Source organism: Nematostella vectensis, chromosome 11 (assembly GCF_932526225.1).
Source record: "Nematostella vectensis chromosome 11, jaNemVect1.1, whole genome shotgun sequence".
Classification (NCBI taxonomy): domain Eukaryota; kingdom Metazoa; phylum Cnidaria; class Anthozoa; order Actiniaria; family Edwardsiidae; genus Nematostella; species Nematostella vectensis.
In genome coordinates, this window is record NC_064044.1 from 11,716,776 (window position 1) to 11,826,746 (window position 109,971).

The window sequence follows — 109,971 nt, forward strand, 5'->3', positions numbered from 1 at the left end:
TGTGGACAAGCCTAATTATATTCATCAGGCGGATTTATTGTTCTTAACTCACGATACTGTAAAACGAAAGACATACAAATATGCGCTGTTAGTGGTGGATGTTGCTTCAAGGTATGTTGATGCTGAAGCGCTAACGAGTAAAGATTCAAGTGGACTTGCTAAAGCGTTTGAAAGAATCTATTCAAGGAAACTCAAGTGGCCAAATACGGTGATTGTCGACCCTGGCACAGAATTTATGGGTGATGTTACAAAACTCATGAAAAAGCATAATGTTCGAATTCAACGAAGTGAGGCTAAAAACCATAAAGCTCAATCTGTGGTAGAACGGGCAAATCGAACTTTGTCTGAAAGATTGTATAGTCATCAATATGCTCAAGAGATGTTATTAGAAAATGAAAGGTCAAGAGAATAGGTGAAGAGGTTGCCTAAAGTTTTAGAAGCAATGAATAGTAAGCCGAGACGCATCACTGGAAAAGAACCCGATAAAGCTTTGAAACTGAAAGAAGTTGACGTTAAATCTGTCAAATATAAACGACCTGTTGGGTTGGATGAAAATAGGTTACCCCCTGAAGTTAAAGTAAGATATTTGCTTGCACCGGGAGAAGACGAAGGAGGTGATAACCGTCGTGCTACGGATCCGGTCTGGAGTTTGAATATCTATGATTTATCACGCAGTGTTGTTTCGGTTGGACAGCCTGTGTTGTACTATCTATCGGAGGGTGCACCAAGGAGGTCGTTTGTTAGAGAGGAGCAAGTCGTTCCTGAAGATACTGAGCTACCGCCTAATTCTGTGTTAGAATAATGCCCATGAGCAAAAGTATGTACACCACCTTCACAAATGATTCGCTTGTCATCCTCATGAGATAGGGCGACCTTGTTAACCGTTTCAGTGTAAACTTCGTGTTTATGGCTTCTAATAACATTAATCTTTCTCATCTGCGGATGTCGATTGAATAAGCAGTCTTTGTAATCATTGAAACTGATGCACTTCTTAACGACCGCTATCTTCACGCCCTTGCATTTCTTTTCTTCTTCTTTTTCATCATCCATTTTGAATGCGTAGAGCTTGGCTCGCAGACCTACAAATTCAGTTATCTGTTTGCCGCCAGCCTCGTCTTTGAACATACCGATGACTTTCTTGTTTACACCCCTCTCAATACAAGATGGGTGATCCTTTGGGAAGTTGCTTGTGTCAAACATAGATTTCACATCGGGGTTAATGTCCTTGTAAAAATCTTCTGTTTCAATTTCATAGGCAAGAGAGTCTGTATCAGTAAATAAGAGCTTTGCCTTTTCACCATATTTAGGCTTGATGTAATTGTAATGAAAATCATACATTAGCGTCTTACTTAGATCCAGAATGGACATACCCAAGTAAACAGGTTTATCAAAGACTAATCTTGTTTTCTTCATGTGAATAGCAGCTAGATTCTCGAAAAAGATGGTTCGCTGCTGATAGTTTGGCTTTGATATTAATTTCTTCGCATCTTTTTCATTCGTGACTAATCGAATGTCTACTCTGTTTCTGATGTTCTCCATGGTCTTGCCAAAGACGGAGTTATTCATCAACTTGAAAAAATCTTTCTCAAAGTCGTTGGTTGCTTTTGCCCTAAGGTTGGTATTCAAGTCTATGTAAGGCTTCAACCATGCAGACTCTTTGAATGTGATACCTCTATGAATCTTGTTGACTTTTAGTCCGAGGCATTCGTAGACTTTCAGGGTCTCGTGATGAACTACGTACTTTGTTTTGTTGTTGAGGTTTGGGATTAACTTTTCAACCTTCCCAACTTTTATAGACTATGGAGCTAACGGGTAGTCGTTGTGCAAGTCATGTAGATGACAAGGATATTCCAGGTCGACCTCTAGGATGCATGGATGATTTTTCCAACCTGTAGTCTCTTGGTCGGTCGTCCATCTAAACCCATGAGTTGGTAGAGGTTTACTCATTGCCCATCCGTATAAGTTGTTTGCGTCAAGATACGTGATATATTTTGTGGATAGGTTGGGGTCATATTTGCTCATGTATGGGTTGTTTGCTTTCCCATATCTTGTAGATATCATAGACACACCACCTCGTAAACCTTTCTCAATCATGAGCAGCATGTCATAGTCTGTTAGCAACTCTAGATGCACCTTGGTAATTTTCAAAGCAGCGTCCCATGCAAGACCAGGTGCTGTGTAATACCAGGTTGGGTCTAGACCATAGTTCTCAAGACAAACATTTCTGAAGTTTTCGAAGACGTCGGCTAACAGTAACACATCAGATTCAAGATAGAGATCATGGTAATCCCTCATGGTTTTCATCTCAAAGGCTTCCCATACCTTTTGGGCGTGTTGATAATCTTTCTCTGATATGTCAGTGTCGTTGAGTCTGGAGTAGAACGCTTCTTTTGGTGGAAGTTGGGTTGCGTTGAGTTTGTCAAAGTCACCGAACCAATCGTATGGAAAAACACCCTTCCTAAGCATTAAGTCCATCTTTTCTCCAAAATAAATTTTCGACAGCTTCAGGTTCCTATCTGTGGGGAAAAGGCACTTACTTTCAGCTAACAGACATTTTTTACATTGTCGACACCTACCAATACCCCTAAACTGAATAACCTTACCATCTTTTGTGTATCTCTTTATACAATCCGCTGGTTTACATGCCTCACACTTTCTACATTTAGTAAGATTATCTACTAAGCTATCAAGACCGGCTGCCATAAATTTAAAGCTGTCAATAAATCTGATGTCACGTTTCACATCGACCAGCTTACCTTCTTTGTTTGTAAATGTGTCCACAACAATCTGTTTTGTAAAACTAATATATTTTCCTCATTATTAGGTATACAGTTTATATTACCTTTTGTTGTACCAAGGTTCTTAATGAAAAGATGGTTGTCATATCCTGATAGATTGTGAAAGATAACTGGAAAGAACTTTGGAAGTCTAAATTGAAGGTTGCATTCGTTGTGGGTAGCTCCTCTATACTTTCCTGTAAGGTGACAGTGGTCTAAAACTTTGTCTTCTCCTAATCCACCCTCACAAATGTGACAGTGGGCGGTGTTGTTATAGGTGATTGTATCCTCCCTTGTCATTTTCACCTTTTTAGGAGACTTGAATTTGTTGTAAATCTCCTTAATGTCTTCCTCCAAGGAATCAACGAAAAGCTGTGCAATATCCTCATCAGGTTTTTGGATTGTGTGGCGTACAAGCTTGGGTGGAAATATTTGGTCGTCAAAGCACTTGATGAGATAGCAGTAGCCTGATGGTTTGTGCTTCTGGTATTGCTTAGTAAAACTTTTCTCTTCATCTGGACTGCAGGTTGATATATTCTCTGTGAAACCTTCAAAATCAGCGTAAATAGTAAAGGGGACTCTCATTTTTCTGTTGAAGTTTTTGAATTTAATGTGGGGTAGATTTCCATCCTTATCTATCTCAGGCATCTGTATTTTAACCGCTTCATGATTTGAGCAATGTTTCACGTGTTTTTCTAATGAGATCTTTGACTGGAATGAGCTAAGACACCTGTAGCAAAATATGCGTGCGTGTTGGTGATTATTGACCTGAGAGGATAACAGTTTTGACATATTTTTAATCCAGCAGTAGTGATCTGTTTCATCGTTTGATATGAGAAGTAAGTTGATCACATGAGCTTTATGTTTCTTACTTATTTTTAGAGGGTATACATCACCTTCATATCCGTAGACGTTAATCGCGTAGGGGTTTTGCTTTTCGAACTTATCAATCTGTCTTAGTGAAACGGGGAACTCTATTCCTGACCAGTCGAACTTCTCAGAGTTCTCTCTCATCTGTTTATTTAGTCTTTGAGCATCTTTCTCTTTAGGAAACACAGCGGAGGTTACTGCCCATTTGAAACACTTGTGATCGTTCTCGTTCTTAACATTGATGATTGCCTTCTTGGATGCTAATTTTGATTGTAGTGGAATATAGGAACTTCCAGAAAGTGGTTCAAAAGGGTCAATGTTGATATCAAAGTATTCGACTTGGTCGAATTGCCACCCAGAGCCTTGATTTTGGAATTGATCAATCAATTCAAGTAGATGATTTGTCATTGTATTGAGCAAGTCATCTAAATCGCTTGATTCCGTTATTATTTCAACGTTGGAATGGAAGTATCCTGAATTTTCATCAATCTGTCCAGTAGCTGGGTTCTTTTTGATGAATTTACAGGTAAAGATAAACTTAACCTCAACAGGTTTCTTTTGCTGGTTGATGAGATCTAAAACTTTTGGCTTGATTTTACTGAGGAATGTTTTGAAGCCAATCCCTTTCTGCCCATCTATACGATAGGTTTTCAGATAACCTTTCAAGGCTGTTTGTTTTTCTTTGAGGGCTAATCGTTCACCTCTCATAAATATACGGTTTACCTTTTCCTTTAGACTGTCGACTTGGGCTCAGGGACAAAAGATAAAATCCAATCTGCAAACTTGTTTAACTCTTTCTTTACTGAGTTAGCCGCTTTGTTTGCTAAATGTTTGAGTGGTTGGACATGGGAATTTCGAGGAGCATGGGAGGGTTCCAGAATTGGAACATTAATCTCAGGTATCGGCTCATCGAGAATACTCGATGATGTGTTAGAGACAATATTACGTGGCGGTGGTGGTGGTGGTGGTGGTGGTGTATTATCCAGCACTTCGATGAGCTCGGCTTTACGTAATTTGTAGTAGCCTTTGATCCCTCGCTCTTTGGCGAGGGCTTTCAACTGTTTCACTGTTTGTTTGTCCATTTTTATTATTATATCTATTTCTTTAAGCCGTTTTTCAATTTTTATATATTCGTTATCATAGAGAAATGCCTTATGATAATGACAAGGGGGGGAGGGGTGGGTCATGACAATTTTCTAATGATTGACAAGTGGGCGTGGTTTAATATGATTGACAGGTTTTCAAAGGAGGAGGTGTGGGGTGGTGAAATGTTTGCGCCAGGATCGGCGAACCCCCACTACTCCGGGCAAATCTAGAAAAAAATACCATATTATCATGAGTTGTCTTTCGTGAAATTAAAGTACGAAGATAATCCTGAGAGTGCATCAGATCGTTCAGGCTCGACGACTATTGCTTTAACGCGGGATAATTAGAAAACACGACTGGTTTCCATACTAGACATGTCATAAACGCAGGGGGTCATCATTTCGAGATAGGAGGAACGGACTTTTTGCGGGGCGAAATCGGGATTAGGTATTTTAATGGGGTATCCTAGGAAACATAGGCTTTTAAGGGCTTCCGAGGTGTTTTTGGGGTATTTTTTTTTTTAATTTCCCGACGAGCATCCCTAGTCACTTTTAATATCCTGAAGAACCCCCCCCCCCCCCCCCCCCCTACCCCAATCCCCCGGGGTCTCAAGACTTACGTGAAAACTTTGGATAGATTAAAGGCTATCAAAAGAAACCCTTTTAAATCTTATAATTTTGCATGCCTTTAGGCTCTATGTACAGCCCTCGCTAGGCCTCCTATAGTCCCTATAGTTAAAATTTCCGTAGGTTTTCGGTAGTCAGTTAGAATTACTGGTGATTGTCGGCGGCCGGAAAATCCAAGTTAGTATGTACTTTTGAAGATTATATATAAATTATATATAAATATATTACATATGTATAATAAACTAGAAAGAAAATGTCGACAACTGATTGACAAAAACAGAAGGGGATGATCCTCGGCAGAATCAATTTTAACCTTATTAGGGAAGGCACTGTGAGAAGTTGACGTATGGTTTATTGTAATACGTTTCGTGCGACCGTTAGCGTGAAAAATACACAAGCAAACCCGCTCAGGGAAAGCAGTTGGCCGAATTGTATACCCTTTTAGATGGCAGAATCGGAAAAATCACCCCCTAAAGGATGGCAGTTGGTCGAAATTTTATACCCTAAAAGAATGGGACGTGTATTTTTCTGGAGTCCCCCCCCCCGTGCGTTTTTGATGAGCGTCAAATTCTCGCTTTGCTACTGTAACTGCTTGAATGAGCACCTCATTCTAATAAGCGTCTGGTCTAAAGGTTGTTTCTCACTTGGACGTAAGCGCAAGCGCAGCGCACGTAATTTTCCGATTCTTACTGGAACGCCTGCACAAGAGCAAGATAACGCAACTATTTTATTTTGTTGCGCTTATGTTTGGACCGATTCTCACTTGTGTTGGGCTTCCTTTTGCGCTTACGCTTGCGTCCTAGTGAGGACCAGCCTTAAAGAACTCCGAATCGACTTGGATAATAAGAGGGACTGTACGTTAGAAGAAAAGTTAGGATAACTGACAGTACTACCAGCCATAACATTTTATTAATGAAAGATTGTTTTGTTATGGTTTTGAAAAAAAAAATGCATTTTTTAGAGATAAAACGGGTTTTGAAATACGCCTTTCCCCCTTCCCGAATAAGCACCTCGCCTGGGAAAGAGCTCTCGTCCAATACAAGCGACAAGCTGCAGTTTTTTCAATAAATAAATTCAAATACTTCCTTGTTGCTTGTATAGAAAGATTTCCATAGCTATTTCACAATCATTTCTCGAATGGAATTTGAGTCAATAGCTCATGAGGCCGAAGAAAGAGATGGATAGCTGTTTTAGTCAAATCACCTTTAGTGTGTAGGCTCTATTTCCAGCCAATGTCCGGCATTGCGGTCGTTCGACCCTCCGCCGCTCCCCCCCCCCCCAACCACGATGGGGGTACGTACTACGTGTAGTCCAGTGTAGCTATTAGGTACACCTGGGTACGGCCGTAAACGCTGTCAAGTCTATCCATTTGACATCATTCAGCGGCGTAGCCAGGATTTTTAACAGGAGGGGGCCCAAAAGGGACTTTCAAGGCATGTTCTCATGTCTTATCCATTTACTGTACCTTTGGCTGCTAGAAGGGGGGGCAGGCCCCCTAGGCCACCCCCCTGGCTATGCCCCTGTTATTGGCTTTCAAATCCGCCACTTTTCACTACGGATAGTCTGTAACTTTCAGCCTAGTAGTAGGTCAACCAATCAGAAATCAACATCGGTGATATGCAACTGGTGTTTTTTGACTATTTAACTATTAGACTACCAGTTCGAGTATTCTATGAGTCAATAGATACTCAACGAGGCGCGTAGCCCCGTATTTGACTCATAGAAAACGAGAACGAGTAGTCTAATTGTTTTAGTATAAATCCACTCACATACTACCTTCGAAAAACAATCTATTACCGAGAAATGAATTATCAGTAATAGATAACCGCTTATGGCGCGAAAACGCCAGCTTTTTCGCTATTCACTACCTATGGCTCAATAAATGGTGAGTACGGGAGCCAATCAAATTGCGAGATTCGTAATAGTATGTGCGTGGATTTATACTGATACCTATTATTATCTTGTCACATCCTGTCACGCAATACACATCGATGCTATCTGCTTGGGATCTGGGCACTATTGATCTATGTTATCTGCTTGGGATCTGGGCACTAATAATCTATGCTACCTGCCAGGGGTCTGGGCACTAATAATCTATGCTATCTGCTTGGGGTCTGGGCACTAATGACAGCCTGGGTCACCTTAGAGCCTGAGGGCCTTCCCAGGTCAGAGCAGATGAATTCACCAACTTTTATCAACTTGTGCAAATCAACACCCTGAAAAATAATAGTGGTCATTAGATACGAAATTTCAATGCTTATCTCCTTCCATTTCTTCTATTGGTCTGTCTGTCTGTCCATCCCTTTTTAGCCGGTCCATCTCTGTCTGTCTGTCTGTGTCTGCCTGACTGTGTCTGTTTGTCTGTCTGGCAAACTATGTAGTAAACAATGTACTACACTACAAATAATTTCCATATCCCTTTCTCCCCCTACCCCTCAAATTCTGGAATAGTGTGCCATGCACTCCCCCCCTGCCACACCCTTCCCCTTATCATAACTCCTCCTTGGTGAAATACTCACAGTGCGAAGGCCAAGCCCATTAAGCATATAGACTACATCCTCTGTGGAGACATTCCCTGAGGCACCCGCAGCATATGGACACCCTCCCAGTCCACTGACGCTAGCATCAATTGTACGAATGCCAACCTAAACAGAGACAATGTAAGGAGGGGGACCATAAAGAGGTCATTCGATGTATGCATCACCTTTTTAAAGACCACCTATGAAGTGATATTAACATTACATGTGAACGGGGTAACAATCACAGAACAATATTTTTTGCAATTTCACAGATCACAGAGTTAAAAGAAAATGAAAACAACTATCACAAGAAATTGGTATTTTCATTATTCATGGCCATAATGTTTCTGATTTCATGAATAACAGAGCAAATTTGGGTATAATCACTGGTCACAGAGAGCCCCTCCAACTTGCAAATGTCCTTTTTACAATTAAACAAGTAAGAATGTTGGAGCTACTGAAAACACTTGATAGGTGATGTTATGGAGTGCAATAGAGAAGGGGGGCATTATAGAACTTCTGAGGTCAAAGACATGTAATTGTTTTAAATACATTGATGAAATTTAACCATTTTTAATACACTGCTATGCCCTCAATTTTAGCCCATTTTTTAAAATTCTTTCAAATACTTAAGGGCTAAGCTTTAACATTATATGTATTATTTCACCTGTAGGGAGACTAGAATGTTGGCCAATGCTTGTCCATAGGTGTCATGACAATGAATGGCTAATGCACTAGTTGGTAGCCTGCTTACAACTTCTTCGAGCATCAGTCTTATAGACCCTGAAAAAAAGGTGAAGCATGACTTTACTGACGAAGTGGGCGGGAAGTAAGGGGAGGGGCCACCCCTCCCCTTGAGATGAGGGAGGGGGGCAAGGTCCTCACCGGGGGAACTCATAAACATATGGGGGTGATTTTCAGCAAAATCTATTAAAACCCTAAAGAGGGCACTTTGGGTGTGGTCAACAGAAATTCTTAACCCCTAAGAGATAGCAAATTGGGTGTGGTCAAAGGAATATTTAACCCTAAGAGATGGCAGAATTGAAAAAAACGTTAAACACCCCCTTTGGAATAGCAATTGGTCAAATTAAAAGATGCGACAATCACCCCAGTCTACTTTTCTGGCCCCTCCCCCCCGGGGGGCTCCTGGACCACCTTAGGTTCCAAAGGCTGTGCACCTACCTGGGGTTCCCACCCCAATGGTATCACCAAGCGAAATTTCATAACAGCCCATCTCGTGCATGATGTATGCCACCTGTAGTAAAAAAAAATGAATTAAGAGCAGCCCACATGACCAAAAGACGAAAAACTATACCTCCATAAAACACATTTTTTGTTGAGATATGAGGAAAACCTATCATACTTGTCTAATTCTATTATAACAAACCTGTGCACAGCATTGTTACCTTCCATTGTTATACCTTTGTTACCTAATACATGGCAGAGAAATTTATTGTTTCAGGCTATATTTTGCATTTGGTATAACTAAGAATAACTACAGACAAGCTGTAAACGAACTAGGTGGTCTACATAGGGTGTGGTGTAGACAAGCTATAAATCAGCACAAGGTTTAAAATGGTAGGTTGCAGGCATCTGTGAACGTAGCTCAGTTCTAGATGTTTAGCCTGCGATGGAACTATTTCCAGCTGCACGCAGGCTATAGATGCTTTGATGAGTGCAAGTCCTTTGTCACAGCCAAGGGCAAGCCACAAGGAGCTAACGCTCAAAACATCTTCACAATTACTGTCTGTCAATGTTTTGTTAAATTTTTTCTTGAATCAAAGAATCTAAATTCTCATTTAAGGTAAACAGTTTTACAGTAATCATGTCATTCAGCAAAAGGTATAAGTTATGGGAAAAATACCTCTGCAACAGCTTTTGGGTTGATTTCGCCTTCATAAGGGCATCCAACCACACATGAAACATAGCTGAAAACAAAAACATTTTACCATATCATGTTATCAAATGCTCGGTCGCTAACCCCCAAGAGAAAGGTTAGAAATAAGTGAGAATTGTTCTATTTCCAAGGTGTACTCAAGGGAGTCTACTAGGCTCCACCGTTTTGGGATAACTCACTTCAAAACTCCAGTCATTAAAAGGTAAGATTAAAACTAAACATAATACATTCCCAGTTAGAGGTTCCAGATAAATACAATATAATGCTTTGAATGTCTTGTATTGACAAGCATGGATAGAAAACAGCACTCAGGGGTATGTAAATCCGCCGATCCGTTACATTTTCGGGGCAAATCCGTGGATCCGCAGATATTTTTAGATCCGCATGGTTTGATTGATAAACAATAGCATAGATTGAAATTTATTTAAAATCTGAAATTCGACCGTCAAAGCAGTCAGAAATCCGAAATCCGCTCCCAAATTGTCAACATATCCGTGATCCGCCGTATTTCCAAAATCCGCCAATCCGCTGAAATAATCATCAAAATACGTAATCTGCATGCATATCAGGGCCAAATCTGCCGATCCACGAACCTCATTAGGCCGCGGCGGCCGGCAGAAGCGCTGGCTATATCCCACAGAGCGCCGGCTACTTTCGACTTAAGTTTTATTTTAACTAGAAAGATAAAATAACTTTCACCCCCTACTTATCAATCTCCACCTCCTACTCTGAAAGTAAATGGAAGCCCTGTCACTTCTTCAAGGTGACAGGCTGTAATTTACTCAAATCCCCAAATTGAATAGGAGCCAGCAAGATTCTTGCATACAATCCATATCGTGGTAAGTTTATTTAGTTTCTATTTTTACCCTATTAAGTTAAAAAAATATTTTAGGTTTGTTATGTTACACAGTCTGTTATATTTTTAAGTATTGTACATGTTCAGTGCAAGTGCTCTTTAGATAGAACTACAAGAAGAAAGGGCTTTGTAACTATGCAAACAGTATCCCTTATATGCGAGTCCCATTTAGCTTTCCACTCACCCTCTGACTTTGACATCATTATCTTTTGCAGCCTGACAAACTGCCTCAAACCTGGCAAGACTCTCCTTTATTGAACAGTTGATGTTCTTCCTAATAACAACAACAATAACAAAAAATGGTGACATACTTAAAGTGTTAGACTCGCATTCTGACAACGCCAACACCATACCTACTGAATGACTCAGACGCAGCACCAAATATGGCCACCTCCTTTGCCCCAGCAGCAAGCTAAAATAAAACGAAATTAATAAAAAAAAAAAAAATGAAATTACTGTAAATAAAAGGAGAAGACATGTAATGAAATAAAAAAAATTAAATTAAATTATTAAATGGAGCAAAATAAGTATATATAGAATATATAAAATATTAAATAATGTAAATAAAATTCAATAATACAATTCAATAATATATAGAAATAAAATTATAAAATTAAAATCTACATCTACATTTATTAAGTCGGTAAAAATCTTGCGATATCACACCAACCTTAAATAAAAGTATTTACATATAAATAAATAAATAAGGAGATAAGTAAATAAAAATATATACATATATACATGGATAGGTACTAAGTATATATAGAATATATAAAATATTAAATAATATAAAATATTAAATATTAAATAAACATGAAATAAAATAAAAAAATGGAAGAAAATGAAATATAAACATTGTAAACTCTATGCACTTTTAAATCATTTATGTTTTATTAACATATGCCCATTTTGTAACTGCGGAAATAAAACTTGATTTCTTAATATTTGTTCAAACTGTTATTTGCTTCAAGGTTGATGACAAAGTATGGCTTTGGTTTTCTTCCTATACCTTCATAAGGACTTGGGAGTTATTGAATTAACAAAGGGTACCATACAACTGTCCTCTTTTTATTTTGGTCGAGAGCACGGTGTTTATTAAATGCAGTGAAGTGTAATTTCATGGAATGTTGGTGCACAATACTTACAGCGGACTCAAAACCCTTCAGGTTAGGTGTTAAGACAGGATAAGATACACCAGGTTTTCTATCAATTCCTTTCATGATTTCCACATGGTCAGCCATCTAGTAAAATCAAACAGAAGTGTTAGTCCACTCCACCAAAATACAAAGTCAAAGCATAGAGAGTGGAACAGAGGGTATGTAAACTCCTAATTAACCCCATCCCCCACCCCAAATAACTTTGAAAGGCCATAATTTAAGTCTGACAAGCAAAATGCCTTAAAGACAAATGCAATGCAATAACTGTGCAATGACAGCACTGTAATATACCTTAAGGACAGGACAAAATGTCATCTAATGTTATGTGATGAGTTAAACTGACTCATTGTCTTGCTAACACTATGGCGCAAGGGCCTCAACCTTCTAATTATTGACACTTTTTTCTTTTTCATTGAGGCAAAAGGGCCCAGGGGATTCAACGTAGATAGGGGTCATTGTCTATCATTTAAATTAAAAAAATCTACTAACTGTTATCCCTTAGGGGTACTCAAAGATTCTACAGATTCTGCTATTCTTTAGAGGGTTTCGCAATATGCAATGACAACCAGACTCAAAAGTTGTCACAATATGGATGTGCTCTAGGGCAGTGCCTTTATCCTCCAATGAATTTTTTGAAAAATGAAAACATGTGTTTCCAATCTCTTAGGGTTAGACACCCGAAATTCTATCCTTTAGGGTTAAAATTGATTTTGTTGAAGATCTCCTTCAACCCTCCTTACCACCACTGCACTCCTCCCCGGGGGAAAAAGGGTGAAGGGAACAGATGTGGGAAATCTTAAACTAAATACAGGTGTATAGCAAACCTGCCTGTGGAACCCATTTAGGAGAAACAAAGCTTGTAGCCTCAATCACAGGTAGCCCAGTCTCTGACAGCTTATTAATGAGCTTTATCTTGGTTTCAGTAAGGATAATTGTCTGAAAATATATCAAAAATAATACACAGCGAAAGTTAGGTTATAATTCCAGAAGCAGGAGTAAACATAAAAAAATATACTATACAGGAACAGAGAGTCTGAAGGCTGCCTATGATGAGTATATACCCCAACCCTCCCCCCCCCCACAAAAAAAATTCCCAGGCCTTGAGATTTTTTGGGGGTTGACAGGTATGCATTTGCATTATTTGGGACATTGGGACTTTGACGGTGTGTGTTCATAACCCATGGATTTGCTCTACTATGGAGTAAACATCTGTGTGCATAGCTGTCAACTCACCCACAATAGGCAGTTGTCACAAGATTTTGGACCTCTTCACAAGCCTTTCCCTAACTTTTGTGAGAATGTTCATACATTCTCTGTATTCAAACCCAATTGGGTCTCTTGGGTTTTTTCACATATTCACTGTATTTCAACCAATTTCAAAAGATTTCTGTCCAAGTTGGGTTGACAGCTATGTGTGCACAAGTTCAAAAGCTTCTTTCTTTGATAGAACCCCAGTTTTTACACTGGGGTAAAGAAATGACTTTCACTGTGGTGGAGGAAACCTTTTCATTCTGCAGTCCATCACGTGGTCCAACTTCCACTATCTTCACTTGATTTGCACCTGGAGCCGCTGAAGCAAGCTGCCTTGACTGACTGTAAAAGTATAACTAAAACAGATATTACAATTTATCAATGCAAGAGAAGATGCTAAACACACCTCCCCCCCCCCCCTCAGGGGCAAATACAGGGGAGGTGGGTTGGGTGGATATCCACCCCCCCTTTTGAGCAAAAAAAATTGATAATGCACTTTGTTTGAAGAAACTACGGAGAAGAATAAAAATAAATTCATAAAGGCAATTAAGTTACAAGACTTGTAAAGTTATTTTTAAAAAAATCTAAATCCGCGCAATGGCCATTTTCATTAACTGGGATGTAATTTGATCATTGGGCACTTTTTAAGCTTATCACCTTGTTGCATTCTGGATAGATAGCTTACATGAAAGCTGAGTAATACTTCTTGACTCACCGAAAGTTCCCTTGTCCTCCAAACTCTTCTCAGCGAAGATGACCGGATCATTTCGAATCCAAACAAAATGGCGCTTAATTCCCCTAACAGTCGCCGACAATAAATCGACTAACCTATCAACGCCGAATAACTACCGGGACATTATTCGAGCATGCGAGCTTCTTCCGAGAAGTAAGCGGATATTTATTGAATGCGATTTGTTTTGTATTTTGTGAAAGTAGCATAATGAATGTGTTGTATTCCATCTGAAACTCTGCAGAAAGTCTGACAACTCTTGCAGAAAATATTGTTTTTTTCCATTACTTTTCATCATGAGCTGGCATAATCCAGTGATTCAGCCTCTTCTTACGGACTTCTACCAGATAACCATGGCGTATTCGTACTGGAAAAATGGCAAGAAAGACGAAATTGCAGTGTTCGATCTTTATTTTAGAAAGAATCCCTTCGGTGGAGAATTCACCATTTTTGCAGGACTATCAGCGTGCTTGGATTTCTTGAATAACTGGAAAATATCAGACGAAGGTAGGGCAGCATTTTTAATATTACTCTGAATATGATGTTTGTGCCAACATGTTTACTGAAACGAAACGAAGTTGTTTGCCGGTCCACACAAATGGGTTTTACTTTAAGTAGAAGCTTTATTTGATAATGTGATGTACTTAATAACAATTTGTGAGAAACTGCTTGCTCAAGTACGTATTCATCGCAGTTTTGTAAAGATCCATTAAGTTTTTTTACGTGTTTTCTAATTAAGTTAAGTATGCATAACTTATGAGTTACGCCCAAAAGATATAATATTCAGTTCTACAATATATCATACCTGTCAACTCTCCCGCATTAGGCGGGAGTCTCAAGATTTTGGACCCCTTCTCCCGCTCTCCTGCGTTGAGCACCAAATCTCCCGCTTTTTAGTGATTTTTATCGCATCCGAAAAATTATTCTATAGAAAATCGTCATTTTGACTATTCTCTATTAAAATATTTGAAACAATAATTCACTTGCGTAGCGCAATTTATATAACACCCTCGTACGATCCATAAGTGGATTTGTTCGTGAAAGCTTAGGTTAAACCCACCCCTTCCCCCCAAAATATGAATATACCCCACCCCTCCCCCCTAAAAATTCTCGAGCCTTGAGATTTTCGGAGGTTGACAGGTATGATATATCAATGCTTATGAATAATACAAACGGATGTGATGTAAATTTTTTTGGACTTTTTGAATTACCACCTCCTGCTTATTAATCTATGATCAAAGCCTGCATTAATAAGATGTTTGCTACAGCAACATTATACAGGGTTGTATCGGGGATGCCCCCTACCCCCCTGAGTGGATGAGTGGAGCAGTGTTCATATGACGTAACCTGCATTGTTGCATTATGGGTAGTTGTTAGCCTCATGGGCTTTGTGTTTAAAATATTCCATGTTGTACTTTGATCATTGAAGAGAATAAACAGATGAAAGCAGAAATACACTCATAACGATATGAGTTTAACATAAAATGTATATAAATCGTTTGCTTGATAACTGCATGTTATCTTCAGTCTCTTTGTTAAAACTAAGGTTCCCCCCCTGCTTGGAACATCCATCCCTCCAACCACCACCCCCCTCCCAACTTTTATGGCCCCTGCAAATTTTGCAATACCCTATGCAATGGAGGTGGATACAAAATGTAAAGAAGGATAGGGTCCAAACAATGAATTGCCTTTTTACTGGGTCTAATAAAATACAAAGACAAATATTATTCTCTATTGGACACTGACTACATTTGACCAAAATGCTGAAGTTTTTAATGCTGTTAACACTTTTATAGATATTGAAAGGATTTTAATTTAGCCTTTATATATCATACATGTATCTGATAGCCAAATCTTGTACTTTGTATAATATTTTTCACAGGCTTACCAACCTCACAGTCAGTCTCCAGTCAAGCCCAGTAACTAGCTTGAATTATTTTTTACATATAGTAACAAGGAACCCTCAACTGTTCAAATGTTAGAAATACCGGTTATTCTGATTAAATACACATCACAAAGCAATGAGAGTTTATTGTGACCTTTATTCTAGGATATAAGACAATTATAGGACAATTGCAGGAGGTGATCAATCGTGAAAATATTCTTGCTAGTTACTGGGATTGACTGGAGACTGACTGTGAGGTTGGTAAGCCTGTGCCGTGAGATGATTAAATCTAAATGTCTCTATCCTATTTGCTGCAATTTTGTTAACTTCATATTAACTAGTTTGATTTTTGCTTTTCTTTATAGATATAGAATATCTCAAGAAAAATCTTCCACCTACTACGGAGGAAGAGTTTTTCACGTTTCTCAAGACGATAGACCCAGGAAGTGTGGAACTGTGGGCAGTGCCTGAAGGATCCATTGTGTTTCCCAAAGTACCTCTAATAAGAGTGGAAGGTCCCTTGCCAGGTATAGCATCCCAATAGTTAATCTTTAATCTTTAATTATGTTAATTGCTTATAGTGCAAAAAATGGGGAGTAGTGTCTTGATCTTATTTACATGCATTGAGCCTGGCCTTAAATACAACTACAGAGTCAGCCTCAATGGCTTCTGCTTTAAGGTTATAGGGTGCCTTCAGCCCGCAGGACGCCAAAAAACCCAAAGTGTTGAGGAAAAATATTGAAATGCGTGTCAGATTTAATTGAATATGTTCCTGTTATATGTCATTAGAAAGCTTAATAAATGGGGAATACAATAATCCTTTTTGTTTCTAGGTTTGATTAAATGCTTTATTTTTTAACGGGTTTTAATCACACGTTTGTTTTCAGCCAATCACATCCCTTAAAAACCCTAATGTGTCTAAACTATCCTGCAGATCTTTACATTTTATGGCTTATGTCAATCACTACATACACACATACCAAACTGTGTTCAGCTTTTGAGATATTTTTCTTTGTTCCTATGCAAATTTGAGTCAAAGCTAGAGGATTGAATAATTTCCAGTAACACGACACCGGAGGACATTAAATACGCTTTACTCAAAATCTCTCAAAAGGCGAACACAGTATTACTCTTGAATAAATAACCTAGCGTTTTGCCAAATTGTGCGGTCATAGCTCTTATACTTAACGCACATTAGGGTTTTGAAGTTCAGAAATACGTGCAAATTTGAAGCCGAGAAAAGCTTGATTGAAAGTTCCTGGAGAGTGCAACACCTACTTGAGTTATCTGTCAACGAGGTGATCATACCACCAGCTCTAGATAAACAGACCGACCAATAAGAGGCGAAAACCAACTAATTGCTGGGAGTTTCAAATTTCACCATGAGAAAAACAAGATCTTTCATTTAGAAGTCTTCACCCTTGGAACGATCCCATGCAGACTTTCGTCTTTTTCGTTTATCCATCGGTTATATATTTCGGAACGTTTATAGGACTTTCTGCAAGACGAAGGAACTGAATTTGAGATTTTTGAAGTCAAGATTTATGGGTGAAAACAGTATGCTGATGTAGGGAACACAGGGTTCCATTAAGTGATAAAAGGATGAAAGGATTAGAACACCTTGATGCTTACACAAAGTCTTCAAGCAAAATTCGTTTTTTCTTATTATATCGAGAAGATAATAAAAATTCAAAATTTTTTCTTTGCTATAATAAAGTTAATGTAGTAGATGCAAAAATATTTTTTCGATAGAATTTTTACTTCAGGGCACCCCGTAACCTTAATGGAGTTCCACTTTGGGATGGTTCTAATGAAGAATGAATAGTGAATGAATAGCCCCCCAGCTGTGTGAAACACTCAGCATGGCCCCTTGTCTTTGTATTTTTCTTAGTTACCTCAGATTCCTTAGATTCTTAGATTCCACGCACCCTTTTCACTCCTTGACCACTATATATTGGGTCATTTTGTTTTGAAAAAGGTACTTTTTCCATATGTAGCCTTCTGAAAACCAGCCAGCTCAAGGAGCCACCTCATCTGGATATTTGACTTTCTCCATCCAGACGGAAAATACACCATTTTTGTTTTATTAGTGGGCGTCTTTGTCGACCAAACCACCTCAAAACTATAACCTGCTTTTTGAGAAGCTGCATATGGCTTTGCACCTCTCCTTCTTTTTGGCAAATCCTGGCTATATGCATGGACAAAAAAGGTTTTGAAACATTATTAAAAAATAATACCTGTTTAAGAAATAATGAAAGACTCCTTTTTTTTAGATGGTACCAAATGATATAACCACTCTAGAGTTTCTTTCTTTGACTCTTTTAATTGTACCTTGTTTTTATATAGCCAAATCTGTCTGGCCATATCTGACTTGATTAGCTTGTCAGCTATTTTAGGTAGCTGTTATACTATACTATAGTTTAGTATTTTAATGATGTTTTAATGATTTTACTTTTCTATTTTGAGAACATTGAAGTATTTTTTGTTGCTGTTCCTTTTCTCAAGCTTTGGACAGTGCCCAAATGACCTTTATGTTTTAAAGGTATCTATTAGTTATCCTTATCTAAAGTCAATATTCATTTCGCATGTATACATCTAATAATCTGGATTTATGTTTTTCAGTTGTTCAGCTTCTTGAGACAACTCTATTGAACCTAGTCAATTTTGCAAGGTAAGTGTGATAAACTGTACAGTAAGACCTCTTTTAGAATGGCTGCCTCAGGTTTTTGCAGGACCACTAGAAATTTGTCATGGGGTGAAGGATCACAGGGAAAAAAACAGACCCAAAATGTGTGGACACAATTGTGCATAGTTAAAGTAAAGAAAACAAACAACATATTCACCCACGAAAATATCCTTCACAAAAAAATCCAACACCACCAGAAAGCTTCACCCCCCCCCACCCCCTATAAAATTGTCCACCCCTGGGGTATGTCATGAAAAGGCACAATATTTTGGATTTTGTATATATGTTGACTATTACATAGAGACTAGCTTTTAAGGAAAAAAACATTTCTAGCTTAGGACACTATACTAAGTTGTTCATTTTTTTAATGGCTGTTATTACAACTTAATGTTTTATACATAATGTACATTCTTCTGTAGCTTAGTTGCAACAAATGCAGCTAGGTTTCGTCTTGCTGCTGGAATGGAAAAAGTTTTGCTGGAGTTTGGTCTGCGCAGAGCACAGGGACCAGACGGGGGGCTATCAGCGTCCAAGTACTGTTACTTAGGAGGTGCGTAGTACAGTTAACTCTTGCCTAACAGACACCCTGCTATAGACAACTGACAGACGACAGCGCTGAATAACATATGGTGTCTTCTGGCAAAAACAAACAATTGTAGTGTTGAAGACATGAAATTTTCTGCCTTATTAGATGTGAAATAAGCTTATTTAAAGCATCCTCTCATGTTTTTCCATCATGTCAGTGTTGAATCCTTTTAGTAAAGGTATGAAAGGCTGACTCCAGTGGTTGATTTGACTAAGTGTACAGCATTAAATCATATGTACAAACAAAAGATGATGGTATAAAAGGCTGGCTTCAGTGGTTGATTTGACTAAGCGTACAGCGTTGAAATCATTATGTACAAACAAAAGATGATGGTATAAAAGGCTGACTCCAGTGGTTGATTTGACTAAGCGTACAGCATTAAATCATATGTACAAACAAAAGATGATGGTATAAAAGGCTAACTTCAGTGGTTGATTTGACTAAGTGTACAGAATTAAAATCATATGTACAAACTAAAGATGATGGTATAAAAGGCTGACTTCAGTGGTTGATTTGACTAAGCGTACAGCATTAAATCATATGTACAAACAAAAGATGATGGTATAAAAGGCTGACTTCAGTGGTTGATTTGACTAAGCGTACAGCGTTGAAATCATTATGTACAAACAAAATATGACAGATTTGTTTGACAATCAGGAAGTCATAGAGAATTATAGTCTTAGCTTTGGTCTAGTTTTCTTTAGCAATCACCAAAATGTGACTGTTCGCCTGTATAGAACCACCACTACAAAACAAAATGTCTGACTAAAATGGTGGTACTGGAACTACTGTAGACTACTTAAGTCTTGTATTTTTTCAGCACTGACCTGACATAAATACAATTTATTATTTTTATCATCATTGTAACCTGCAGCAACTTCTAAATTGACAACAAAATGCCCTCTTGCTTATACTCCAAAGGTTATAGAAGGTATTTAAATGTTGGAGTGAATTTTTGATTTTCAGGTTTTGATGGAACAAGTAATGTTCTTGCTGGAAAGCTGTATGACATCCCAGTTAAAGGCACCATGGCACATGCCTTTGTCAGCTCATTCACTTCTATTGATGAGGGAAGGGTAGGAACACTCAAGCACTTCAAGAATGGAGAAGCCAAGGAGCTGTACCCCATAGCTAGGGCGTGGCTGAAAAAAGTTGCCCCCTTATTGAGTGTGCTGGAACAAGAAGTAAACTCAGGGGAATTGGTGGCTTTCTCTGCATATGCTGCTGCCTTTCCTGGTTCCTTCTTGGCACTTGTTGATACTTATCATGTTTTAAGGTGAGAGGGAGCTATTCTTAGTGATTTGCTTACAAATATCTTATTCAAACGGGGGGGGGGGGGGTGCTAGGGATGGCTGAGGGGCCAAACTAACTTTATTGTTGCTGCACATCTAGGGACTATAAATTCCAAACCAGTAAATAAGAGTCAGCATAGAATAATTTTTTTTTTAAAGTTTGTGATAATGGTAAATATTCAAAGCAATTTTTAAAATCTATTCTTAGTGATTTGGCTTCCATGCCTTATTCAAGACCAAGAAGTACTCTCTTTTAAATGTTACACTTGAGCTAGTACTGTAGGTTTTGGGGGAGGGGGATGGCTGAGTGGATAAACCAAAATTGAAGAAGTAAGAAATGAGGTCTTTAATGCCTAGTGCACACTACTGACATAACAACATGGGCACGGGCATGCGCACTTTTTAAAGCCCGACATAACGACATGGACATAATGACATAAAGGAAAAAAAACATGTTTTTTTCTCTTATGTCATTATGTTCATGTCGTTATGTTGGGCTTATGTCAAAATGTCGAACCATTAACACTTGAACATATAACATAAGGGTGCACGCGTCTTTGTCATTATGTGGTTATGTCACTAGTGTGCACTAGGCTTAAGCAATCAGACAAGTCACCAGCCACTTGATTCAATTCTTTAGGGTGACCACTCATTCATGCCACTGTGTTGTTCAAATATTAGGAGTGGCGTTCCCTGCTACTGTGCTGTTGCGTTGGCCCTGAATGACTTTGGTTACCGAGCGTCTGGTATGCGTCTAGACTCAGGTGACCTTGCGTATCTCTCTATAGAAGTCAGGAAGAAGTTGAAAATTGTAGCTGAAAAGTGAGTGTCTTTATCTATTTTCAAAGTTCCTATCTTTTTTTACAGAAAGGTGGATCCAGGGTTAAGCTAAGTTCAAGCGTCGTATTATCCATGAGCCGTATTCAATGCAAATGCATGAAGATGAAAATGAAACAATTGACTCGATTCATTTACATGTATTTGCATTGAATACGGCTCATGGATAATACAACGTTTGAACTTAGCCTTAGAGTTAGAAATGCTGGAGTAAAAAAATGCTTGAGTCGACTCCCAAGTATGGTATGTAAAGCCAGGAATTTTTTTTAAGAAAAGGTTCATTTTCATTTAAAGTTTTAATTTTTTTCTCGTTCTCTGGCGTAATGACCCCAGCAATTTTGTGATAGGCTTGAATTTGCCACCCAAAAAGTCGTTTGATCTCTTAGCACAAGTCCCCTATTTGCTACAGTATACGAGGAGCCACACGTGTCTGTTAAAGCCGCATTGTCACCAGTTTACTTCCGGAGGTCCGACGGAAACCTCAACCGTTAAAAGACAAAAGAATCTGTTAAAATCCGAGATATTAAACAGGCCATCCGCTCTAAATAAGCAATCACATCCTCAAAGAAACTTCCAATAAACACACTGCTTTTAATATTTTGAAATATTTTTCGCGTTTTCCGTTAAAAATCATCGGATATTGTTACGTAATCGACCAGAAGTAAACTGGTGACAATGCGGCTTTAATTCTTTCAGAAAGCATTTATAGCACTATAGTCCCAAATAGGGGTCTTGAGTTTGTGAGGGTTCAGTAGGGGCGTAACCAGTAGGACGGCCTAGGCCCCCCCCCCCTTTTAGCAGCCAAAAATACAGTAAATGTATGAGACAAAATACAGGATGAAATGCCTTGAAAGTTCCTTTTTGGCCCCCTCCTGTTAAAAATCCTGGCTATGCCGCTATTCAGTCCTCTATTTTTCTGAAAGTCTTTTGTACTTCTCAGTGTTTTACTTTCTATCATACTGTACTGCTTTTATGTGGTCTTCAGGCTGGACGCTCCATGGATAGCAAAGAGCCTCATTGTCGCAAGCAATGACATCAATGAAGATACGCTGTTATCACTAAAGCAGCAGGTATGGGTTTTGATATGGTCCAGTTTTTTTCTTTGTCTTTTGTAATACCATCACCATCATAACCGTCATCATTACCATCAGCATCATCATAATGAGAACCACTACCACCATTATTGCCAAAATCATCATTGTTTAGAGTGATGTTCTTGTCTATTATTGATCAATTTTAGTTTTAACTGATAATTTATCCAAATTTATTTTCGTCATTGTCATAGTTTTATTAAAAATATCATCAAAATTTCTATCATCAATTTTTCATTATTGTTATTCCTTTTATTTGTAGCAACGATCTTAGGAATCCGTTTCTTTCTATTTTAATTTATAGTTCCTTTCTTCCCATTTCTTTGTTCCTCTCTTTCTTATTCCTTCCCCTCATCCTTCTCCTATCCATCCGTCAGGATTTTTCTGCACAACTCAGTTTTCCAAAGTCTGTTTTCCACTCAGTTCCCCCACTCTGTCTTCAACGCTTCCATAAAAATTAGGCTCCACCATTACTCTCGTTACATGCCCCACCCTTTCCCCCCACGGGCAGCCCAACAGCTTTCCGATCTCTCGCCGCATCTGGTTGCTATAGAAACTGTATAGTAGAGGGTTGACACCTGCATTGATGGTCACCATAGCAACCGCAGCAGGATAAGCAATGTTTCCCTGTATCAGTTCAGGAGAAAAAGCGGAAATCATAAACACAGTGGACTGCGGAATCCAACAAAACGTGTAGATCACACTAACGGACAAGACCATTTTGGTGGCTCTCTTCCTCTGCAAACGGTCCCGTTCCTCGGTCCGGTGATTTCTTATACTTTGCTTACTAAACCAGAGCGCGTGGACGACTTTGGAATAAAGGATTATCATAGACGCGCTTGGTGCTAGCGAGACGAAAAGGAACGACAGCATAGCGTAGACACGGAACGAGTATTCATAATTCCAGGTCATGGCGCAATAGCCATACCTCTCGTCGTAGTGTTTTGTCCAGAACCCTGGAGAATTCCATGCAAGCGCTACTGTCCAGCAAACAGCCACCATAAGCTTCACTCTCTTCCGCAGAAACCTGGCGCCGTAGCTGTGCGGCTTAGCGACGGCGTAATAGCGTTCAACCGCGATTGCGAGAAGAAACGTCGCGGACGCATAACCGGCCGTCCACGCAAATGTCTCGCCTGTGATGAAGACGCATAAAAGATCGCCCGCCTGGCCGGCAGGGTGTGTGAATGCGTCGTTGAAGACGAAGGAAGGTGCGAAGAAGAGGAGGAGAATGGTGTCGGATAGTGCCAGATTTACGACCAGGTAATTCATGGTACTCCGCATTGACTTGTTGCTCAGGACGACCAGGCAGACCAGGGCATTGCCAAAGGTACCGCACACGATGCCCAGGGTGAAAGCGGTCTTTACGACGATTTCCTCCGTGGAGAGCATGGGTACCCTGTGGAAAGAGTAATATTGAGGCGATCATGGGTACCCTGTGGAAAGAGTAATATTGAGACGATCATGGGTACCCTGTGGAAAGAGTAATATTGAGGCGATCATGGGTACCCTGTGGAAAGAGCAATATTGAGACGATCATGGGTACCCTGTGGAAATATCAATATTGGGCGATCATGAGTATCTACTGTGGAGCCTGTGATGGAGAGCATGTTTCTCTGCAAAGGAAACAAAGCCCGGAACGATTGTTAAAGCCGCATTGTCACCAGTTTACTTCCGGGGGTCCGACGGAAACCTCAACCGTTAAAAGAAAAAAGAATATATTAAAATCCGAGATATTGAACAGGCCATCCGCTCTAAATTATTAATCACATCCTCAAAGAAACTTTCAATAAACACACTGCTTTCAATATTTTGAAATATTTTTCGCGTTTTCCGTTAATAATCATCGGATATTGTTAGGTAATCGACCGGAAGTAAACTGGTGACAATGCGGCTTTAAGAGCTTGCGCATTTTTTTTTTTTTTTTTTGTCTTCTGGGGACGGAATGCGATATTACAAAGCAACAAAACTGGCAAATTGGCAAAATGCAATTACTGTGAAATCTACAAGCGCCAGGAGCGAAGAAATGGTTATCCATTACCTGCTGCTTTCAGTCTGTAACGCTAATGATGTGTCTAGTTCATAAAACTGCCATTAGAAAAATGTCTTTTGACTTTTACGCGGACAACGTTTTTTAAACTCGGTGTTTACATTTCTCAGATGGTTTTACTATTGTCGTAACCTGCATATGGGCTTTAAATAAATGACAAAGCCAGTGCCATTGAATGCGATTCTAGGCTGGGAAAATCTAGCATCCTTGGGGTCTTCTCTCTAAACGTCATTGTTTTCCGTGATCGAGATTTTGTCATTCAGACCGTGATGCAACGCGGGTTACGACACGGTGGATTCAACTCTAAGAGATATGATGAGGTTTTAAACCTGTTAAACCTGTTTTGAAATCGGTCTATAAAAAAATCGGTGTATAAAAATAAGTAAGTTTTACAAAACTATGGCCCTTTTTCTCGTTGCAATCTTTAGATAATTTTCCTCTGATTTTCAGACCATAGTGAAGCTGGCAGGCAACTCAGCAGGCAACTCGGTGAAGTTAGCAGGCAACTCAAATGTGATGATTTGTGTAATATCTCGGCAGGTATTTGGCCGATTGTCACGAAATTTTGACACGATTGTACAAAAAGTACAACAAACATATTCATGCATGTATGATATCAAATATTATTCATCACGTGACTGTGTGACGTTGAACGTTCCAGCAGGCAAGTCGTTACATCACAATTGTCGCGATATCTACGTCCCCTTTTTACCGATAGTCATCAAACTTTAACATAAGTGTACAAATGTAATAACGAAGACAACGCCGTATTAGTTATTCTCATGACGTCATCAATCACGTGACCGTGGGAAAAAACATTTTCTCGAGTTCCTATTGAGAAAACATTACGAAACTTTCGAAATATGACAAATAGCACATGGGATTTTACAATCATGAACTTTTAAAATATGACGTCATCAATCACGTGACCGTGGGAAAAAAAGTCGATATCTAGAGTTCTGACTGAAATAACATTGCAAAACTTTCGAAATACGACAAATTATGTATGTCGTTATTAAAGCCTAACTTTTTTGGAATGTTTTCGTGATTTACTTTTATAAAAACTTTTAGCAGGCAACTTGACAGTACAGCAGGTAACTCGTGATGCACTGGGAATATCGTATTCGTCGTTATTAAAGCTTCACTTTTTTGGCATTTGTACGTGATTAACTCGAATAGAAACATATACTGGAAATATCGTATTCGTCGTTGTTAAATGTTCACTTTTGGCACTTGCACGTGATTTACACATCTTAACCTGCACTGTAATTCCTACCGTTTCTCTGCCGTATCTACGCGTATTATTTTCGCTCGATATGGGCCATCGCTTAAGCTCATCGATTATCAGTCACTAACCTAGAGCGCGAATCCTAACAAACTCTCTCTCTACACGACACAATATAAAAACCCATACTCAAGGAGCCAACTGTCCAATACTTATATAACCACTATCTATCTTCTATTTGCCATCATTGATTTGTCCCCTGCACGCTTTCAGATATTATTCCTCACCGGTCTTGTTATTGACTTGATTTTTCACAAGCTCACATTACACTCACAGGAAATTATCAACAGGTAATTATCACCCTCGTTCAAAGGTCAAATACACTGTTCTGCCCTAACTCCAAGCCCGTTTTCTACATTTCATTTATAGCCACAACTCTTAACTAACATCCCCAATGCAATACACCATATATAATAGCCATAATTGCACACTTTAACCCACACACTAACGTCTATCACCATACATTTTATAACCCCACACAGCCGCCTCGGTACGAATACCAGATTTAAATGTTCACTTTTTGGCATTTGTACGTAATTTACTCGAACAAAAACATATAACAGGCAACTCGACAGTACAGCAGGTAACTCGTTATACACTGGGAATATTGTATTCGTTGATGTTACAGCTTCACTTTTTGGCATTTATACGTGAAAAACATATAGCAGGCAACTCAATAGTACAGCAGCTAACTCGTTATGCGCTGGGAATATCGTATTCGTCGTCATTCAAGCTTCACTTTTTTGGAATTTGTACGTGATTTACTTTAATAAAAACATATAGCAGGCAACTCGACAGTACAGCAGGTAACTCGTTATGCGCTGGGAATATCGTATTCGTCGTTGTTAAATGTCCACTTTTTGGTATTTATACGTGATTTACTTTAATAAAAACATATAGCAGGCAACTCGACAAGCAGGTAACTCGTTATGCGCTGGGAATATCGTATTCGTCGTCATTCAAGCTTCACTTTTTTGGAATTTGTACGTGATTTACTTAAATAAAAACATATAGCAGGCAACTCGACAGTACAGCAGGTAACTCGTTATGCGCTGGGAATATCGTATTCGTCGTCATTCAAGCTACACTTTTTTGGAATATGTACGTGATTTACTTTAATAAAAACATATAGCAGGCAACTCGACAGTACAGCAGGTAACTCGTTATGCACTGGGAATATCGTATTCGTCGTTATTGAAGCTTCACTTTTTCGTATTTGTACATGATTTACTTTAATAAAAACATATAGCAGGCAACTCGACAGTACAGCAGGTAACTCGTTATGCACTGGGAATATCGTATTCGTCGTCATTCAAGCTTCACTTTTTTGGAATTTGTACGTGATTTACTTTAATAAAAACATATAGCAGGCAACTCGACAGTACAGCAGGTAACTCGTTATGCGCTTTGAATATCGTATCCGTCGTTATTGGAGCTTCATTTTTTCGTATTTGTACATGATTTACTTTAATAAAAACATATAGCAGGCAACTCGACAGTACAGCAGGTAACTCGTTATGCGCTGGGAATATCGTATTCGTCGTCATTCAAACTTCACTTTTTTGGAATTTGTACGTGATTTACTTTAATAAAAACATATAGCAGGCAACTTGACAGTACAGCAGGTAACTCGTTATGCACTGGTAATATTGTATTCTCCGTTGTTTAAGCTTCACTTTTTAGGCAGTTGTAAGTGATTTACTCTAATAAAAACATATAGCAGGCAACTCGACAGTACAGCAGGTAACTCGTTATGCGCTTTGAATATCGTATTCGTCGTTGTTAAATGTTCACTTTTTGGTATTTATACGTGATTTACTTTAATAAAAACATATAGCAGGCAACTCGACAGTACAGCAGGTAACTCGTTATGCGCTGGCAATATCGTATTCGTCGTTGTTAAATGTTCACTTTTTGGTATTTGTACATGATTTACTTTAACAAAAACATATAGCAGGCAACTCGACAGTACAGCAGGTAACTCGTTATGCACTGGGAATATCGTATTCGTCGTTGTTAAATGTTCACTTTTTAGTATTTATACGTGATTTACTTTAATAAAAACATATAGCAGGCAACTCTACAGTACAGCAGGTAGCTCGTTATGCGCTGGGAATATCGTATTCGTCGTCATTCAAGCTTCACTTTTTTGGAATTTGTACGTGATTTACTTTAATAAAAACATATAGCAGGCAACTCGACAGTACAGCAGGTAACTCGTTATGCGCTGGGAATATCGTATTCGTCGTTATTGAAGCTTCACTTTTTCGTATTTGTACGTGATTTACTTTAATAAAAACATATAGCAGGCAACTCGACAGTACAGCAGGTAACTCGTTATGCGCTGGGGATATCGTATTCGTCGTCATTCAAGCTTCATTTTTTCGTATTTGTACATGATTTACTTTAATAAAAACATATAGCAGGCAACTCGACAGTACAGCAGGTAACTCGTTATGCGCTGGGAATATCGTATTCGTCGTTGTTAAATGTTCACTTTTTAGTATTTATACGTGATTTACTTTAATAAAAACATATAGCAGGCAACTCGACAGTACAGCAGGTAACTCGTTATGCGCTGGGAATATCGTATTCGTCGTTATTGAAGCTTCACTTTTTCGTATTTGTACATGATTTACTTTAATAAAAACATATAGCAGGCAACTCTACAGTACAGCAGGTAACTCGTTATGCACTTGGAATATCGTATTCGTCGTCATTCAAGCTTCACTTTTTTGGAATTTGTACGTGATTTACTTTAATAAAAACATATAGCAGGCAACTCGACAGTACAGCAGGTAACTCGTTATGCACTGGGAATATTGTATTCGTCGTTGTTAAATGTTTACTTTTTAGTATTTATACGTGATTTACTTTAATAAAAACATATAGCAGGCAACTCTACAGTACAGCAGGTAACTCGTTATGCGCTGGGAATATCGTATTCGTCGTTATTCAAGCTTCACTTTTTTGGAATTTGTACGTGACTTACTTTAATAACAACATATAGCATTCAACTCGACAGTACAGCAGGTAACACGTTATGCACTTGGAATATTAGGCTTTGATAGTTTTTCTGGCACGAAAACCCCGAAAACACGAAGTTCTCATACCATGGCCGCCATCAGGGCCAGGGGGAGAGGGAGGGTGAGGAAAATGCGCGCACTTTCTCTCTCCCTCCCCCTGCCGAGCGCGTTATTCAAGGTGGCGGCCGTGGGGTTTTCGTGCCAGAAAAACTATCAAAGCCTACAAGTAGGCTAGTCTCTGACCAATCGGGTACGTCGCTTCATTGCTCTGTATTTTGTGATTATTATTATTATTTGGCACGGATGTTATTATGGCAATTTTGTCTGCTCTGAAATAGGAACTTTCTACTAAAAGTTTTAATTTATAATGATTGACATTTCTGACGCCTCGCCCAATGCGTAATCCGCCGCATGGTTTCGGTGCTTTGCTATTTGATGCAATCTACTTGCTATTGCATGCAATCTACCGACTACTTCGTTGGCTTCCACATCGTAAATCGCGAACTCTACCACACACTTTTAATTCATCTCTTCTTTGCGAGTACTCATGATGTCGAAGCTTAGAGGCCCACCTTCAAAGGTAAGGATTATTTTAAACTGTAAACTGTACTATGTCCGCTATATCTACTAATGTTAAAATTGTGCAAATACAATAGAAAGAAAGCTATAGCAAAAACGAGTTACCTGCTGTACTGTCGAGTTGCCTGCTATATGTTTTTATTAAAGTAAATCACGTACAAATTCCAAAAAAGTGAAGCTTGAATGACGACGAATACGATATTCCCAGTGCATAACGAGTTACCTGCTGTACTGTCGAGTTGCCTGCTATATGTATTTATTAAAGTAAATCATGTACAAATACTAAAAAGTGAACATTTAACAACGACGAATACGATATTCCCAGCGCATAACGAGTTACCTGCTGTACTGTAGAGTTGCCTGCTATATGTTTTTATTAAAGTAAATCACGTATAAATACTAAAAAGTGAACATTTAACAACGACGAATACGGTATTCCCAGTGCATAACGAGTTACCTGCTGTACTGTCGAGTTGCCTGCTATATGTTTTTATTAAAGTAAATCATGTACAAATACCAAAAAGTGAACATTTAACAACGACGAATACGATATTCCCAGCGCATAACGAGTTACCTGCTGTTCTGTCGAGTTGCCTGCTATATGTTTTTATTAAAGTAAATCACGTATAAATACCAAAAAGTGAACATTTAACAACGACGAATACGATATTCAAAGCGCATAACGAGTTACCTGCTGTACTGTCGAGTTGCCTGCTATATGTTTTTATTAGAGTAAATCACTTACAACTGCCTAAAAAGTGAAGCTTACACAACGGAGAATACAATATTACCAGTGCATAACGAGTTACCTGCTGTACTGTCAAGTTGCCTGCTATATGTTTTTATTAAAGTAAATCACGTACAAATTCCAAAAAAGTGCAGCTTGAATGACGACGAATACGATATTCCCAGTGCATAACGAGTTACCTGCTGTAATGTCGAGTTGCCTGCTATATGTTTTTATTAAAGTAAATCATGTACAAATACCAAAAAGTGAACATTTAACAACGACGAATACGATATTCCCAGCGCATAACGAGTTACCTGCTGTACTGTCGAGTTGCCTGCTATATGTTTTTATTAAAGTAAATCACGTATAAATACCAAAAAGTGAACATTAATAACAACGAATACGATATTCCAAGCGCATAACGAGTTACCTGCTGTACTGTCGAGTTTTCCTGCTATATGTTTTTATTAAAGTGAATCACGTATAAATAACAAAAAGTGAACATTTAACAACGACGAATACGATATTCAAAGCGCATAACGAGTTACCTGCTGTACTGTCGAGTTGCCTGCTATATGTTTTTATTAAAGTGAATCACGTACAAATTCCAAAAAAGTGAAGCTTGAATGACGACGAATACGATATTCCCAGTGCATAACGAGTTACCTGCTGTACTGTCGAGTTGTCTGCTATATGTTTTTATTAAAGTAAATCACGTACAAATTCCAAAAAAGTGAAGCTTGAATGACGACGAATACGATATTCCCAGCGCATAACGAGTTACCTGCTTGTCGAGTTGCCTGCTATATGTTTTTATTAAAGTAAATCACGTATAAATACCAAAAAGTGAACATTTAACAACGACGAATACAATATTCCCAGCGCATAACGAGTTACCTGCTGTACTGTAGAGTTGCCTGCTATATGTTTTTATTAAAGTAAATCACGTATAAATACTAAAAAAGTGAACATTTAACAACAACGAATACGGTATTCCCAGTGCATAACGAGTTACCTGCTGTACTGTCGAGTTGCCTGCTATATGTTTTTATTAAAGTAAATCATGTACAAATACCGAAAAGTGAACATTTAACAACGACGAATACGATATTCCCAGCGCATAACGAGTTACCTGCTGTACTGTAGAGTTGCCTGCTATATGTTTTTATTAAAGTAAATCACGTATAAATACTAAAAAAGTGAACATTTAACAACGACGAATACGATATTCCCAGTGCATAACGAGTTACCTGCTGTACTGTCGAGTTGCCTGCTATATGTTTTTATTAAAGTAAATCACGTACAAATTCCAAAAAAGTGAAGCTTGAATGACGACGAATTCGATATTCCCAGCGCATAACGAGTTACCTGCTTGTCGAGTTGCCTGCTATATGTTTTTATTAAAGTAAATCACGTATAAATACCAAAAAGTGAACATTTAACAACGACGAATACAATATTCCCAGCGCATAACGAGTTACCTGCTGTACTGTAGAGTTGCCTGCTATATGTTTTTATTAAAGTAAATCACGTATAAATACTAAAAAAGTGAACATTTAACAACGACGAATACGATATTCCCAGTGCATAACGAGTTACCTGCTGTACTGTCGAGTTGCCTGCTATATGTTTTTATTAAAGTAAATCATGTACAAATACCAAAAAGTGAACATTTAACAACGACGAATACGATATTCCCAGCGCATAACGAGTTACCTGCTGTACTGTCGAGTTGCCTGCTATATGTTTTTATTAAAGTAAATCACGTATAAATACCAAAAAGTGAACATTTACAACAACGAATACGATATTCCAAGCGCATAACGAGTTACCTGCTGTACTGTAGAGTTGCCTGCTATATGTTTTTATTAAAGTAAATCACGTATAAATACTAAAAAGTGAACATTTAACAACGACGAATACGGTATTCCCAGTGCATAACGAGTTACCTGCTGTACTGTCGAGTTGCCTGCTATATGTTTTTATTAAAGTAAATCATGTACAAATACCAAAAAGTGAACATTTAACAACGACGAATACGATATTCCCAGCGCATAACGAGTTACCTGCTGTACTGTCGAGTTGCCTGCTATATGTTTTTATTAAAGTAAATCATGTACAAATACCAAAAAGTGAACATTTAACAACGACGAATACGATATTCAAAGCGCATAACGAGTTACCTGCTGTACTGTCGAGTTGCCTGCTATATGTTTTTATTAAAGTAAATCACGTACAAATTCCAAAAAAGTGAAGCTTGAATGACGACGAATACGATATTCCCAGCGCATAACGAGTTACCTGCTTGTCGAGTTGCCTGCTATATGTTTTTATTAAAGTAAATCACGTATAAATACCAAAAAGTGAACATTTAACAACGACGAATACAATATTCCCAGCGCATAACGAGTTACCTGCTGTACTGTAGAGTTGCCTGCTATATGTTTTTATTAAAGTAAATCACGTATAAATACTAAAAAGTGAACATTTAACAACGACGAATACGATATTCCCAGTGCATAACGAGTTACCTGCTGTACTGTCGAGTTGCCTGCTATATGTTTTTATTAAAGTAAATCATGTACAAATACCAAAAAGTGAACATTTAACAACGACGAATACGATATTCCCAGCGCATAACGAGTTACCTGCTGTACTGTCGAGTTGCCTGCTATATGTTTTTATTAAAGTAAATCACGTATAAATACCAAAAAGTGAACATTTACAACAACGAATACGATATTCCAAGCGCATAACGAGTTACCTGCTGTACTGTCGAGTTGCCTGCTATATGTTTTTATTAAAGTGAATCACGTATAAATACCAAAAAGTGAACATTTAACAACGACGAATACGATATTCAAAGCGCATAACGAGTTACCTGTTGTACTGTCGAGTTGCGTGTTATATGTTTTTATTAAAGTGCATCACGTACAAATTCCAAAAAAGTGAAGCTTGAATGACGACGAATACGATATTCCCAGTGCATAACGAGTTACCTGCTGTACTGTCGAGTTGCCTGCTATATGTTTTTATTAAAGTAAATCATGTACAAATACGAAAAAGTGAAGCTTGAATGACGACGAATACGATATTCCCAGTGCATAACGAGTTACCTGCTGTACTGTCGAGTTGCCTGCTATATGTTTTTATTAAAGTAAATCATGTACAAATACGAAAAAGTGAAGCTTGAATGACGACGAATACGATATTCCCAGTGCATAACGAGTTACCTGCTGTACTGTAGAGTTGCCTGCTATATGTTTTCATTAAAGTAAATCACGTATAAATACTAAAAAGTGAACATTTAACAACGACGAATACGATATTCCCAGTGCATAACGAGTTACCTGCTGTACTGTCGAGTTGCCTGCTATATGTTTTTATTAAAGTAAATCATGTAAAAATACGAAAAAGTGAAGCTTGAATGACGACGAATACGATATTCCAAGCGCATAACGAGTTACCTGCTGTACTGCCGAGTTGCCTGCTCTATGTTTTTATTGAAATAAATCACGTATAATTACCAAAAAGTGAACATTTAACAACAACGAATACGATATTCAAAGCGCATAACGAGTTACCTGCTGTACTGTCGAGTTGCCTGCTATATGTTTTTATTAAAGTAAATCACGTACAAATTCCAAAAAAGTGAAGCTTGAATGACGACGAATACGATATTCAAAGCGCATAACGAGTTACCTGCTGTACTGTCGAGTTGCCTGCTATATGTTTTTATTAAAGTAAATCATGTACAAATACGAAAAAGTGAAGCTTCAATAACGACGAATACGATATTCCCAGTGCATAACGAGTTACTTGCTGTACTGTCGAGTTGCCTGCTATATGTTTTTATTAAAGTAAATCACGTACAAATTCCAAAAAAGTGAAGCTTGAATGACGACGAATACGATATTCCCAGCGCATAACGAGTTACCTGCTTGTCGAGTTGCCTGCTATATGTTTTTATTAAAGTAAATCACGTATAAATACCAAAAAGTGAACATTTAACAACGTCGAATACGATATTCCCAGCGCATAACGAGTTACCTGCTGTACTGTCGAGTTGCCTGCTATATGTTTTTATTAAAGTAAATCACGTATAAATACCAAAAAGTGAACATTTAACAACGACGAATACGATATTCAAAGCGCATAACGAGCTACCTGCTGTACTGTCGAGTTGCCTGCTATATGTTTTTATTAGAGTAAATCACTTACAACTGCCTAAAAAGTGAAGCTTAAACAACGGAGAATACAATATTACCAGTGCATAACGAGTTACCTGCTGTACTGTCAAGTTGCCTGCTATATGTTTTTATTAAAGTAAATCACGTACAAATTCCAAAAAAGTGAAGCTTGAATGACGACGAATACGATATTCCTAGCGCATAACGAGTTACCTGCTGTACTGTCGGGTTGCCTGCTATATGTTTTTATTAAAGTAAATCATGTACAAATACGAAAAAGTGAAGCTCCAATAACGACGGATACGATATTCAAAGCGCATAACGAGTTACCTGCTGTACTGTCGAGTTGCCTGCTATATGTTTTTATTAAAGTAAATCACGTACAAATTCCAAAAAAGTGAAGCTTGAATGACGACGAATACGATATTCCCAGTGCATAACGAGTTACCTGCTGTACTGTCGAGTTGCCTGCTATATGTTTTTATTAAAGTAAATTACGTACAAATTCCAAAAAAGTGAAGCTTGAATGACGACGAATACGATATTCCCAGCGCATAACGAGTTAGCTGCTGTACTATTGAGTTGCCTGCTATATGTTTTTATTAAAGTAAATCACGTATAAATGCCAAAAAGTGAAGCTGTAACAACAACGAATACAATATTCCCAGTGTATAACGAGTTACCTGCTGTACTGTCGAGTTGCCTGTTATATGTTTTTGTTCGAGTAAATTACGTACAAATGCCAAAAAGTGAACATTTAAATCTGGTATTCGTACCGAGGCGGCTGTGTGGGGTTATAAAATGTATGGTGATAGACGTTAGTGTGTGGGTTAAAGTGTGCAATTATGGCTATTATATATGGTGTATTGCATTGGGGATTTTAGTTAAGAGTTGTGCCTATAAATGAAATGTAGAAAACGGGCTTGGAGTTAGCGCAGAACAGTGTATTTGACCTTGGAACGAGGGTGATAATTACCTGTTGATAATTTCCTGTGAGTGTAATGTGAGCTTGTGAAAAATCAAGTCAATAACAAGACCGGTGAGGAATAATATCTGAAAGCGTGCAGATAGGGTACAAATCAATGATGGCAAATAGAAGATAGATAGTGGTTATATAAGTATTGGACAGTTGGCTCCTTGAGTATGGGTTTTTATATTGTGTCGTGTAGAGAGAGAGTTTGTTAGGATTCGCGCTCTAGGTTAGTGACTGATAATCGATGAGCTTAAGCGATGGCCCATATCGAGCGAAAATAATACGCGTAGATACGGCAGAGAAACGGTAGGAATTACAGTGCAGGTTAAGATGTGTAAATCACGTGCAAGTGCCAAAAGTGAACATTTAACAACGACGAATACGATATTTCCAGTATATGTTTCTATTCGAGTTAATCACTTACAAATGCCAAAAAAGTGAAGCTTTAATAACGACGAATACGATATTCCCAGTGCATCACGAGTTACCTGCTGTACTGTCAAGTTGCCTGCTATATGTTTTTATAAAAGTAAATCACGAAAACATTCCAAAAGTTAGGCTTTAATAAAGACATACATAATTTGTCGTACTTCGATTTCACTGTTATTTCAGTCAGAACTCTAGATATCGATTTTTTTCCCACGGTCACGTGATTGATGGCGTCATATTTTAAAAGTTCCTGATTGTAAAATCCCATGTGCTATTTGTCATATTTCGAAAGTTTCGTAATGTTTTCTCAATAGGAACTCGAGAAAATGTTTTTTCCCACGGTCACGTGATTGATGACGTCATGAGAATAACTAATAAGGCGTTGTCTTCGTTATTACATTTGTACACTTAGGTTAAAGTTTGATGACTATCGGTGAAAATGGGACGTAGATATTGCGACAATTGTGATGTAACGACTTGCCTGCTGGAACATTCAACGTCACACAGTCACGTGATTAATAATATTTGATATCATACATGCATGAATATGTTTGTTGTACTTTTTGTACAATCGTGTCAAAATTTCGTGACAATCGGCCATATACCTGCCGAGATATTACACAAATCATCACATTTGAGTTGCCTGCTAACTTCACCGAGTTGCCTGCTGAGTTGCCTGCCAGCTTCACTATGGTGATTTTCAGTGCAAGAAAAATTACTTCACGGTGAAAAGCCGATATCATTTGAGAAATCCCTGACTTATCTAAAACTAACTTTTTGCCTTCTTAATGATATTAAATTTCTTTCCGGTTCTTACTGTCTGTCCCAATGTCTTACGTGTTCCGTAAAATTATCCCTTGTATTACTCCACGCCGGGTATAATTACTTATGCCATACGAATTTGTATCAATAATCTTTACTTAGGCTATTGTTTTGAGTGAAAACTCCATTGGTAATTACTTGTGTTCTAAATATTTAAAATAAAATCCATCGTTCAGATACAAGTGTTAATGAAAGGTAGCGGAAGATAGTTAAAAATAATAATTAAAAAGAAAAAAGAAAAGAAAGAACTTGGCGCTTGTTAAACTTGCATCCTGAAAACTAATTTCACAACAAAATGAAATGTCCTGTTTGCTACCAATGATTAGAGTGATCTCGACTCAGCGTTACCAGCATTTTAATGAAAAGGTTTTTTTTAGGAAAAGACCTTTAAGTTTGACGCTTTTATTATAAGGATATAAACAACCAGCCAAGTTCAATCTTACTCTTTGTAATTCCATTCATTCGAAATTGAATTGCAACAACGCTGTGTTGCTTTGAAGAAAAGTAATCGTTCCTTGTGTCACAAATACAGCAAACATGAATAACTAGCTTCCTTTATGTGTTTTTGGTCTCATGTAGGATCTCATTACTTTAATTTTGTTTACAACAAAAAGTCACCTTGATGTAGATAATTTCTTTTTTCAAACATCGTCTTGAAATAGAAATAGATTAGACACCCCAAAAGAACTAGAAATTAACACAGGAGTCTATTTTTAGCTTAGACCGATTCGAGCCTTCGGCTCAACAAACTGAGAAGAAATTTCGATAATTTTAAGGGACTGTGCTTTTATATGACGAAACCAAAAAACTCGGACCCCCCAACTATACCACCTGTCTTATTTAAAAATGCTAACTTTTCTTTCATCCACAATACGCAAAGGCGTGGACCTACGATATTCACCAGAACACAGCTTGCGATTGGCAAATGGCAGTTTTAAGGCCAACCACTGCTTATAGGTATAAGCAAGTAAGAATAAAGATGATAATTAATATAATCACAAAAATTACCCACATTTTCCTACACTCAGTAGGAAAAATACCATGGAAAGGGTTCCATGGTATTTTTTGATAGGAGAACTGCCATTTGACAATCGCCATTTGCCGTTTGCACTGACAACGCTATTTGAAATAGGTGTATATCTCTTCGGCATCGTCTTCTACACGGTGTCTTTTCTCTACTGATGCCTCACTCTATGTAGTGCGGGCTTGGCCAAACGTTTGTCCCACAAATTCTATGACCCCTTTAACTTACCTCGTTAAACAGACACGACCATCTAGGTACCAGTTCGTTCTTTTGCATGTGGGAGTAGCAAATGAAGCCCTTGTTTTGTCGAGTCTATCTCGACTCAAGCGCGCGCTGTCTCCCTATCTCCGCCCTATCTATGGTTTTGATATTCCCGGCTAAAAAGGCATCTAGATCTACCTTATTGAAGTTTCTTGTTCCTCTTTTTATGTGTCTCTCGAACAATCTACCATGAGACTAGGCAAAACTCTCGTTACGACATGTTCCTCTTAAGTACATCACGCGCTGTGTACACTAGGACAACGGAGTCGTTTCACTTTACTCCACGCTCTAAATAGAAGTCTTTCCTTTACCCTCGCCGCCCTGACTAACACACATTTATCACGCGTAATTAGCACGTTCACGCTTGCGGAATTGTTTGACTGCGTGCTGCTTTTAGCGTGTTTTCTACAAATGATCCCTTTAGGGTTACAAACAATTACACACCTCGCTGTTTCAATTGAAAAGGGCAATAAAGTGTTGAGAGCAATATGCTTTTTGCGTGCGCACGTCTGATTTTATGTTTCCAGACTCAATAGACAAAAAAAAACACACGAAATTCCCAACCCCCGATTTTCACCTTTAAAAATGCGTAATTATAAAAAGTTTGATGGAAATAAAAAACATATTTTTTACCCCTCGGAAATCAGGTCTTTAAAAAGACTGAGGGGTGTTTTTATTATCCTTGCCAAGGGTAATAAAGTTTTGATTCACCTTGCGCGCGCCTTTGCTGATACTATACACTATGTGATAAAAAGTCCTGATAATGAGAAGAAAGATTTCGAGATTCGATGGGTGCTCGTATAGGCCTTGTGTAAACGTTTTATAATTACGTCATTACGTTTTTCTTAATCAAAAATCCTTCCGTGACCTTGCTAAAAGCCGAAGGTAATATCTCCTTATCATTATTACCTGAATTGCTCATGATGTTTGCCGTCGTTAAGGAAGTCTTGTTTATTAAGTAGTTATGGTCGCGACTACAGCCTCCAACTTCCACATCCGACTTTTAGCATCTCTGTATTTACGCCTTTGATCCTTTCCATCACTTTTATAGTTATTGATATCATTTAATTCTCCTTGTTTGATGGAAACGTAAGAAAACATGTTTCTGAACAACGGACGGCGACCGGAAATTTAGCGTTTTTGGTCTGCAGAGTTTTTGCTCCAACCCAATGTAAGGAAACATTTTTTCTGTTATACCACGCAGTCTTACATATCGAACCTGCTAGCGATGCGATAGCGTGAAACACAAAACTCTACTTTTGGTCGCTGTCCTTAGCCCAGAAACGTGTTTAAGTTCCCTAATGTGTCATAAACGCGTCAACCGAAACTAACATTTGTTTACTTTAACAAATCTGCGTTATCTGCGTAATCGGAAAAAGAACGCAAATCCAAACAAGCGTGCTTCAAATCGTGTGAGATTTATTTGTTTCGTCTCAGGGCCACTCGATAGACGCGTTTGGGATTGGGACCCACTTGGTCACGTGTCAGAAGCAGCCAGCGTTGGGATGCGTCTTCAAGGTGAGTAGTCTCGTGCTCTTCATTATAGGCACGCGGCAGTGGATGTTGTTTCCCCCTAGATGCGTGATATGTACCTAGCAGTTAATGTTGTTTTTCTCTTAGATGGGTGATATCCACTTGGCAGTTCGTGTTTTTTTTTCTCTGGAGGCACGCGGCAGTGGTTGTATTTTCCCCCTAGATGCGTGATATGCACGTGACAGGTGGTGTTGTTTTCCCCTAGATGCGTGATTTCCCCGTGGCAGTTAGTCTTTTTTTCTCTGGAGGCACGCGGCAGTCAGTGTTGTTTTCCCTTAGATGCGTGATATGCACGTGGCAGTTGGTGTTTTTATCTCTAGAGGCACGTGCATGCGGAGTCGGCATTATGAAAACGGGGGTAGAGAACGATCTCGAGTGAGGAACTTTACCTTCGATTTGTTAGCGAGGGCTATACCCGATTACATAGTTGAAAAATAAAGTGCCGACACATTTTTAAACGAGTCTAAAATGACCCGAACAACTCAAATCGCAGAAAGAGTTGACGTGCTTGTATAGCGCCGCAGACGTTTCGCCAGAGTCTGTGTTTTCCCGCAGAGTCTCTGTTTTCCTGCTTCGATTCGCGGCCGTTATTTATTATTTTTTTTATCCAGCCGGGCGCGAGCTTGGATTAAGATGGATTCGCCCCTGTTGAGCACGAAAACGATGCTCTGGGCATGTCAGATATTGTTTGCAGCCGTCTTTGCTACCTACTTTTAATTTGTTTTATAATAAAGCTTTAAGGAAACATTCGGTAAAAACCAAATGGTAATTTGGTAAAAAAAAAAAGAAAAATAACAAGGATTATATAAAGACGGCCGAAAACAAGCGCCAAGCTATTGGCTAAAATAATGTGATTTTCTACGTTCACAGCTTGTCGAGCTTAATAAACGCGCCTGCATGAAGCTGAGTCAAGACATCGAGAAGATCACGATTCCGAGCAAGAAGGTCGTCTACAGGCTCTACGGCGCTGATGGTATGCCCGCACTTACCCACGCACAAGAATATACAGTTGATCTTTTAAAAGTTGCCCACCAAACATTCATTTTAAAGCCGCATTGTCACCAGTTTACTTCCGGTCGATTACCTAACAAAATCCAATGATTTTTAACGGAAAACGCAAAAAATATTTAAAAATATTGAAAGCAGTGTGTCTATTGGAAGTTTCTTTGACGATGTGATTGATAATTTAGAGCGGATGGCCTGTTAAATATTTCGGATTCTAATAGATTCTTTTGTCTTTTAACGGTTGAGGTTTCCGTCGGACCTCCGGGAGTAAACTGGTGACAATGCGACTTTAAATCAATATAAAAAAAGGCCAGTCACGCCGCCATTTTACGCTCCCGCTCAATGACGAGTCACAAAAAGCATCCATTCCCATCGGCTAATTGAAACAAATAATTGAGCAATTTTCAATCAAATGTCATTGATAAAGTATCACTCTTCCATTTTGGGTGGTTATTTTGGATTTTACTTGCAAATAAACCGTTGTATTTTCAATTATAAACACAAACGAAGGAGAAGGTGACCGACATTCTTTAAAGCAACTTAACCACCCCGTGGGTCATTTTTGGGGTATGATAGAAAACTTGCCGTAGAATACGAATATCGAGGTCTTATTGTTCGGCCTAAAAGTTGCAATTTTACTTCCGGTTGAATATACGGCGGAAGTGAATTAACCCTTAAGGTTTTAACACTTATTTTGTGGCTTTTGCCCTTGAATAAAACGATCTTCTCATTTCGCAAAAAGTCTAAGCAGTCAATTGGAACATGACAACTCGATAGACCTTTTCAAGATCAACTGTATTTCGATTACTAAACCAACCACAGAGAACGTAATATAGGCATGTAGCAAAGGAAGTTGGCCTTCATCGTGTCATTCATAGCAGCCATAGTTATGTTGTACCAACATCATAAATACCACCTCCACCATAACCACAAAATAAGTAAAGTCAACGTTATGATCCTTATCATTAGAGAAAACGGCTGAAATATCATTGCATTTCTTCATGTTGATTTTCAATTGTTCCCCTGTCGTTCCGTTTGTGCTACCGCCGTATTTGCTTAAACTCACTATCATCAACACCATCACCATCATTCAACTCACGTAATGAAACCGACTGTCATCATCGTCATCATTACCGCCAGCGTCATCACCATCGACTGTCATAATCATCAACATCATCTTTATCATCATCATCGTCTTTCTTCTTCTTCTTATTCTTTATCATTATTGTCTTCATCATCATCATCACTAATACCACCAGCATCACCCATTTCATCATCATCAGCATCATCATCATTATCTTCTTCTTCTTCTTCATCATCTTCTTGATCATCATCATCATCGCTACTACCAGCACCATCGACTTTCTATCATCGTCATCCTCATCATCTTCTTCTTATTCTTTATCATCATCATTATCGTCTTCATCATCATCATCATCACTACTTTCGTCAGCAGCACCATCACCACTGACTGTCACCATTATCATTATCATCATCCTCATCATCCTCATCGGATCCATGTTATTTCTGTGGTAGGGTCACCCCTGCTCGACCTGCTGCAGCGCACTGACGAGGCTGTCCCTGCTTTGGGCGGGAGAGTTCTGTGCAGGCACGCCTTTGACGAGGGCAAACGAGCATACGTCTTACCATCCAAGGTCGAGACACTACTTAGACCGTACTGGAAAGACAGCAAGGTATTCTGTGAAATACTGTAGACAGACGCGTAGCTTGTGGTAGCAATGGCAAGTAGGTCTAACCAAGGTCACAAGACCACTTTTAGATAATATTGGAAAGACAGATTAGGTAGAAAAGTTATAATAGGCGAGTAGCTTGGAAAGTGGAGCGAGTATATGTGTTACCATAGACATCTAAAAGGTAAGGTATTTATTCTTGGATTGGCGGCTTTTGCCTTTACCAGTAAAGCACCATCCTAGCACTCGATAACTGCATATTTCCAAATTAGGCCTGACTCTTTAAAATACCAACAAACGGCCCACTCATACAGTACGCCTCGCTTATTTCCCCTATTGACTGAAGGCGTAGATTCCCTAGCACAGTGTCCCCGTGTGCGAGCCTGATCGTAATCGGAAACGTTAAGTTTCAGTCCATGCCTTCTATTGCTTTGATGCCTTGTAATTCTTAAACCTTTGTTCTTTACAGATCTGTCAGTCATTACCGACATTAAAAGAAATACAAACAAACTTGCGTGAGGACCTGCAGCGTCTTAGACCTGATCACATTCGACCGCTGAATCCGACTCCGTATAAGGTGACTAACTCACAACACAGATCCATGCTTTGATTTAAGGCTGATTAAGACACCTCGAATTTTTTTTTTTTGCTTGAGGAACCACTGTAATTGGCTTAGTGCTGTTGTGGTGACCCTGCCTTGCAGGCAAAACTGATAAAATAAAATAAATAAATACCTTTACAACTCTAGTAATAGAGTGTTAATCAGCCTACGACTCTGCTAGGATGTTCTACTACGAAAGTCGTAGTGTGTAAATTCAGGGCTAGGACATTTCGTAGACAGGTCGCATACTAGCATGATTTTTTTGACTCTGTTAAACTTATAAATTCCCACCCAGTTTAACTCCCGTACAAGGATTTGCTAAAGGGGTGGGGGACGATTCTTTAATACGAAATTGCCCCCTTTTGTTGGCTAAAAGGGCTCCTGAAATCCTTGTTTGTCCATCTTTCCATATACGTGTGAAACAATGCTCCTTATACCCGACATCATGTAATGCAACGCCTCTTGCTTCTTACCAGGCGCTGATCCAGACTTATTAGTACGTTAAAGAAGGCCATTTCATGCTCCCGCTCAATGCCGAGTCACACAAAACATTTGTTGAATCTCTAGGAAGAATATCCGACAAGCCCTAAACTATAGAAAACTCTTGCAATTGAAATTATGAAAAACGAGCAGTACCAATACCATAGATCCTACAAAACACTGTCCAAGTACTTAACCTATAGCTTCCTCCCAGACGCAGTTTTTCTCCCAACCTCGTCCCCAGGACGTCGGCTAGACGCCATATTGAAAATTACCTAGAAGACCCTTGGGACGAGGATGTTTTTCTCCCCATATTAATCAGCTTTTCATCAAAACCAGCTCCATCAATTAGTGTTAATTGGCATGTTTGGCTTGTCTTTCAGGTTGCACTTAGCGGAGAGCTCTACACATTCATGCACCATTTATGGCTTGAAAACATGCCCATAGGGGAACTAGCCTAAAGCCCCTGGGCACGCAAACCTTAACCACAACTATACAATTAAAATGGCATCTCCTGCATTCATCTCTTTCAGGAGACCATGAAAGTATACCAAATATATATATATATATATTTGTATGAAAAAAAAAAACACGCGAACTACCGTTTCATCTCTCATTTATCGAGGAGATAAATCTCCTGATGAGTGGGCAACCACGAAACAGGCTTGTAGAGATGAAACGGTAGTTCGCGTGTTTTTTTCCTACAAACCAAGATATATCCCGCTCTACACCTATGTATTGAGCACTATTATATGAACGCCTGCACTCACGCATTATATATATATATATATATATCATGGTTTCTTTTATAATTTACATCATACGAAACACCGTCTACTCGTTTGGGTCGAACAATCTCCATTAGACTCGTCTGTAAATTCGGACGAAAAACCTGACAAAAAATTGTTGTATATTGACCTAAATATGAAATAAGTCATTATCATAAATAATAGCATGTATAATACAAAATGAAATAAACGAAATAGTGTTTTCAATATTAGCAAGACCTTGTGTACGTATTGATGACGGACCTGTATGCGATGGTGTTGAGCACTTAGGGCGCGTTTTATTTCCATCATTCTGGAATGGGAATGGTTGGTAGAGAATGTTCAGAATGGCATTTGAGTTATTCCGCTACAGGTAGCAGAGGGGTCATTAAGCCATTTTCTCTTATTAGCCCAAATATTCTTCTTGTCGTCATTATCTTTATGCTAAAGCAGTATTCATCACACCTCCTCAACGAATCGTGTGGTGTTATTCCCAGTGGTAATCCGTCTTACGGCCCTATGCACGGCTGCGGTCGGAAATAGGGTTTGTCATGGCTGTAACTGCACTCCTATTTTGATGTCAGTGTAAGAAACCTGTTCGTTATAGATTTAGATGATGGAAACAATAAACATCAAAAGGATTTCAAATGTATTCATAAAAGGGTCCGATCATAGAAACTTATCTGTCATCTATATCGTACAAAACCTATTCCACCAATGAAGGATCAGCCGCAGCATATCGTCGAATAGCCATTACTTGGTGCTATTTAAAACTCCTTAGAGTTGCCTAAACAAATGTACGCATGACAGATGAGCTATTTTCTCAATAATTATGAAGAAGCCGCCAGCAGAATCCCTGGGGGGACTCCGATAAAAACAGATGGGGTTGATCGATTTAACGATTTAAATCCTTAGAACCCTAAAATCGATTATTCACCCTAGGAGATAGCAGAATCGGAAAAAAAATCCTTAAACACCTTCTAAGGAATAATTTTGTCACATTTTATAACCTAAGAGATAACAGAATCAGAAAAAAAATTGTTTTATAAGGCAAAAGATATCAACCCCGCCTACTTCCCTTGAGGGTCCCCCTGGCCTTATTGGTACCTCTTTGTGGATTTGAAACCCGCTTTGCACGCTGCCTACTTACTTTTTACCCGGTATTATGCCAGTTGAAACGGAAAACAACGGAAATCACCTTCTCAGAATCTAAAATAATTTTAATTATTTGTAATTATTTTTTAACTTAAAAGTTATCTCTGAAAATTATTTATGAGACTTGGTTTATCTCTGAAATTATTTAACTCTGAAATAATTTATCTCTGAAGTCATTTATCTCCGAAATTATTATCTCTTCGGTTATATTATCTCTGATATTATTATCTCTGATCAAGAGAGCATAAGATAAGGGTGGGACATTTTGGTATTACCCGCACGCCATGTCGATTCCGAATCTGGCTATTTTTAGTAACCACCACCCCACAACTGCGCGTGAGGATTTGCTCCTTTTATTTCGTCCTTCTCCCCCGCGGGTTGCGTGTTGTTGTTTTGCCAACTCGATAGGAATGAAAAGAGATCAAGTAAAATAACTCGGAAGAAAAAAACAATTCTAACTTAAGTAAGCAAGATTGGCAAATATACTCACAGAAAGCTAAACCCCTGTTTTGTTTGTCTGAGCGGCGAAGTCAAGTGAAGAAGAAAGAAAAAACCGCTGGGTGTGACACCGCGTTTGATTCAAATCCCGACGACTCCAGCATGTATAATAACAACATTATAATATAACATATAATAATAACAACATCAAAGAAGTACAGTAATATCTCCCTCTTTATTTTCTCACTATTACAAAAGCTCAGATACTTCAGCTTGCTGGCCTTGATCATCACAAAAATGCATTCCCTCGCTACAAGGATAGTTTTATGAAATGTATTTTTCTTGGATTCCTTCTCAATTCACCGGAATATTCACTATCTAATGTCTAACTTTCAGATTTCGTTTGACCATTAGGAAGATAATGAATTTTGAGAAACCACGAAGAAGCAGCAAGTTAGAGCGAAAACGGTGTTTGAAGCACGAGGTTTTTCGCTCTTGATTTTGAATGAAGTCTCGTTTTCGAAATCTTGCAATCCTCGAAGTACTACATCCCCTTAATAACCGCAACTGCCCGCGCGCCATGTCGATTCCGAGTCTGGCTATTTTTAGTAACCACCACTCCACAACTGCGCGTGAGGATTTGCTCCTTTTATTTTGTCCTTCTCCCCCGCGGGTTGCGTGTTGTTGTTTTGCCAACTCGATAGGAATTAAAGGAGATCAAGTTAAAGTACTACACCCCTTAATAAACCGCAACTGCCCGTATCCTTGATGTTAGAATGAAATTTTCCATGGTATTTGTGCAAATAGGTGTTTTTTGGTTTCAATTCACAAAACAGCGGCAAACAACAAAATGAAAATGGCAAAGTGCGGGGGTAGGGTGAGTAAAAATGCTCACGCCAGTGGTGGGGTGGTGGTTACTAAAAATAGCAAGATTCGGAATCGACATGGCGCGCGGGTAATACCAAAGTGTCCCTCTCTTATCTTATGCTCTCTTGCTCTGATATATCTTTGGTCCTTTAGTTGTTAGGCTTTCGTACGATGTAATGGTTATCCTGTGGTATCATTTCCGCTCAGAGGCAGGCTCAGAGGTCATTCGTAAGTTTGATGTGATTGGTTATTTCAATGCACGTGATTGACCTTTTGCCTCGGTTTGGTGAAGGTTTGCCGCGCTTTTGTTGTCTGCTAAAAAAATTCCAAACATGGTTGATGTTGGAGAACAAACCCGCGAGGAATCGCCGACAAAGAAGCTCAAAATAGACGAACAGTCTACTATTTACAGCAAGGGAGAAGATTGTAAGCCAGAATGGAAAGATGCAGAAGCAAATTTCGACGAGAAAAACGATCATTTGCAAATTATGGGGAAACCGGTAATGGAGCGATGGGAGACGCCATACATGCACAAACTCGCTTCTATAGCGGCATCTAACGGCGGCAGAGTTCTTGAAATTGGCTTTGGATTAGCGATCTCGGCTACCAAGATACAGAGTTTTCCTATTGACGAGCATGTTATCATTGAGTGTAACGATGGAGTTTTCAAGCGACTTGAAAAGTTTGCTGAGAACGCAGCTCACAAAGTCACCCCGAAAAAAGGTCAGTTAATAAGTATACTTGAGAAAGTTAAGTTCGTATGTTATAGCCGAAGGCCGATGTCAGTATTAATGAACGATACGTATTGAAATTTTATTGAAACCAATACGCCGTAGGCGGTAATGAATGCCAAAATTGTATTCTACAATAGAATTCTTCGCCTCACTGCTCAGAGCTAAGCTTAAAGGAAAAATAAAACTACGCCTGAAACAAATACTAATTGACTTGGGCCGCCGCCGCCTCTTTCCCAGCCGCTGTCAAAATACATCAGCTGTTAATTGTCCTGCTTTAATGACTCGCCTGGTACCTCAATCAAATGAACAAATTAAATTATGACCAATATTTATGGAGAGCAAAACTACAATGGTCCTATATACAGAGTTAAAATAGTATGACATGACGGAAAAACATGGAAATGCGCAATTCGGAATTCGAGAAAAAGAAGACACGATGTCTTACAATAGCCATTGGTTCCTTGTATTCCGGAATGATTTTCAAAACACAAATAACGTGAGGCCGAAATGCACATACCCAGATTTTGGCTTTCTAGAATATTTTTCCTTGATCATCCTTGCGCTATGTATGGGCTCAGGGACGGAAAGCTCAAATTTTAATGACACTTTACAAAAAGTCGCATCAGTTAAAAAAAAGCCGCATTTGATATTTTGTTGTATATTACTCACTAAGTACAAAAAGAGAAGTTTTCCGCCTTATTAGATGTGAAATGAGCTTATTTGGAGCGTCATGTCATGTCTTTCCGTCATGTCTAATAGTATTAAATAGTAGTAATAGTAGTATTAAATAAAGAACACGATGAGGATGACTTCATTCAAAATGATTTGAAATCAAACTAGACCCTCGCACAGGGTTGTCTGGGATACAGGGGTTTCATTAGGCCCCGGCGGCCGGCGGAAGCGCCACAGAGCGCCGGCTACTTTTTTATAAAAAGTTGACTTAAGTTTTATTTGAACTAAAAAGATAACATAACTTTCACCCCCTACTTATCAATCTTCTACTCTGAAAGTTAATGAGAGCCCTGGGATACCTAAGAAATTGCATGTGAGTTTGACATTCATGACAAAAAATATATATATTATACCAGCTCCCCAGAATGGGGAACTCTCCATAAAAATAAATTTAAGTGATTGTTATTTCTTCCAGGGTATACAATTCTACCCCCCTCCCCCCCCATGACTTTTACAACCCGTATGATTTCAGTTGAACTTACACAAAAAATTCGGAGCCCCCTGAGAGGGCCCATTTATTATCAGGTTAAAAATTATCAGAGCCTTCTAATATTTTCTCACTCTTTCTCTTCCCCTAAGTGTCAAATAAACACTCCCTAATTTAAAAGAGACAAAGGTGGAATAATTAAAAAAAATCTGATAAGTCTTATTTCACAAAAAGTGGACTGTCTTAATTAACTGTTAAAAATATTTCATTATTTCATAAAGCTTTTTAAAGGTGCACTGTAACTTTTTGCAATAATTCACTGAACTCTTAAAGCCGCATTGTCACCAGTTTACTTCCGCTCAATTACATAACAATCTGCAATGATTATTAACGGAAAATGCGAAAAATATTTCAAAAAGCAGTGTGTCTATTGAAAGTTTCTTTGAGGATGGGATCGATAATTTAGAGCGGATGGCCTGTTAAATATCTCGGATTCTAATAGATTCTTTTGTCTTTTAATGGTTGAGGTTTCCGTCGGACCCCCGGAAGTAAACTGGTGACAATGTGGCTTTGGTGGTGTGAGACCCTGAGGGGTGACTTTTTTTGAAAAGCACTAGAATAATTTTTAACCAACATACATACAACCTATATGATCAGATAAATTTATTGACATACTTGACAAAACATTGCGTTGCTATGGCAACCAGGGGTTTCCGTCGGACCTCTGGAAGTAAACTGGTGACAATGTGGCTTTAATTTTGTCCTTTATTCTATCTTTCATCTGTCCTTGTAAATTGCCACCGGTGGCGGTGGCGGTGGCCAGTTAAAAATTCACAGTAGAAGCCAATAACCTTTGTCTTCACAGTGATTAGCTCATTATAAGGGGGGGGGGGGGGGGGGTCAGTCCAGAATAGGAGAACTAGTGACCATATGGTTTTCAAATATCTGTGCGCAGATGCACAGATGCAAGTGTTTTTCTATTTGGTACCTTACTGAGCAAAGCCTTTTTCTAGGTCTCTGGGAAGATGTTGTCCCCACTCTTGAAGATAACTCCTTTGATGGCATCTTGTATGACACCTACCCCCTGTCTGAAGAGACTTGGCACACACATCAGTTTGATTTCATCAAGAAGTATGCCCACAAGCTCCTCAAACCAGGGGGGGTTCTCACATACTGTAATCTCACCTCTTGGGGAGAACTGATGAAAAATAAGTATGATGACATCGAAACGATGTTTCAGGAAACACAGATCAGCCATCTTGTTGAAAGTGGGTTTGCTGTGAATGATATATCCACTGAAGTCATGGATATAGACTGTGAAGAAGGCTGTAAATACTACAGCCATAACAAGATGATTGCGCCTACTATTAAAAAAGCTAAGTAAGGTTTACCGTAGCTAGCAACATTGGTGGGTTCTTTAGAAGAGCTGTTTACCTATTTAATAGGTGGAATTTATATTTCTTTTTAAAAGAAATTAAGATTTTTCTAAATGGTTGAGAGCTTATTTTTTAACATGCTTTGTTTGTCTTAAAAGCTTTGACATTTATTATTTGTTGTTATTTTTTTCAAACCTTTCAAAAACACCTGTGTTTTATACAATGTCTCATGCTGTGTTTTTGTCACAGTTGAAATAAAAAAACATTTATGAGTTGTCCTTGGAGTGTCAGGGGCAGCAGGGGTGAAGAGGCGGGGGGTGGGGTGGGAGGAAGTGTGGTGGTTGTTTCGAGTGGGGCTGGAGAGTGCCACTAAAAATTAATAAAAACAGTTTTTAAAATTTATAATATCGTTTTTTATTGAGCAATATATTTGAACATGTAATACTTTATTCATATTGAGGTAAAGCATGACGTGTCAAAAAAAGTCACATCCGTAAAAAAATGTATGTTGGGGGTGGGGGGTTGCTTCCCCCTTCCCTTTTTATGGTGGGGGCAAGCGCCCCTCCCCGTCCGCCGCCCCTGAATATGATTTTACAAAATTAATAAAACAGTTAAAAGCAATCAAAATCATCCCACATGGATCTAGTCTTCTGTTGTTTAGGTAACATGAGATCAGATACTCTGGTCTCTTGGTGCAAGGTCTATTGCTGGGCTGAAAAGGAATCTGGTGGAAACTAAAAGACAAGTATCTTGGTTCTTGATTTCTCTCATGCACAGGGAAATTTAGGAGACAAAATATTCTTTTGCCTTTTTCTAAATTTCCCACAATGCATGAGGGACATTTAGAAACTCCCTCATCATTATAGCCAAATTTGTTGTTGCACGACCTCCCAGAATCCAAAATTTCTTTCTTCGCCTGGGAATAGCTTATGATTATGAGATTGCCATACATAACTTGATGCATGGCCCAAGTGGTCCTTGGAGACTTATGAACAACTGAGATTATGGGATTGCCATACATAACTTGATTATTGCCCCAGTGATTCTTAGAGACTTATGAACAACTGAGATTATGGGATTGCCATACACAACTTGATTATTGCCCCAGTGATTCTTAGAGACTTATGAACAACTGAGATTATGAGATTGCCATACACAACTTGATGCATGGCCCAAGTGATTCTTAGCGACTTGTGAACAACGAGATTATGAGACTACTTATAAGGTGAAATAGCTTTGTAAACTTTTTTTATCAACTGTTTTAACTACGCCTTAACTTACGTCTTGAAACAGTAATTGAAAGTTAAAAATTAGAAAGATCTGTAGTATTTCAGGGTTAAGAGTCACTGGTTTGTTAAATTATTCTTGTTTTTCTATTGTATTTTCACCTATATTCTCGACAATAATTGGATAATCTCTATTTTTTTCTTGATAACAAATGTAGTGCTGTAATCGATGCAATTGGTGGAAGTGCGGTACCGGGGGGTATATAATAGACCAGATTTTGTTCATGTGATAAGTACCATATCCGACAGCAACCCATACAGACGCCCGCCATCTGAATCTAGTTAATACCAGGGGTCATTAAGCTTTGTGTCATCGTGTCCGTACGTCGAATTTAATTCAGCAGCGCGGCGAAGTGTGAGTCGATGCTGAGTCGCATGGTATCAGCTAATGAAAAAGCCTGGTAATTAGTCCTCGATGGACTAGTTTTTTTTTTAGCAGAATGGCACTGCTGAACGCCACTGGCGAACTCTTTTTGAGATGGGAAGGTGCCTACTGACTCAGGGTAATGTTAGTAGAGAGTTGTGGCCTTATGCAGTAAGTGCGGCTGCGTACATACGCAATCGATGCTTTAATAAGCGTCTACAGCAAACGCCGTACCAAGCCATGACAGGGCGCAAGTCTAATCTCTCTAAGCCTAATCTCTCTATGAGAGTTTTTGGGTCTGCGTGTTTTGCGTACAAACAGATGAAAAAGAAACTTGATGACAGATGTACTAAGGGAGTATTCCTGGGATATGATAAGGGGAGCCCGTCTTATCTTGTATATATTCCAGAGGCCAACAAAGTCAGGAAGTATAGGGTGGTGAAGTTTCCCACAAAGAGTGTCGTAGAGCAACAGACACAAATAGATGGCGATATGAAGGTGATACCTTCAAAGCTAGATATGTAGCAAAGGGCTACAATCAGGTGAGAGGAATTGATTTCCAAGAAACCTTTGCATTACATCTTAACCTTACATCTGTGCGAGTGCTATGCCAGCTAGCGGCACAACACAATCTGATCTTACATCAAATGGATCAATTGCTATCAAATTAAAGCCAATTGTCACGAGTGGTATTCTGTTAATTTCTTCCTGGAAATTGGCGCGATCTCAATGTAATTAATGTGGATGAAAGATCTTTCTAACACCCTTCATCTGTATGAGTTTAGTTTGATTCGGATCAATTGCTATTGAATTAAAGCCAATTGTCATGAGTGGTATTCTGTTAATTTCTTCCTGGAAATTGGTGTGATCTGAATGTAATTAATGTCGATAAAAGATCTTACTAAGACCCTTCATCTTTATGAGTTTGGTTTGATTCGGATCAATTGCTATCAAATTAAAGCCAATTGTCACGAGTGGTATTCTGTTAATTTCTTCCTGGAAATTAGTGCGATCTTAGTGTAATTAACAGGGATGAAAGATCTTACTAAGACTCTTCATCTGTATGAGTTTGGTGAATTCTATTTTTTTTTTTATAGTCAATTTTGCTGTGTTTTCATTCAAATTTGTAGTAGCGTCTTGCCCTTCTGGGCCACAAAATTAGCTCCTGAACATCTGAATCCAGTCAGTGAGGGAGGTTCGGGCTCGTAGTGCCCTATGGGCGATATAACGCCTGTTGAATTTTGGTCCCGCCAATCGAGTCTTTTGGCCCTTTGCCATGATCGCGATATCGAGGCTCTACTTCTTGTGAGACTATATTGTACAGTATCACATACTTGAAATATAATATGATGTCTAATATTCTGTTTTTTTTTTTTGTGTGTGTGTGTGTGATATTTGGGACCAATTCAACTTTAGGGCCACGGCGGTAAAACAACGGGTAAATGAAAATACCCGATAAAAAAACCAACCCGTTCCCGGTAGATACAAAACATCGGGTAAAAACCCGATAATAAATATCGGGTAAATTACCCGATAACTAATGCATCAGGTAAATACCCGATAAAGTCTTAATTTCCATTTGTGCTGTTTTAGAATTAATGTCTGTGTGCTTACCACTTGTAGCCGTCGGAACGGTCTGGACACTCTGTTAGTCTCATTGGGATAGGCGGGTCGTGATGAGCGCACGACGTTTCTCTAGCAAGGAGTCTCTCCGTTTGTAGCCACGATGTTGCATCTAAAGGTGAATTAAAGACGTTTCTTCTTAACGTTTCACTAGTAGGATCCATCAGGAATGGCATTAATGTAGCTCAGAATGTAAGTTTGAAAACAGCGACTGTAGCTAACTATGATCCACCAGGTATAAATAAAAGGTATCTGGTAAAGGTTATTAATACCCGATGAATCTGGAGTAGATTAAAAGCATAATACCCGGTAACATTTCATCGGGTAAAAGTTATTTAAAATATAAATACCCGGTAAAGCGTTATCAGGTTATCGGGTAAAGGAAAATATAAATACCCGATAAAGCGTTATCGGGTAAAACAAAATATAAATACCCGATAAAGCGTTATCGGGTTATCGGGTAAAAGAAAATATAAATACCCGATAAAGCGTTATCGGGTAACGAAAATACCCGGTATAGCGTTATCGGGTAAAAGAAAATATAAATACCCGGTAAAGCGTTATTGCTGAGTATTGTGAATTGCTCCCCGATCAGCGTTCTGTAAGTATTGGATGATATTGGTCAATGGTGACTGAGTCCTGTAGTGCAATTTAGAGAAAACTTGCATGACTGCAAGGGAATAAAACAGGGTTGATATTAATATGACTGACTATGTTGTTTCCACGTTCTACCTGTAGGTAAGTCTTGCCATCAAATACGCAGCAGGAAATAAAAAAATGAACCTTGCACAGCGGCTGGATGACTTGGCCTTCCAAAAGGCCCAGGAGGAGGCTGACGAGGTCTGTGATGATGATGAGCAGTTGAACTGGCCGCCAAGAAGAGCCCAAAACACTGTGTCTTCTGCAAGAAGAGGCAGCTCTCGACAACGTGAAGTCGACAACGATGAAGATCAGATGGAGGTAGCACACGAGGATTCAGATGACGAACGAGATATGACAGGGAGAAGACGGGGTTCAGAGCAAGATGAAGTCATCAAGCCTAATCCCCTGTTGAGGCGTTCCCTTCCTAAACCGGACCACCCCACCCCCCTCCTATAGCTCGTGTGCAAGCCAGGGCCGACCCAACCCCTTCAAGGTCCTCAGCCCCAGCAAGCGTAGCATGGGCGCATGCGGGAAAAGCTTCTTCCAGAGCGTGGAAGACGAAAAGAAGACAGCCTTAGCTACTAAGGCAGCCAAAATATGTAAGACTATATACATAGTTTGTGATAACGTCATTCGCATGCTTTTAAAGTAGATTGTGTGGGTTTTATAAAGTACGGTAAGGGGAGGGGAGGGGCTGCTGATTAAGATTTATTCCAAATTTCTTTTTTGCTTGGCCGTGAGATGTCTCCAGTATATATATATACGATATTTTAAAACAAGAAGAGGATTAGAAGTTCAAAAAAGCCTGGCTATTTCAACAAGGTCGTATAAATGCCTTCTTTCTCTTATTTTAAGAACTCTGTTCTTTCTCTTTTGTGCCTCTTATCCTCCCTATTGTCTCTGATATCTTAGCGCCAAAATCCAACTCCAAGGCGAGGAAATCGAAGCAAATGACTCTCCAATCGAAAGTCGACAACCAAATTAAAGCAGACAGGCCTGATGAGAAAGCTGACCGACAAACCAAGAAGTGAGTTCTATTGTGACTGCCTTAGTCGCGTATTCACACGTGGCACGTGTCAGTGACGGCATTCACGTCTTTACGTGGTGTCAAAAGCGTGCCAATATGACACGTTCTCTTCTATTTTTTTCTAAGCGCATAGACACTGATTGTATTACATTTGTTCAGGGAAAATGGCTTCAGTCTGCGGCTGGAGGAAAATCGTGATCAGATCGAGGAAGAGAATCCGGATATCCCGGACGAAGACGTCGTCAAGATTGCCATGAAAACGTGGAAAGGTCTCGACAGCGTGGAAAAGAAGGTGTGGAATGAGAAGGCGAAAGGGAATGCAGGAGAGACGGAAGAAAAGAAACGCAAGCGAGAGAATGACGAAAATGACGCAGAATATTCACAAAGCTCCGAGCATGATAGCATGTCGAAAAAAATCAAATCAGGAGGAACTGTTCGGTCATCTCGAGATCTGTCTAGTTTCGCCTACTCAAAAAATTGATATCTTGTCTGAAAAGTGGCGTTACAATTGTAAACGTTATAACCCCTTGGTATGGCTAAGGGTGAGGTATTAGAAAAACAACTCCCGAAAAGATGAAGTTATATGTATATTTTAATAACTGTTTTATTTTACATAGCTTACTATCTATACAATCTTACCATCTATAAATAATACTAAAATAACGCGTGATCAATACCGCTGGAAAAAAAGGTCTTATCGGAGTGAGGGGGATAGTGGTTACTTAAAGTCTGTGTGTGTGTGTGTGTGGGGGGGGGGGGGGGGGGGGGGGGTGCCGAGGATGCACTGGGGCACACTCAGCTATCCCTTCCCTTGATGGCTGGTGGCTGAAGCTTGAAGAGCGTTCGCCGGCTTTTAAGCAGTACAGACTGATAATGACAAAGACAAAAAACAAAGTTAAAAAACTATTATGTTTGGTACACAAAGATAACGGCTAGCTATGATGACTGCGTCAAACATTACAAAGGACAACCTGGTGGCAGAAACCAGAGCTTCAAGGTGAAAGACGAAGCGCCTTGCATCTACCCCTAAATAGGACCATTAAATGGCTATCGCGCCTTGCATCTACCCCTAACTAGGACCATTGAATGGCTATCGCGCCTTACATCTACCCCTAAATAGGACCATTGAATGGTTATCGCGCCTTGCATCTACCCCTAACTAGGACCATTGAATGGCTATCGCGCCTTGCATCTACCCCTAACTAGGACCATTGAATGGCTATCGCGCCTTGCATCTACCCCTAAATAGGACCATTAAATGGCTATCGCGCCTTGCATCTACCCCTAACTTTGACCATTGGATGGCTGTCGCGCCTTACATCTACCCCTAAATAGGACCATTGAATGGCTATCGCGCCTTGCATCTACCCCTAAATAGGACCATTAAATGGTTATCGCGCCTTGCATCTACCCCTAAATAGGACCATTGAATGGTTATCGCGCCTTGCATCTACCCCTAACTAGGACCATTGAATGGTTATCGCGCCTTGCATCTACCCCTAACTAGGACCATTGAATGGTTATCGCGCCTTGCATCTACCCCTAACTAGGACCATTGAATGGTTATCGCGCCTTGCATCTACCCCTAACTAGGACCATTGAATGGTTATCGCGCCTTGCATCTACCCCTAAATGGGACCATTGAATGGCTATCGTGCCTTGCATCTACCCCTAAAAAGGACAATTGAATGGCTATCGCGCTTTGCATCTACCCCTAACTAGGACCATTGAATGGCTATCGCGCCTTGAATCTACCCCTAAATAGGACCATTGAATGGCTATCGCGCCTTGCATCTACCCCTAAATAGGACCATTGAATGGCTATCGCGCCTTGCATCTACCCCTAAATAGGACAATTGAATGGCTATCGCGCCTTGCATCTACCCCTAACTAGGACCATTGAATGGCTATCGCGCCTTTCATCTACCCTAAATAGGACCATTGAATATGGTTATCGCGCCTTGCATCTACCCCTAAATAGGACCATTGAATGGCTATCGCGCCTTGCATCTACCCCTAAATAGGACCATTGAATGGCTATCGCGCCTTGCATCTACCCCTAAATAGGACCATTGATTGGCTATCGCGCCTTTCATCTACCCCTAACTAGGACCATTGAATGGTTATAGCCCTTTGCATCTACCCCTAACTAGGACCATTGAATGGCTATCGCGCCTTGCATCTACCCCTAAATAGGACCATTGAATGGCTATCGCGCCTTGCATCTACCCCTAACTAGGACCATTGAATGGTTATAGCGCTTTGCATCTACCCCTAACTAGGACCATTGAATGGTTATCGCGCCTTGCATCTACCCCTAAATAGGACCATTGAATGGCTATCGCGCCTTGCATCTACCCCTAACTAGGACCATTGAATGGGTATCGCGCCTTGCATCTACCCCTAAATAGGACCATTGAATGGCTATCGCGCCTTGCATCTACCCCTAAATAGGACCATTGAATGGCTATCGCGCCTTGCATCTACCCCTAAATAGGACCATTGAATGGCTATCGCGCCTTGCATCTACCCCTAAATAGGACCATTGAATGGCTATCGCGCCTTGCATCTACCCCTACTAGGACCATTGAATGGCTATCGCGCCTTGCCTTTACCCCTAAATAGGACCATTGAATGGCTATCGCGCCTTGCATCTACCCCTAACTAGGACCATTGAATGGCTATCGCCGCCTTGCATCTACCCCTAAATAGGACCATTGAAAGGCTATTGCGCCTTGCATCTACCCCTAACTAGGACCATTGAATGGCTATCGCGCCTTGCATCTACCCCTAAATAGGACCATTGAATGGTTATCGCGCCTTGCATCTACCCCTAACTATGACCATTGAATAGTTATAGCGCTTTGCATCTACCTCTAAATAGGACCATTGAATGGTTATCGCGCCTTGCATCTACCCCTAAATAGGACCATTGAATGGTTATCGCGCCTTGCATCTACCCCTAACTAGGACCATTGAATGGCTATCGCGCCTTGCATCTACCCCTAAATAGGACCATTGAATGGCTATCGCGCCTTGCATCTACCCCTAAATAGGACCATTGAATGGCTATCGCGCCTTGCATCTACCCCTAAATAGGACCATTGAATGGCTATCGCGCCTTGCTTCTACCCCTAACTAGAACCATTGAATGTTTTGTTCTTACATGAACGCCGGGGTTAAACATGTTCCTAAATGGTGTTGCGAGTGTTACATGAATAAATCGATTGCTTGATAAAAGACGATATTATACATTTTTTACATGTTTGTATCATTTTTATCTGTACTCAGATAAAAAAGTACTCCTGTACTCCTACTTCAGATATCATTTGAGCTAATTGTATTTTTATAGAATATTAGAATCTCAATTCAATTGAATATATTTACTTAGAACATAGTAAATTTTAATTGTTTTTGTCTCTTGTGTGTGCAACGCTAATCAGACGCTCGTTTACAATTGCATTTCAATTGCTACCATACAAGTAAGGAAAAGATAAAGCATATTACAACTAAAACCATATATTTTTATATTATTAAGTTTCTCATAAAAGTTATACAAATACAATCTTAAATACAAATACAACTAAATGTCCAAAACACAACATTGATTGTTTAATAAAAAGAATAAACATTTATTCATAATTTAAAAAATATCTAAATAAAACAAAATAGAATATAATAAACTCATAAAGTACTTAGTCATTTTTATTGATATATTTATATTGATAAACATTATTTGCCAAAATAAACAAAAAATCTACAATTTTTTTAATCTTAAAAATGTTTCACAAACATTCCCTCACAATGATTTTTCTTATACTTTGCCTAAACACTCTTCGCCCGCAACTCTTGAGAGTGAATACAACCTGTCAAGACTGAATAGTGGTGTCTCAGATAATTTCATGCCTTGAGTAAAAATGTCCTCAGAGGGGTCAACTTGACCTTCGTCTGGATAAGGGTTGTTCTGTTGTATTTGAAGGAAAGACAACAAGGTTTAAACGACCCGTGAATTACAACAACAATTATTGTGCTTCTTTTCCCCTTGAGCTGGAGGTAGACTTGGTATTTAAATTAAACCCTGGTCCCGAAACAAAGCCTGAGGTTCACTCTCCTAGACAACCTTGCCACTCTCCCCTGACATCTCACTCAATACAAAATCACATCCTAAACCTATTTCTGCAATACCTGTGTTAATATCCAACAAATACACAAATCCATGTCATTTGTATCAATATCAAAAGGGATCCCATGCTTGTTAACTCTTGTTCCGGAAACGCGAGGCTCTGTTTACTAAATGCAAGGTCGGTAAAGAGCAAATCTTTTATAATCAAAGACTTTATTGTAGATAACAACATTGATATCTTAGCAATAACTGAGAGTTGGCTAAAGGATGACATTAATGACCAACTTACTGTGAATGACATCTGTCCCTCGGGTTTCTTTCTACATCACTTGCCCCGTGTTGGGAGAAGAGGTGGTGGAGTGGCGCTCTTGCATAATAAACGCTTTAAACTTAAAAAACTCTCACCTGATATTACATTTACGTCATTTGAATTTACTGATTGCCACATAAAGTATATGTCATCGAGTCTAAGAATGATTGTTGTCTACCGACCCCCGCCTTCAAAGAAGAATAAACTAAATGTTTCTAAGTTCTTGGAGGAGTTCAGTTCTTTTCTTGAGATGGTTATAACTTCCACCACCCCTCTGATAAAAACAGGAGATTTTAATTTTCATTTGGATGATGAGGGGGACCGACCTGCTCAAAGGTTCCAAGATTTGCATGATGCTTTTAATCTCCTTCAGCACGTCAAGACTCTACCCATAAATATAGCCACACTTTGGACCTAGTCATAACAAGAGCTGGAGAGATACCTCTAAACAATGCTTGGGTCACTAACCCAGAGATATCAGACCATTTTGCTGTGCACTGGGAATCTAGGTGTCTAAAAAACCTAATGCTGAAAAAATAAAATTACAAAGGCGAAAACAAAGTCTATCGATCGCGACGGGTTTTGTCAAGATATTAAAAGCTCTCACTTAATGACACAAATCATTCGAAAATGTTTCCAAGCTAGAAAAATGCTATGATGACACCCTGGCATCTCTCTTAAATAATCATGACCCGCTAGTTACAAGTACTATAACAGTAAGACCTGCTGCTCCCTGGTATTCTGATGAGATTAAGGAAGCAAAGAAACAGCGAAGAAAACTTGAGCGGCTATGGCGAAAAACCCAAATCACTAATCCATCGTGAGATGTATGTTGAACAATATGTTAGAGTAAACCAGTGTATTTATGATTCCAAAATGAACTTTTATGCTGAAACTATAAAACAAAACGCCAACGATCAGCGTGTTTTGTTCACTTTTATATCTATATATGTTAATTCTAAATCTAGTAAAAAAATTACCGTCTCATGACTGTCCTAAAAGAAAGTTAAAACTATTTGTAACACTTTCCCTTCAACACAAACAGATCTGTTTCCAGAAGAGAAATGCTTCTCTAATCGGCTTGATAATCTCTCTCTTACATCAAATAAAGAACTCAGCTCTCTTCTCAAGCCCATATGTGGAAGAAATCATGTGTGCTGGATCCAATTCCAGGGAATTTAATGAAACATTGTATCATGTATCATGAAACATTAATTCTGATACTGACAAAATGTGTTAACTTCTTCTTTTGAAACAGGTATTATCCCTGACAGCCACAAATAAGCTGTGCTAAATCCCGACCTTAAAAAAGACTCACTCGATCATGAGGTTCATAAACATTATAGACCTGTCTCTAATTTGAGATTTATCTCTAAGGCACTGGAAAAAGTTGCAGCTGTTCGCTTGCGCGAGCACTGTGATAACAATAATCTCCTTGAACGTTTCCAGTCAGCATACCGAGAGGGCCACTACAAAAACGGCACTTACGCGCATACATAATGACATCCTTTGTAAAATAGACAGCGGTAAATGTGTCATACTAGTTCTATTAGACCTCTCTGCCGCATTTGGTACGGTAGATCATGAAATCCTCCTCAAACGACTGGAACATCGATATGGTATAACAAGTAAAGCTCTGGTTAGTTCAATTCTTATTTGACAAACCCCACCCAATTTGTAAAAATAGGTGACGGATTTTCTTTAAGTCAGAAGATGCTTTGTGGCGTTCCTCAAGAGTCGGTGCTAGGTCCTATATTATATTCGCTATATACTGCACCGCTTGCTAACGTTATCAAACAACACAGTGTAAACTTCCATTTTTTATGCGGACGATACGCAGTTGTACTTATCATTCGACCCAAAACACGATAGTGAACTGAAGCAAGCAAAGTGCTGTATAGAATCTTGCCTTTGTGAAATAACCAGCTGGATGACGACTAATAAACTGCAGCTAAATAGTGACAAAACAGAACTGTTAGTTCTTAACGCTCGTCACCGTCTGTGTCCTCCTTTGCATTCGATCGCTGTAATGAGATCATTTCCTCTTCAAAGAATGCAAAAAACATAGGTGCATGGTTCGATAACACTTCAATAGGCCAATCCTCCTTTTTCCATCTACGAAATATTTCGAAAATTAGAAAGTTTATTTCCTGCGAAATACACGCTTTTATTTCTTCTAAACTAGACAATTGTAACTCTCTTCTCACTGGCCTTGATCGAAAGCAAATCTCTAAACTTCTACAATATGTTCAGAATTCTGCGGCGCGACTTCTTACAGGAACCCGCAAATACGATCACGTCACTCCTGTTCTGCGTACCTTACACCGGCTACCCATCAGAAAAAGAATAGATTTTAAACTCCTTCTTTAACTAATCCCTTAATGAAACCGCTCTAGACTATATGAAAGACCTTTTAACTCCTTATAAACCAAAGCGCAGACTTCGTTCTTAAAATAAGTCTCTTTCAAACTTAAGACCTACGGCTCAATAGCCTTTTCCGTGAGTGCACCAGCTATATGGAACTCCCTCCCACTAGAACTCCGGAATTGTAAAGAATTGAGTATGCCTAAATCCAAGATCAAGACCTTTCTGTTTTAAACGCGTCTTCGACAATTGATTTTTAATGATTGATTCTCATGATCTTAGTTATGTATCATAACTAATTATTTTACTTTTTATTGTGTCTTTTTATTATCTATTTGATATATATTGTAATGAATTATTACTTATTATTTTCATAATATTACCATAATATTAAAATTGTAAAGCGCTTTGGATCTATAGGAGAAAGGCGCTATATAAATCTATATTATTATTATTATTTTAAAAGTATATATGTCAAACACAGGTACCCCCCCCCCTTTCGAAATCATTATTCCTTGAACCTCCTCCCCCGGCCATTTCTGCCCTCCCACCCACTTGTGGGACCATTCCGCCCCCCCCCCCCCCCCCCCCCCAGTAAGGCGTATAGTACAGTAATATATGAATGCTTTTATTCCAATAAAAATATAAAAATACCAATCAACGTTACGTACATGCTCTGAGACCTTGCGTATTTTACTCACAAAACAGCCTGAGTCCACAAAAGCAGACGTGACTACACACAAAACTAAAGATTCATAAGAGTTGCAGCAGTCCCATTCAATAAGGAAACTTAAAACAAAATAAAAACAGTCCAAGGCCAGTCCATGTTTACGTGATGTCAATCTTTTGGTCCTTTCGCTGTGTTGTTCAGCTCACTTTGCAACTGAGTGGTCAAAGACAGGGATGTTATTGACTTTGCAGCCCTTCTGGTGGTAGGGACAATGACCAATTTTCGCGGCCGTTTTCTCGTTGATTTTCATCAGAGCCTGACCAAGATAAGAAGAAATCAATGTTAATGGAAAATTGACAAGTCTGCGCCCCCCCCCCCCCTCCTCCTCCCCCCTTATCATAAGAAATATTCTATCAAGGACGACGGCAACCAAGACACAAATGCTCGCAAACCATGCTCGAGGATCCATCGTAATTTGCGGGCGCCCCCAAGGGTCCACTAGCACAAAAGTGACTTTTGGGAGCGCCCGCAAAGTACGCTGGATCCTCGAGCATGCTCATAGCTAACAACCAATCAGGAAGCGAGATTATGCGCAAGTGTTGTAGACTATCCCTTTTTCCACAGGATACTTCTATAAGTGTGCAGATCAAGATTACTTGAAATTCATTACCGGAGCCAAATCGAATGGAAAGATGTGGGGATTTGGGGGGGGGGGGGGGGGGGGAGCATTGGGGGGAAAGCATTTGACGCTAGATGGATTTGTGAGTTCGAGCTCCCTTGGATTCTTTTAAATTCTGGTCTGAAGAGGTGTTCGCTTAAGCCGCCCCTTGACCCCGCCTGGACCCACTACTACGAGGACAAAGTTGTACAAACTCCCTAACCTGGAAGAACCTGGAGTGAGCGGCTTTCGCGGGGCACTTCTCCTTCATCTCCAACATCAAAGCACGCAATTCGTATGTGTTAGCAGCGCGCTCCTTAAAAGGGCAAATGAAGTTCCCTTTGCTGTCGCGGAACATGGGGCATTTGCCAGCCAAGCCTTTCAGACGCTCGTCCTTGTAAGGGCAGCCGCCATTTTTGAAAGCGGCGCAGTTTTTTATGATATAATCGATGGATACGTCTCCCTGAAAAAAAAAATTCTCATATACTTCTCTTCGCATGTTAAAATGGGCTGTGATAGCTACACCCCGGCTCTGCCATGCTGATCAGTCCTAAAGTGAATGAAAGCCATAACGAGTCGCACGCTCTTAGCAACGGAATTTTTGACCCCGGCCCCTGTGGAGATCGATGCTTTTTGAGCATCGATCTCCACGGGGAGCGTCGTAGGCTCGGCATTCCAGGTAACACTTCGATCCGCTTATCCCAATTACCTGTCAGAAAAATGACAATAATAAAGGTGCCTCAAATTACCTAGTATTCCAGCCATATGCGGCGGGTTTTCATTTTCGGTTATGTTAACTTTAGATTTTAGATATTTGATAACATCTTTTTTCGGGAGTCATAGATGTGGGTAAGCAGCGCGCATCGTAATTAAAGAAATAAGATTCAATCGCTAATATGGCCGATATGAGTCCCCAAGACGCGCCAAATATTTATGACATCGCGTACATGATTATTCGGGAAAACGTTTTATTTTATGGCCAAAAAATATAGAATACTTGCGTAGTTTAGAAAGGGGTGGCGTGAAAGATCGCGACCAAGGCCATAATTGAGATGAGGGAGTAGAGGAGAGGGGTCATGGTCGGAGTGCCTTGGGCTCTCAGGTATCAATGTACAGGACTGGGTCCTGATATAACGTGGCATATCCCTAAAGCTCTCAGGCACCTAAAGTACCAGGACTTTACTAATTGGATCCATTAAACAGGATAGCATAGCATTGATATATCCCTAAAGCTCTCAGGTACGCAAGTACCAGGACTCTATAAATTGGGTCAACCAAATAGGATATATGATAAGGAAAAACGTGGCATATCCCTAAAGCTCTCAGGCAACTAAATTACCAGGCCTTTACTATTTGGATCCACCAAATAGGATAGCATAGCATTGATATACCCCTAAAGCTCTCAGGTAAGCAAGAACCAAGACTTTAGGATATAGAGTAAGTAAAAACGTAGCACATCCCTGAAGCTCTCAGGTACTAAGTACCAGGACTCTATTAATTGGATCCACCAAACAGGGTAGCATAGCATTGATATATCCCTAAAGCTCTCAGGTACGCAAGTACCAGGACTCTATAAATTGGGTCCACCAAACAGCCAAATAGGATATATGATAAGGAAAAACGTGGCATATCCCTACAGCTCTCAGGCAACTAAAGTACCAGGACTTTACTAATTGGATCCACCAAATAGGATAGCATAGCATTGATATACCCCTAAAGCTCTCAGGTAAGCAAAAACCAAGACTTTAGGATATAGAGTAAGTAAAAACGTAGCACATCCCTGAAGCTCTCAGGTACTAAGTACCAGGACTCTATTAATTGGATCCACCAAACAGGATAGCATAGCATTGATATATCCCTAAAGCTCTCAGGTACGCAAGTACCAGGACTCTATAAATTGGGTCCACCAAACAGCCAAATAGGATATATGATAAGGAAAAACGTGGCATATCCCTAAAGCTCTCAGGTACTAAGTACCAGGACTCTATTAATTGGATCCACCAAATAGGATACAATAGCACATATAATAAACTTTTTTTCCTCCGACTCTCCCCCTCACCTCTGCCCCCTCTCTTCCTACTCAACTCCCTGCTTCTAAGAATCCAAAAGGCGACCGCGTTCTCGTCGATAGCGCGCAAATCTCATGCAGCACGGCGACCTTATCCTTACACTATTCGTGCTCGTTACTTTGAAATGTAAGAAAATGTAAGGGCAGACCCTGAAGAAGTCTTATTAAAGACGAAAATTTGGCAGAGTCGATTTCCAGTTTTTGGTGTATTACTGTAAAAATGAGATATCCTTAACTGTTGGAGCAGAAAACTTGATGCATACGAGCATCCCACATAACGTAAAAACAGAAAAACGGAAATCTCTATTGAGCGAGTTCCCGCAAGGATCGCCGCTTGATAGAAATACCACAAAAGGTTTCAAGACGCTCCTCAGTTAGAGGCCCAAAGGTAAAAAGCATTTTCCGACCGTTATTATTCGACCTCTCACCGCTTGATAGAATTACCACAAGCTTTCAAGACGCTCCTTAGTTAGAGGCCCAAAGGTAAATGGCATTTTCCGACCGTGATTATTCGACCTCTCATCGCTGTCTAGACTATCACAGCTTGGTCTTGGCTGATGTAAACATGGCTACAAGGATTAGCTTTTTTTCAAGGAGGGATATGGTTTTTGAAGCTTGGAGCTCGTGCCTCGCGCAAACGGCGCGATTTTCGTAAATTTTGCAGATTTTATTTATACAACTATGCTTTATCAGATTCCGCTAGATTCGCTCTTCTTGGAAATAAAGTTATTTTTTTTTTCATCCAATTAAATGGAAACAAATGTTGAAAATATAAATCTCGAAATTTGCGCGATGAAATTTTTTTCTAAATTCACTGTAACACCTAACAATACTCCAGCTTGAAGCACACGAATTGTTGGCTGTCAAACTTCGCGATTGATGGACCTTTATTTTACGCCAAAATCGTCCTCGCAATCTTTGAAAAAATAAATGCACACTTGCCTACAAAGATCCATCCCCGAATTTACGCCCCAAGCTAAGTCCACACCGTAAGGCAACTTGAGTAAGAGGGGCAAGAGGTTGCACAATAATTAATTACCCAGGGTATGCAAAATCAGACAGAAGAAGGGAAATTTCTTCTTTTTAACGAAATTCATAGAAATTCGTATTCGCATTTTTTGACCAGGCATTGTACAACTGTCATTTATTTATTACAAGTATTTCAATCTGCTTTTTAGGATTTTATTGGTTCATAATGCGTCAATCCGCAATTTAGTGTCAATACACCGCCAATCCGTAATAATACCTTCAGCTCGCTATATTCGGGCTTCCATATAGTATGAATAGAGGTATTTCGGACTGGTCGCTAGCCGTGCCATTAGAAAACCAAAATGGATAACGTTGTCGAATATTTCTAGGAGCAACTGCAGATACCCGTCCACAAAGAGTTAACAATGAGACTTCACACCTCGATTTCTATAGAACGAGGCAGTAAATATAAGGAAAATGCAAATAAGTGGACGGGTATTCTGCAGTTTAGCCTATTTCTAAAATCTATCAAGCAAGTTCAAACGTCGTATTATCTATGAGCCGTATAGTCAATGCAAATGCATGCAAATGGAGATGAAACAATCGACTTGATCATTTACATGCACTTGCATTAAGTACGGCTCATGGATAATACGATGTTTGAACTAAGCCTCAGTCAATAATGAAAAAGTGCTTATCACAAAACCAGAAAACAGGAGACTTTGGCAGTAGTTAAATTGGCCGAAGAGCCAATTCCAAACTGGGGGATGGTATTGGGTTTTTACTACAAGAAACGGCGAAAATGTTTTCGAAGATGTTTTCTCAGAATTAAACTATCGGTTCCACTGCATCTCTCATCGAAACCAAAACAACACGAGCAACAAACTGTAGGATTTGAAAGCTAAAGTTTTTTATTTTCATTTATCTATGTGCGCACACTGCGAACCAAACGGCATGATAGTCCATAGAATTGGAGAGGGTTCCAACTATCTTGTGTGTTGGCCACCGTTCGACTATCGTGTATTTGAACAAAACGGCTGAAATGTATCAGACAGAATAAATTTCAGAGTGCATACATGTCTGGCCAATTTTTTATTTCTGGCCAATTTGCGCGTCGCAAACAAGTCACATTTCAGCCAAATTAGAGGGAATATCCTGTACAAGTAAAAGTGAACGAAGACATAGATATCTTGGATATCCAACATTAAACATAATCGTTCCCTGATATTGTGCAACTTACTTTGTCGGCCATTTTCTTTGTATGTGATGCTGTCGATGCTTCTTCGAAACCTCTGACGCCCAATCTGCACAGGGAAAGAATGCATGTAGATTTATACCTGCTGCTGCTGGCAATCATTTTGACTCCGCCTACCTCAGCCTGCTTTTCTCTTTAGGGTGTCTCACAAACCAATTATTTGATATCTGATTGGACGGCGACAATGCGGAATCTGAAAAAGTGGACCTCATTTTTCCGGAGGGGTGGAGGGGGGGGGGGGAGTTCTCTGATAATGATCTGACCACACCCGAAAGAACAAAGACCTTTTTATGTCTTTGCAGTATCTCCGCGGGACGTTTATTGTCATTTGGCTACATGCCAGAGTAATCTAGCTTATGCTTTAGTAGTAGTAGACCTTCGGCCGTGGGCGGCAGCGACTGCCCTGTAATAATATCAGGTGATTGTTGGACTATGAACCCTATAAAATTACAAGTAGTAAGCTCCATCTGCTTTGAACACTAAAACAAGACAAAGGCCAAGGGGAATCCTAAAATAATCAAAAATCAATCTCTATTGAGCCACCAGGGCGGACTCCAAAGGGTCGCCGCAAGATTCAAATACCACAGTTAACGTTTTCAAGATGTTTTTAAGGCCCTGCCTACTTGATTACGGAATCGGATGAATTCGCAACTTTTTCGTTCCGTAATCGAAACGTTTTCCGCCGTAGAGAGTTGCGAATTCGCCTTAATCGTCGTATTATTCATGTGAACGATAGCCGTATCCTGCAACGATAAAGTGGTGGATTCATTCGATTCCTTATTTGTGGGCTCAAGGGTGTCTAAGAGACTCACTATTTGATATTATTTTACGGGGGGAGGGAGTTAAAGATTTTCCCATAGACAAATTTCAAGTTAGACCTTAATCTCAAGGCGATTTAACTAATCTATTATCATGACATGTTTTAACGGGTCATGAGGGGTAAAACGGGAATCGTGATTCGCATTGGATTTAGATCTGGGACTGAAAAAAAAGAGACTGGAAATTGAGACTTTCTTTAGGCGCTATTTCTGCTCGACTATCACTGAATAAACACGAAGGTGCAGTTTCAACTCTAGAATTCTACAAGCAATAGAACAATGTCGTCCTCACGTGCCAAGGGAACACGAGTTACGGACATACCATGGTGTCACTTGACGTTGGCCATTGAATCCTATTTACTTTGCAAGGGCGCTAGGGGCATAGGGGCGTTTTTCTGCCCAAACGTGCTAAGAAACACACCAAGCCCCTTTTTCTAAATGAGCTTTCTAAATGAATTTCGGCTTGCATGGCCAAGGGAGCACGGATTTGTGATAACTCCTCACCGGCATTTTCGCGGTTGTTCGTTTCCTAGTTCACCACTTTATTCACGTACTTCTATGAGGATCCCATGAATAACAGGTATCGCAGCATCTGACTTTCATGTTTCCACCGGCACCGCTGGACATATTTGCCTCAATTGAAGTTGTTGTATGTCGGCTCCCTATGAGGGCTATCACTTTCACAATTGTGAGAATGTGATCATATCCAGCTTTCAGATACTTGCTTTGGGGCACGCACTTTTTTCATGAACCTTGCATAAGCGTTTCCCCATCTGTTTGTACCAAAATGGTCGTCAAATAAATGGTCGAGATTACAAAACTGCAATAGCGCTTATATAGATAAGACATTCTATAAGGCATCTTTAGGACTTTTTGAAGCTGGAAAATGTAATCAAGGATTACTTTTAACGAGCGGTTAGCTTACTTGCGGTGTGCTTGCGACGGGAGCGTGACTTTTACACGAATTTATTAGTTTTTGAATGGCCTTCTTGCCTTTATATCGTACCGCAAATAAAGACGGCCCAAGCTAGTTGAACGTGTACATTACGTGTTTGTGCGCAAAATATTTAAGGTAATATATGCAACACAAAACTTTCTTTATCACAAAAAGCGAATATCCAATTTTTTTAGAGAATAGGATTGTACCAAGGGAGCACAGCAGAATGTGCTACTTAACGCGCGATTGATATTATTACGAAAATTAACCACTTTAATGTAACACCTCATGTGTGTCTGTTTTGTAGGAGTCACCAGTTGCGTTGTTGGGGGTGAGTTCAAGGTGCGCTGGTCACATAATTTACTAAATGGTACAGCAGATTCCTAAGCCTGCTTGCAGGCGGTACTCGGTGTTATTATCGCGGAAAACCCTCTCCGTTCGGTGATCGGGCGCAATCGACAGTGCTGAATAACGTATGCGCATGCGCGTGTTCTGGCGAAAACAAACAAAATCTCAGTGTTGAATCGTTCGAGTAAAGGTACGAAAGGCTGACTTCAGTCGCTGTTTTGACTTACTGTACAGCATTAAAACCATACTGTACAAAAGATGACAGATTTGTTTCATAATTAGGTGGAGTCATAAAGTCATAATTAGGTAGGAGTCATAAAGAAAATTTTACCCTTAGGTTTGATCTAGTTTTCTTAGCATTCGCCAAAATGTGACAGTTCGCCGGTAAAATGCCGCCATTTCAAAACAAAAAGGCTGGTTTAACCGCGCGGTACTGGAACTAGTCTTGTGTTTTTCAGCACTGTCGGCGCCATCTTGTATTTTAAGACGAGTGGGCGAGCGCAAAAACGGACGCAGGGCAGGGGGGAGAGGGGCGAGACCTCACGTCAACTCGGATTCGATCGAGAATTGATGCTTAGCTGCTGTGGTATTCTCCAGTAAAGCCGCGTTCAAATTTCAGATATCACTGCGAACGATTGCTAAAGTGACAGCCGGCTTCACAGAGAAATCCTATGGCGATTTTGATTGGCCATTTGACGTTTGTTGTCTTTGACAGTTGACACGAGATCGACTGATTGAGATTTAACAGAAAGTCTTACAAACTGTTACAGGAAGTGTGATTTGTATTTTGGGGGGGTCGGGTCATGGTAGACACCCTAAGGGATAGCAGATTTCCAGAAGACCCTAAGGGATAGGGTCACTTGGGGCGAATTTTATATCCTAAGGAATAGGATGAGCATATGTACACTTTATTATGGAGATTTCCCCTCCCCGGATTAAAAGCCAAGATAGGAGGGATCAACCTCTATCCACAGGCGTACCATCCTAGAGGGAGGGTTGATGCTTGTACTATCTGTGGTACTGGGAGAGGGATGATGTTTGTACTATCTGTGGTACTGGGGGAGGGATGATGTTTGTACCATTTGTGGTACTGGGGGTGGGATGATGTTTGTACTATCTGTGGTACTGGGGGAGGGATGATGTTTGTACCATTTGTGGTACTGGGGGTGGGATGATGTTTGTAATATCTGTGGTATTGGGGGTGGGTTGATGTTTGTACTATCTGTGGTACTGGGGGTGGGATGATGTTTGTACTATCTGTGGTACTGGGGGTGAGATGATGTTTGTACCATTTGTGGTACTGGGGGTGGGGGTGATGTTTGTACTATCTGTGGTACTGGGGGTGGGATGATGTTTGTACCATTTGTGGTACTGGGGGTGGGGATGATGTTTGTACTATCTGTGGTACTGGGGGAGGGATGATGTTTGTAATATCTGTGGTACTGGGGGAGGGATGATGTTTGTACCATTTGTGGTACTGGGGGTGGGATGATGTTTGTACTATCTGTGGTACTGGGGGTGGGGATGATGTTTGTACTATCTGTGGTACTGGGAGTGGGATGATGTTTGTACTATCTGTGGTACTGGGGGAGGGATGATGTTTGTACCATTTGTGGTACTGGGGGAGGGGTGGGATGATGTTTGTACTATCTGTGGTACTGGGGGAGGGATGATGTTTGTACTATCTGTGGTACTGGGGGTGGGATGATGTTTGTACTATCTGTTGTACTGGGGGAGGGATGATGTTTGTAATATCTGTGGTACTGGGGGAGGGATGATGTTTGTACTATCTGTGGTACTGGGGGAGGGATGATGTTTGTACTATCTGTGGTACTGGGGGAGGGGTGGGATGATGTTTGTACTATCTGTGGTACTGGGGGTGGGATGATGTTTGTACTATCTGTGGTACTGGGGGTGGGGATGATGTTTGTACTATCTGTGGTACTGGGAGTGGGATGATGTTTGTACTATCTGTGGTACTGGGGGAGGGATGATGTTTGTAATATCTGTGGTACTGGGGGAGGGATGATGCTTGTACCATTTGTGGTACTGGTAGAGGGATGATGTTTGTACTATCTGTGGTACTGGGGGAGGGATGATGTTTGTACCATTTGTGGTACTGGGGGAGGGATGATGTTTGTACTATCTGTGGTACTGGTAGAGGGATGATGTTTGTACTATCTGTGGTACTGGGGGAGGGATGATGTTTGTACCATTTGTGGTACTGGGGGAGGGGTGGGATGATGTTTGTACTATCTGTGGTACTGGGGGTGGGATGATGTTTGTACTATCTGTGGTACTGGGGGAGGGATGATGTTTGTACCATTTGTGGTACTGGGGGTGAGATGATGTTTGTACTATCTGTGGTACTGGGGGTGGGATGATGTTTGTACTATCTGTGGTACTGGGGGAGGGATGATGTTTGTACTATCTGTGGTACTGGGGGTGGGATGATGTTTGTACTATCTGTGGTACTGGGGGAGGGATGATGTTTGTACCATTTGTGGTACTGGTAGAGGGATGATGTTTGTACTATCTGTAGTACTGGGGGAGGGGATGATGTTTGTACTATCTGTGGTACTGGGGGAGGGATGATGTTTGTAATATCTGTGGTACTGGGGGAGGGATGATGCTTGTACCATTTGTGGTACTGGTAGAGGGATGATGTTTGTACTATCTGTGGTACTGGGGGAGGGATGATGTTTGTACCATTTGTGGTACTGGGGGAGGGGTGGGATGATGTTTGTACTATCTTTGGTACGTTGGATGGGATGATGTTTGTACTATCTGTGGTACTGGGGGAGGGATGATGTTTGTACCATTTGTGGTACTGGGGGAGGGGTGGGATGATGTTTGTACTATCTGTGGTACTGGTAATGGGATGATGTTTTTATTATCTGTGGTACTGGGAGAAGAATGTTTGTATTGTCTGTGGTACTGGGGGTGGGATGATGTTTGTACTATCTGTGATACTGGGGGTGAGATGATGTTTGTACTATCTGTGGTATTGGGGGTGGGATGATGTTTGTACTATCTGTGGTACTGGGGGTGGGGGTGGGATGATGTTTGTACTATCTGTGGTACTGGGGGTGGGATGATGTTTGTACTATCTGTGGTACTGGGGGTGGGATGATGTATGTACTATCTGTGGTACTGGGAGAGGGATGATGTTTGTACTATTTGTGGTACTGGGGGTGGGATGATGTTTGTACTATCTGTGGTACTGGTAATGGGATGATGTTTTTATTATCTGTGGTACTGGGGGAGGGATGATGTTTGAATCATCTGTGGTACTGGGGGAGGGATGATGTTTGTACTATCTGTGGTACTGGGGGTGGGGGTGGGATGATGTTTGTACTATCTGTGGTACTGGGGGTTGGATGATGTTTGTACTATCTGTGGTACTGGGGATGGGGATGATGTTTGTACTATCTGTGGTACTGGGAGAGGGATGATGTTTGTACTATCTGTGGTACTGGGGGTGGGATGATGTTTGTACTATCTGTGGTACTGGGGGTGGGATGATGTTTGTACTATCTGTGGTACTGGGGATGGGGATGATGTTTGTACTATCTGTGGTACTGGGAGAGGGATGATGTTTGTACTATCTGTGGTACTGGGGGTGGGATGATGTTTGTACTATCTGTGGTACTGGGGGTGGGATGATGTTTGTACTATCTGTGGTACTGGGGATGGGGATGATGTTTGTACTATCTGTGGTACTGGGAGAGGGATGATGTTTGTACTATCTGTGGTACTGGGGGTGGGATGATGTTTGCACTATCTGTGGTACTGGGGGTGGGATGATGTTTGTACTAACTGTGATACTGGGGGGTGGGATGATGTTTGTACTAACTGTAGTATTGGGGGTGGGATGATGTTCATGAGGAGCTCTGATAGGGAAAAAAGTGACGTAAGGGTGAGTTCAAACCATCCTTACACTCGAGATGGTGTTTTAATCCGCAACACCTTTAAGCGGCCTGGCTTTATGCGCTTGACATCTCACAGGGTGTAATGTTACCGCTAATGGGTCCTTGTTTATATTTCTATCAATATCTAGTCAAACAGTTTTCAGTAGCGAAGCATAAATAACTACATTCAAGGAAAGTAAATGTTAAACTGATAATAACAGCAACAATAGGAAGAAATCATTTTAATACTCTATAACTTTAAAACAGTATTTACAAAACGTTATTTATGAACAAAACACTAAATGAATGCAATTAATATCAACCGAGTAAAGCAAACGTTTCTGTTAATAGGCGTGTTGTATCTAGTAATCAAAACTTATTTATTGCCGTTTCGTTAGCCGACTCTATAATCCGGAAAACGGATATTTCAGGCTTTCTAATTTAGGGCGCATCTCACTCGACTGCTTTGTCGCTAGCTGTATCGCCGGAATCACGGATAGATTACGTAATAAAGTTTGCAAATTATGTGTGATTCGTAATAAACAACTTAAAATTACATTATGCCATGGTCACCATCCTTTATTGTCGTTCTTCATTGGTTTTCCATTAGCCAATTAATTGTTACAGTACTTGGGAGCATATTTCTTTTTTGTATCGCTCAAAAATCGTAGCATCGTTGTTTGCCACCATCTTGGATGTATTTGGAAAAGGATCATGGGTAGTTTTGAGCCCAAACTGCCAGCTGCCGTTTTTTCAAACATAGCGTTTTCAAAGAAGAAAAAAAGGAAAATTATTAGGGTTTTTTCGTTAATGGACACATATGAGTTGTTGTAATCTTTACTCTGTACAAAGTAGCAGGTGCGTACCCAGGATTGGCTGAGCGGGGTGCGCGGTCATAGGAATCATATGGAAAAAGCATAGCATTTGAAGATTTCTTCATAAGAAATGACACCCACCCGCAAAGGGGGCACCCCCCTTTGTATGTGCCTGGCTCCAGCCGCCTATTTCCCAAGCACAGCCTGCTACTCTAAAAGTTATTGAAACCCCTGTATGGTTTATGTTAGAAACTGTGTATCCTTGATATCCCAAGATTTAGCATTGATAAAACATTGGTGATTGGCATGATAAGCTGGAATTCCGGTAGTTTGTCATTGCTTTTAATGAAGGCAGTTTTAGTACTATAACACCAAGAGGCCTACCGTCTCGATTCATACCTTCATTTTAGAGTAAATCCAACTTTGGTCAAAATTTTTATAAAATATAACATTTTGAAGCGAGTTTTCGTACCCCAAGTTGTGCAAAAAATACAGCGATGTTTTGTATGGAAATTTTTACTTCCCACTGTTTTTTTATCTCAAGGTCATAAACCCATTCTTCCCCAGTTATTCGTAATCTATGATTGGGCTTTTTAAAGAATGACTAGAATATAAACATAAGAAATCCTAGGTACGGTAAGTGGTTTAATTTTCAAAGCTGCCTACATAATGTTTTATTTTTTATTAAAAGCACAAAAGCCTGCAACTGAGAAATGAAGCATTGTTTGTTGCAAATCCACAAAGATACATTCCCACTGAAATTTGTCAGGAAAAATATTTGATTTTAGTGCACTGTACGAATTATGATTAAAACAAGTTATTTTATTTACTTTTTACAGACACAGCAGTAATATGATGCACTGGATGCTACGGGCTGGTCAAGGAGCAAAGAAGAAGAAGATACAGTAGTTTGCCATATGATTTACTACCTTTTTTTGTAATTGCTAAAAGGTTATTTGGGGATGTTTTGTATGCGCTAATGTTTACTGTTTACTGTTTACTGTATTGTTCCCATTAACCACTTACTGTGGCCTATGCTGTGACAAACATACACCAGTCACTAGATCATGTTATGCTTTGAAAACTTATTTCAAACATACAATATCATATCCTTTTGTGATTATATGTTATCTTGCACCCTTCAAGGCGATGCCCAACTTGCCACAGAAGAACCTCGGTGAGGATGGGATCCTTCTTTGGGGAATTCCAAAGGATACGCCTTGCTACTATGGTAGAGGCGATTCACCACTGGGCGAAAAAATAAAGCAGAAGACATCTGCAGAGATGCTTGGAATAAGCGAGCGAGTTGTAGGGAAGATATCGTCACGTCTGAGGGATATCTGCGCCGAGGACTTAAGACGACGCCCTGTTATTCCTTTTGGTGGGCCAGGCATCATTTGCGAGATTGATGAGAGCTTATTCAACCACAAAGCAAAGGTAAAGCTCAAGGAAGCTCAATTCCACCAATATGTATGTTCAAGCAACAAAAAGGTGTGGGCCTCCCCACTTTACTGAACGGATTTATATATCAACGTTTTTTTTTTAACCAACGGGTTTCAGGCGGTACATAAGCAACCGACAACAAGTTTGTTGAACAGTTTAAGGTTTTATTTGATTAAATATTTAGATATTGATAAATGAAGTCACTTAGCTCCCAATTACTATAACACAGAACTGGAACTGTCTACCTATGATTACAGTACAACCGCGGGAGACGACCGGCAGATGCCTATTGGGTGTTCGGAGTACTCTCCACAGAACATTTCCCTTCAAGAGGCTACTTCCGGGTGGTACAGAGAAGGGATGCAGCGACACTCTTGCCAATCATCGAACAGGCGCTGCTGCCTGGCTCGACTGTACACACGGATGACTGGGCAGCATACCGTCAACTACAGGCCCGATTGCCAAATGTGGTAGCGGACCACGGGGTTGTTGTACACCGGTATAATTTTGTCGACCCAATTACCGGTGTACTAACCCAACACGTGGAGTCTGCATGGAACCGCCTAAAAAGTGTTATCAAAGAGCGGCGGGGTGTGAGGCGGGGAGACTTGCAGAGTTTCCTGAACGAGCAGTGCTGGAGAGTCTGGCGCACCTCCAACAGGAGAACATTCTATCTTTTTCTAAGCGTTTTCCTCTCTAATAACTAATAAACATTTCAAGAACGAATCATCTACAATAAAATATTGAAGCTTAAAGTATTTTGTTTTATATATAAGCTTACAATTTGCCATTGTTTGCTCCTGTCGAGGAGCGCCTTTGCCCTATACAGCATAGCCAATGGAATGAAAACCAGGAAAACCACGCCGTTAGATGAAAACTTGGCTACAATGAGCCCCTGGCAAGGGTGACACCTCGGGCTTGGTCCCGATAATACCACATCTTGTGGGGGGACCAAGATGCCCTCATTTAACCTCTCGAACTAAAATAATACAGCCACAAAGCTGACATAAACACACCTTTCAGTCTCCAAGCCTCGATTGAAAGTTACACGACTTTGTTACAAATAGAATCTTGGTACAACCTTGTCTGGTCAGCATAACAAGGTATCTAGGGCTGGAGGGTGGTTTGGTGGGTGGGTTTGGGGGGCGTGAAAACTCTTATCAGGGTACCAAAGAGGGGGTCTCAGTGAATTGTGAATAAACCAACTTGTGTAACTAAGCGAATGGATAAGGTTTCGAAACCATAGCGATAAACGGTTCAGCGAAATCATTTAGTAGCTTTTGAGTAAAAACTCTAAAGATCGTTGTTTTCAACTCTGATTTCTGAGCTTTGCAAGAAAGTTTGAGATACCAATTTTTATTGTATTTTTCAAGTTCACTCGAATTGGTTGTTTCATCGCGGGCGTTAATTTCCAGTTACGATGTACTTTACGGGGAGCGTGAAGAATGTAATCTTATTTTTCGTTTTATTACTAACTAAATAACGGATCTAGATCATTGCTAACAAGGTAAAAGGCTAATTAATTAGGGTTAAGCTATTTTAACTTTCAAGCCAATGCAATACGCAATACAAAAGTCATCTTTATTTAAAAAGGGTTGCATTTCAGCTCCAACAACCGACGCACATCTAAGCCAAGATGTACATGCTTTATTAAATTTCTGAGTCGCATGATACCAAAAATCGGACTCACTAGACTATACTAGCGGCATCCAAAGACTACAAAGGCCTGCCATTGTGGCCTTCAATCGATTTCCTTTCTTTTTATAAACGCGCACAAATATAGACTCACGCACACATTCCACGCACGCACAACAAAAGAAAACCCAGTAAAGCCCATAAGTTAAATATTAGGGAATATTAATATAGTGAAATATTAAACCACATCATGGGGTATCGTATATCTGTGTTTATTATCTGGTATTTTCGGATCCGTATTTTCTACCCGATGCTTTATCCGGTATTTTTTACCCGATGTTTTATCGGGTATTTTTACCCGATGTTTTATCGGGTATTTTTACCCGATGTTTTATCGTGTATTTTTACCCGATGTTTTTACCCGATGTTTTATCGGGTAATTTACCCGATATTTATTATCGGGTTTTTACCCGATGTTTTGTATCTACCCGATTACCGGGTACGGGTTGGTTTTCTTTTACCCGTTGTTTTACCGCCGTGACCCTAAAGCTCAATTGGTCCCTACTTTGTGTGGTTATTGTAAAACGTAGAGTCACGAATTAAAGCTTGTTCAAGTGTAATAAACAAATGTAATACCACTATAGCAAGCCTGCCAGCTCTTCAGTGAATTTATTCGGAAATTACTATTTTTCAGAGTTTCGGGATTTCTGTGGAAGAGGAAAATGAGAGCCGGTAGTAAAGGCCTGCCTTTTTTATGTTCTCTGTTCGCTGACGAACGGGCTCATCAAATAGTGACAAAATCTAAAATAGGTTTAGGCTTGTCCCTCGAATGGGACGCCGCATCCATTTCAGAAACAAAGTATAATAATAATAACAACAACAACAACAACAACAACAACGACAACAACAACAACAACAACAATAATAATAATAACAACAATAATAATAATAATAATAATAATAATAATAATAATAATAATAATAATAATAATAATAATAATAACAATAACAATAACAATAACAATAACAATAACAATAACAATAACAATAACAATAACAATAACAATAACAATAACAATAACAATAATAATAATAATAATAATAATAATAATAATAATAATAATAATAATAATAATAATAATAATAATAATATGTGCATTTATATAGCGCTTATACCAACCATGTTCTAAGCGCTTTACATTTAAAATCCTAATGTATTAAGAGTGTCCCATCTTGGAACTGAGGAACACAAGCTTCTAGTAAGCTCACATACGTTCAACAAGTCAAATTCAGGGCCGAGAAACAGAAAGATAGTATCCATGTCTCGACCGGGAATCGAACCCGTTTCAGCAAAGGTGAGAGGCCCCATACGCTGACGCGACACGCCTCTAAGTATGCTAGAGAGTTTTTTGCTCGACGACAGAGATGTTTGAGGGATTTTACCAACCGGCTTTGTTAAAAGCTTTATTTATTACTAAAGTATTTGTTAGCGCCATGAGCATCATAAGTCTGGCGGTAAAAGACCGAATATTTAGTCATTTGTCCGCTCTTAGGATATACGAAAAGATCAAGGAGGCAGAAAGCCTCCGCCTCTAGTTAGAGAGACAGCTTCAGACTTTAGAGACTCAGCTTCAGACTTAAGCTGAAGTGTATAAATATATTTATTTTCCAATAATAACTTGGAACTTCGAATACCCGTTATTTCACTCACACTTTACAATGGGAAGTGTGCTTAGATTTGTTGTTTTTGTTTGTATTTCGTTATGTGTGAGTTTCTCTAAATTCAAGGGAAACTATTATATGACATATATTACGTCTTAAGAAAGGAAATTTTTAAGCAAATATTGGATAGTGAAAGCAAGATAAACTTTACTTAAAAATTGGCAATGAAATTGCACGAAAAAAAACTGACTCTTTAAGTTTAGGCAAAGTAAAATGCAGATAAATCGATCGAACGTGATACTTTCTATTGGGATATATCATCAATTAGGACGGTTAAGTTATGATTGGCCGAGAAATACATCATGTAATTTTTTACATAGACATTGCAAAAAGTAAAGAAAGATAATACATACGGTATCCTCCTAAATCCTCCCTGAGGAAGCGGTTAACCTCTCTCAAACTTTCACACTTGACCTAGAAGCTTCGCTTCTCGGATAATTGTTTATTTTTCGTACAATTTCTTATCCTTGGACATTATCCGCCGATATCACAACCGCCAGAAGGTGTTTATTTACCAAATATCGTCCAGGTACTCTCGCCCGTCTATTGCATGCTTACAAGGGTAATCGATAGGAAAAAATTATACGGGATATAGAAAATTATAAAAATATATAGTATTTAATCGTCATTTGGGGAACCTTATCGGGAACAGGTGCAATAGGGAAATCAGAGTACGGTTCCGTGACCCCTTCTGGTGTATTTGAGAGGCGTTTCTCAACCAACGAGGTAATAGCACAAACAAATAATTATATAAAAAGAAAATACGGAAATAACTTCACTAAGTAACACGCTGTAACATATTATTCTTAACTAAGAATGTGTATGATCTTCTTTAGCTCCTATACCAAGTGGCGCAAGCCAACTTTTGCCACAACAGGATTCAACAACAGGCCTTACTACCTTACTACCTAACTAACTTGAATAATGGTATTATGCGACTACTGATTCTATTTAACTTAATATATAGCTTGTCTGTAGCCATTATCTCCTGTAGCTATCTAATACCATAGTATTTTAAACACAGATATAATAGCGTTACCTAAAAACATTTAAAAAAGGTTTAGCCTTCGACAGCCTCTTTTGGGTACCGTTAAAGTCAAAGGATCGCAAGCTAGACATCATAAGTGTTGGAAGGCTTGCATTTAAGTGTGCAATGAATTGTGATGCATTATTTGATCAGTAAAGCTCATAAAAAGTTAAAATTGCGATCAATAGGAGTCAAAAAAGCTTAGAAAATTTAATGCATCTCTAACTAGGTTTTAATCGCAAATCTCACAATTGTCGCTGCAGAGATTTGTTTTATTTAAAAATCGCCTCTATTTTAATAGCAAGGGCATACAACGAGCCCCTCTGCCAGAGAAATATTAAAATGGCATTTCTGGGAAAAAATATATGTTCCTTTTTCCCAGGAGGGACCCTTTTTCCCCAGCCAGCATTGGTTAGACATTTAAGCACATGAATTATTGCCCGTATAACCCATCGGGGCGATTTTCCTAAGCATCCGCTCAAGCGCCCCAAAAAATATTCGTAGCACAACAAGTTTAAATCACATTTTTAAAATTCTACATTTATACGAATATTTTTTATTTCTTTTTTTTTTTTTTTATTCTATCTGCGGTCACCCTCGGGACCGCTTAATAGAGGTTGACCGCTTAATAGAGGTTTCGCTATTTTCGCCCCTAAATTAGCGTAAATCGGGCTGTAATTATACGTAAGAACTTTTTATTATAATAAACAACAGTAACAATCATGTTAGCCCTAAGACGGGGCCTGATGCATTCCAATTTGATCCAGAAATGTTTGAAACCGCCTAGTCAGTTTGTTTTTGCCTATACGGCTCTTGTGGCTTTGCCCAATTCTATGGCATGAGCTACTTTCGTTATGTAAAGTAAATGAGTGCGTTAAGGTGATGTTACACGCGTCGTTTCCGTCGATATCCGTCATTAAGCGTTTGCGCGATTTTGGAAGTCGAATCAAAAACTCGCAGTGCGTTGCCGTACCTAAAAACTCACAAATCTGACCCAGTTGCATTCATTCGGGGATACCATGAATACATGACTGAGTGGGAACCAGCACTAGAAGATGTTTACAAACTTATGCGGGAACCAACTAACATAAAGAATCCGAATGCTGTTGCAATCGTAAGAGAAAAAGCCGACAAAACGGTGATGAATGGAGACGGTCACCCGAATACTCTAGTTGACGATTACGAAGTTATCAGGCATATTCCCAAACTGATGTCAACGTGGGTTACCAAATATCTCAAGAGACCTACGAACTGTGAGAAAGTCGTAGTCAAAGGGAAGTGGGTGAACAGAGGTGGTGGCTATGGACTCGAGATTCCTTGTGAATACATATTTGAAGGTGACAGTTTTTCTTCTAGCTGGCTAAAGCGGAAATTGTTAATCGAGGAATTTGATGCGACTGATCCGCACAAGACCACACAAGTCTCACAAGACGATTAGCCATAGTAATTAGATTAGACAGTTAAAAATATGACGTGCACTATCTGTTGTCATGCTGACAAATATTGATGATGACCGTTTAATAGAGGTGAAAAACAATGAAATCAACCAATTGGGACCCTCCTTTGATGACCGCGTCCGCTTTATATAGGTGACCGCTCAATAGAGGTCAAATTTACAGTAAACATAAGGGGGAAAATTCGGGACTTTGGTAAATGACCGTTGAATAGAGGGTGACCGTTCAATAGAGGGCCGCTTAATAGAGGTTCGACTGTATCAGTATATATAGCTCTTAATTTTAGTATTTACAGATATATATATTTTCTTCCTCTCATTTCGATGTTTTGGTTGTGGCCCCATATTAGTCCGGACTTCGTTTCCTGAGCTAGACGGTCTCCGACACTTTAATAAAGTTTATCATCATCATCATCATCCTCGCTCCTATTCCTTTCTAAGACCCCACACTCAAACAGTCTCTTGCATTAACGTCGGGACGAAAGCCGCGGGTAACCAGTCCATCTCTCGTCACTCCCCGACCATGCAAGGGCAAGCAGACTTGAGTAACACCCCTAAAGCTTCCGTCTTTTTCTCCCGTCGTGACCTTTTGCGTACTTTCCACCGCTCTCACTACGTTACACCATCGCGCTCGCGTCACTTGGAAATGTCAACACCTTGTCGCGCGTCAGACCAACTTCATCTTTTGTAGAACCGTCCGTCCCCCTGGCGCTCCTCGTTACGATCCTCGCAAGGCCACCAGAGTACGTCTCGCGTCTGGGCCAGCCATGACCAGTGTGTTGAGAACCGTTGTAACAAAAACTTACTTACACACAAACTAAAAACTTAATGAAAACCTACGCCATAGAATCGACTTGCATCCCACTTCTGATGCACCAAAATGTAACCGTCGGAACTTGACATTTACCGTGCGGTTACGAAGAATGTAGAAACAAATGCAATACTGAAAGCAAAACTATCAGGTTCTGACACCAGCCAAAAAGTAGGGAAAAATAAATGGAATGAAACGAAAACGATGGAGCGAAAGGCAACGTGAAAACGAATACATGATGCAAGGCATTGACTTATAAGGGTTTATCAACAAATTAAATAATAAATTTTAAGTGATAACAAACATAGTCAAATTCCGAGAAAAGGTAACCTAAACCAAAAGCTAGTTTTGTAAACAAAGTACTTACAACCGGTAAATCAAACTGAACACGACTGACATGACAGGCCCGTACGGACAGCGCTCTAAGCTTGTAGCTTATCTCTGCTGACTGTCTTCTGCAACTGCATTTCTCGCTCCCGCATCACGCCTCGCAAGCAATGCGCCTACTTTGCTCAACGGTACTAAAAAACTACTAACAGATACTGTAAAAACAGCCGCTTTTATACTCGCTTGGGGACGCGCATTTTTCTAGGGACGCTAATATTTACTACCGTTCAAATTACTCAGCGTCCATTGTCCGGTCAAATTTAGAAACTAATCTTCCTGGGAAATGGTTAAAGGACGCTTACTTGATTCAATTAGCACTATCAAGCTATTGATACTAATCTAAAGGAATTTGAAACATGTTGAAAGTAAATTCCTAAACGTGTACGGATCGAATTAGAATCACGTTTGAGAAACAATCAGTAAAATCCGTAAAATAATTATAATCGCAATCCAAAAATCGCTTACTTAAAATCTTTGCAAAATCTAAAATAACCCAAAATACCACCCGGTCACACATACTAAAAAAAAGTCGTCACTAATTAAGACCCCGTGGGTAGATAGACTTACTCCGATAAGCCCACTGACCTTTCCTTAAGTTTAGCCTCAGAGTTACACTATCTATGAGCTGTACTGTAACTACTAAGACCGAAATGTCGCAATAAAAAGGTTGATAGATAATAATGTCATCCTTAAGGTTACGGAACAGTTTCGTGTGGACAGAAATACCGAAAATACGATTTTTACATTAACTGAATCCCTACATTAAATACTACCATATTCTGGAATCATATTAACGGTAGCGATTTTATTTTAGAAAATATAAGCGAAAAACGTTTTTAGGAGAATTGATGACATGACACATTTCGCGTTTTAATCTTTTAATCCTGTTATCATTAGCGAACGCTCATCCGGGAACTTACTCGAATTTGCCCGTTACCGAGCAACGAGCCAAGAGTGTTGTGATTTGTTTCATCGGCGCTCGCTCACACTTCGGTTACTCTGTTCTGCAATTTTCGATCATTTTTAGTATATATAGAAGAATCCTTGGGAAGGTAGAAAAGCCAAGACTGGACCAAAGAAACGGATAAAAGAGAAGTCCCCAAGCCCCTAAAACAAACTTGTTGCCCGTGTTATAATCAGAAGAACGCGAACGACGGAGTTTCTGCGATAACGAGAAAGATACTCCGTGCAATGCTGGCTATGATAGCGATAGCAAAGATTATCCAGAGAAGTCTTAGTCTGAGAAGTCTGAGTCTTCCCGCGTGTTTGGCTTTTTTCTTTGCCTATGTCTACGATTTCCTAGTTTGTTGCTCTTGTCAAAAGCGCGTGTAACACTTGATAAGCGTTTGTTTTCTTCGGAAACGCAACACAGCAGCGTCGAACCCTATTGGCTAACGTGCGTGTCGCGATTAGGTGTGAAGTGTTATAATCCGGAAAAGGGATTAAGCATCAAGGAATCTTTAGAAGCGCATTACGGCAAAACAAAAAATCGACCAAAACACGCTAAACTTTTGAATTTATGAACCATATAGATTGCTCGGAATTGCATAAAATTTGGCAGGTAGACAGAGCAATACCTCGCTAACAAAAGTGTGTGTACAGCCATTAAAATTCTAAATCCATCGAAAGTTATCGGAATTTGATCGCCGGATATTGCTGAAATTTGCATACTGTAACTTTGAAATATAATTACTTTTGAATGAAACTAGATATATAAAATCGAAGACACACTATTGTTAACAAGCATGTGCTGATTGAAATAAGACATTTGGCGTCAGTTTTGACACACGGGGCATGGTACCTAAATTCTTCCAAAGACACCTATATCGTTTTAGGTTCTACTGATATTTTAAAAAAAAAGTTTCCTTTAAAGCAATAAATAACAAACATAGGTAGATTCTTCATTCTATAATGATTAATTTGATAACTCGTTTGTATAGTTTTAATAAATTGTGCGCGCCTTAATCATTTTTTTCCGGGACCATGGCGCGAAACTGTTCCGTAACCTTAATTAACTCTCTCACTAACCGATAATCTAGGGTGCTATTCAACCTGACACTGAATTTTATCTTCTACAACTGTCGGGACAGGTCTTCAATGGACTATATTCTCGACAGTTTCCAATTTATTCAGATAAGCCATAGTAAATTGTCAGCCTAGTGAGTTCACAGTATCCTATATTTGTTTAGAAAGGGCAAGCGATTCTGAATTGAACTCTTGTGTCGGAATTGAATGCTTTTTCCTTACTTGTATACACAATCAAATCACGTTTTTAGTGTAAACAAGCAAGAAAAACTTTCTTTTTCAACAACAAAGCTCAATTCACATTCGCCTTCCCTTTCTTAACAAACATATAATATTTTGAGCTCACAAGGTTGACAATTTACCGTGATATTTATGCATATTCGACAAATATAGAATACTTTGAACTCACTAGGTCGACAAGTTCTAAGGTTTATTTGAAAACTTGGGCATTTAGTCCATTGAGGGACCTTTCCCTACTGTCGGGGATTATAGCCACTGTGGTAAAAAAAATATTGGACCCTAGTCGCCGTTTTTTTCGTATTCACAGCATAATAAACTCCTCTTTGATTTATTTGGACGTTCGAAAGCAAAATGGCGGCCGCGAATCGAGGCATCGCCTAAAAGCACCGACAAAACACCTGTGAGAGGGTTACTTCCAGCAAAGAAAATTCATTAGCAAAGCAGTTGAAGTGACCAGTTAAATGTGATATTTTTCTGGTGACATGCTAAAAATAGGGCTAAACGAAAAGAAAATTTGCCCTTCAGGGAAAACCCCCACGGAAACCCGTCGTATGGCAATAAAACTTTGCGTGTTAGTATTCAAGTCCCAAACTACTGATGTATTGAGAAACCCGAGAAACCCGGAAATTAAGAGTTTGGTGATACGGGCACTTTAAAGATATAGTTTAAAGATACCACGCAAAATCTGACTGGACAATGATCGTGATAGCCAAATTTGGATTTAAACAGCTCAATAAAAGTAACTTTTCAATCGGCAATAAAAATAAATGGAGTATTTGGTCAATATTAGACGAAACGTCTTGCAAGTCGGTCTCTGAAAGAAGCGGTGAACTAACGAAGAGCGAACTAACTAAAAGCTAACTCACTCATGCTAAAATCTTGCGAAAATGAACCTCTAGTTCTCTAAAATTCCTTTTCCGCCCCTTCCTCGCTGATTTCCACAGTTTTTGCCAGTCTCTTTTCCCACTTTCTTCGCTAGTATGTTCAGGGGGGGGGGGGGGGGGGGTAAGTGGGTCCCTGCACCACTTTTCACGATTTCCCTAAATTGGAAATCACGTTTCACGATAAACTGATAAACTGACGACAAGGATCAATCTTTACTCGGATATCAAGATTCACGCTGATAGAATTTCGACATTCAAGAATCACGGCGAAGGTAGCAATCACGGATCACGGTTTTCAATTTGTCCTTTTCACGATTCAAGATAAATAAAAAAGGCCGTTCACAAATCACGAAAATAACTCTTACCGCCCCTGTATGTTATAAATATGGATGACAAGCACAAGCGAAGCGATTATCTCGAACGGGTAACCTTTACCTCTTTAACCTTTTGCGACAAACAAAACCAAAATTAAACCTCCAAAAGACCGCCCCTCGTCAAGAACGACGATGACATGAAGAGGAGAGAGGAGGGGGGAAAAAGTTGTGAAGAACTGTGTTTCTACCCGAGTAGAAATTTCAACCAAAGAAAGAAATAAAAGAGCGATTCAGTTTCTCTTCGCAGTTTAAAAAAAACTATTAATAAAAATAAGTTATATCACTTACAAAGCTAATAAGGGATTTGAATCGCAAGACCGGTTTTGACAGACAAGCAAGACAGTTAACCTTCGACCTTCGGCGCTAAGCAAAAAAAGAGCCGACAACATTAAAAATTTAATCTTTCACTTAATTGGTATATATTAGGGTTTTGCAAAACTCTCTGAGCTACTTGAAGGTAAAACACCTCAGATAGAAGACAAGTGTGAAAATGGTAAGTTCTGAAGATTATTTATCTCCCTGTGAGAAACCTTAAAGCCAATCGATCCTAACATGCAGCGCGACGCGTGGTTTCGTAGGCTATGAAACCACATGCATTTGAATTATATCCACTTGAATTGCAGTGGAATTTAACTCATCCTACAATAAAGTCAGTTGGAATAGATGTCTAGGGTATCAAACAATGCTGGGCAACATATTTTTCAAAATGGTGGGAGTTTTAAGAATTAAAAATAAAACAACATTGTCACTCTTCGGATTCATGGTCTTGTCTCATGTCAGGAAGTGCTCAATCATATTCACAGTGAAAATGGATCTTTGTGTTCATCTCCTTCAGGAACACAAAACATTCTGAGGAACCGATCAAGAGTTGCCAGACGCTATGGATTTCATAGCCCGTTTTGTCATCTGGGCAAGCCTAGGTGCTTTTATTGCAGGTTGGTCTGTTCGCCTAACATATGGGTGTCTCGGACATTCGTCTATAAAATCCAAGCCAACGTTCTAGTTGTTTTGAGCCCTAAAACTTTCTTCTTAACATCCTTTTACTGACACCTTTTCATTAGCTCCCGTAAAATAGGCTTGCGAAAATGTATATAAAATAATCACGATTATTTTATACCAACAGACGGTAAAGCCTACAATGCTACGAAATTACGCGTCAATCTTGACCAGACTGAGTCTGCTAGCAAAGGTATCAAATTTTCTTTATATGCTCATCCAGAAATTTTCAGAATCTTCTCCATTATCCTAAAAAGACTGAAATGAGAGCCCTTTTAGTTGTTTTAGCTGAAAACCGTGATACGATCAATACGGGGCAGAAACGCGCAGTCCCAGCTGTCCTTGCGAGCTTAGCCGCCAACAAGGACGTACAGGCCGCCGTGGTTGAGAAAGGTATTGAAGTGGCGGGAAAAATAATCGACAAACAATTGCAGACATGGGATGAGCAAGGAAAGAAAGCGGAGGATTTCCTGAAGAAGAAGGTACCATGCAAACAGGATTGCTTTAAAAAGCAATTTGCCGTGTTTTTTGTTTTAAACAAAGCAAAAATAAAAATTTGTGTATTGGGACCTTTATCAAGGACGACGACGAGATCGAGAAAGATGTGTTCGCGCTTGGCGATCAATTATTATTTAAGTTCAATGGAATAAGCAGAAAATTATAGTCGGAGACAGATAGAAATATACTAAGTACATAATTTCTAAAGTAGCGAACGTGGTTAGAGAAAGTTTGAGTTTTCACGTCGGGGTTTTATTGCTGAAATGTATCAGTCAGAACGCATTTTCACGTGCTGCTATTGAATTCTGAATCAAATCCCATTGTTTTCTGCTGTCGTCGTTCACGTTCCCTGCGTCGTTGCTTATGGTCCATAATGACGTTTACGATACTTCACGTCACTCTATTTTAACGAAAATTTCAAAACATCAAGATTCGCGAAATTTAAGTGACGCGAAATTAAGGTATACCAATTGTTTGCTTAATGGTAGATCAAGCTCGACATCATGCCTGACAAGGGGTGGGAGAGCACGGACATGTTTGTCCCTGCGGGCTACCACATCAATACAGAAGTCGAAGATGACGGCGCCGACAAGGAACTGGAAACGGAGAAGGTTTCTCCAACGCCTTACACCTACCCATCAGGCCTTGGGAGCGTCGTCATGAACGGATGCTGGGGGACTGGGTACACCGAGAACGACCCTTGTTTTAATGCGATGGAGAAAACAACACAGTGCCGGGTAATACGGGAGGGGAAGGGAAGGGAAGGGAAGGGAAGGGAAGGGAAGGGAAGGGAAGGGAAGGGAAGGGAAGGGAAGGGAAGGGAAGGGAAGGGAAGGGAAGGGAAGGGAAGGGAAGGGAAGGGAAGGGAAGGGAAGGGAAGGGAAGGGAAGGGAAGGGAAGGGAAGGGAAGGGTGGAAATAAGAGATATGGAGGAGATGGGAAAGGAGGATTGTAGGGGGGTTAGAAAGGGGTAACGGAAAGGAGATGCAGGTAGAGCAGGGAATGGTTAAAAAATAGTATAGGCAAAAGAAGAGGAGGGAAGAGGAGTGGAGATGGGAGGGGGAGATAAGAGCTAAAGGGTAAGAAGGGCTGGAATGGAATGGATAGATGATAGATAAGGTATAAGGAGTGAAGTTGAGTTAAGAAGAATGGACAGGTGAGGCGAGGAGGGAAATAGGATCTGAGAACATGGGAAGGGGGGGGAGTGGATTAGGGATATGAGGGAAGGAAGGGGTGATGGAGGAAGAAGATGAGAGGATTTGAGCTTTGAATCAGGAGATTTCGATCGATTTGTTTTTCCTTTTTTCTCAGAACATGATCGACGGTGCAGCGTTTATCGGAGTCGGCTTTGATCTGAGAGGAGAGTACAGTCCTGAGTCGAGAAAAATGAGCATAATCCAGAGAAACTGCGGCGGCCATTCCATGTGAGATCCTACCAATTAGTTGCCCTCACCTTGCCGTGAATTGGAATTGCTCTTAATACTATAAGATTGATGTGCAGCAAAGATTTTACATGAATTCACAGGCCCGTACCCAGGATTTTTCTTGGGAGGGTGCGGAATCCGAAAAAGTGGAACTAATTTTACTGTGGGGTGGGGATGGGGTGTGAGTTCTCTGATAAAAATCTGACAACCCCCGAAAGAACAAAAAGATATTTTTTTATGCCTTTGCAGTATCTCCACGGGACGTTTATTGTCGGATTTGGCTACATACCAGAGTGATCTAGCTTATGCTTTATAGTTTTGTCTACAAAAAGCACGTCAATTGAGAAGGCGTCTGCAACCCCTGCACTCCCCTGGGTACGGGCCTGATTCATGAATTACACGAATTCGTCCTCTTTATTTTGCTCCATCATACTGCCTTCTGTTATTTCCCTAAAGCTAAGAAAACACGATAAATTTAAGCAAGCTGACCTGTTGCTTAACCTCTACTACTAAGGTCCCCGTCCCCATATATACGTTTTTATTTGAAAATGCAACCTTTTTGTTTCGTTGTTTTGTGTGTATGTGTTAAATCCGCGTCCACACAAATCATTTTTATTTTGAAGCGGACCGTCAACACGAAAACGAAAAAAAAACAACATACAAATAAATGAATAACATGCTCGGTAAATGCTTCTTGTTTACAATGCGCACTCTGAGGGAATCACGTCATTGCTTACGAAAAATACCGTACGGTTCCAAAAGGGTTTTCACATTCGAATTCGGATTCAAGTCCATTGAGGACCTTTCCCGACTGTCGGACATATAGCCACTGCGTTAAAAAAAATGTGTTTTCAAAAATGGTTAGCCAAAAATTGTATGGCCGTAGCAGCAGTCAATGCCCCCCCCCCCCTTAATATTAAGAAAAGTTATAAGGAAATGACAAGAAGGGGCGTCCTCCCCAAAACCAATATTCTGAGACATGCTTGAGTTTGGATATAACAATGGTACCCATTGTTATGACGGAGTCTAAGCTATTGCGCCACTCCTTATCACGTTCCCAGAGGCACCTTTTTAGATCTCAATTCATCTTCCAATTACTATCTCTAAATTCAATTTTGTTCAGGTATGAAGATTTCCAAGTTCCCGACACAATGAATGTGCACGGAATATACGACACGTCAGCGAGCATGTTGACGTTCGAGTCTCGCACGGAATATCAGCATTACTTGGAAAAAGAGGCGGGTGTTTCAGGGTCGTATTTCGGGTTCTACGGTGGAGTTAAAAAGGCATGGGGCAGCTCAGAAAGCACTTCATCCAACAGCCTTCTTTCGATATTCGACGTCGATGTCGACAGGTATGCATATCAGTCATTCTTGTTTTAAAAACTGACGTTTTTATAACTCACTTGGTCATTCCCTATTAGGCATTACATACCATATTTGGGAGTCCGCTTCAATCATCTTTTCGCTTTTTTATAGCTCTAGGGCTTTGTAAGTCGAGAATTTTAAAAGTAAACTTAAAAGGAATTCGTGTTTACTACGATTTTTCTGGCAGCCATCTTGGAAATGGAGCCTAGTCCTAACGTTTTACAATATCACAGGTCTCCCGCGCGCTCGCCCCAGGCTCTTTTAGACCATTTAGGAAAACGACAGCCATTGATTGATATGCGATATAAATCAAGGGTGGGGCAGGTGGTGGAGCACTGGTGGCGCCAATATTTTCAAAACTTAAGGAAATAAACAGAAGGGGCGTGGCTGTGGCCCCCACCACAATATTTTCTATGTGTTTCTGTATTGTGCCCCCCCCCCAGTCTTAAGTGGCTTTCTAACGGCTATGTAAATATATACATTTAGAGAGAAAATCACCGCTGCTTTTTTTAGAATGATAAATTACACGGGCGTAGATGAATTTAGAAAGCAAATAAACCTCTTTACTCCTTAAACACTAAAATGGTCAAGTCACTAGGGTGGGGGAGATGGAACCAGTTCATGGGGTCTTACATGAAGAACTAACATCAAAGATCAGTACTTCATACAGGGCCGTAAGGGTTATGGAGAGGAGGCGCACATTGCTGTCGATATATCGGCCATGTCTAGTCCCGAAACCGGTTTTACTGGTTTTTACCCCTTGAGGACCCTGACTATACACACACCACAGCTATAATCGTTTATAAAGTATTAATGTAGACGGATTCACACATGAACACGGTCCATTGTTTGGGCCCTACTTCGGTTTGTAAAGACAAATATCGGACCCGACACCAAAAAATCTATTCTCAGCAGCAGAGTTTTAGAAGTCGGGCCGACATCATTGAACATTCTCTAAATCAATCATTAATAAATCAAGTTTTAATAAGGGAGCGGTCATTAATTACTGGGGGGTGGGGGAAAAATTTTGCAAAACCCTGGGCTCAAAAATTTTGTCTCCCCCCCTCAAATCCAAGCCCAAAAATCGTGACCCCCCCTAGACCGGGCACCCAAAAATCTGCACGCCCCACCCCCCCCCCCCCACCACCACCACCACCACTAAAATATAGATCAACTAGCATGGCAATTTTGTCCTATTTAATTGTATGAATCTTCACTTTTCCCTAGTTTAAGAGTGGCACAGAGATAAACAACAAATACCGGTGTTTCTAGGTAACGACTACGTCGTCGACGACATTAACAAAGACATTCTAGGTTTCGCAACATTTTAATGTATTCGTTTTGTTTAACTGATTAAAACGGGCAGCTTTGTCCGTCAACCATGTGAGAGGGATTCTCAAAATTTATATAAAGACAAGATTTGCACCTGAACAATATGGAACTACAATAGTAGGAAACATTGTGAACTGGATAAAATTTACATTTGAACAATCACTCTCTCGCTCAGTATTATATTGAAACCAGACTTAAATTCGGCGCCACCCCTTAAATGACAAAAAATGTGACCCCCTAAATCGGCGCCCAAAAAACACAGCCCCCCCCCTACATATTTGCCCCCCCCCCCCCCAGTAATAAATGACCGCTCCTTAAGCACGTTTTAAGCTTGTTGTGTTTGTACTTCTCGGCTTAGGTACGAGATTTTCAAAGATGAGGTGAAGCCGCAGGACTTGAGCAGAGCATTTCTAAGGGAATTCATGAGCCTGCCTCCTTCATACTTTGACACTAAGGCCCCGATTGCCTACCGTAAGTATATTGTTATTAAAATTTTATTGCTGTTATTATCTTATTCATTGCTGCTATTATTGGGCTCGTAATCCAGCCAAAAATAGGGTGAATGTATGAAACATTAGTCACTTTTGGGCTCCCTCCTGTTAAAAATCCTGGCTACGCCGCTGTAATCGTAATTGAATGATGATGATGATCAGGGGCGTAGCCAGGGAGTGGCCTAGGGGGCCCGGGTCCCCCCTTCAAGCAGCCAAAAATACAGTAAAAGTATGAGACATTATCTAAAATACAGGAGAAAATGCCTTGAAAGGGCCTTTTGGGCCCCCTGATGATATATGATGAATCGGTTTATTAGCCACATTTGCACTCTAAAACTGGGATTGCAGTGGCGGCCAATTCACAAAACAAATTTACAGGTTACAGTAGTGCAAAGCGTTTAGTGTGTGGTACAAAGTCTCTGGGCCCTCGTGTTTCCTGGACGAATGCCATAGCAATGGCTAACAATCTTTGTTGTTTCTAAAATAATACTATCAATTATCATAATAAATCTAGCAGGCAAAGGGGTAATCAATGTTGCCGTTGTTTTTTTCTTTTTTTTTTAGAGGATTTCGTTCTTCGTTGGGGAACGCACTACATCAAGTCGGCAAGATTTGGAGGCCAGTTAGAGCTGCGGAAGACGGTGCAACGCACCTCTTCACAAACCAAAGAACAGGTAAAATATATTATTATTATATTTTTATTATATTTATTATTATATATTTGTATACATATCTAAAAAAGGTCAATAAGAAAAATTATGATGATAATTTAATGAAAACGATGAATACATTCATTTTAAAACGATGGAAATTACAGCATTACTTATGTGATCACGCCGAAGGAACACTGTTTAACCCCCGCACATTAATAACAAATTGTTACTTTCTGACTGCCTAAATGTATATACAAACCTGACCAATAGAACAACATCATTGGCTCTTGGCTTCTTGTTCTTGGTACGACGTGTATCGGTCTGGGCGCCAGGTCATAGTAGGCTTTTTATGCCGCATAGCTCCGCTTTGTTTCGAATACCTCCCCAGGGTACGCGCTTTTCTATTGTAAACCAATCGAACTTGTTGGTGATTTCTGTGGCTCCTTTAATTTTACCAGCTGGTCGAATAGTGTGGACCGGAAAGAACATTAAACTGTGATGGCGTATGTGACTGGCGGAAGGATTATTTAGTTAGCCTTCTTAGTTATCAGGAAGACTTAAGTCAATCTTGAAGGAATTTGCTCCCTTGTTCAATAATTGATAAGGTGTTCATCGCAAGATGGTATTATTTCATCTTGTTCTCTATCTGCAGCTAATGAAGTAATCTGGATTGAGTCACTTTTGATTATGTTGTCGCCAATGGTGATGGTTTACGGTTGAAGGTGTCTTTGAGCGATAGTGGTTGAGCGGGAAGGTAAAAAGGAAGATGGTGAACCAGGAAGGTGAATAACAAAGATGGAGGACCAGAAAAGTGAATATGGAAAATGGTGGACCAGAAAGGTTAATATGGAAGATGAAGGGCCATGAAGGTGAATATGGAAGATGGTGGACCAGGAAGGTGAATAAGGAAGATGGTGGACCAGGAAGGTGAATAAGGGAGAAGGAATAGTGAATATGGAAGATGAATGGCCATGAAGGTGTATAAGGAAGATGGTAGACCAGAAAGGGGAATAAGAAAGATGGAAAGGTGAATAAGGAAGATAGAGGACCATGAAGGCGAATAAGGGAGATGGTGGATCAGGAAGGTGAATATGGAAGATGAAGGACCAGAAAGGGGAATAGGGAAGATAGAAAGGTGAATAAGAAAGATATATAAAGGACCAGGAAGGTGAATAAGGGAGATGGAAAGGTGAATAAGGAAGATAGAAAGGTGAATAAGGAGGATAGAGGACCAGGAAGGTGAATAAGGGAGATGGAAAGGGGAATAAGGAAGATGGAGGACCAGAAAAGTGAATATGGAAGATGGAGTACCAGAAAGGTGAATATGGGAAGATGGATGGCCATGAAGGTGAATATGGAAGATGGAGGACCAGAAAGGGCAAGATGGAAGATGGAAAGTTGAATAAGGAAGATGGTGGACCAGGAAGGTGAATAAGGGAGATGGATACGTGAATAAGGCAGATGGTGGATCCGGAAAATGAATAATGAAGATGGTGGATCAGGAAGGTGAATATGGAAGACGGAGGACCAGAAAGGGGAATAAGGAAGATGGATAGGTGAATAAGGAAGATGAAGGACCAGGAAGGTGAATATGGAAGATGGTGGACCAGGAAGGTGAATATGGAAGATGGAGGACCAGAAAGGGGAATAAGGAAGGTCGGGTGAATAAGGAAGATGGAGGACCAGGAAGGTGAATAAGGAAGATGGTAGACCAGAAAGGGGAATAAGGAAGATGGATAGGTGAATAAGGAAGATAGAGGACCAAGAAGGTGAATAAGGAAGATGGTGGACCAGGAAGGTGAATAAGGAAGATGGTGGACCAGGAAGGTGAACCCTTCTAGGAGAGCTATCTAGAGAGCCTTTGGTCTTTCTTTCGTTCGTCCATTTATGCCTCAGAAACAAACAAACAAACAGGCGTAAACAATCAGAAAAAAAGCTTTACTAGCGGGTATGTCTAAATTAAAATGTGTTCTATATTAGGTGTCTGAGATGTTAGAAGCAGAATACAGAAGTCTTTTTTGGAGTGCTGGAGCAAAGTACAGTACAAATGAAGGCACAACCAACAGACAAGAGAACAAGTTCACATCTTCCTCTATCGTGGTGCAGGGAGGGAGTCAAGAAATCGCGTCTATTCTGTCTGACGAGTACGCGCCAACATTTAAGAATGAGTTCAAGGTAAACCATAAAAAATATATAGCTTTCGCAACATACTACATAACATGGAAACAGTTTGCAGGTACTACACCGGAACAGGCCCGTACCCACAGGCCCGTACCCACCCACCCAAAAAAAGGGGTTTTTGTATGCCTTTGCAGTATCTCCACGGGACGTTTATTGTCGGATTTGGCTAAATACCAGAGTGATCTAGCTTATACTTTATAGTTTTGTCTACAAATAGCACGTCTATTGAGAACCGAAAGTAGATCTTCGGCCGTTGTGTGTGTGTGGGGGGGGGAATGCGTTCGCACCCCGTGCAACCCCCCCCCCCCCCCTGGGTACGGGCCTGCCGGAAGCATAACGAGAGCAGTCCCCCTCCCCTCTTTCCAACATTTGTAAATCTTCGCACTTACCGTATTTTCGCAATGGAAATTTACCGTGAAAAGCCATAAGGGTCTGTTGCTCATTTCGGATGTTCCAAATCTTGAAAGGCGTGGCTTCAAAGCATCAACGATTACCCCAAGGCCTTCAAGTTCCACCTAAGCCCTATTACAGACCTGGTGGACTTCCGAGGGAACGATCTTTTCCCAGACGAGGAAGTAACTTGGGGCTGTGAGGCGAAAGCTTCAGAGCTTCAGACCGACCCCAAAAATAACAGAAAGTATTTCACATACGATGGCGAGGGTGGAGTGGAGAAGAGGCAGTACTGTGACATGACGAGCCGAGCGGAAGTGGATGCACAGCTCAGACAGAGACGGGAGAGCTTGAAGAGAGCCATTGAAGTCTACATGGAGGAGGTAATGCGATGAGGAATTGATGAAAATGATGATAATAATGATGATGATGATGATGATGATGATGATGATGATGATGATGGTGTTGTTAGTGGACGATGATGATGATGATGATGATGATGATGATGATGATGATAATGATAATGATAATAATAATTTTATGGTGGTGGTGATAATAAAGATAATAATGGTAATGATGATAATTACACGATTTTATGCTGCGTCATCGCATGAACTTCATCATGTAATAAAAGTGACCAATTCCACCAATCAGAGCGCCTGTACTATCTCAATTCTTTTATGAAATGTTACGATGATGATTACAATGATCATCATGATGTTGTACTCGTCTATCCAGGGTCCCATCTCGATTAGCGAGGTAAGCATCCAGGCTGGAAAGCGTGGTTGCCAAACATCGCGCCAGGAGAGTACCCAAACCCCTCCCACATGGATTGCGTTCACTACCTCATCTAGCAGGGTTGTTGTCTCTTTCGACATGAGAGAGGATTTGGTGGCTAAGCCCGAGACTAAGGCAGTAAATATATCTAAAGACATGATCCGCTTGCTGAAGTTTAGGTAGGTGACATACTCAGAACAAATCGATATATCTGAAGTTTTACAGGCAGTGGAAACATAAGAAAGAACCGCAGAAAAACGAGATTCTGGATGGCGTATGAAACTATCCCTATTCCTAAGGAACGTTGTAGCTGTAGAGTTCTGCGTTTTTCCAAAAACTCAAAATCTTTTTTCTCCTTTTTGCAATTCGTGTCTGTCAATAAAAATTGAAATGGCTTGATTGACTACGCACATTCGCGAATACTACGAATTCAAGATAATTCTCGCCTTACCTTAACACCAAAAGCTCATGCTTTTGGTCCCCTTGTATCTATCTTTCAAAGACTGGAACATATTATCTTATTCCCTTAAAGCGACAACAAATGGTACACAAGCGAGGATGATGGGGTCTTTCATGCTTATGATGGATATGATAATGGTGATAGCGCGACCCTATCAAACAAGAAAGTGTCCATATTTGGACTGATACTGACATATGATGAAAGTAAAGGCACCTTGACTCTCGCAAATAGAGATTTTGAAGAAGCCCAGGGATACTTCGCGGTACCAGAAAAGCTGAAGGGCACAGTCGTTGCTAAGGTATGTCACGGTAACGGTGAGTTACTCTCACACGTCACTTTACCAAACCCCTACTTTTGACATGACAAGCATGTTATCCGCCCCTAACTCGACCTCACCGCTAACTTTGACCGTTCGTAACTTCTAAGTCAATCAATAGTCTTTATTTTCAAAGGGCAAGCATTTTAAACTTTTAAAAGGTTTTTAGCAAAATAAAACCCTCTAAATAATACATAAGAACACTGCTTGTCTACTTGTGACGAGCCATCGATGCACAAGTGAGTCGTCAAAGGCATCAAACACATAGGTGACACAAAGATGATAGACACAAATGTATATATTACCTACCTCACCTAAACTTATCCTACCACTGACACTACCTTACATCTACCGCCTAAATTACCTTAGCTCTTACGATGACATTACCTTACCTCTACCACTGACATTACTTTACCTCTACCACTGACATAACCTTACCTATACCATTGACATTACCTTACCTCTACCATTGACATAACCTTACCTCTACCACTGACATTACCTTATTTCTACCACTGACATTACCTTACCTCTACCACTAACATTACCTTACCTCTACCACTGACATAACCTTACCTTTACCACTGACATTACCTTACCTCTACCACTGACATTACCTTACCTTTACCACTGACATTACCTTACCTCTACCACTGACATAACCTTACCTTTACCACTGACATTACCTTATTTCTACCACTGACATTACCTTACCTCTACCACTGACATTACCTTACCTCTACCACTGACATTACCTTACCTCTACCACTGACATAACCTTACCTTTACCACTGACATTACCTTACCTTTACCACTGACATAACCTTACCTCTACCACTGACATTACCTTACCTTTACCACTGACATTACCTTACCTTTACCACTGACATTACCTTACCTCTACCACTGACAATACCTTACCTCTACCACTGACATTACCTTACCTCTACCACTGACATTACCTTACCTCTACCACTGACATTACCTTACCTCTACCACTGACATAACCTTACCTCTACCACTGACATTACCTTACCTCTACCATTGACATCACCTTACCTCTACCACTGACATTACCTTACCTCTACCACTGACATTACCTTACCTCTACCACTGACATTACCTTACCTTTACCATTGACATCACCTTACCTCTACCACTGACATTACCTTACCTCTACCACTGACATTACCTTACCTTTACCACTGACATTACCTTACCTCTACCACTGACAATACCTTACCTCTACCACTGACATTACCTTACCTCTACCACTGACATTACCTTACCTCTACCACTGACATTACCTTACCTCTACCACTGACATAACCTTACTTCTACCACTGACATTACCTTACCTCTACCATTGACATCACCTTACCTCTACCACTGACATTACCTTACCTCTACCACTGACATTACCTTACCTTTACCACTGACATTACCTTACCTCTACCACTGACATTACCTTACCTCTACCATTGACATTACCTTACCTCTACCACTGACATTACCTTACCTCTACCACTGACATTACCTTACCTCTACCACTGACATTACCTTACCTCTACCACTGACATTACCTTACCTCTACCACTGACATTACCTTACCTCTACCACTGACATAACCTTACCTCTACCACTGACATTACCTTACCTCTACCATTGACATCACCTTACCTCTACCACTGACATTACCTTACCTCTACCACTGACATTACCTTACCTCTACCACTGACATTACCTTACCTTTACCATTGACATCACCTTACCTCTACCACTGACATTACCTTACCTCTACCACTGACATTACCTTACCTTTACCACTGACATTACCTTACCTCTACCACTGACAATACCTTACCTCTACCACTGACATTACCTTACCTCTACCACTGACATTACCTTACCTCTACCACTGACATTACCTTACCTCTACCACTGACATAACCTTACTTCTACCACTGACATTACCTTACCTCTACCATTGACATCACCTTACCTCTACCACTGACATTACCTTACCTCTACCACTGACATTACCTTACCTTTAAAACTGACATTACCTTACCTCTACCACTGACATTACCTTACCTCTACCATTGACATTACCTTACCTCTACCACTGACATAACCTTACCTCTACCACTGACATTGCCTTACCTTTACCACTGACATTACCTTACCTCTACTACTGACATTACCTTACCTTTACCACTGACATTACCTTACCTCTACCACTGACATTACCTTACCTCTACCACTGACATTACCTTACCTCTACCATTGACATTACCTTACCTCTACCACTGACATTACCTTACCTCTACCACTGACATTGCCTTACCTTTACCACTGACATTACCTTACCTCTACTACTGACATTACCTTACCTTTACCACTGACATTACCTTACCTCTACCACTGACATTACCTTACCTCTACCACTGACATTACCTTACCTCTACCACTGACATTACCTTACCTTTACCACTGACATTACCTTACCTCTACCACTGACATCACCTTACCTTTACCACTGACATTACCTTACCTCTACCACTGACATTACCTTACCTCTACCATTGACATTACCTTACCTCTACCACTGACATTACCTTACCTCTACCACTGACATTACCTTACCTCTACCACTGACATTACCTTACCTCTACCATTGACATTACCTTACCTCTACCACTGACATAACCTTACCTCTACCACTGACATTGCCTTACCTTTACCACTGACATTACCTTAGCTCTACCACTGACATTACCTTACCTCTACCATTGACATCACCTTACCTCTACCACTGACATTACCTTACCTCTACCACTGACATTTCCTTACCTATACCACTGACATTACCTTATTTCTACCACTGACATAACCTTACCTCTACCACTGACATTACTTTACCTCTACCACTGACATAACCTTACCTCTACCACTGACATTGCCTTATTTCTACCACTGACATAACCTTACCTCTACCACTGACATTACCTTACCTCTACCACTGACATTACCTTAGCTTTACCACTGACATTACCTTACCTCTACCACTGACATTACCTTACCTTTACCACTGACATTACCTTACCTTTACCACTGAAATTACCTTACCTCTACCACTGACATTACCTTACCTCTACCACTGACATTTCCTTACCTATACCCCTGACATTACCTTATTTCTACCACTGACATTACCTTATTTCTACCACTGACATTACCTTACCTCTACCACTGACATTACCTTACCTCTACCACTGACATTACCTTACCTCTACCACTGACATTACCTTATTTCTACCACTGACATTACCTTACATCTACCACTGACATAACCTTACCTCTACCACTGACATTACCTTACCTCTACCACTGACATTACTTTACCTCTACCACTGACATAACCTTGCCTATACCATTGACATTACCTTATTTCTACCACTGACATAACCTTACCTATACCATTGACATTACCTTATTTCTACCACTGACATAACCTTACCTCTACCACTGACATTATTCTACCACTGACATAACCTTACCTTCACCATTTACATTACCTTACCTCTACCACTGACATAACCTTACCTTTACCACTGACATTACCTTGCCTCTACCATTGAAATTAATTCGCAAATCGTGTTTTCCCCTCATCTTACCTTACCTCTTCCCCACCTCAACAATTCCCATTTCCCTCTCTCTGACCTAGCCTTACCTCCGCAGATCGACTGGACTCCCGAGGATCGGTTCAAAAAGAGTATTGAAAACTCAATTGGGAACTTGCCTTGTAACGTTGACTGGTCCAATGCGATGCGTTTTGATCCAAGGAATGAATTTGGTGGAAAATGTCTCCACTTCACCGCATCCACTGCCGGGTCTATTTTCGTCGTCTTTTCAGCGATACCAAAAAATCCAAAAACGTGGTACTACGTTGAGATATCGCCATACGGAGTAGGCATCTACAAGGTATTGATTTGCGGCGCAATAAGACAACCATTTTCGCCAAAATATAAACACAAACGTGCATGGAGTCTAATTTCATTAAGGTTTTTTTGTCAAATACATCGTACAATAACGCAGTAGCCTTTTTTTTATTTTATTTTTAAATCGCCTGGTAAAATATTCAGAGTTTTAATAATAACAATAACACCATTTACTATCAAATTTTATTGTACTGGACAAAGTTGAAACGTTCGCTGTTGCAGGCTCAAAAGCTACGAGTAGTCTCATTGAATAATAATGCAGTTGGTCTCGGAGATAAAAAGCTGTACCAGTCATACTTCGTTTGCCTGAAAGAATCCGAAGAGAGCACCTTGGTTGAGTACGGGAAGACTAAGAGCAGCTCTAGGACTGGAGATGTGTTCCTTACAATGATAGATACCAAAGAAGATGACAACGAACCACTAAAAGTCCGATTCTACGCATTTGGTAATGATGACAACGACTTACAGGTAAGAACCATGGGAGGGTACTGGGTGTATGAATAAGATTTTGGGTATGTTGCTTAAGATATATGATATAGGATATGGTGCATGGCATAGGTCATAAGTTATTACGCATAGAGTGATATATGGTATAGGGATAGCTTATAACAGTATAAGTTATAGTATAGGTATATGGCATAGGGCATTTGGTATATGGAAAAGGTATATAAGAACACGTCGTATGGTAAAGGAGATATGGATAGGTAAAGGTAAACTTTAAACGAACGTTCGTTTAAAATTTCAAATCGTGAATCTTGAATCTTGAAAAAGGTGCTTTTATACGGCCAAAGAACACACAAAAAGTAAACATAAACACAAAGACTACACACGTCTTTTCAGCAAGTTTTTTTTACAAATTTTGTTTTTCGCCCTATGTTTACCGTAAAATCAATAGGAAACCTTTAACAAAACGATATTCTCTTTTTTCGCATATAATTCTCTGCTATAAATTATTCTTCGCTTCTTTGTTGGTAGCATTGAAATAGAAAACACTTCGCCAATATTTTGTGGTATTGCCGTTTTGTGGTATCGTCCGTTTTAAGGAAAATACGTTGTTTTAGATTTTCCCGCCAAAACTTGGAATTATTCACTCTCCTTTCGCGCGGCTAGGAAAATTTTCAAAGATCTGTGGAAAATCCAAATTTCAATCAAATTCAATTCCCTTTACAGAATTTAAAAGATTATCTATGCTTTCTTTTGACTAGATTTATTTAAGTGAAAGGTTTTAAGAACTTTATAGAAAAGCTAATAGCTTCAGCGAGACTGACCGAGGCCGAGTCCGCCATTTTCCGAACATGCGCTGTTGAACATGCGAACATTGCTGGATGTTAATGCGCTAAATAAATTTTCTATGTCTCAGATCACGAATGCAAACATTCAAGACCGAACTCTCACACAAACGAACTGCATGGGAAGCACAAAACACGATTCAAGCATACCCTATTGCATCCAAGATTGTCATCCTTTCTGTGATCCTCTCGCTGGTAAGTTCACAAAACTTTTTTTTAGGTTTTTTTACTTGCTCATTTCTTCTGATTGTTTATGTTGTAAGGAGAAAAGAGGAGGCCAGCCCGCGGCTAATGAGTGTAATCGCTACCGTGTAAAGCTGGAGTCAGGCGATTACAGTAGAGAATGTCCGGCTGGCTCTCATCCGGATAAAAACCGTGTTTGTAGAGGTAAATTCACAGTAATAAGGTCAATAAGTGACCTTATCTCCGATGATTTTTTTGAAAACGCGAAAGATATTTCAGAATTGTAAGAGATCTGTCAATTGTAATTTTTTTCGAAGATGTAACTGATAATTTACAACGGATGCCCTGTTTAATTGTGCGGACTCTAATAGATATTTTGTCTCCCGCCGAAAGAAAACTGATGCGAATTCCGCTTTAAAAGGCATTTCCCTTCCTGATACTAATATCTTATACCTGTTTTGTGCTTTTCTTTATGGATGGTGTTTTTATCTCTTTCATAACTCTACCCAACCTAAATCCACATTCCTTCCTTTGTTTTCTTCATGGTCTTCCTTACTCTGTCTTGTCTTTCAGCAAGTTACGAACTGCAGTATAAACGTGGCCGTCATTCGGAAACAGAAATCGCTGGTATGATGCTTACAAAGAGAGCGACACTGTTCACAATCTATAGGCAAAAGAGTGTACCGGAGAAGGGTTTGATGTTGTGAGATGATGCGGCAAAGAAAGGCTCCAATTCAAGCATTTTTTTCTTAGCGAGAGATCGAGCTTGCATAGGCGCCAAGCGTCTTCCACAGAAACCCAAAAATATTTCTCACAGCTAAAAGCACAATTGACGTCCAGAGCTTCGTAGGTCTAACACACAATCACAAATCGGTAAAAAGTAAGTTTCCTAAAATATAATATGCAGAAAACAGGGGACAGAACATTGAGATGGTGCGCAAAAAAAAGAATTCGTTCGAGCACGCGGTTTCAAAGCTAAAAAAAGGAAAAAAAAACAGAAAGACATAAAAAAAACCCTGAGTTTCGGAAGATGAGATGAACCCGAACATGCAATGCAATGCAACACCTGAGAGAGCGCCGAAAAGCACAGAGGTCTAGAAAGCAGACAAGAGATACATACTTACATAAGCTTACTAAATCCACAACAACTCAACAACGCAGAGCTAGGGGGTGACTCCGATAAAAACAGACGGCAAAATCAATTTTAACCCTGAGGGATATCACTTTGGGTAGGGTCAACAGAAATTATTACCACTAAAGACAATTTGAGTGTGTTCAACAGAAATTCTTACCCCCAAGAGATAGGAAATTGGATGTGATCAAAGGAGGTTTTTTTTCAATATTTATCCATCCATATTTAAAACCTGTTTTATTACCACCAATCTGAGGCCTAGCCCACCCTTTGTCCGGGCGTCCGTCTTGAGCCCTATCCGTCTCTTTGTCTGTACGTCTAAGCGGCCCCATTATTTATGCTTATTTGAACGACTTTATTTCACAAAGAATTATACAATTTTCAGATGTGAATCTGCTGAGTGACTTCACAATGTGCTTATGGGTGAGAATACGACAGGCACCAGGTCCCACCTCGTACGAGCTAGTATTGTATGGGGAAAATAATATCGTTATGAGAGCCAGAATTGTCAACAATAAAGTGCGATGGGAAGCCTTTGCTTTTTCAGGATGGTAAGCTCAACATAAGAACAGCATGATATTTAGTGCCACACGTGGGGTCCCATAGGTTGGAGCTCCATAGGTTGGAGCTCCATAGGTTAGGATTCCATAGGTTTGGGTTCCATAGATAGGGTAACATACATAGGGATCCATACGTGGGGATCCATACGTGGGGTTCCATAGGTTGGGGTTCCATAGATGGGGTTCCATAGATTGGGTTCCATAGGTTAAGGCTCCATAGGTTGGGGTTCAATAGTTTGGGGTTCTATACGTGGGGTTACAAAGGTTGAGTTTCCATACGTGGGGTTCCATAAGTTAGGGATCCATACGTGGGGTTCCATAAGTTGGGGATCCATACGTGGGGTTCCATAGGTTGGGGTTCCATAGATGGGGTTCCATACGTGAGGTTCCATAGGTTGGGGCCCTATGGGTTAAGGTCCCATAGGTTGGGGTTCCATACGTGGGGTTCCATAGGTTGGGGTTCCAAACGTGGGGTTCCATAAGTTCGGGATTCATACGTGGGGTTCCATAGGTTCGGGTTCCATAGGTTGGGGTTCCATAGATAGGGTTCCATATGTGAGGTTCCATAGGTTGGGGTTCCATACGTTGGGGTTCCATACATGGGGTTCCATAGATGGGGTCCCATAGGTTGGGGTTCCATACGTGGGGTTCCATAGGTTGGGGTTCCAAACGTAGGGTTCCATAAGTTGGGGATTCATACGTGGGGTTCCATAGGTTCGGGTTCCATAGGTTGGGGTTCCATAGATAGGGTTCTATATTTGAGGTTCCATACGTTGGGGTTCCCTACGTTGGGGTTCCATAGATGGGGTTCCATAGGTTGGGGTTCCATAGGTTGGGGTTCCATACGTGGGGTTCCATAGATGGGGTTCCATAGATTGGGTTCCATAGGTAAAGGCTCCATAGGTTGGGGTTCAATAGTTTGGGGTCCTACACGTGGGGTTACAAAGGTTGGGGATCCTCCATACACGGGGTTCCATAGGAGAGGTTCCAAACGTTGGTTTCCATAGTTTGGGGTTCCGTAGGTTAGGGTTCCATAGATTGGGGATCCATACGTTGGGTTCCATAGGTTGGGGATCCATACGTGGGGTTCCAAAGGTTAGGGTTCCATAGATTGGGGATCCATACGTTGGGTTCCATAGATTGGGGATCCATACGTTGGGTTCCATAGATTGGGGATCCATACGTTGGGTTCCATAGATTGGGGATCCATACGTTGAGTTCAATAGGTTGGGGATCCATACGTGGGGTTCTATAGGTTGGGGATCCATACGTGGGGTTCCATAGGTTGGGGATCCATACGTGGGGTTACATAGGTTGGGGCCCTATGGGTTAAGGTCCCATAGGTTGGGGTTTCATACGTTGGGTTCCATAGGTTGGGGATCCATACATGGGGTTCCATAGGTTGGGGATCTATACGTGGGGTTCCATAGGTTGGGGATCCATACGTGGGGATCCATACGTGGGGATCCATAGGTTGGGGTTCCATAGGTTGGAGTTCAATAGATGGGGTTCCATAGGTTGGGGATCCATACGTGGGGTTCCATAGGTTGGGGATCCATACGTGGGGTTCCATAGGTTAGGGTTCCATAGATTGGGAATCCATACGTGGGGTTCCATAGGTTGGGGATCCATACGTGGGGTTCCATAGGTTGGGGATTCATACGTGGGGTTCCATAGATTGGGATTCCATACGTGGGGTTCCATAGTTAAGGGTTCCATAGGTTGGGGATCCATACGTGGGGTTCCATAGATTGGGGATCCATACATGGCGTTCCATAGGTTGGGGATCCATACGTGGGGTTCCATAGGTTGGGGATCCATACGTGGGGTTCCATAGGTTGGGGATCCATACATGGCGTTCCATATATTGGGGATCTATACGAGGGGTTCCATAGGTTGGGGATCCATACGTGGGGTTCCATAGGTTGGGGATCTATACGTGGGGTTCCATAGGTTGGGGATTCATACGTGGGGTTCCATAGGTTGGGGATCCATACGTGGGGTTCCATAGGTTGGGGATCCATACGTGGGGTCCATAGGTTAGGGTTCCATAGATTGGGGATCCATACGTGGGGTTCCATAGGTTGGGGATCCATACGTGGGGTTCCATAGGTTGGGGATCCATACGTGGGGTCCCATAGGTTAGGGTTCCATAGATTGGGGATCCATACGTGGGGTTCCATAGGTTGAGTATCCATACGTGGGGTTCCATAGGTTGGGGATCTATACGTGGGGTTCCATAGGTTGGGGATTCATACGTGGGGTTCCACAGGTTGGGGATCCATACGTGGGGTTCCATAGGTTAGGGTTCCATAGATTGGGGATCCATACGTGGGGTTCCATAGGTTGGGGATCCATACGTGGGGTTCCATAGGTTAGGGTTCCATAGATTGGGAATCCATACGTGGGGTTCCATAGGTTGGGGATCCATACGTGGGGTTCCATAGGTTGGGGATTCATACGTGGGGTTCCATAGATTGGGATTCCATACGTGGGGTTCCATAGTTAAGGGTTCCATAGGTTGGTTATTCATACCTGGGGTTCCATAGATTGGGGATCCATACGTGGGGTTCCATAGGTTGGGGATCCATACGTGGGGTTCCATAGGTTGGGGTTCCATACGTGGGGTTCCATAGGTTGGGGATCCATACGTGGGGTTCCATAGGTTGGGGATCCATACGTGGGGTTCCATAGATTTGGGATCCATTAGTGGGGTTCCATAGGTTGGGGATCCATACGTTGGGTTCAATAGGTTAGGATTCCATAGGTGGATGTTCCTTACTTCGATGTCATAGGTGGGGTTCCATATTTGGGGTTTCAAACATGGGGTTCCATACTTGGCGTTTCATACGTCGGGTTCCTTATTTTTGGGCTGCATGGATTACAGGAAACGCTCCGGTGTAATTAAGCTTTTTGTTATTATAGGTCATTAGGACCCGAGTTCCCTAGGGATGATCAATGGCGTCTCTTTTGCCTTATCGGAGACTCCAGTAGACAGCAGATGTCCGTGCTGATCGATAACCAAAGGTCTAATTTCGCCACCTTCCCTCCTTCACAAGAAATCATCGAAAAAGAACCTAGAAAGCTAAGACTGCTAAGGCCGTACCCCGATTTCCCAGGCGCGATTTCTGACTTGAACGTCTGGGACAGGGTTTTGAGTCCTGAGGAACTTCATGCAGTTCAGAGTTCCTGTGGTGGCTTGGCCGGAAATTTGGTGAACTGGTACGAGATCGAACGAAAGCTCGAACAGAGAAGAAACGATTTTGAAATAACAAAGCCATCGACCTGTAAGCCCCAATCCGCGCCAGAAGGGACGACTCGTGACTATCCAGTCATAGCGAAGTACCAGCCTTGGACACAATCACGACATCGAGGTCACCCGCAAACGAGAAACAGCGAAAAGACACGTTATAATTCCAGTGCTAAACCACATGACCGCGGGGATAATCAGTCACCTGCTCAAGACAAATCTGAAAGGCAAGTTTTGGTGAAGCTGAAGTAAAATCACGTGGCAAGAGCATGCTAGGCTAAACAGCGTTCATTCTGACTGAATAGTATCGAGCATTCAAAACGCAAATAAAAACTGGTTAAAAACCGATAGCTTGTTTTTGGTCCGTTTTTATATATTTTTTTTACTAATACTAATGTGCTTAATTGATGATGAAGATGCTACTGAGTGGGCTCTGATTGAAGACTTTATTTTCTACATGCGCTTACACATTGGGGTGGTGGGGGTGCAGGGTGCGCGCGCATCCCCCTTTGCGCCCAAAATATGTTTTATTTCTTATTAAGTAATTTTCAAATATACCATACTCTATTTTATATAATACAGTACAATAAAATTTATTTCATTTCACCATATTCTTTAGTACATTGCTTTGGCTGAAAGTGAATAATAAAATCATAGACCCCAGCAACATTAACCCCTTCGTTTCATTTCTTAATTTAAAGCAAGAGAAAATATACCTTGCCGCCTCCTTTGTTATTTTCTCCGGAGGATGAAATATCAGAGAGAAAATCTGTCTTTCCAATTTTTTTTGCGAAATTAAATCCCCAGGATCTACTAAGTATTTCGAAAAAGGGTATTCTTAACTGCGCATATTTACTGCCCTGCACGACAAAGTGGAACTCGTCCTCTACAATGTCCGGAAAGAATTGTAATGTCCGTTCATGAACTTGTTTATAAGGTCTGTGATACCTCCTGGTGGCTGCTAATACACAATTTGGTGAGGCCCCTTCGGTTTTAGTTCATAAGCTATCCTTATGGATAACCTATGACTGCACCCCTCACCCCCCCCCCCCCCCCCCCCAAGTTACCATATTTGGTCACTGTGTTTGTTAAAACGAATCATAATAAAAAAAGTAATCAGGGAAGTGAATCAAGTAGCGCGCAAATGTTAAAATGATAAAAAAAACATGGGGTGAAAAAGGAAGTGCACCAAGCAGCGGGCTTCCTGTGAAAAAGAGGCTCGGTCGCTGTGTGAACGCGCATGATATGAAGAATTGTCGTATTGGGGGACTGGTACCGAGGAATCTAAGTTTCCTTTCAGAGACTGTCTCCTAAAGATGGTCACAGTCACTGTTTTTCTCTTCTGAATACAAGTCATAAAGTTTACGAAGCACCTGCGGTACGGCATGTGTAGATTGTGCTAGTAAATTTGGGAAAAGTTGCTTTAAAATTGCTAATATACCCAAACGTTGCCACCTGCATATTTGTTTGCTTGTTTTCATTTATAAAAATTCCATAAATATGTTTTCAATCATTAAAATATGTTTAATTAATCATTAAAATATAAATACACTTGTCAATCAATCTCTTTTACCTCAACAATAAATAGGATACGTATTTTCTAGTAAATTTCCTAACTAGTCAAAGTTCACTTGGATAGGCATCATGTTATTTTAATAATAATTTTAAAATACAGTATACACATCATATATAATATACTCCATGATGCTTTAGGCAGTGATAAAGTTCACAGCCTATACTGATCGATGACGTCTCGCTACACGCATTGCAACGTAACGTAAACTATCTTTCCCAGCGCCCCTTGCAACCTCGATATAACCGCTGGATATTTCCCGTTGTCTTCAGAATTGAATTCAGAATAGAGAACTCTGAATTCGGATTGTATTCAGAATAGAAAAACAGTGACTGTGACCATCTTTAGTCAATGAAGAAAGCCTCTGAAAAGAAACCAAAATCCCTCGGTAACCCCTAAGACCCCTAAAACGACGACGGTTTCTTCATATGCAAAGGTGCACTCTTGAATCTGCGTATCGTAACCCGCAGCAAATGAACGTAAATAATAGTCCAGTCAATCTGTGGTTTCAGGTGGAACTTATTGCAATAGAATTTCTCTCAACGGATTTTGAACAAGTGATACAACTTTGTTAACATACTAAAAGTCCCCAAAAATCCTTTTGGTGTAAATCTTGAAATTTGTGATTTTTCCATTTTGGAGCAAAACCACAGGGTACCCGCGTCGCTTTAACGGAAAAAATATTAAAATACACGTCTCAATCAGTACATTTAAAAGACCATTGGTCAAAGTTGATTAAATACTTAGTTTGGATTTCGAAACAAAGAAACTTGCCCCTGTTTTATATCTTTTTCCAATATTTCTGACTTGAAAATTCAAGTCTGAATCAGAAAATTTCATAGGTCATTGGACAAAAATTACTAAAGACACAAATTCTTGTATCGAAAAAAAGCAACTTGTACATGTTTTATTTCTATTTTAAATATTTTCTACACAAATGTATTTCTGCATTTTGGCGTCAGTGACTGAAATTTGTATAGAAAACAAACTTACATGTGACAGCAACTCAGTAGCTAGGGTTGTTATAGAAGGCATGGCCTCTCGTCACCTCCCAGTGACTTCCGGGGTCTCTCAAAAGCCTAATAGGCCCCCTTCTATTTAGGACCTACATCAACGATCTAGCAGACGCCACAGACAAAGGCACACCGCTATATACTCAGACGACACAAAGCTGTACCGAAGAATCTCTTTGATAAAGGACTGTGAAGCTCTTTAGGATGACCTGACAATTCTAACAAGTGGAACGACGAAACAAATATAGACTTCAACGCTACCAAGTGTTAATAAGTCTTGACAGTCTCACGGAAGAATTCGCCCAAACTGGTGGACTATCAGCTTGGCGCCACAAGTCTTCAGCGCATCAACAGTGAAGAAGATCTCGGGGGCACAATATCTCACATAGGATACCAACATTCTATTTGTGTTGTCCAAGGCCAACAGAATGCTTGGTCTGCTCAAGAGGACATGTGTCCTAATTACAGATACAGGGTCAGGCGTACTCTATACCTGTCCCTTGTCAAGTCGGAGCTATGTTTCGCCACTGAAGTCTGGTCCCCCGGCAGCATAAGACTTAAAATGTCCTCCTAGAAAG

At 40.2% G+C, this 109,971-nt stretch overlaps 9 protein-coding genes across 10 annotated transcripts; 6 read left to right on the forward strand and 3 right to left on the reverse strand.

Annotated features, from left to right (window-relative positions):
• Positions 1-6,966: 6,966 nt before the first annotated feature.
• Positions 6,967-13,887, reverse strand: LOC5518609 (hydroxymethylglutaryl-CoA lyase, mitochondrial). Its single transcript, XM_032363203.2, has 11 exons — positions 13,755-13,887; positions 13,291-13,395; positions 12,617-12,724; positions 11,777-11,872; positions 10,985-11,043; positions 10,816-10,905; positions 9,743-9,806; positions 9,061-9,133; positions 8,546-8,661; positions 7,879-8,004; positions 6,967-7,575 (listed from the first exon to the last, which is right to left on the reverse strand). Exons 1-11 carry the CDS (start codon positions 13,803-13,805, stop codon positions 7,459-7,461), a joined length of 1,005 nt encoding a protein of 334 aa, XP_032219094.2. The 5' UTR covers positions 13,806-13,887; the 3' UTR covers positions 6,967-7,458.
• Positions 13,888-13,962: 75 nt separating this feature from the next.
• Positions 13,963-43,318, forward strand: LOC5518608 (nicotinate phosphoribosyltransferase). The gene is made up of 12 exons (XM_048734371.1): positions 13,963-14,276; positions 16,020-16,181; positions 18,277-18,325; positions 18,760-18,890; positions 19,893-20,202; positions 20,900-21,040; positions 22,041-22,125; positions 38,950-39,030; positions 39,916-40,018; positions 41,587-41,744; positions 42,211-42,318; positions 43,206-43,318. The coding sequence occupies exons 1-12, from the start codon at positions 14,066-14,068 to the stop codon at positions 43,281-43,283; spliced, it is 1,617 nt and encodes a 538-aa protein (XP_048590328.1). The 5' UTR covers positions 13,963-14,065; the 3' UTR covers positions 43,284-43,318.
• On the reverse strand, positions 22,397-37,930 carry LOC116602084 (allatostatin-A receptor-like). Its single transcript, XM_032363204.2, has 2 exons — positions 37,480-37,930; positions 22,397-23,542 (listed from the first exon to the last, which is right to left on the reverse strand). Exon 2 carries the CDS (start codon positions 23,533-23,535, stop codon positions 22,540-22,542), a length of 996 nt encoding a protein of 331 aa, XP_032219095.2. The 5' UTR covers positions 23,536-23,542; positions 37,480-37,930; the 3' UTR covers positions 22,397-22,539.
• A 3,017-nt stretch (positions 43,319-46,335) lies between the features above and the next one.
• Positions 46,336-49,945, forward strand: LOC5518556 (guanidinoacetate N-methyltransferase). Its single transcript, XM_048734626.1, has 2 exons — positions 46,336-46,772; positions 48,956-49,945. Exons 1-2 carry the CDS (start codon positions 46,382-46,384, stop codon positions 49,324-49,326), a joined length of 762 nt encoding a protein of 253 aa, XP_048590583.1. The 5' UTR covers positions 46,336-46,381; the 3' UTR covers positions 49,327-49,945.
• A 2,204-nt stretch (positions 49,946-52,149) lies between these two features.
• Positions 52,150-54,832, forward strand: LOC5518555 (WD repeat and HMG-box DNA-binding protein 1). 2 transcript variants are annotated; one of them, XM_048734676.1, is made up of 4 exons: positions 52,150-52,783; positions 53,330-53,832; positions 54,146-54,260; positions 54,420-54,832. In XM_048734676.1, the coding sequence occupies exons 2-4, from the start codon at positions 53,751-53,753 to the stop codon at positions 54,739-54,741; spliced, it is 519 nt and encodes a 172-aa protein (XP_048590633.1). In that variant the 5' UTR covers positions 52,150-52,783; positions 53,330-53,750; the 3' UTR covers positions 54,742-54,832. The 2 variants fall into 2 exon arrangements, with proteins under 2 accessions (XP_048590633.1, XP_048590632.1); XM_048734675.1 differs by having other exon boundaries at positions 52,150-52,709.
• A 6,837-nt stretch (positions 54,833-61,669) lies between these two features.
• Positions 61,670-66,904, reverse strand: LOC5518554. Its single transcript, XM_032363258.2, has 4 exons — positions 66,795-66,904; positions 66,663-66,726; positions 62,609-62,848; positions 61,670-62,043 (listed from the first exon to the last, which is right to left on the reverse strand). Exons 1-4 carry the CDS (start codon positions 66,887-66,889, stop codon positions 61,930-61,932), a joined length of 513 nt encoding a protein of 170 aa, XP_032219149.2. The 5' UTR covers positions 66,890-66,904; the 3' UTR covers positions 61,670-61,929.
• A 7,748-nt stretch (positions 66,905-74,652) lies between these two features.
• On the forward strand, positions 74,653-75,656 carry LOC5514707. Its single transcript, XM_048734584.1, has 2 exons — positions 74,653-74,943; positions 75,207-75,656. The coding sequence occupies exons 1-2, from the start codon at positions 74,656-74,658 to the stop codon at positions 75,654-75,656; spliced, it is 738 nt and encodes a 245-aa protein (XP_048590541.1). The 5' UTR covers positions 74,653-74,655.
• Positions 75,657-80,193: 4,537 nt separating this feature from the next.
• On the forward strand, positions 80,194-80,794 carry LOC125573891. The gene has a single exon (XM_048734707.1). It carries the CDS (start codon positions 80,361-80,363, stop codon positions 80,769-80,771), a length of 411 nt encoding a protein of 136 aa, XP_048590664.1. The 5' UTR covers positions 80,194-80,360; the 3' UTR covers positions 80,772-80,794.
• Positions 80,795-85,878: 5,084 nt separating this feature from the next.
• Positions 85,879-107,155, forward strand: LOC5514690. Its single transcript, XM_032384348.2, has 20 exons — positions 85,879-86,000; positions 86,343-86,442; positions 86,631-86,696; positions 86,783-86,985; positions 87,490-87,738; positions 88,313-88,425; positions 89,549-89,779; positions 91,483-91,595; positions 92,180-92,289; positions 94,249-94,443; positions 94,917-95,222; positions 95,578-95,795; positions 96,149-96,374; positions 100,134-100,376; positions 100,616-100,861; positions 101,754-101,877; positions 101,938-102,069; positions 102,439-102,492; positions 103,383-103,548; positions 106,483-107,155. Exons 2-20 carry the CDS (start codon positions 86,388-86,390, stop codon positions 107,057-107,059), a joined length of 3,627 nt encoding a protein of 1,208 aa, XP_032240239.2. The 5' UTR covers positions 85,879-86,000; positions 86,343-86,387; the 3' UTR covers positions 107,060-107,155.
• Positions 107,156-109,971: the final 2,816 nt, after the last annotated feature.

What these genes read in the sequence shown, in the direction of transcription:
- LOC5518609 (XM_032363203.2), bottom strand. Translation starts at nt 13,805, where the DNA reads ATGATCCGGTCATCTTCGCTGAGAAGAGTTTGGAGGACAAGGGAACTT. An exon ending in CTCCTAAATGGGTTCCACAG is followed by an intron (nt 11,873 to 12,616) that starts GCAGGTTTGCTA and finishes TGATTTTACTAG; the next exon opens with ATGGCTGACCATGTGGAAAT. An exon ending in TGAAGGGTTTTGAGTCCGCT is followed by an intron (nt 11,044 to 11,776) that starts GTAAGTATTGTG and finishes GTTTTATTTTAG; the next exon opens with CTTGCTGCTGGGGCAAAGGA.
- LOC5518608 (XM_048734371.1), top strand. Translation starts at nt 14,066, where the DNA reads ATGAGCTGGCATAATCCAGTGATTCAGCCTCTTCTTACGGACTTCTAC. An exon ending in AGTGGAAGGTCCCTTGCCAG is followed by an intron (nt 16,182 to 18,276) that starts GTATAGCATCCC and finishes TATGTTTTTCAG; the next exon opens with TTGTTCAGCTTCTTGAGACA. An exon ending in GATACTTATCATGTTTTAAG is followed by an intron (nt 20,203 to 20,899) that starts GTGAGAGGGAGC and finishes TTCAAATATTAG; the next exon opens with GAGTGGCGTTCCCTGCTACT.
- LOC116602084 (XM_032363204.2), bottom strand. Translation starts at nt 23,535, where the DNA reads ATGCTCTCCACGGAGGAAATCGTCGTAAAGACCGCTTTCACCCTGGGC.
- LOC5518556 (XM_048734626.1), top strand. Translation starts at nt 46,382, where the DNA reads ATGGTTGATGTTGGAGAACAAACCCGCGAGGAATCGCCGACAAAGAAG. An exon ending in CAAAGTCACCCCGAAAAAAG is followed by an intron (nt 46,773 to 48,955) that starts GTCAGTTAATAA and finishes GCCTTTTTCTAG; the next exon opens with GTCTCTGGGAAGATGTTGTC.
- LOC5518555 (XM_048734676.1), top strand. Translation starts at nt 53,751, where the DNA reads ATGGGCGCATGCGGGAAAAGCTTCTTCCAGAGCGTGGAAGACGAAAAG. An exon ending in TACTAAGGCAGCCAAAATAT is followed by an intron (nt 53,833 to 54,145) that starts GTAAGACTATAT and finishes CTGATATCTTAG; the next exon opens with CGCCAAAATCCAACTCCAAG. An exon ending in GCTGACCGACAAACCAAGAA is followed by an intron (nt 54,261 to 54,419) that starts GTGAGTTCTATT and finishes ACATTTGTTCAG; the next exon opens with GGAAAATGGCTTCAGTCTGC.
- LOC5518554 (XM_032363258.2), bottom strand. Translation starts at nt 66,889, where the DNA reads ATGAGGTCCACTTTTTCAGATTCCGCATTGTCGCCGTCCAATCAGATA. An exon ending in CAAAGAAAATGGCCGACAAA is followed by an intron (nt 62,849 to 66,662) that starts GTAAGTTGCACA and finishes TTTTTTTTTCAG; the next exon opens with GGAGACGTATCCATCGATTA. An exon ending in CTCACTCCAGGTTCTTCCAG is followed by an intron (nt 62,044 to 62,608) that starts GTTAGGGAGTTT and finishes TATCTTGGTCAG; the next exon opens with GCTCTGATGAAAATCAACGA.
- LOC5514707 (XM_048734584.1), top strand. Translation starts at nt 74,656, where the DNA reads ATGCCCAACTTGCCACAGAAGAACCTCGGTGAGGATGGGATCCTTCTT. An exon ending in TATTCAACCACAAAGCAAAG is followed by an intron (nt 74,944 to 75,206) that starts GTAAAGCTCAAG and finishes CTATGATTACAG; the next exon opens with TACAACCGCGGGAGACGACC.
- LOC125573891 (XM_048734707.1), top strand. Translation starts at nt 80,361, where the DNA reads ATGACTGAGTGGGAACCAGCACTAGAAGATGTTTACAAACTTATGCGG.
- LOC5514690 (XM_032384348.2), top strand. Translation starts at nt 86,388, where the DNA reads ATGGATTTCATAGCCCGTTTTGTCATCTGGGCAAGCCTAGGTGCTTTT. An exon ending in GACTGAGTCTGCTAGCAAAG is followed by an intron (nt 86,697 to 86,782) that starts GTATCAAATTTT and finishes GAGCCCTTTTAG; the next exon opens with TTGTTTTAGCTGAAAACCGT. An exon ending in TTCGACGTCGATGTCGACAG is followed by an intron (nt 89,780 to 91,482) that starts GTATGCATATCA and finishes TTCTCGGCTTAG; the next exon opens with GTACGAGATTTTCAAAGATG.